The sequence below is a fragment of the Epinephelus fuscoguttatus genome, linkage group LG4 (assembly GCF_011397635.1).
Source record: "Epinephelus fuscoguttatus linkage group LG4, E.fuscoguttatus.final_Chr_v1".
Classification (NCBI taxonomy): Eukaryota; Metazoa; Chordata; class Actinopteri; order Perciformes; family Serranidae; genus Epinephelus; species Epinephelus fuscoguttatus.
Window position 1 is genome coordinate 13,123,166 of NC_064755.1, and position 114,016 is coordinate 13,237,181.

At 42.0% G+C, this 114,016-nt stretch overlaps 19 protein-coding genes and 2 pseudogenes across 22 annotated transcripts; 11 read left to right on the forward strand and 10 right to left on the reverse strand.

Moving 5' to 3' along the window:
- Window positions 1-7,228: 7,228 nt before the first annotated feature.
- On the reverse strand, window positions 7,229-39,123 carry LOC125886791 (histone H3). Its single transcript, XM_049573112.1, is given in 3 exon segments — window positions 7,229-7,701; window positions 18,589-18,617; window positions 38,831-39,123. Coding segments are annotated over 3 exon segments (741 nt in total). The 3' UTR covers window positions 7,229-7,282.
- On the forward strand, window positions 8,077-8,466 carry LOC125886821 (histone H2A-like). Its single transcript, XM_049573146.1, has one exon. The coding sequence runs from the start codon at window positions 8,080-8,082 to the stop codon at window positions 8,464-8,466; it is 387 nt and encodes a 128-aa protein (XP_049429103.1). The 5' UTR covers window positions 8,077-8,079.
- On the forward strand, window positions 12,784-61,860 carry LOC125886788 (uncharacterized). The gene is made up of 6 exons (XM_049573108.1): window positions 12,784-13,066; window positions 19,785-19,796; window positions 20,217-20,243; window positions 20,300-20,636; window positions 58,708-58,720; window positions 61,487-61,860. Exons 1-6 carry the CDS (start codon window positions 12,784-12,786, stop codon window positions 61,799-61,801), a joined length of 987 nt encoding a protein of 328 aa, XP_049429065.1. The 3' UTR covers window positions 61,802-61,860.
- LOC125886793 (histone H1-like) lies at window positions 13,924-14,647 on the reverse strand. Its single transcript, XM_049573114.1, has one exon. The coding sequence runs from the start codon at window positions 14,610-14,612 to the stop codon at window positions 14,001-14,003; it is 612 nt and encodes a 203-aa protein (XP_049429071.1). The 5' UTR covers window positions 14,613-14,647; the 3' UTR covers window positions 13,924-14,000.
- LOC125886816 (histone H2B 1/2-like) lies at window positions 26,873-27,247 on the forward strand. Its single transcript, XM_049573142.1, has one exon. It carries the CDS (start codon window positions 26,873-26,875, stop codon window positions 27,245-27,247), a length of 375 nt encoding a protein of 124 aa, XP_049429099.1.
- Window positions 32,941-33,552, forward strand: LOC125886796 (histone H1-like). The gene has a single exon (XM_049573120.1). The coding sequence runs from the start codon at window positions 32,941-32,943 to the stop codon at window positions 33,550-33,552; it is 612 nt and encodes a 203-aa protein (XP_049429077.1).
- On the forward strand, window positions 36,740-37,590 carry LOC125886810 (histone H2B 1/2-like). Its single transcript, XM_049573136.1, has one exon. The coding sequence runs from the start codon at window positions 36,755-36,757 to the stop codon at window positions 37,127-37,129; it is 375 nt and encodes a 124-aa protein (XP_049429093.1). The 5' UTR covers window positions 36,740-36,754; the 3' UTR covers window positions 37,130-37,590.
- Window positions 40,553-40,947, reverse strand: LOC125886814 (histone H2B 1/2-like). The gene has a single exon (XM_049573139.1). It carries the CDS (start codon window positions 40,933-40,935, stop codon window positions 40,561-40,563), a length of 375 nt encoding a protein of 124 aa, XP_049429096.1. The 5' UTR covers window positions 40,936-40,947; the 3' UTR covers window positions 40,553-40,560.
- LOC125886803 (histone H2A-like) lies at window positions 58,079-58,496 on the forward strand. Of its 2 annotated transcripts, XM_049573128.1 has the most exons (2): window positions 58,079-58,159; window positions 58,265-58,496. In XM_049573128.1, exons 1-2 carry the CDS (start codon window positions 58,079-58,081, stop codon window positions 58,463-58,465), a joined length of 282 nt encoding a protein of 93 aa, XP_049429085.1. In that variant the 3' UTR covers window positions 58,466-58,496. The 2 variants fall into 2 exon arrangements, with proteins under 2 accessions (XP_049429085.1, XP_049429084.1); XM_049573127.1 differs by having other exon boundaries at window positions 58,079-58,496.
- Window positions 59,314-59,688, forward strand: LOC125886815 (histone H2B 1/2-like). The gene has a single exon (XM_049573140.1). It carries the CDS (start codon window positions 59,314-59,316, stop codon window positions 59,686-59,688), a length of 375 nt encoding a protein of 124 aa, XP_049429097.1.
- Window positions 61,861-63,669: 1,809 nt separating the features above from the next.
- LOC125886797 (histone H1-like) lies at window positions 63,670-65,630 on the reverse strand. 2 transcript variants are annotated; one of them, XM_049573122.1, is made up of 2 exons: window positions 65,609-65,630; window positions 63,670-64,262 (listed from the first exon to the last, which is right to left on the reverse strand). In XM_049573122.1, exons 1-2 carry the CDS (start codon window positions 65,628-65,630, stop codon window positions 63,670-63,672), a joined length of 615 nt encoding a protein of 204 aa, XP_049429079.1. The 2 variants fall into 2 exon arrangements, with proteins under 2 accessions (XP_049429079.1, XP_049429078.1); XM_049573121.1 differs by lacking the exon at window positions 65,609-65,630 and having other exon boundaries at window positions 63,670-64,281.
- Window positions 65,631-67,243: 1,613 nt separating this feature from the next.
- Window positions 67,244-67,854, reverse strand: LOC125886806 (histone H2A). Its single transcript, XM_049573132.1, has one exon. It carries the CDS (start codon window positions 67,718-67,720, stop codon window positions 67,334-67,336), a length of 387 nt encoding a protein of 128 aa, XP_049429089.1. The 5' UTR covers window positions 67,721-67,854; the 3' UTR covers window positions 67,244-67,333.
- A 225-nt stretch (window positions 67,855-68,079) lies between these two features.
- Window positions 68,080-68,499, forward strand: LOC125886820 (histone H3). The gene has a single exon (XM_049573145.1). The coding sequence runs from the start codon at window positions 68,089-68,091 to the stop codon at window positions 68,497-68,499; it is 411 nt and encodes a 136-aa protein (XP_049429102.1). The 5' UTR covers window positions 68,080-68,088.
- Window positions 68,500-81,174: 12,675 nt separating this feature from the next.
- LOC125887296 (histone H4 type VIII-like) lies at window positions 81,175-81,448 on the reverse strand (annotated as a pseudogene).
- A 4,235-nt stretch (window positions 81,449-85,683) lies between these two features.
- On the forward strand, window positions 85,684-86,061 carry LOC125886822 (histone H2B 1/2-like). Its single transcript, XM_049573147.1, has one exon. The coding sequence runs from the start codon at window positions 85,687-85,689 to the stop codon at window positions 86,059-86,061; it is 375 nt and encodes a 124-aa protein (XP_049429104.1). The 5' UTR covers window positions 85,684-85,686.
- A 2,959-nt stretch (window positions 86,062-89,020) lies between these two features.
- On the reverse strand, window positions 89,021-89,672 carry LOC125886800 (histone H1-like). The gene has a single exon (XM_049573124.1). The coding sequence runs from the start codon at window positions 89,670-89,672 to the stop codon at window positions 89,076-89,078; it is 597 nt and encodes a 198-aa protein (XP_049429081.1). The 3' UTR covers window positions 89,021-89,075.
- Window positions 89,673-95,265: 5,593 nt separating this feature from the next.
- On the reverse strand, window positions 95,266-95,646 carry LOC125886807 (histone H2B 1/2-like). The gene has a single exon (XM_049573133.1). The coding sequence runs from the start codon at window positions 95,644-95,646 to the stop codon at window positions 95,272-95,274; it is 375 nt and encodes a 124-aa protein (XP_049429090.1). The 3' UTR covers window positions 95,266-95,271.
- A 7,362-nt stretch (window positions 95,647-103,008) lies between these two features.
- Window positions 103,009-103,562, forward strand: LOC125886804 (histone H2A). The gene has a single exon (XM_049573129.1). The coding sequence runs from the start codon at window positions 103,087-103,089 to the stop codon at window positions 103,471-103,473; it is 387 nt and encodes a 128-aa protein (XP_049429086.1). The 5' UTR covers window positions 103,009-103,086; the 3' UTR covers window positions 103,474-103,562.
- Window positions 103,563-104,200: 638 nt separating this feature from the next.
- LOC125886795 (histone H1-like) lies at window positions 104,201-106,094 on the forward strand. 2 transcript variants are annotated; one of them, XM_049573117.1, is made up of 2 exons: window positions 104,201-104,222; window positions 105,502-106,094. In XM_049573117.1, the coding sequence occupies exons 1-2, from the start codon at window positions 104,201-104,203 to the stop codon at window positions 106,092-106,094; spliced, it is 615 nt and encodes a 204-aa protein (XP_049429074.1). The 2 variants fall into 2 exon arrangements, with proteins under 2 accessions (XP_049429074.1, XP_049429073.1); XM_049573116.1 differs by lacking the exon at window positions 104,201-104,222 and having other exon boundaries at window positions 105,483-106,094.
- Window positions 106,095-106,799: 705 nt separating this feature from the next.
- On the reverse strand, window positions 106,800-107,211 carry LOC125886819 (histone H4 type VIII-like; annotated as a pseudogene).
- Window positions 107,212-109,063: 1,852 nt separating this feature from the next.
- Window positions 109,064-109,611, reverse strand: LOC125886808 (histone H2B 1/2). Its single transcript, XM_049573134.1, has one exon. The coding sequence runs from the start codon at window positions 109,593-109,595 to the stop codon at window positions 109,221-109,223; it is 375 nt and encodes a 124-aa protein (XP_049429091.1). The 5' UTR covers window positions 109,596-109,611; the 3' UTR covers window positions 109,064-109,220.
- Between the last annotated feature and the right edge of the window lie 4,405 nt (window positions 109,612-114,016).

The window sequence follows — 114,016 nt, forward strand, 5'->3', positions numbered from 1 at the left end:
GTGTACCAGAGGTTACTATACATGAAAGTTCTTCATTCTCACCTTGCCCATTTGTATCACAATGAACCTGATGGCCAGGAAACCACAGAATGGCCATTAGGCTCATTGTGACACAAGCTTTCAAAGAGCTTAATTTACATGAAACATTATCATTCTCTCTTGGCCGTTTGTGTCACAATGTGTAGGATTACCACCTCCATGTATTTCCTTAGCATACTGATGGTGGACAATTCCAGAGGAAAAGCAGGAACCTCTTTCTTGTAACCACATTAACATGTGTGTGTTAATACATCGGTATGCTTCTGTTTGCTGGGCTGTGTGCCCTTGTTTGAGTTATCATCCAGTGAAGTTTTTCCAAATTATTTGCAAACTACATATATTCAATTTATATTTCTTACCCAAAGTTTATTGCTAAATGTGCATCAAAATCAATAGTTAATAGTAAACAGAGTTAAAAACACGGCCACAACTCTTCATGAGGAAGCAAACTAAATCCAGTTTCTATTAATGTCATACCTACTGAGAATTGCTCATACACTTTTTAACCTTTAACTTTCACAGTGATTTCCAAATAATGCACATGAATGATAACCAACTCTGTGTGATCTGACCTCAGTAATTAATAGTGTCATTATTCTAATGTGTTAACCATGACTGAAACTCATCAGTTTAATATTCAGTGGTTTAAAATGTGTAAAACAGTTAAAACAGACAGTGTGTGTTTGCAAGGTGCTAAAAGCAAATTTGATCTATATACAAAATGTGATGAACTGTATTTGTTCAATGTGAAGAGACGGGTTTCAGGTTTTTCATCTACCTACCTACCGACCTACCTACCTACCTGTATGCGTCTCAGTTACTCTCCTTTTATACATTATCATCTCCCAGAACCTGTTAGATAAGATGGAACTTTATTTATCCAAAGAGAACTTGCTGTGTAGTGGTTGCAATACTAACACCCCTTTTCCACCAAAATGAGCGTATGTACAGTACAGGCCAAAAGTTTGGACACACCTTCTCATTCAATGCGTTTTCTTTATTTTCATGACTATTTACATTGTAGATTCTCACTGAAGGCATCAAAACTATGAATGAACACATGTGGAGTTATGTACTTAACAAAAAAAGGTGAAATAACTGAAAACACGTTTTATATTCTAGTACTAACCAATCAGCTAACTAAAGAAAAACGAGTGGCCATCATTACTTTAAGAAATGAAGGTCAGTCAGTCCGGAAAATTGCAAAAACTTTAAATGTGTCCCCAAGTGGAGTCGCAAAAACCATCAAGCGCTACAACGAAACTGGCACACATGAGGACCGACCCAGGAAAGGAAGACCAAGAGTCACCTCTGCTTCTGAGGATAAGTTCATCCGAGTCACCAGCCTCAGAAATCGCTAAAAAGTTAACAGCAGCTCAGATCAGAGACCAGATGAATGCCACACAGAGTTCTAGCAGCAGACCCATCTCTAGAACAACTGTTAAGAGGAGACTGCACCAATCAGGCCTTCATGGTCAAATAGCTGCTAGGAAACCACTGCTAAGGAGAGGCAACAAGCAGAAGAGATTTGTTTGGGCCAAGAAACACAAGGAATGGACATTAGACCAGTGGAAATCTGTGCTTTGGTCTGATGAGTCCAAATTTGAGATCTTTGGTTCCAACCGCCGTGTCTTTGTGAGACGCAGAACGGATGGATTCCACATGCCTGGTTCCCACTGTGAAGCATGGAGGAGGAGGTGTGATGGTGTGGGGGTGTTTTGCTGGTGACACTGTTGGGGATTTATTCAAAATTGAAGGCACACTGAACCAGCATGGCTACCACAGCATCCTGCAGCGACATGTCATCCCATCCGGTTTGCGTTTAGTTGGACGATCATTTATTTTTCAACAGGACAATGACCCCAAACACACCTCCAGGCTGTGTAAGGGCTATTTGACCAAGAAGGAGAGTGATGGAGTGCTGCGGCAGATGACCTGGCCTCCACAGTCACCGGACCTGAACCCAGTTGAGATGGTTTGGGGTGAGCTGGACCGCAGAGTGAAGGCAAAGGGGCCAACAAGTGCTAAACACCTCTGGGAACTCCTTCAAGACTGTTGGAAAACCATTTCAGGTGACTACCTCTTGAAGCTCATGGAGAGAACGCCAAGAGTGTGCAAAGCAGTAATCAGAGCAAAGGGTGGCTATTTTGAAGAAACTAGAATATAAAACATGTTTTCAGTTATTTCACCTTTTTTTGTTAAGTACATAACTCCACATGTGTTCATTCATAGTTTTGATGCCTTCTGTGAGAATCTACAATGTAAATAGTCATGAAAATAAAGAAAACGCATTGAATGAGAAGGTGTGTCCAAACTTTTGGCTTGTACTGTACATGGGCTTTTGTAAACATGGGAAACCTCACTAAAAACAGGCTGTGGACTCCTTTCACAATGCCAGTAGACTAAGTTGTACACACAGCTCTGCTGCACAGGAGCCTGCCTTTAGGTTAGTAAACAATAGAAAGAAGAATGAAGGCCAGTAAAAATGTTATGGTGGTTACTTTAAGAAAAAAAAAAAAAAAAAGATATGTTGGTTACTTAATTACTCTCCCTTTCAAACTCTGTGCAGTGTAATTTGGATCGTTGTTTGAACGCTGCTTGGGTGGAGACTGTACTTTTTGGCGGTGTGTCATTAAATCTCGCTGGTAAATGGGCTAGCATTAGCATGTTCACCTGGGTGTTGTGTTTCCATTGCTGCCAATCATAACTGGAGCCAATAAATACCCACATGACTACTGCAGAGTCATATGACCAGGGCGTGAATGCTGATTGTGACCTTTCTTATTACATACACAAGCAGGATGTTTGCAGGTGTCAGTGGGTTTTTTGTGCAGTGGGAAAGATGCTTAAGTTGCAAAACATAAAAATGAGATAACAGTAAGGTGCAAACAAGGTGCAATTCAATAAATACAACACATACAATGCCAAAAACAGATTACCAATATGAATGTTAAATATGGTAGGTTGCTTATTTATGAAGTGGGGTGAAGTCTGCTGCTGAGAAATTGAACAGTATGTTGGGTGGGCAGAGACAGAACAAAATCAGACAGCAGTTCTGGTGAGGGGTTGGCACAGGTGAGGTCCTCCCCTTCAGATGTCCTTCAGCTTTTGTTCATATGATGGCTGTAAAGCTACATGGTAATGTTAGCCTTTGTTACTCAACCACAGCATTTTTGGAGTTTCCCCCAAACTATTTATCGAAACACAGCATTTTGTTAATATTGATTTTGAAACTTACCAGTCTCTTCTGTCTCGCCACAAATCAAGTTTAGAAGGACATGTGCAGACTGTGACCTTTGGCCTCCATTTGTTACAGGCCATCCTCCCAGCACTGTGTCCGTTGTGTTGAACCAGCAGAATATTTTTCTGTCCGCCCTGCTGGTGTTATTATGGTCAACAATTATTTCCTACGTTTGTCGCAGATTTTTTATTTTTCTCCCTGCATTGCACAAATGTACGCAGGATCCCCATCTCCTCCAGCTTGCTTAAAATGCCTGCTGCACCAAATCACCCTGCATGGTATTCTCACTCCATAAGACAAGCAGGGCTTGTGTTTCATCTGCAGTCCAAGTGCTTGCCATTCTCTTTTTTCCTTACTTTCTTGAGACACAGTTGAAACTGATAAAGTATCTGTTGTGTCTATTGTGGCTATTTAAACATGTTGTTGAATAATCACTAAAACTTGATGCTGCTTGGCAATAAATAACATATAATGGAAAATAAATCTGAATTTTTGAAGAATCTTTGATGTGATGAAGCCACCAGGTTATATATAATCTTTGTAATGGTCCACTGACACATTGCATGTGTAACATTAGCATATTCAAATTAAAATCAAAATACAGATACTTCTTCACCTCAGTATGGTAAATAAAATGTGCACAACATATTGAATCTTTTTTTATCCAGTTACAGTGTATTAACCAGCTCAGACTGGAAACACTGCACCACAAGTGGACAAAGAGGAATGGAGATGAGAGCATGTATTTACAGTTTTTCTCAGTTGCTTTAGTGCATTTCTCTGATCAGAATTAAAATTCTCTTAACTGTAAGTTCAGCCTCCACAACATTTAGTCATTTGTGCACATCATAATAGCAGTTTCTCATTCCTTCCAACAAATTGCAAATGCTTTTGGACATGCATCAGTTGCTTTCATACAATTCTCTGCTGTTTTATAACATTATCATTTGCCCATGTCATGTCAGTCAAAATGAACTATACTTATGAATGCTGAATAGTCATTCCCTATAAAACTAATCACATTGTCAATCACGGCCTCACAATGGCTGAGGCTGGTCGAAGGGTGCAGCCAAATGTTGGGAGAACCACTGTAAATTCAATTATTCAAACATTTCGTCAGGGGAACAGGTGTGTATATTGGACAGTAAATCAGCACTAAACAATCTGCACCGCACTACTGTCATTGTGTTATACATGAAACTTACAGTGGGACAAGAACTTGTCACTTTTTACATTTTACATTTAGACTTACAGCTTTACTGCAGCACAGAATTACTGTATTATAGTGTACAGTAGTGTTACAGTAAAGATCTGCCATATTTACAGTATGGAACTGTACTGCAGCATTTTACAAGTGGGAAGCACTGTACACTAAAGTATTATGGGTTAATGCAGTGTATCTCATGTTTACTGTACATTACTGTAATTTTACTCTGCACCACATAGGATTGCAAGACAACCAGAGGTGCAAAGAGGTGGAAGAAGGCCCCTTTTTACTCCGGAACAAGAGGAAGCTGTTTGTGCAATGGTAATTGCAAACAATGCCATAAGGTTGAGAGAGATACAAAGTGCTGTTACAAAGGATGACAATATCTTTGGGAATATTGAATCTGTTTCAATCGCCACGATTGACCGAGTGCTCAGGAGAAATGAAATGCGCATGAAACAATTGTACAATGTGCCATTTGAACGGAACAGCGTCAGAGTGAAGGAGATCCGTCACCAGTATGTACAGGTAAAACATGTATGTGTTCTATGCATACTCTGATGTTCAGTGCTGTAAACTGTTTACTTTGTGTAGTGCCATGCAGTACACTTACATGACAGTTCTGTGTATGTGTATTCACAGTACATACTGTACAATATGTTGTCCAAAATGCATTATGTTACACAGGAAAAGTTGTTATAGTTTTATTCTCTCTCTCTCTCTTCTGGGATAAAGCGTGTACTGGAGCTGGAGGCCAGGGAACCGCTGTACACATTCATATACCTTGATGAGGCAGGTTTCAATCTGGCAAAAGGTAGAAGGCATGGAAGAAATCGCACTGGACAGAGAGCAACTATTGCTGTCCCAGGCCAGCGAGGAGGGAATATTACAATGTGTGCAGGGATCTCAGAAAACGGCGTCCTCATCCATATCCCCCCATCTTGGTCCATACAACACACAACATCTGCTGACCTTTTTAGACACTCTTTTCTGAATAAGTGTGGTGTTGTTTGTGATAATGTGGGTTTTCACCACTCAGATCTGGTCAGACAGTGGTTTGTGGCACATGACAGGATGCTGGTGGAATATCTCTCTCCCTACTTCCCATTCCTGAATCCGATAGAGGAGTTTTTCTCTGCCTGGAGGTAAAAGGTATATGACCGGCATCCACATGCCCAAATGGCCCTGCTAGCGGCCATTGATGCAGCATGTGAACACATCACAGCAGAGTCCCGCAGAGAGTGGATTCGCCACTCCAGGAGATACTTTCCTGACTGCATTGCAAGAGATGATATTCGGTGTGATATAGACGAGAATATGTGGCCAGACAGACAGGAACGTCTGGATGTGCGTGATTGATACTGTGTATGTTGTATGTTCCAATATGTACTGCAATATTGTTTACAGTTGTGCATTTGTGCAGTTATGCACAGCTCTACCCAAAGGGTGTTTCTTATGTTTGTTGCCAATAAGTAACTGTGTATTTTACTTTTGCACAATGCTGTGAACAAATGAGAATTGCAGTAAAAATGTGAAATATACATATTCAGTGTCTTGTACTCTGTTACCTCACTAAATACAGTAATGTGTTACTTTACTGTAGTTTTCAAATGGCTGTGCAAATAGTGTATAGTGCTGTCTTGAGTATTTTCAGGTAGTGTCACCAAGATCTGACTTTTTTGCATTGGAAAACACTTACAGAGTAAACTGTCATAATGAAAACATGACAAAGCCATGTTTTGTCATGTTTTCATTTTGAAAACATGACAAAACATGACAAAGCCATTTGACTCTTGTTCATAAACAATGGTGTCAGGACTTTTCATTTTGATGACACTGACACTTTCATTGACATGAATACTTGCTTGTGAGGAATGAACTATCCATTTTGAACAAATGACACAGTTTTGCAGGTTATCAACTAAGTTTTGCAGTTTGCACTAATTGTTTTGAGAAATGCACTTACTCTTGTGCAAATGTTAATAGTGATTTGAGAAATGCACCAAAGCGATTGAGAAAAACTGTAACATATAATCACACACAGTACATGGCCCTTTGTATGAGGAAGCTGTCCAGGGTGCTTGTGCACACAGACAGGAGGCATTTTTGCTACCATTAATGTATTCATTTATTTTTATTATTAAACACATTTCTGTTGTTACATAGCCTGTGTAACAGGGAGAGAGAAAACAATCAAAACTATAGCCTACCTTTCCAGGTCAGTGTCTCTTGAATTCTATTGTTTTGCACTGCTGCCCACACTGTATGGCCCAGGGTAGAAGTAGTGTGCATTCAAGTGTGCACAGAGACACAACAGATGCTACTTATTTTACGTTATTTATTGCCTTGATGTGTGTTACGCAATAATTTTGTTGCATAAACGTTGTTTGCCTTGCAAACGCTAATTATCTGTACTTGCACCTTAGAAGTGGCTCCCGCATTTTCGTTGTCTACATAGCATCCTTTTGTTCCTGTGCAAGGCAATAAAGCTATTCTAGGTTTGGATTTTTTTTTTTTTTTTTTTTTTTTTAAAATCTAATAATGGTAACTATTATTATTACAAAATGACAGTATTTGACATTTAATGAAATGTTCCAATATTAAGATAAATGGTGTATTAAAAAATAAAAACACTTTTTGCTTTATGTTAAATTATTTCTATCTTCACATGTCTCTTATAATTGACCGGTTATGTAGATGAAATGTGTGTTGTGAGTAGAGGAGTGAGCTCTTGAGTGGGGAGTGAGGTGGCTCTTAAAAGAGCCGTTGTGGTTTCTGGAGCGGCAGCAGAGTGTTTAAGCTCTCTCTCCACGGATGCGACGGGCCAGCTGGATGTCTTTGGGCATGATGGTGACTCTCTTGGCATGGATGGCGCACAGGTTGGTGTCCTCAAACAGGCCCACCAGGTAAGCCTCACTGGCCTCCTGCAGAGCCATGACAGCGGAGCTCTGGAAGCGCAGGTCGGTCTTGAAGTCCTGAGCGATTTCTCGGACGAGGCGCTGGAAGGGCAGCTTGCGGATGAGCAGCTCGGTGGATTTCTGGTAGCGACGGATCTCTCTCAGAGCCACGGTACCGGGCCTGTAACGGTGAGGCTTCTTCACGCCGCCGGTGGCCGGGGCGCTCTTACGGGCAGCCTTGGTGGCCAGCTGCTTCCTCGGGGCTTTGCCTCCGGTGGATTTACGAGCGGTCTGCTTGGTTCTTGCCATGACTTCTTCTTTCTCTGGGAAGGAGAATGATGCAGTGAAACGACGTGATGCGCTGCTCTTAAACTCTGAGAGCGGCTGTGAGATGGTGACGCTGCTTCAGACCTCCGGCTCCTGATTGGTGAGGGGCTCCTACGGAGGTCAGCACCGCCTGAAGGAGCGACCCACCGCCCGAGACTCCGCTGCTTATTGGCTGGAAATCCTTTCAAAAGGTCCGCCAAAATTCAGGCTGGGCCGCCCTCTGCTGCTCTGCTGAAGCCTCTTTTCTGGTTGGTCTGGCAGGAACCGGCCCGCGCTCTGTGGATATATAGAGGCGGGTTTGAGCTGCTGAGGGAACACTTCTCTTTGTCCCGACTTTAGAGAGCATCTGAAAAAAAAAAAAAAAAAAAATGAGTGGCCGCGGAAAAACCGGTGGAAAAGCCAGAGCCAAGGCAAAGACCCGCTCCTCCCGTGCTGGGCTCCAGTTCCCAGTCGGCCGTGTCCACAGGCTGCTGCGCAAAGGAAACTATGCGGAGCGTGTCGGTGCCGGCGCCCCCGTCTACCTGGCGGCTGTGCTGGAGTATCTGACCGCTGAGATCCTGGAGTTGGCTGGAAACGCTGCCCGCGACAACAAGAAGACCCGTATCATCCCCCGTCACCTGCAGCTGGCTGTCCGCAACGACGAGGAGCTCAACAAGCTGCTGGGCGGAGTGACCATCGCTCAGGGCGGCGTGCTGCCCAACATCCAGGCTGTTCTGCTGCCCAAGAAGACCGAGAAGGCCGCCAAGTCTAAGTAAACCTGGACACTCTCTCTGACGGCTGCAAACCAGCCCCCCAAACGGCTCTTTTAAGAGCCACGCACTCATCTCATAAAGAGCTCTGATTCTCATGTCTCATTAATACATTTATAAAAAGGTACCCTTGGAAGCATGAGCGAAATTGAAGACCTGCAGAAATGAAAGCATGAAACATCAAAAATCTCAAGTTTAAAGTATAATGGAAGCAAAACAGGCTATTTTATCAAATTTGATTTATCGGTTAATTTCAATTGGTCACCTTTTGTGAAGTCAGGAATAAACTAAACCGCCTAATCAGTCCTGATCTGAGGAATATACAGCAGCTACACTCAGTTGCTACTCCACGCATACAGACAGCTATCTTGGCGGATATAAACGGAGTCGGGACAAGCTATATCAACACCCCCCAAACACCTTCATAATTTTTAATCTGTAAAGTAGCCTAACTACGTTTCCCGGTTTAATAGTCTTTTATTAAATCCGCTTTAACTGATCTTTACCCACATTAATGAAGTGCAACAACCGGAGAGAGGAAGTAGTGTTCATCAACACCACAGCTTCATATAAACTTGACAGTAAAAAGAACTCTGAGAAGTAATCTGCTCGTAATCATTCAGTCAATACCAGAGGTGTTTATTATGTACATCAATTCAAATACCACAGTTAGGTAGCCTACCGTTTCACTGTTTGCGCAGATTTAAAGAAGAAGAAGTAGCCTAACGCAAAACTGTTGGATGTACAATTTACAAAATAAAAAAAGTATTTACAAGCTGATAGAATATATATTACCTCCACCTAAAACAGCAGCAATTATCATTTGTGATTTACACATGAATAATTACGTAAGGGTTAATGCCCGACGAGGTGTCCACTATGAGGAATTAATGGACGACGTGGAGGCATGAACCTCGCGTCGGACGGTTGCTTCCGCGATGTCCATTCATTCCTGATAATGGACACCTCGAAGGGCATTAACCCGCTTAGTATACCATGGTCACTTACCAAAGAAATTAATATTAAATCAATTATTTATACTTTAATGTGTTTTACAGTTAAAATCACGAGTTTTTCCACAAGCCACAGCTGAGCGGACGATTTAATCTCTGTAGTTCACAGGCGTTGCCATGGAAACCCGCTGTGGCCGCAGCGTAGAGAGCATAGCGACTCTGATCAGTGAAGGGAAGCGAGATGATGGCTAAATGTTACGTGATATTATTCAGAAGATGATTATTTCAGAAAGCCAGTGCACTTTTCCGCTTGTGTGTTACAGACTCTGGTGGTCACAGGATGATGTGCAAAAAAACCTTTAAGATATTACTTTCATGATTCAGTGGCGTTCATTTATAGGCCCAAGAAAATTTGTTTCAAATAGGCCTAATCAACATCCAAATAGTAGGCTAGTCAAAATCGTTTTTAATTGCAACAAATAATTCCTAAGCATATAGTAGTGGTCGAGATTAAATCATAAACACATTAACAAATTAACGATTCCTATTTAAAATTAAATGCTACGTTACCATTAATAGTGATGATTTGAAAGTGATAGCCTATGGGTGTGTCCATCATAGTGGCATTTGAAGGACGGAGATTGACAGATTGAGCACTGCTTTTTGGGACATTTGGAGACGACAAGATGTTGCTCCAGTCTCGTCTCTCCTGCGCTGACGGAGGCCAGTAAACCCGCCGGCTGCTCTCATGTCCAGTCATGATCTGACGAGTTTCCAGGCCGGCGTCAGAGAGCCGACCTACAGCTGTGCTCCGGAGGCTGTGATTGGTGTAGACCCGCGACTCCTTGTGCCGTTTCTCCCTTTTCTTTTCATTCTCCATAGACATTAATACATAGACGCCGCATCGAGTGCTTGAGCGCGTCCTCGCCGGCCGCCATCTTGGATGGGTCTCGCTTCGCCTCCACAGTGCATTCACTTCTATTGAGGAAGGAGCTGTATGCACAAGTAAAATAGAATAACTCACTGAATTTTCAACTGATTTTCACGAGGTTTGGTTTGTTACAAACGGCACACATGTAGTTATGACACAGGATGCTTTCGTACATTAAAAATGCGGGATTTCATGCTTTAATACTTTCTGCAGATAGCAACAGCATGTCATTTAGGTCACAACTATAGTTGTTGTATTGCCAGCCTTTAGTAATATCATTAGCCTAATTCATTTTACTACTTGGGATTCAGTTCGGTGAGTGTGAGCAAATCATTCTCAATGTGACAATTTCGTTTCAGTTTGTGGCTGGTAGCCTATATTCCTTTTTTTAATTCAGTTCCGACCTTAGTAATTAAACTATCTTTCACCGTGTTGTCCACGTTTATGTATCCTGCATGAAACAACATGCATTTTGTAGTCCATCTTCAGAACATTGTAGTTTCACCACAGCAGACCCACGTCATCCTTCTCAACCAATCACAGCTCGATAAATTCTTATTCTTCGTTTGGTTTTATGGCGCGTTGCAACCATTGCTCATTAGGTGTATACCGCCACCTACTTTACCGGAGTATGTAGACGATAAATGGACTGCCTTCCGTTTCCACTATACTCTTACTCACACATGCATACATTCTTCTCTTACATACATATATTCTCTTTCAACATACATACATTTTCCTTTTACATACATATATTACTTATAGTATTAAAGGTATACATGATTGCATGTGCATGAGAGCAAATTGTATGAATGTGTGAGTGAAAATGTATAAATGTGTGAGTAAAAATATATGTATGTGTAAGAAGAATGTATGTGTGTAAGAGGGCCAGAATGAATTATGGCTTGTACGGCCCCTCATATGTACAGACTCAGTACCCATTTTCTGTACTGACACATTGTTTCACCCATCAACAAAACCTAAGACAGAACTGTTGTGTTGTCCTTAATAATCCATCTGATCTTTAAACAAATCCAACAAACTTAAACAAAACTTAACCATTATAGTGTGAATATTACAATATATTATGTTTAGGTTTAGTGGAATCATTTAATGGTAAATTCAGTCCTTATTTTCCAAACTGTTACAATCTCACAATTTCTGGATAGGTGGTTGTCAGGTATGAGAGATAAAGGCGACTAGGATATAAAGCCTCAGATAAAATGTACAGTTGCATATCCTGCTAATGGAGATTTGATACCAAACAAGAATGCTGTTTATTTTTCGTCTGTGTTTTATTTTGACACAATTCTTACATCAGGCAGATGGGACATAAAACTTCTCTCTGGAACAACTGTGATGAACTTATCAGAAACAAATATTTATCCTTTCATACATGGTTCCAATGAGGTAAATTATTTCTTTGATGAATTTGGCATGAACAATGAACAGTTTTTCCAGTTCCTTTCAGATAATTCATTTCTTTGACTCTTGCTTTTCTAAATGTGTTAACTCAACTTATGAAAAACCATCTAAGATATGATGAGAGTAACATAACACGGCCTTTACTGATGTTGGATAGAATTAAGATAACAGATAAAAGGTGTAACAATAAGAATATTCACTGATCAAAGAAAGTGTTGAAACTGCACCAAGAGACAAATTTTTCTGAAGGTCTAAAATTAAGAACATAAACTGGAGAGGACCTCGGCTGTTACCTTGTGAGTAATGCATCTTCAATGAAGCTAAAGACGTACACGAATTTTACACAAAAACTACCCCGCCAATTATCTTGTTGCCAAATTTACAGACCATAATGCCTCCTGCTCCTTTTGTAAAAAATAATATAGAAAATATTTCTCTTGGAACCTCAGGGACATTTTTTGTTATTGTGATAATCCAGAGAAAAGCGCTCTTGAATCTCATTGATATTGTTTTTCTAAATGCTAAACTTTTTACTTACAAGAACACGTTATTTAACTCAGTTAATTTTAGTGAATTTTTAGCTTTTGTCATAAAATTCAAGACTCTTCTCAAGTCACTCAGTTATTCTTTGGTTCCTAAAAACGTCCTTGCATCTTCTTGTCTCTTTTGTTTGTGCTAATTTTACGCAATTGTCTTGAAACACTGTTATTTATATGTTTTATAAATAATTATGGAACACTTTTGGTTTTATATTTTTACATGTGCTGTTATTAACTACCTGATGTTTTGTATATGATCAAAACAGGCGGTTTATAGATGAGTGATTCACAGTAGAATAATAATTTCCCGCCTCGACTGTGAAGGTGAAGGGTTCATCAGTGTCCTAGTTTCTATTGTTAGAACAAATGTCTCCGCCCAGCAGAGCTCAACTACGTCCGCAGCAAGGATTTAAATATCCACGTTCACAGCTTCTAATCTCCAGTTTAACATCGGGAAACCCTAGACTCTGATAGAATGAGTGGTCGCGGCAAGGGAGGAAAAGGACTCGGTAAAGGAGGCGCTAAGCGTCACCGCAAAGTTCTCCGTGATAACATCCAGGGAATCACCAAACCCGCCATCCGCCGTCTGGCTCGCCGTGGTGGAGTGAAGCGTATCTCTGGTCTGATCTACGAGGAGACCCGCGGTGTGCTGAAGGTGTTCCTGGAGAACGTGATCCGTGATGCCGTCACCTACACCGAGCACGCCAAGAGGAAGACTGTGACCGCCATGGATGTGGTGTATGCTCTGAAGAGGCAGGGTCGCACTCTGTACGGCTTCGGAGGTTAAATCGTTGACTGTTAATTACTGGAAACCAAAGGTCCTTTTAAGGGCCACCCACATCACCTTAAAGAGCTTCTCTCTGTTAATATTTTTGTATATTTCCATTTGACGTGGTTTCCCCTGAGTCCTTTGTATTGATTAAGGGAAAGATGTCCATAGTGCCATCTATATGACATTCCTAATGCCAATAACTATCGATAGCCTACATATTATTTGAGAGCAGGCCCGGACTGATCGTAAGGTATAGAAATATTCACTGTCACTGTAGTGTATTATCATTCGCTCTGAAGGTTTGGAATAGATGACCAGTAAGGGGCCCAAGGTCAAAAACAACATATATGGTTAGGGTCAGAGAAGATATTTATGGCCCAGGTTTAAAGATGGGTGATGTCCAACTAGGGTGACCCTCTGTTGTCTGTTTGACATTTCACAAACATCACCAGGTCTATATAAACAGGGAGTTTGGGACTGGTTTCAGAGTGTTTCACATTGGCTGAAGAACCTCTCCAAGCATTTTAGATGCTTGATAGATGCTGTACTTCTTGTAATAAACCTTTCATCACCTTAACATCATCGCTATATAATAAACAACATCACAAACGGGCTTTAACACACCTCATTGCGTGGACCGTGTGTCTGAAAAGTGCGATGACTTAAGTATATGGGTATTCTTCATTTACTGTCGACATGTTGTACAAGCCTTTTAAATCTTCAAGTAACTAGCTGTCAGATGTTTGTGTTGCTCACTATGACAAAAACAAAGCACGAGTGATACAGTCAAAAAACAAAGAAAATAGTATTAATTATTTAATGAATGAATGAACGAATGGCATGCTGCTCTTTAAAGATGGTGTGGGTGGCTCTTAGAAGAGCCTTTTAGTGAGTAGTTTGTTGATGAGACTGATGACAGCTCACTTCTTCTTGGCTGCTGCTTTCTTGACTTTGGGCTTGGCTGCCTTCTTTGCGGGGGCTTTCTTGGCTGCAGGGGCCTTTTTGGCCACCTTCTTGGGGCTCTTGGCGGTCTTTTTCGGGCTCTTTGCAGCCTTCTTGGGGCTCTTGGTTGTCTTCTTGGCCGCTGCGGATTTCTTGGCCTTCTTGGGAGACTTCTTAGCGGCTGCTGGCTTCTTGGCTGCCGCTGTCTTGGGCTTTTTGGCCGCTGCGGGTTTCTTGGCTTTAGGAGCGGCTTTCTTGGCCGGCTTCTTGACCTTCTTAGGTTCGGCAGCCTTCTTGCTCATCTTGAAGGAGCCGGAGGCCCCGGTCCCTTTGGTCTGGACCAGAGAGCCCTTAGCCACCAGAGCCTTGATGGCGGTGTTGACGCGGGACTTGTTCTTGTCCACATCGTAGCCTCCGGCAGCCAGAGCCTTCTTGAGGGCGGCCGCAGACACGCCGCTCCGCTCCTTGGATGCGGCCACAGTTTTCAGGATGAGCTCGCTGACGCTGGGACCGGCCTTCCTCGGTTTGGTAACCTTCTTCTTGGCGGCTTTGGCCGGCGCGGCGGCTGGAGCTGGAGCTTCTTCTGCCATATTGTACAGGTATGTTATCCTTGCTCAGTAACACACGACAGTCCGACTAGATTGATGAAAGCGCTGAGCAGGAGGCTGCACATAAACACAGCGTGAGAACCGTGGAGACTCAACCCAGCCCGTGGCTCCTCTGTGCAGTGTGAAAGCTGGAGCACTTGTGTTTTCTCTTGACTGAGAAAAGGTGAAAAACTAAATGTGGGACAAGTGCTGAAGGCTGACAGTGAAGGGAGCCGATAGCGGACTTGTGTCTCTTCATATTCAAGTCATGTAGAGCTCTGATGCTCTCTGCATTTTGTCTGTGGAGCCTCCAAACCTCACTTATTCACCGCCGTGGCCAGCACTGCTCAGTTGCATTTCCCACTCATTTCTCTCCTAAAATGACTTCAAATGCATCACAGCTCCATCAAAGCCGTTTTCCAGCAGCCCACATGTTTGCTCAGGGACTCGGTGTAAAAACAACCGTCTGCTGTCGATGACTTTGGAATAAACTCAAATTATTCTGGTCGCAGCAAACACACTGATGATGGCCGAGGCGCATGGTGCAGTTCAGCCAGACTGTACTATTAATGATCAAACACACGGACAAATTCATGTCAGCTGTCTGTGGAAGCAGTAAATGACTTTAAATGTTACACTGACACTGTTTCACTGATACATAGATCGTTCATGAATATTAAAAGACTTCATTAAGTGTAACACAACAGTTATTCAGTGTTTTTCAGTGTTTTCTGCTGCGGTCCTAAGGACTGACTGAAATTTAGATTTGGACTTCCTTCAAAACTCACAGAGTAACAGCAGCTCAGATAAACTGTCTGTCATTGTTCTGAATAGAAACCAGTTTGAAGGACACACATGTTGAGTGGATTTATAAGAGGCTCTGATGTGGAAAGGTGTGTGTGTGTGTGTGTGTGTATATATATATATATATATAATATACACAATACAGGCCAAAAGTTTGGAAACACCTTCTCATTCAATGCGTTTTCTTTATTTTCATGACTATTTACATTGTAGATTCTCACTGAACACGTGGAGTTGTGTACTTAACAAAAAAAGGTGAAATAACTGAAAACATGTTTTATATTCTAGTTTCTTCAAAATAGCCACCCTTTGCTCTGATTACTGCTTTGCACACTCTTGGCATTCTCTCCATGAGCTTCAAGAGGTAGTCACCTGAAATGGTTTCCACTTCACAGGTGTGCCTTATCAGGGTTAATTAGTGGAATTTCTTGCTTTATCAATGGGGTTGGGACCATCAGTTGTGTTGTGCAGAAGTCAGGTTAATACACAGCCGACAGCCCTATTGGACAACTGTTAAAATTCATATTATGGCAAGAACCAATCAGCTAACTAAAGAAAAATGAGTGGCCATCATTACTTTAAGAAATGAAGGTCAGTCAGTCCGGAAAATTGCAAAAACTTTAAATGTGTCCCCAAGTGGAGTCGCAAAAACCATCAAGCGCTACAACGAAACTGGCACACATGAGGACCGACCCAGGAAAGGAAGACCAAGAGTCACCTCTGCTTCTGAGGATAAGTTCATCCGAGTCACCAGCCTCAGAAATGGCAAGTTAACAGCAGCTCAGATCAGAGACCAGATGAATGCCACACAGAGTTCTAGCAGCAGACCCATCTCTAGAACAACTGTTAAGAGGAGACTGCGCCAATCAGGCCTTCATGGTCAAATAGCTGCTAGGAAACCACTGCTAAGGAGAGGCAACAAGCAGAAGAGATTTGTTTGGGCCAAGAAACACAAGGAATGGACATTAGACCAGTGGAAATCTGTGCTTTGGTCTGATGAGTCCAAATTTGAGATCTTTGGTTCCAACCGCCGTGTCTTTGTGAGACGCAGAAAAGGTGAATGGATGGATTCCACATGCCTGGTTCCCACTGTGAAGCATGGAGGAGGAGGTGTGATGGTGTGGGGGTGTTTTGCTGGTGACACTGTTGGGGATTTATTCAAAATTGAAGGCACACTGAACCAGCATGGCTACCACAGCATCCTGCAGCGACATGTCATCCCATCCGGTTTGCGTTTAGTTGGACGATCATTTATTTTTCAACAGGACAATGACCCCAAACACACCTCCAGGTTGTGTAAGGGCTATTTGACCAAGAAGGAGAGTGATGGAGTGCTGCGGCAGATGACCTGGCCTCCACAGTCACCGGACCTGAACCCAGTTGAGATGGTTTGGGGTGAGCTGGACCGCAGAGTGAAGGCAAAGGGGCCAACAAGTGCTAAACACCTCTGGGAACTCCTTCAAGACTGTTGGAAAACCATTTCAGGTGACTACCTCTTGAAGCTCATGGAGAGAATGCCAAGAGTGTGCAAAGCAGTAATCAGAGCAAAGGGTGGCTATTTTGAAGAAACTAGAATATAAAACATGTTTTCAGTTATTTCACCTTTTTTTGTTAAGTGCATAACTCCACATGTGTTCATTCATAGTTTTGATGCCTTCAGTGAGAATCTACAATGTAAATAGAATGAGAAGGTGTGTCCAAACTTTTGGCCTGTACTGTATATATATATATATATATATATATATATATATATATATATATATATATATATATATGTATGTATATATATATATATGTATGTATATGAGTCAGTCAGTGTGCACAAGCACCCTGCACAGCCCTGTTCTCCAACAAACCTTTATACAATCTGTCCTCTCATTTCTGACTCCCTGTCCTTCAGTCTGTTTCTACCCTGAATTTGTCACAGCCTGTCACAGTGTTTTCCCTTTTTTGGAAAAAGAGTAAATCCAGGGCACATGTTGTGTGGACTTTATTGATCATCCTGAGGTGAAGACATCTCTGTTTCTTATTTCCATTTGCTCCACATGTTATGTGGAAGTGTCTGTGGTCCAATACAAAGACTGCAGCCTGGTGGCAGCATCACAGCTCACTGTCAGCTGAAACAACCATGATGAGAAACAAACACTCAGTGATGATGTCATGAAACAGGACCTTGGACAGCGACTGAGCTGCTCTTTGGTGCTTTAAAAACAGATCTGTGCTTCACACTCTAAAGTTCTGTGTGGGACGTCCCACATATACAGCCCATTCTTTAACAGCAGCATAATTTGTGCATCATAGCTTCATCACAGAACTGTACTGTATTTGTACAAATGACCCGATGAGGCATTGACGTATCTTTAGTGCCTAATGTGCTTCCCTGATCTCTTCCTGAATTATAATACTGTGCTGGTATTTCTCTGAGGTGACTCAGAAAAGCAGGTCTTATTATAAACAGCCTGTCTTGAATTAACCAAACAGACTGAACCAGAATCTGTGCCATAAAGCTGTGTGGAGCTACTGTGAACAAACAACATCAAGTCTGGTTGATTTCATGACTTTGAAATAGACCTGGGTCTTCAATCAATGATCACATGGATTTACAAAGAAGAAAATGGACTGAGACAAAGTCACACCCACAGACAAAACACATATTAATCAAGTGGGGAGTTATTTAAAGAAAGACACCGGTAAACAGATAGGAAGGTTTTGAAAAAGATTTAAGAACCTTGGAAGTGCAACCATCTTAATAGCATTGATGCTACCAATCATTGAAAGGGGAAGCAACCTCCACTTCCTCATATTAGCTCTTAGCTTGTCCATCATATCCAAAAAATTCAATTTGAATAAAAATTTGGCTTTTCTAGGAATCTTAAGTCCAAGATAGTTAATGTGGGTAGTGAGTAATTTAAATGGCAAAGATTTCAAGACTATAGGACACAAATTATTCTTCAAAGGCATAAACTCACGTTTCCCAGTTAATTGTAATTCTGACAGTCTGCTTAATGATTTAATGTAGGTCAGGAGGTCAAGAACAGAGACTACTGGGTCCCATAAACAGATCAGTAAATCATCTGCGTATATATTCAAGATCACCAAACTTCACACCGTGAAGTATTTCAACAGTTGTTGAAATATGATTACCCAATCTTTGAGCTAGAAATTAACTTATTACTTTCTGATCACAATTTAAGAGCAATAGGCCTATAACTTGCAGGGTCAGACTCTTCCTTTCCCTTTTTTTAGAAGCAAACAAATATTTGCTTCATACAATGAGCTGAGGAGCCTCTTATTTCTCACAGAGTCATTCACCATCCTAAGCATGAAAGGGACAAGTTTTTCATGAAATGCTTTGTAAAATTCACAGCCAAAGCCGTCTGGGCCCGCTGCTTTTCCAAAGGGGAAGGCCTGAATAGCATTCAAGATGTCACTTTTAGAAATTGGAGCATCCATCATCTTGTGATGCACTGTCTAATTGAGGAAGCTTTAGATTGGCAAAACGTTTGAAAAATCAGCTTCAGTGGCATTTACTCTACTGGAATACAATTCCTCGTAGAAGTCTCTGAAGCAAGTGTTTATCTCCTTTGGGTTAGTAACCAATTTACTTTCTCAGCCTGCTCACCTCGGTTTCTTCTGAGACTGAGCATGTGTAAAATATGTACCCTGTGATCAGATGTTTTTACTGTAGAAACAGAGGTGTGAGGTGATGACAGACAACAAAACTTCCTAAGTTTATAGTTTAGTTGCTTTATGAAAGTTGTTCTAATTGACCAGCTCTGTAAGTACTCTGATCTTTAAAGGAGCAGTTTAATGTCTTTGCCTTCTGTATTTCTAGCCAAAATTGTTCAGATCCTCTGGGGATTATTTCAGAAAGGTTAACTATTTTTGAAGCATTTTATGCCCCCTATTAACCTCTTTAGTCGTCAAAGGACTGCTTTTTCAACACATCTATGATCATTTTGTTTTTCCATTGTCAAAGATCATATAAACACCAGAACATTAGATAGAAATGACTATTTTTAATTGATCATTTACATTTGCGACATGAGAATCAGAGCTCTTTATGAGGTGATTGTGTGGCTCTTAAAAGAGCCGTTTGGGGGGCTGGTTTGCAGCCGTCAGAGAGAGTGTCCAGGTTTACTTGGACTTGGCGGCCTTCTCGGTCTTCTTGGGCAGCAGAACAGCCTGGATGTTGGGCAGCACGCCGCCCTGAGCGATGGTCACTCCGCCCAGCAGCTTGTTGAGCTCCTCGTCGTTGCGGACAGCCAGCTGCAGGTGACGGGGGATGATACGGGTCTTCTTGTTGTCGCGGGCAGCGTTTCCAGCCAACTCCAGGATCTCAGCGGTCAGATACTCCAGCACAGCCGCCAGGTAGACGGGGGCGCCGGCACCGACACGCTCCGCATAGTTTCCTTTGCGCAGCAGCCTGTGGACACGGCCGACTGGGAACTGGAGCCCAGCACGGGAGGAGCGGGTCTTTGCCTTGGCTCTGGCTTTTCCACCGGTTTTTCCGCGGCCACTCATTTTTCAGATGCTCTCTAAAGTCGGGGCAAAGAGAAGTGTTCCCTCAGCAGCTCAACCCGCCTCTATATATCCACAGAGCGCGGGCCGGTTCCTGCCAGACCAACCAGAAAAGAGGCTTCAGCAGAGCAGCAGAGGGCGGCCCAGCCTGAATTTTAGCGGACCTTTTGAAAGGATTTCCAGCCAATAAGCAGCGGAGTCTCGGGCGGTGGGTCGCTCCTTCAGGCGGTGCTGACCTCCGTAGGAGCCCCTCACCAATCAGGAGCCGGAGGTCTGAAGCAGCGTCACCATCTCACAGCCGCTCTCAGAGTTTAAGAGCAGCGCATCGCGTCGTTTCACTGCATCATTCTCCTTCCCAGAGAAAGAAGAAATCATGGCAAGAACCAAGCAGACCGCTCGTAAATCCACCGGAGGCAAAGCCCCGAGGAAGCAGCTGGCCACCAAGGCTGCCCGTAAGAGCGCCCCGGCCACCGGCGGCGTGAAGAAACCTCACCGTTACAGGCCCGGTACCGTGGCTCTGAGAGAGATCCGTCGCTACCAGAAATCCACCGAGCTGCTCATTCGCAAGCTGCCCTTCCAGCGCCTGGTCCGAGAAATCGCTCAGGACTTCAAGACCGACCTGCGCTTCCAGAGCTCCGCTGTCATGGCTCTGCAGGAGGCCAGTGAGGCTTACCTGGTGGGCCTGTTTGAGGACACCAACCTGTGCGCCATCCACGCCAAGAGAGTCACCATCATGCCCAAAGACATCCAGCTGGCCCGTCGCATCCGTGGAGAGAGAGCTTAAACTCTCTGCTGCCGCTCCACAAACCACAACGGCTCTTTTAAGAGCCACCTCACTCCCCACTCAAGAGCTCACTCCTCTACTCACAACACACGCTTCACTATTAAATCTAAAAGATTCTCTTTTTTGTTTGTCAAATTAAACTATATGTACACTCCAATGCCCCTTTCAATTAAAACAAAAAGGAAAGAAAAATACATTTTTATAATACCGATGTTTATTATCTCATCTTCTCTCCTCTCCCCGTTATGTCAGATGCCTCATATTGATCTTGTGACCCTTTGGAGGCCTCTAACTTAAGGTTGGAAATCACTGAACTCGACTACAATCTTTCAGAAGCAGGAGACTTTTCCCTAGTGATGGTGAAATCGAAGCTTGATGAAGCAGTGAACCATTTTAACGCAACAGCTGCGAAGCATTTCATACAGTCAGAAGAGCGACATCTGCTGGCTGTGTTTCAGAACTGCATCTAAGTGGAAGACCTGAAAAAGCCTCAGACTGCCTGTCAGATACTGCTGTGTACTTGTATTTAACAAAAACAGTGTATATCTATATAGCGTGAGGGAGCAGGGGAAAGTAATGTGCACGTGCTACTTTGTATAATACACAAGTGTTATGTGATTTAGAAGTTAATGCTAGTGCTTCTGCCACTGTGGTAATATAAATGGGGTGCACTGGTAAACCAGGGATAAATTTATTAAATCTATTAAAAATAATTTAGGATATAGATACATAGATACTGCATAGATGCTGTCCATGGTGAAAAGCAGAAAAGAGAAGTGATCAGAGACCTTTGTGCTGATGCATATAAAAAAATAGAAATAGACACTGACTGTGTAAATATTTTGTTAAAACATGTCCCTTTATACAGCTCTCTGACCTTCACTGAACTCACAGTAATATCCGAAAAGATGAAGTGGTGAATGCTATTCAACAATTGAACTCTGGTAAAAGTCCTGGTCCAGATGGACTGCCCACTGAGTTTTATCAGTTATATATTGATGATGTAATTGACCTCCTCACTGCGATGTTTAATGAAGGTTTCAACAGCGGCTGTATGGGGGACTCATTTTATCAAGGAGTTTTATGTTTGTTGTATAAGAAAGGTGATGACACTGACATAGATAATTACAGACATATAACTATTATGAATACAGATTATAAAATACTTGCTAAAATAATTATGAATAGATTACATGATATATTAGATAAAATGATAGATAAAGAACAAACCTGTGCAATTAAAGGGAGATTAATGTGGGATAACCTGAGCATCCTTAGAGAAACTGTGTACAAACCAGACAAAGGATTCTTTATGATTGGGCTGGATCAAAAGAAAGCCTTTGATTACATTTCCAGAGATTATCTCTGGGCTGTTATGAAGGCTTATGGTTTCCCTGGTGACTTTATTCATGTAGTTAAGTGTCTGTATGTGAAGTCCTGTGTCTGTGTTAATGTAAATGGTGTTTTATCTGAGCCCTTTGAGGTCGAGAGAGGGGTCAAGCAGGGCTGCCCTCTTAGTGCTGCTTTGTACATTTTGGCCATAAGCCCTTTAATCAAAATAATCAACTCTGAAAGTTTAATCTCTGGTATATGTGTGGGTCACATGCCCAAGTTTACAGCAATTGCTTACGCTGATGATGTCACTGATATTATAAAAAAAAAAAAAACAATTGGAAATGGACGTTCTAACTAATCATTTAAATCTGTATGAACTAGCATCTGGTGCTAAGTTGAACCATAGTAAAACAGAGGGAGTTTGGATCGGAGACGAGAGGGACAAACCAAACATTAATGTTCAAATTAATCACGAAATAAAAATTTTGGGTATAACATTCTGTAGTAATGATTGTAGTGAAAGAAACTGGAAAAACTGCAAAAATTGACTGAAACCAAAGAAGTTAAAAAATGGGAGAACAAAGGTACCAGTTATAAAACCAGAATCAACATCATTAAAACTTTCATCCTGTCCAAACTCCTCTTTCTGGCTAACATCTTTCCTCCGTCAGAGAGAATGAATATGAAATTAAATAAACAATGTGTTAATCTAGTGTGGGGTACAACCAGAGAGGTCACTTAAAGAGACATAATGTTTAAAGGTAAGGAATATGGGGGTTTGGGGGCTGTGGATCTGGGCATTAAATTAAAGGACGCTTTTGTTAGAAATGTATCTGCTGCATTCCTCAGAAATGCTCTCTGGATAGGGAACAGATCACTGTGGAGAAAAAGGAGAGGGAGAGGCAGAACTGGCCCATATTATAAATTATTATATGCTGATTATCTAATGGAACACCAACATTTAAATATTGATTGGAGTAGTTCAGCAGCAAACATATTTTTAATACAATTAATGATTATAAATATGGAGGCCTATATAAAATATGTATATGTATATAAATACATATCTGATAATTATAGCAATGAAGTGATAAATATATTAAAAAATAAATCCGTGTCAGAGAGCATTAGAGACAACAGATGGCTGACATCAGTGGGCAGACTCCCAGTGAGAGCAGTTGTTTCATAGAGTTGTTACCTTACCACCAAAATATGTCCAATGATCAACTGCTCCGAGCCTGAAACTCAAGAACATCTGCTAATGAACTGTTACAGAGCACAAGAGGTGTGGAGCATTTTAAAAGGTCTGGGTGTGAATTTTAAAGTGTGCTACAAATCTGTTATGTATGGACTCTTGGATGAGAAGATGCCCCCGAAACACAACGAGCTGTTTCAAATGATCATCAGTGTAGTTTGTGTTAAAATATGGAAAACGAGATGTGCCATGACTCTATATCAGACTGTCATAGACAGCAACATGGTCGTGAGGCAGGTACTCACAGACCTCCGGAGGAGGAAAACAATGGACAAATCTAAGTGCCTCCCCTGGCACATCTTGGATCTGTAACTCTGACTACAGGACACTTCCCATCCTTTTGGTTGTATTGTTGTCATGTATTGTATTGTCTTAACTAATTTGTATACTGATAAATTCTGTCTTGCAAAAAAAAAAAAAAAAAAAGTAAACCAGGGAGAAAAAAAAACACAAAACAAACAAAAAAAGCATTTCAGCAGTGTGTGGTTTCAGTCTGCTGCTTTTGTGGCTGACAACCTCTCCAGCTTTGGAGAAGACCCGCTCACATGGCACAGATGTTGCTGGCATGGGGAGATACTTTTTGGCCATCTTGAAGAGGTTCGGGTATATTCTTCTTTCGCGTGATGCCCAGTAAGTAAGTGGGTCTTCTCCTCTGGAGAGGTAAGGCTCAGACACATATCTTTGAACCTCCACTGTAGCATCTGCTGTTGCACTTTGAGATTGTTGTGTTTTACCTAAACAAAAAGAAAAGGGAAATTAGCCATCTTTCATAAAAAGAAAAAATATGCAAACAGTAAAAACAGGCCATAATACAAACCAACTCTGCTGTCCAAAAGATCCCACAAGTTGTCCTTTGCTGAAGGCCCATGTTCTTCCTTGGCAGCTGACCGATGGAGTTGATAACATTTTATACATCTTACAAGAAAGGTATGGAAAACACAATAATAACAATAATAATAATAATAATAAATGGTACACTACCTGTGATGTTGACGGCATTTCTCTCTCAGCCCTCACGGCCCCAGCACATTCTGCAGTCAATTTTGACATGGCCTCTTGTGCATGTGTTTCACTGCCAAAAGCTAATGTTTTAAATCGTGGGTCCAAGATGGTGGCTAAGGCCAGAACGCTAACATTTTCAATTTTGCATCATTTGACCAGCACATGCTGCAGTTGTTTTAAAAGGTGTTTGGTTTTTAATGGCTGATGCCTTTACAGCCAATTTGTGCTGTACCATTCTAATAAGTGGAATAACTTTGGAGACAGAAACATGCTTTTCGACTGACATCTCTGTGGAGGCTCCTTGGCATCCCTCAAATTTTCTGCTGTGTGGGACTGTGTGAAATGTCCCACACCAAGCAAAACACTCACTAGCTCCATGTTTTGATTAAAAAGTGGCAGGTGACCCCAAGATAGGCATCCATGTTCATGGAGGACCACATGTCTGCAGTTAAACCTATGGACTGTGCGTTTCCAGTTCCTGTCTTGCCTTCTCTTTAGCCTCTTGGTACCTTTTCTCCACCATAGCTTGTCAGGCCTGGTGAGTAGGCAGGATGTAGGTTGCGTCCAGGATCTGTACAAATGCCCTGAAGCCTTTGTCCTCCACCACTTTAAATGGTTGAGTGTCAAGCACAACTATATCAACCAGTGCCTCGTCCAGCTCAGCTTGCCGATCTTACAGTGATCACCGGTGAGTGAATCTTTGCAGGCCTGGCTCATCCAAAACGAGCCTATTTTCACCTGCCCTGCTTTATACGACAACAAGGCATGAGCTGCAGCCTGTCCCTCCAACATCACAGTTCCAGTTACTCTTCACATGTGTCATACTCCACAGTTGCCATGGGGTTAAACAGTGTGTCCCAGCCTTCTTTGAATAGCCTTGGGTTTTGTTCAGCTCGGCAAGATGGCATAGTGATGTAGTCTTTGAGGTTGACTGGTGGACGCCTTTGTTGCTGCACTATACTGCTTCAGGATGGTGTTAGTTTTAGCCTGGCTCCTGAATGGTCGGTCTGCGTCACTGCTCCAGACTTCTGGTGAGAGTCAGCCATGGGCAGACCAGGGCCTGCATAGTGGCTTGGTTAAAGTTGTTCCCATCATCAAAGACTTAATTTATAACTCTGGCTGGAAGGATCGTTTAGTTGAGGAGAAGCAGCTGATCTGACTTAACTGATATGAGTGAGGATGGAGAAGCAGTCAGCAGACTGAATTTAAAGCAGTTATTTCCTTCAGACAGGGTAGTTGGATGTTGAGGAGTTTTGACTTTCAGCACACAATGAATGAACTCAGTCAGCATACTTGATGCACCTGTGTCAGATGCTCACTTAGCACACCTGTGGCTGCTTCCAGGGAGTGTGCTCCTCTCTGCTCCTCAATCCAGCTGTCATGTGACCTCCTCTTCAACAACTCTGGTTGTGAAGGACTGAGACAGGTTTGCAGTCTTGTAGATTTAGGCAAGAAAAAGTTGATTTTAAACTCCACACTGATTTTCACATCCTGTGTTTTCAGCCACATTGTGTCACAGAGGTTTTCAGACAAGATGTTGTCTTTGACCTTTTGTGTTATCTGGACACACTCTACATTAGATACACGTTTACATGCTTCCAAGCTCATTTTGAATATTCATCAGTTGTTTAGTAAACATCTTCTGTGACTGAGCCATTTCAGTTTCTATAAAGATGTTTAAATGTTGATAGAAAGTCACATAGTTTATATTATTATTATTATTTTTTCAATGTAAGGAACCAAATCTAAGGTTCTGATCCTCTTTGATAATGAACATATGTGTTTATATGTGGGCCAGGGGTTATGTTGGGTCTCAGTGAAATAAAACCATAAATAAAATCACTATTTAAGGTCTGCAGGTGTTAAGTGAGCATTTGGCAAATTAAACTTTTTGCACAAAAACAGCTCAGATGCAGGTGACCTAGTGTAAAGGGATTCTTTAATATTCCCTCCACTTAAGTTTTAAGATGCTCAAAATCACCCTCCAATAGCTCAGCAAAAGACATCACTGAATTCTTGAATGGGCCTAGAGACCAGAGTTTGTGTATGACAGTGTTTGCTAACATGGCATCAGTATTTGATTGAGGAAGGGTCATAATGTCCTGGGCGTGTGTTTCCTCAGCTCTCTTTAGCCTTAGGAAGGGGTGACCTGAATTACCCTCCAGTCAACTCCGGGGAGCTGTGACATTTGGCCAGAATGAACAGAGAAATGGTTTTAATAGCAGGTACCAAACAATAGAGGACTGCTACACTCTCCCCCCATATGATTAACACTGTGTCAGTGAATATAGTGGAAAACATCAGTGAATGTAGTGAAATCGTAACATAATATTATACTATATCAAACCCAACAGTAACTGCTTTTTTTTCTCTCTTTTTAAATAACTGTATTTTCTTTCGTCTTCCTCCCCCCAACCACCCGCTGTATTGCTCCCCAGCCTCAGAAGCTGACCAATCCTGTGCGAGCAACAGCACAGTGGCATTTGCATCAGGTGGATACAAATATGCCGTTCTGCAGCAAGAGGCTTCATACGTTTGAGAAAAAGGGTACCCGTCCTGATCATGCCTGAAACCACCGTGAAAGCGCCCAAAAAGGGCTCAAAGAAAGCCGTGTCTAAGAGCGTCAGCAAGAGCGGCAAGAAAAAGAGGAGGACCAGGAAGGAGAGCTACGCCATCTACGTGTACAAGGTGCTGAAGCAGGTCCACCCCGACACCGGCATCTCGTCCAAGGCCATGGGCATCATGAACTCGTTTGTGAGCGACATCTTTGAGCGCATCGCCGGTGAGGCCTCCCGTCTGGCTCATTACAACAAGCGCTCCACCATCACTTCTAGAGAGATCCAGACCGCCGTCCGCCTGCTGCTGCCCGGTGAGCTGGCCAAGCATGCCGTGTCTGAGGGCACCAAGGCCGTCACCAAGTACACCAGCTCCAAGTAAACAGTCTTACTGCCTCTGAGACTAAACCAACGGCTCTTTTAAGAGCCACCCACTTTATCTGAAGATCAGTTCCCTTTGTGTTTAGTGTTGCTATGTTAATGATGTCTTTACAATGTATGGCCAACTATACACACATGCTAACCGTGAATTTTAATTTAACACTATCTTTTCTCTATTATAGATAAATTTACTGTTTGGGAAGAATCAGAAGTAAGCTACAGTAAGAAGCTCATGTTCTAACATTTACATTTGGTGTATTGACAGATTGTGTTCGTGTGAATATCACGTTGGGTTTTGTTCAGTCATTTAGTGATAGGTCCTATTTTCTACACTTAAAATTTCACTATTTCAGAAACGTATCCCTCATAAATGGTTCCAAAGAGAAACAATGAACAATTTATGTATACACAGTTTTTCCAGTATCTTTCAGAGAATTCATTTCTTTGACTCATGCTTTTCTCAGTGTTTTAACTCAATTTATGAAAAACCATCTGAGATATTAAATTAATATAACATGGCCTTTACTGATGTTTGATGGAATTAAGCTAACAAAGTGTAACAATAAGAATATTCACTGATTTTATTTATTTTTATTTTTTCAAAGAAAGCATGAAACTGCACCAGGAGGTCTAAAATAAAGAAGAAACTGGAGAAGACCTCGGCTGTCACCATATTGCAAAGAAAAAAAAAGCAAGGGAGGAAAATAGTTGTAGTTTTGTCTTCCCCTCTTCCCTGCGCCCGGCTGGGCGGCGAACCGCAATGGTTCCCCTCGGCAGAACGCCAACGTATGCCTCCAGGCACGGAAAATTCTTGGTTCGCCTAAAGTATATAGGCACCGGAGAGAGCTTCCTACCCGTGATTATGTCGGTGATGAACTGTTATTTGACTCATGTTGGATAAACACGTCTGATGTCTATTCATTCATAGCATTACCAAACAAACGCGACTTCGAGCTCATCTTCCTTCAAGAGGCTCCTGTGAGACGTCTTCCTGGATGTCCACTCTAATAAACAAGGTGAGCCAAAGTGGTGAGAATGGATGGTAGAGTCAGCCATCCAGCTCGATATCGTCAATCTGGTGGTGAAATTCTGGACTGGAAGGGTGCCAGATAACGATGTTGAACTTTACCTATCACGTTTCTGTGACATCCTCCAAATAAACAAACCACTAGATAAACACGGCATCTGGTATGGAGTGAGAAAATATAAAGTCAGATTGCACAAAGACACTGGTGGCCAAGTTAAACAGATTCCTAACTGCATCTCCATGGGCCCTTACAACGGGCGGATTATATACCCGGGGCAGACTGCCTGTTGTTTCATATGTGGTTCCCCTGACCATCAAGTAAAGCAGTGGCCAACGGAAAATTGTTGGAAATGTGGCGGCCTCGGCCACAAAGCTACGACCTGCACTTCGGAGAGTCTGTGCAATTTGTGTGGTCAAAATGGCCACATCTTCTTCAACTGTCCACACTTATACGCCAACCAGGCCAGAGCCCACCATCAGCCCGGCACCACTGTCCAGCAGCAGCAGCCTGGCTCCAGCTCCATGAACCAACAGCAGCGTGGCTCCTCGGCCCAGCAGCAGCCTGGCTCCAGCTCCATGAACCAACAGCAGCGTGGCTCCTCTACCCAGCAGCAGCCTGGCTTCAGCTCCACTTCCCAGCAGCAGCCTGGCCCTGCCCAGCTACAAAGTGGCTCCGGAGATCAGCAGCAGCCTGAGCCTGGCGACCAGCAGCTGAGACAGACCGGCCCGATTGACCGGCAGCATCAGCAGCAGCCCACCTTCCAGCAGCCCCTAAACCTACCTCCAGCTAAGCATCAGCAGCAGAGAAAGCAGCTTGGCCCTGGTGGATATTCCTCTGCTGAACAGCAGCACAGACGGCAGCGGATCCTGGCCCTCGAGCCCGCGAACCAGCGGTGCTGCTGCTGCAGCAGCAGCAGGCTTTTACCCAACCTGCCGAGCATCAACAACCCAGACCAAAGCCTGTTAATCAGCAGCTGTGTTGTATAATATATGTAAAGATACTGAAATAGAAAATAGAGGGAATTTAATATATGCACTCAATTCAGGACAAAAACAAACTCAAAGTAAATGTACTAAAGCTATAAAAAACCAAGATGGAGATGTATTTCATGATGAAAAAAAGAAAAGAGAGGTGGTTAAAGAATTATGTGCAAAGTCCTATAAAAACATCCACGTCGATTCAGGATGTGTTAAATTACTATTGGAGTCTGTATCCAGGTTCTCCTCAGTTAACCTTGATGTTTTAATAGGAGAAGTAAAAAGGGACGAGGTAGTTCAGGCTATCCAGCAAGTCAGTGTTGGAAAGAGCCCCGGACTTGATGGTCTCCCTACTGAATTTTATCAGTTATACTTAGATGACGTGTTAGATCTCTTCACATCTATGTTCAATGAAGGTTTACACAGTGGTGTATTTGGTGACTCTTTTTATGAAGGTGTGCTATGTTTATTGTATAAGAAAGGGGACGAGACTGATATAAATAATTACCGACATTTAACTATTATGAATACAGACTATAAAATATTAGCTAAGATAATAATGAATAGACTAAATGATATATTGGATGTTATTATTGAAAAAGAACAAACATGTGCAATCAAAGGACGCTTTATGTGGGATAACCTGTGCACTTTGAGGGAGCTCTTCCACAAGAGTGACCTTTATATCATTGGTTTAGATCAAAAGAAAGCCTTGACTATGTATCTAGAGAGTATTTGTGGTCTGTGATGAAAGCTTGTGGTTTCCCAAATGCATTTATTCATGTGATCAAGTGTTTGTATTTAAAATCAAATGTGTGTATAAACTTAAATGGTATTTTAACTGAACCCTTTAAAGTGGAAAGAGACGTAAAACAAGGCTGTCCACTGAGTGCCGCTTTATATGTTTTGGCAATAAGCCCGTTAATTAAACCTATTAACTCTGATTCGCTAGTAGCGGGCAAATATGCAGATGACGTCACGGTCATAATTAAAAATCAGTTAGAAATAGATGTATTATGAAACCATTTGAGTTTGTACGAATTGGCCTCTGGTGCCAAGTTAAATCACATGAAGACTGAGGGAGTTTGGATCGGATCTGAAATCAAAAAACCTGATCTAAATATTCAAATAAAACAAGAAATTAAAATACTTGGTATAACTTTTTGTAACAATAACTCTAGTGAACATAACTGGAATGATAAACTGACTATAGTACAACAAGAAGTCAAAAAGTGGCAAAATAAAAAGACTAATTATAAATCAAGAATCAACATTATTAAAACGCATATCCTATCCAAACTCCTATTTCTAGCAAACATCTTTCCTCCTCCCCCCACCATTGTTAGAAAACTAAATAAACAGTGTGTAAACTTGGTCTGGGGCCACTACTAGAGAGGTCACAAAACGCGAGCTTTTATTTAAATGCAGAGAACATGGTGGTCTGGGTGCTGTCGACCTGAGTTTTCGGCTAACTGTTGCCTTCATTAAAAATGTGTCAGCTGGTATCTCTAGACGAGCTCTCTGGGTTGGAAACACTAAAAATTGGGACAAAAACATGGCAGGGCGAGACAAGGCCCTTATTATAAATTAATTTATGCTGATTTCATAGCTGAATATATTAACCTACAAATAAACTGGACTAGTGACTCAAGTAAGACAATATTTAATAAAATAAATAATTATAAATATGGTGGAATTATTAAATATAAAAATGTCCCAGAAAATAAATCAATAAATATAATTAAATTATTAAGTTTATTTATTTTTAAAAACAACTTAATATCCCAATCTGAGATCCTGCCTGTCCAAAATCTAAAGTTAATTTTAGAGGAGAAGATTTGTGTAACAGAGAGGAGCCTCCTGATAGAAACACTGTTTGGCAGTGAGATGAAGGAGGAAATACCATGCACACTGATTCAGGTGGACTGAAATAACAACAGGTCGACCTGACAGACACTGTGTTCTGTCAAAGGTTCCTCCCTGAAGGTTTGTCTTTACTGCTGCACTGTGAAAATTAGTCAGTTTGCAGTACGTCACACGTGATGCACTTCAACACATGGTTAAAATCTGAGCTCATCTTATTTAACTCTAAAATATTTATAGAATATTTCACTCAACATGTGTACTTTAAAATCCACTACAGTTAGTATAAAGCTAGTAAACATTTTGGATGTTGCCAATTTCTGTCTCTGTAAATTAAGTTTAAAAACAAAACAAACAATAAAAGACAGCCAGAAATCCATTCATGACACATTCAGAACAGACAACAATGTGGAGGTATTTAAACTGTATTTTCACCATCTTGGGGCTGCTGTATCACTTGCAGAGAAAAGTAACATAATCCAACTGACAGAAAACTTAAATTTGTTATTATTATTATAATCATTTTTGACTAATTGTGTCATTGATGAGACTGGGTTTGCAGCTTACCTGTAACACACTGGAGAGAAGTGTTTTGTTTTGTTTATTGCACTGATTTTGGTCACTAAGGATATTTCAGTGCATCACAGGGTCATGGGTGCATGTGTAACATTAGTATATCAAAAATACAGATACTTCTTCGCCTCAGTATGATAAATAAAATGCACACAACATGTTGAATTTAGTTTTTTCCAGTTACAGTGAATCAACCAGCTCAGACTGCAACAATTCAAACCCAAAATGTGTCTGACTGCAAACACTGCACCACAAGTGGACAAAGAGGAATGGGGATGAGAGCATGTATTTGACATATAATCACACACACAGTACATGGCCCTCTGTATGAAGAAGCTGTCCAGGGTGCTTGTGCACACAGACAGGAGGCATTTCTGCTACCAAAAGGTATTCATTTATTTCTATTATTAAACACATTTCTGTTCTGTTACACAGCCTGTGAGTCCTTTCAAATCTAATGATAATAATAATAATAATAATAATAATAATAATAATAATAATAATTGACACTTTATTAGGTTTTCTAGTATTCTGGAATTAGCCTATATCAGTAAAACAGTGTAACTTTAACATTTAAAGCCTCCTGTGTTTCCCCAGGCAGGTGACATGTAAATGTATTCGATCATAAAAAGGAAAACTAATGATTCATTTTAATAAACACTAGTCCTCAGCAGAGGACATGTTCACGGCCACAGAAGCTTTGATACAAGTCTGATTGAACTGCAGCCATCATCAGTGTGTTTGCTGCGACCAGAATAATTTGAGTTTATTCCAAAGTCATCGACAGCAGACGGTTGTTTTTACACTGAGTCCCTGAACAAACATGTGGGCTGCTGGAAAACGGCTTTGATGGAGCTGTGATGCATTTGAAGTCATTTTAGGAGAGAAATGAGTGGGAAATGCAGCTGAGCAGTGCTGGCCACGGCGGTGAATAAGTGAGGTTTGGAGGCTCCACAGACAAAATGCAGAGAGCATCAGAGCTCTACATGACTTGAATATGAAGAGACACAAGTCCGCTATCGGCTCCCTTCACTGTCAGCCTTCAGCACTTGTCCCACATTTAGTTTTTCACCTTTTCTCAGTCAAGAGAAAACACAAGTGCTCCAGCTTTCACACTGCATAGAGGAGCCACGGGCTGGGTTGAGTCTCCACGGTTCTCACGCTGTGTTTATGTGCAGCCTCCTGCTCGGAGCTTTCATCAATCTAGTCGGACTGTCGTGTGTTACCGAGTAAGAATAACGCACCTGTACAATATGGCAGAAGAAGCTCCAGCTCCAGCCGCCGCGCCGGCCAAAGCCGCCAAGAAGAAAGCTTCCAGGCCGAGGAAAGCCGGTCCCAGCGTCAGCGAGCTCATCCTGAAAACTGTGGCCGCATCCAAGGAGCGGAGCGGCGTGTCTGCGGCCGCCCTCAAGAAGGCTCTGGCTGCCGGAGGCTACGATGTGGACAAGAACAAATCTCGCGTCAACACCGCCATCAAGGCTCTGGTGGCTAAGGGCTCTCTGGTCCAGACCAAAGGGACCGGGGCCTCCGGCTCCTTCAAGATGAGCAAGAAGGCTGCCGAACCGAAGAAGGTCAAGAAGCCGGCCAAGAAAGCCGCTCCTAAAGCCAAGAAGCCCGCAGCGGCCAAAAAGCCCAAGACAGCGGCAGCCAAGAAGCCAGCAGCCGCTAAGAAGTCTCCCAAGAAGGCCAAGAAACCCGCAGCGATTAAAAAAGCAGCCAAGAGCCCCAAGAAGGCTGCAAAGAGCCCGAAAAAGCCCACCAAGAGCCCCAAGAAGGTGGCCAAAAAGGCCCCTGCAGCCAAGAAAGCCCCCGCAAAGAAGGCAGCCAAGCCCAAAGTCAAGAAAGCAGCAGCCAAGAAGAAGTGAGCTGTCATCAGTCTCATCAACAAACTACTCACTAAAAGGCTCTTTTAAGAGCCACCCACATCATCCTTAAAGAGCATTCTTCTGTTATTTATTGTAAAATTATCATTTTTTTTGAAAGTAAGACTTTACAATCAACATCACGGGAAAGGTTTTTTTTTTTTTTTTTTACATCAAAAGACGAGACGAAACAAATAAAAGAAAAAAGTGTATTTTCGACTCTATTACTCGTGCATTTTTCTTACCAAGTGGGTAATACGAATACCATTTATATCAGGGTATATGGGAGACTCTTCAATTCAGGGCACTCTTGGAATTTTGAAAAAATAATATTCTTTAAACTTTCTTTAAGTGTTTCAAAGGGTTTATTAATTAGTCTGGATCAACGATCTCAACATAGCTTTGATCATACTTCATGATACTTTTGATATTATGATGCTTTTTTTTTTTTTCAAAATTGTCACAGCAAAATGTCATACCATCACAAAACACTGATTTTAATACAAAATGATATGACAAGCAAAGTTTTCACAATCATTCCAGTAAACACAACACATGCTCTTTAAGAAGTATGTTCTAAATAATTGTAAGTACATTTAAAATACATTTTAACAACATGTTCTCTCTAACACTTTAATATATTGCCTTGTACTTTTTTGTGCAGTTAATGTGTCACTTGTGCACTTTATCTCCCTTTAGAGGGATTGCACTTACGGGACATGTGCAATTTACTGTCACTCGCGCACTTTATTGCACACTGTGTGCCCAGAATTTAATTTAGCTATTTTAGTCCTGCTTTAGTCCTGTTGCTTACTGCTCAGTGATTGTGTCTGTGTCAGTAGTCTGTGCGCATGCTACCTGTCTGTATCTCTTGTATGTCTCGTGTATTTGTACCTCCTGCTGCTGCAACCTAAATTGCCCTTTGGGACATTAATAAAACTTGAACCTTGTCTCAACAATGAAATGTTGTGTACTAATCAAAATATTTGATTTGCAATGTACATCTTTTCAGAAAATGCAAATTTAGACTTTTTAACATGACCACAATGGTTGAGATAAGACCCAAGATAACAAGAAACAACCTTTTCTTTCTATCAATTATTGTATTGTGATGGCAATGACAACATGTTTTGGTAATGCCATAAAAATTAACACTGGTGTTTTTCTTTTTTTTATGACAAACAAAAGAAAAAGAAAATACTACCTTTTAAAAACAACACCTTTCAACACTTAACCCTCCTTTAAAATAAATCACTTGGTAAACTAACACAGTATTTCTTACTTAACTATCTTCTTATGGCCAGCTGGCTTGTTCGAGACATAAAAAAGGTTCAAGCAATAAAAAAGCAAAGCGATAAAAAGAGAATTGGCATGCTCAACTCAAATGTCCTATAGTATGATGAGCAAAAATAGAAAATAAAGTCGTTAGCACTCACAAATAGGCTAAATGTGTAGCACTTTTATCAATGCACAGCAATAGATGAAATCAGCAGCCCTAGGCTTTCCTCAGCATTTGTGAGACATAGGCTATGTAGTGTTTTTTGTATCTCTCTTTTTCTCCTTCCAGACACTGCTGATATTTCTCAGGATCTTCCTTGATTTTGTCTCTGTATTTTTTTGAGCGTTGAGCTAGTTTAGCTGGGGCGATGTTAACAGTGTCAAACAAAAAATTATGTAAATCACAGTTGGTCACTGTTTAATAAGGTATCATTAAGCTATTTCAGTAATAAATGATATATGGGTGATTCTTCAATTAAGGGACTTCTTCTCTCCCCAGGGTAGATTTTCAAGAAAAAATTGTTGGGGTGTTCAATGGTAAATTATGCTGATATATTCTAGTTATAAGATAATAAACAGATAAGTTGTCATTACCATCACTGATTGTCATTACCATCACAGCCACTTGTGTGATGGTAATGACACGTGATGGTAATGACAATTATCACTTTTTGGAGCCAAAAGTTGGCTAGGTTTTAGACCTAGCTAAGCTAACAACAAAGGTCGAACAAAGGAGCACCTTCAGCCAGAGACTGATTGCTCCTAAAGGCACCACTGAGCGCCACAGGAAGTCATTCTTACCTGTGGCCATTAAACTGTACAACTCCTCCCTCTGATGATCGGACTCATTTGACTATTTATAAAACAAAACACACAATATAATTACTCAATCTTATTTCATTTATAACGCTACAACCATTTCATTGTATATTGTATATATTTCAGATTGTCTGCTTTACTATTTTATTATTTTATTGTCTACTTTAATATTTTATTTTATATTAATGTCTACTTTAATATTTTATTTTATTTTAATGTCTACTTTAATATTTTATTTTATTTATTTCATTGTCTATTTTAGTATTTTATTTATATCTTCATCTTTATCTCTTGTTTCCATTCATGCTGTATTTGTATTTCTACTTTGCACGGAGCATTGGAACAAAAACAATTTCCCCCCGGGGATTAATAAAGTATTCTGAATCTGAATCTGAATCTGAAATTGGTTAGATAGCATACACTGCACACTGAATATATGTAAATGAAGTGAAATTCCCCATTACTGAATTAAAATACTCAAATAGTAACTTGTTTGGTAATGACGCCTAATAAACGTACTCTCAGACCAGGATGTATAAACCTTCAAATTACTTACATTTGTGGGCATGAAAAAGTCAGGCTTCTGCCTCATGACTGGGAATGTTCTTCTGGTACATGTAGTTTGCATGCAACAATGTAAGTAACTGCTTGTAGAAACTTTATTGCTCTCTAAAATGCTGGGTGTGATGGTAATGACAGATGTATGAGGGACAGCAATATATTAAAGTATTATAGTATTAAAATGTCATCACTGAGACACAATTACTTTTTTCATTGACTACAACCTAACCCTAACAAATTTTTCTTGAAAATCTATACCCTGGGGAGAGAAAAAGTCCCTTAATTAAAGAATCACCCATATATCATTTATTATTGAAATAGCTTAATAATTTTATGTTTAACCCAACACCGACTATTTCTTTTAACTTTTTAAATAACAGGATTTTCTTTCTTCTTTCTCCCCCTCATCTACCCACTCTATTGTTTCGGAATCTGACCAATCGTGTGTGAGCAATGGCACAGTAACATTTGCATCAGGTGGATATAAAATGACCCCCCCGGCGGACGGTGGCGCCATGCGTTACTGGAGAAATTTATTGTTCAGATCATGCCTGAAACCACCGTGAAAGCGCCCAAGAAGGGCTCAAAGAAAGCCGTGTCTAAGAGCGTCAGCAAGAGCGGCAAGAAGAAGAGAAGGACCAGGAAGGAGAGCTACGCCATCTACGTGTACAAGGTGCTGAAGCAGGTCCACCCCGACACCGGCATCTCGTCCAAGGCCATGGGCATCATGAACTCGTTTGTGAGCGACATCTTTGAGCGCATCGCCGGTGAGGCCTCCCGTCTGGCTCACTACAACAAGCGCTCCACCATCACTTCCAGGGAGATCCAGACCGCCGTCCGCCTGCTGCTGCCCGGTGAGCTGGCCAAGCACGCCGTGTCTGAGGGCACCAAGGCCGTCACCAAGTACACCAGCTCCAAGTAAACAGTCCTGCTGCCTCTGAAACTAAACCAACGGCTCTTTTAAGAACCACCCACTTTATCTGAAGACTTTTCCAAAATGTTTACTCGTATTTGATAGATTTGTCTTTAAACATTTTGAGATTAAATCAATATCCAAACAATATTGAGTAAGTACTTGTTCTGTTTCACTGGAAGATCTCTCAAGTACTCAATTCTATATTGTTACAGGGAGAGAAATCCAAAGCTTAATTAAACATTAAACACTCATCCTTTCAGGGTTTTGTTGACTTATCTAATGAAGTTCAGCCCTCATCCACCTCTCGCAAATCACACACGACACAATCTGTTTTCCTCCTGATTATACTTTGGTTTTCTAACAGTTAACATCTCACTTTCTGGAGAATTTGAGTTTGTTAAAATAACTGTAGTTTTGTACATTTGTACATCAGAAACTGTTGGTGGTTGTCAGGTATGTGAGATATAGACGACTTTGTTAAATTTGTTAATAAAGTGTGTTAATAAAGTCCAATCTTTTATGTTTGGTTGTTTGTTTTTACTCCAATGTGAAATATCCCAAAGATTTTGGAGCGATGTGGAATCTTACTTCTTTGAAAACTAATTCAGTTACTCCTTTAACCTCAGGGATATTATTTGTTATTATGATGATCCAGATAAAAGTATTCTTCAATATCTAATTAATGTTGTTATTCAAAATGTTAAACTTTTTATTCATTTAAGCGGAGATGATCAAAGTCACCCCCTGAATTTTTACCTTTTCTCACAGAATTCAAGGCTCCTCTTACATCACCCAGCTGGTTAGGAAACAAAAAGAATACCAAGCTTTTGGAAAGTTGTGCAATTTTTCCTCCAAATCCTCTGAGTGGATACACTTTTCTCTGTGAGCTTGAATCCTCTTTTTGTTTCTTTTGTTGTTGTTTGTTTTATACAATACTGTTATTCATGCATTGTGAATACACTCATGTCATACATATTTGGTTTTATATTTTTGACAGGTGCTGTTATTAACTACCTGATGTTTTGTAGCCTACACGTTGTTTTTCTCATAAAAAAGAGACAAAAAAAGACATTTTAATTTTAAAAAAGGCAGTTTATAGATGAGTAATTCACAGTGGAATAGTTATTTCCCACCTCTATTGTGAAGGTGAAGGGTTCATCAGCGTCCTAGTTTCTATTGTTGGATATGAGGACGACTGTGACCGCCATGGATGTGGTGTATGCTCTGAAGAGGCAGGGCTGCATTCTGTACGGCTTCAGAGTGTTCGTTATTGAAAAATCAAAGGGCCACCCATGTGTTCCTCTAGAGAGCAGACTCCCTTACATGCTAAAACAGTGTTACCGTTATAGTATGTACAGTTGTTCCAGCACAACCATGTAGTCCTTTGATGCAATATAAGTAATCTAAATAAGAATTAAACAAAATGCCATGAAGAAGATGAAACAGGTTGGTACTCAGGAGGATCAATTTAATTTACTGAACCTCGGGACATATAACCTACCCGACGAACAGCCTGGTCCTGTCTTCAACAAACACCTGTTATTGTTAATCTGTGTTTTATTTATGTTCGATATTGCGATGACTAAACTAATATTGTAACACGGTAATATAATCAGACACGAGCTCTTGAGAGGATATGGGTGGCCCTTAAAAGGACCTTTGGTTTCCAGCAATGAACAGTCAATGATTTAACCTCCGAAGCCGTACAGAGTGCGACCCTGCCTCTTCAGAGCATACACCACATCCATGGCGGTCACAGTCTTCCTCTTGGCGTGCTCGGTGTAGGTGACGGCATCACGGATCACGTTCTCCAGGAACACCTTCAACACACCGCGGGTCTCCTCGTAGATCAGACCAGAGATACGCTTCACTCCACCACGGCGAGCCAGACGGCGGATAGCGGGTTTGGTGATTCCCTGGATGTTATCACGGAGAACTTTGCGGTGACGCTTGGCGCCTCCTTTACCGAGTCCTTTTCCTCCCTTGCCGCGACCACTCATTCTCTCAGAGTCTAGGTTTTTCCGATGTAAAACTGGAGCTTAGAAGCTGTGAACGTGGATATTTAAAGCCTTGCTGCGGACGTAGTTGAGCTCTGCTGGGCGGAGACATTTGTTCTAACAATAGAAACTAGGACAGCCCTTCACCTTCACAGTCGAGGCGGGAAATTATTATTCTACTGTGAATCACTCATCTATAAACCGCCTGTTTTTTATTAAATGTCTTGTTGTGAGGGAAACAATATGTACAAAACATTAGGTAGTTAATAACAGCACATGTCAAATTATATTTTTAAAAAAGGTAAAAGTTTAACAGTGTTGCATAAGTATATTGAGCATGTATAAATAACAGTAAGTTAAGACAATTGCAAGAACAATTGCACAATTTCCCAAAAGCTTTGTTTTTTAGGAAACAAAAAGAATCCTGAGTGACTTGAGAAGAACCTTGGATTCTATTAGAACAGGCAAAAATTCACTAACATTCATTGAATTAAATTATTATTAAAAAAAATCATTTAATATATAAAAATTAATTTGATATTCAGGAGCCCTTTTATCTGGATTTTCATAATAAATATCCCCAAGGTTAGGGTTAAAATGTTTAAGATGTAATATGGTGACAGCCGAGGTATTCTCCAGTTTCTTCTTTATTTTAGACCTCAGAAGAAAAACTTGTCTCTTGGTGCAGTTTCATGCATTCTTTGGAAAAAAAAAAAAAACACTCAGTGAATATTCTTATTACACTTTATATCTGTTAGCTTAATTCCATCAAACATCAGTAAAGGCCATGTTATATTAATCTAATATCTCAGATGGTTTTTCATAAATTGAGTTAAAACACTGAGAAAAGCATGAGTCAAAGAAATGAATTCTCTGAAAGATACTGGAAAAACTGTATAGACAAACTGTTCACTGTTTCTCTTTGGAACCATTTATGAAGGATACATTTGTTGACAGTGAAATTTTAAGTGTAGAAAATAGGACCTATCACTAAATGACTCAACAAAACCTAAAAGTAATATGTTCACATAATAAACACTACAATCTGTCAATACACCACATGTAAATAGTTACATATAAAGAACATGAACTCCTTACTGTAGCTTACTTCTGATTCTTCCGAAGAGTAAATTTATCTGGATTAGAGAAAAGATGTGTTAGATTAAAATTCACATTTAGTACGTGTGTATAGTTGGCCATACATAAGTCAATACATCCTGAATCAGAAATACTTTATTGATCTGAGGGGAATTTATTTGTTACAGGTACTCCTTGCAAGAGAAGATAGATAAGTGAACTATAAGAAATTTAAACAATAGTATTAATATATTTAAATAGAAATTATTTACATACATACACAAATAAAGGGAACTGATCTTCAGATAAAGTGGGTGGCTCTTACAAGAGCCGTTGGTTTAGTCTCAGAGGCAGCAAGACTGTTTACTTGGAGCTGGTGTACTTGGTGACGGCCTTGGTGCCCTCAGACACGGCATGCTTGGCCAGCTCACCGGGCAGCAGCAGGCGGACGGCGGTCTGGATCTCCCTGGAAGTGATGGTGGAGCGCTTGTTGTAGTGAGCCAGACGGGAGGCCTCACCGGCGATGCGCTCAAAGATGTCGCTCACAAACGAGTTCATGATGCCCATAGCCTTGGACGAGATGCCGGTGTCGGGGTGGACCTGCTTCAGCACCTTGTACACGTAGATGGCGTAGCTCTCCTTCCTGGTCCTTCTCTTCTTCTTGCCGCTCTTGCTGACGCTCTTAGACACGGCTTTCTTTGAGCCCTTCTTGGGCGCTTTCACGGTGGTTTCAGGCATGATCAGGACGGGTACGCTTTTTCTCAAACGTATGAAGTCTCTTACTGCAGAACGGCATATTTGTATCCACCTGATGCAAATGCCACTGTGCTGTTGCTCGCACAGGATTGGTCAGCTTCTGAGGCTGGGGAGCAATACAGCGGGTGGTTGGGGGGAGGAAGACGAAAGAAAATACAGTTATTTAAAAAGAGAGAAAAAAAGCAGTTACTGTTGGGTTTGATATAGTATAATATTATGTTACGATTTCACTACATTCACTGACGTTTTCCACTATATTCACTGACACAGTGTTAATCATATGGGGGGAGAGTGTAGCAGTCCTCTATTGTTTGGTCCTGCTATTAAAACCATTTCTCTGTTCATTCTGGCCAAATGTCACAGCTCCCCGGAGTTGACTGGAGGGTAATTCAGGTCACCTCTTGTGCAGGGTGTGGGTACTGACTCCTGATTAAAAATTAGAGCAGCTTCGTGCTTTTCAACACCAACCATCAAGGTGTGACGATGCCCTTCCTAAGGCTAAAGAGAGCTGAGGAAACACACGCCCAGGACATTATGACCCTTCCTCAGTCAAATACTGATGCCATGTTAGCAAACATTGTCATACACAAACTCTGGTCTCTAGGCCCATTCAAGAATTCAGTGACGTCTTTTGCTGAGCTGTTGGAGGGTGATTTTGAGCATCTTAAAACTTAAGTGGAGGGAATATTAAAGAATCCCTTTACACTAGGTCACCTGCATCTGAGCTGTTTTTGTGCAAAAAGTTTAATTTGCCAAATGCTCACTTAACACCTGCAGGCCTTAAATAGTGATTTTATTTATGGTTTTATTTCACTGAGACCCAACATAACCCCTGGCCCACATATAAACACATATGTTCATTATCAAAGAGGATCAGAACCTTAGATTTGGTTCCTTACATTGAAAAAATAATAATAATAATAATAATATAAACTTTGTGACTTTCTATCAACATTTAAACATCTTTATAGAAACTGAAATGGCTCAGTCACAGAAGATGTTTACTAAACAACTGATGAATATTCAAAATGAGCTTGGAAGCATGTAAACGTGTGTCTAATGTAGAGTGTGTCCAGATAACAAAAGGTCAAAGACAACATCTTGTCTGAAAACCTCTGTGACACAATGTGGCTGAAAACACAGGATGTGAAAATCAGTGTGGAGTTTAAAATCAACTTTTTCTTGCCTAAATCTACAAGACTGCAAACCTGTCTCAGTCCTTCACAACCAGAGTTGTTGAAGAGGAGGTCACATGACAGCTGGATTGAGGAGCAGAGAGGAGCACACTCCCTGGAAGCAGCCACGGGTGTGCTAACTGAGCATCTGACACAGGTGCATCAAGTATGCTGACTGAGTTCATCCATTGTGTGCTGAAAGTCAAAACTCCTCAACATCCAACTACCCTGTCTGAAGGAAATAACTGCTTTAAATTCAGTCTGCTGACTGCTTCTCCATCCTCACTCATATCAGTTAAGTCAGATCAGCTGCTGCTCCTCAACTAAATGATCCTTCCAGCCAGAGTTATAAATTAAGTCTTTGATGATGGGAACAACTTTAACCAAGCCACTATGCAGGCCCCTGGTCTGCCCATGGCTGACTCTCACCAGAAGTCTGGAGCAGTGACGCAGACCGACCATTCAGGAGCCAGGCTAAAACTAACACCATCCTGAAGCAGTATAGTGCAGCAACAAAGGCGTCCACCAGTCAACCTCAAAGACTACATCACTAAGCCATCTTGCCGAGCTGAACAGAACCCAAGGCTATTCAAAGAAGGCTGGGACACACTGTTTAACCCCATGGCAGCTGTGGAGTATGACACATGTGAAGAGTAACTGGAACTGTGATGTTGGAGGGACAGGCTGCAGCTCATGCCTTGTTGTCGTATAAAGCAGGGCAGGTGAAAATAGGCTCGTTTTGGATGAGCCAGGCCTGCACAGATTCACTCACCGGTGATCACTGTAAGATCGGCAAGCTGAGCTGGACGAGGCACTGGTTGATATAGTTGCGCTTAACACTCAACCATTTAAAGTGGTGGAGGACAAAGGCTTCAGGGCATTTGTACAGATCCTGGACCCAACCTACATCCTGCCTACTCACCAGGCCTGACAAGCTATGGTGGAGAAAAGGTACCAAGAGGCTAAAGAGAAGGCAAGACAGGAACTGGAAAACGCACAGTCCGTAGGTTTAACTGCAGACATGTGGTCCTCCATGAACATGGATGCCTATCTTGGGGTCACCTGCCACTTTTTAATCAAAACATGGAGCTAGTGAGTGTTTTGCTTGGTGTGGGACATTTCACACAGTCCCACACAGCAGAAAATTTGAGGGATGCCAAGGAGCCTCCACAGAGATGTCAGTCGAAAAGCATGTTTCTGTCTCCAGAGTTATTCCACTTATTAGAATGGTACAGCACAAATTGGCTGTAAAGGCATCAGCCATTAAAAACCAAACACCTTTTAAAACAACTGCAGCATGTGCTGGTCAAATGATGCAAAATTGAAAATGTTAGCGTTCTGGCCTTAGCCACCATCTTGGACCCACGATTTAAAACATTAGCTTTTGGCAGTGAAACACATGCACAAGAGGCCATGTCAAAATTGACTGCAGAATGTGCTGGGGCCGTGAGGGCTGAGAGAGAAATGCCGTCAACATCACAGGTAGTGTACCATTTATTATTATTATTGTTATTATTATTATTATTGTTATTATTATTATTGTGTATTCTATACACCTCTATTGACATGTATAAAATGTTATCAGCTCTATCAGTCAGCTGCCAAGGAAGAACATGGGCCTTCAGCAAAGGACAATTTGTGGGATCTTTTGGACAGCAGAGTTGGTTTGTATTATGGCCTGTTTTTACTGTTTGCATATTTTTTCTTTTTATGAAAGATTGCTAATTTCCCTTTTCTTTTTGTTTAGGTAAAACACAACAATCTCAAAGTGCAACAGCAGATGCTACAGTGGAGGTTCAAAGATATGTGTCTGAGCCTTACCTCTCCAGAGGAGAAGACCCACTTACTTACTGGGCATCACGTGAAAGAAGAATATACCCGAACCTCTTCAAGATGGCCAAAAAGTATCTCCCCATGCCAGCAACATCTGTGCCATGTGAGCGGGTCTTCTCCAAAGCTGGAGAGGTTGTCAGCCACAAAAGCAGCAGACTGAAACCACACACTGTTGAAATGCTTTTTTTCCCTCTCCCTGGTTTCCCAGTGCACCCCATCTATATTACCGCAATGAAGCACTAGCATTAACTTCTAAATCACATAACACTTGTGTATTATACAAAATAGCACCAGCACATTACTTTCCCCTGCTCCCTCACGCTATATACACTGAACAAAAATATAAACATAGCCAGTCTCAGGCACACCTGTGCAATAATCATGCTGTCTAATCAGCATTTTGATATGCCACACCTGTGAGGTGGGATGGATTATCTCGGCAAAGGAGAAGTGCTCACTAACACAGATTTAGGCAGAAATGTTTTAGATCTTTGAGTTCAGCTCATGAAAAATGGGAGCAAAAACAAAAGTGTTCGGTTTATATTTTTGTTCAGTGTAGATATACACTGTTTTTAAAACATTTGTTAAATACAAGTACACAGCAGTATCTGACAGGCAGTCTGAGGCTTTTTCAGGTCTTCCACTTAGATGCAGTTCTGAAACACAGCCAGCAGATGTCGCTCTTCTGACTGTATGAAATGCTTCGCAGCTGTTGCGTTAAAATGGGTCACTGCTTCATCAAGCTTCGATTTCACCATCACTAGGGAAAAGTCTCCTGCTTCTGAAAGATTATAGTTGAGTTCAGTGATTTCCAACCTTAAGTTAGAGGCCTCCAAAGGGTCACAAGATCAATATGAGGCATCTGACATAATAACGGGGAGAGGAGAGAAGATGAGATAATAAACATCGGTGTTATAAAAATGTATTTTTCTTTCCTTTTTGTTTTAATTTAAAGGGGCATTGGAGTGTACATATAGTTGAGGCTGTGGGAAACCACTTTAATTTGACAAACAAGTGGACTATATGGAGGAATTGGATCATCCAGCCAACATGAAAGCCATTATCTCAAAGCTTCCTTACAAACTAAAAGAAAAATGGAGATTCAAAGCTTGGGAGCTACAAGACCAGAGTGGAAGAAGAGCTAGATTTGCAGATTTGGTGCAGTTTGTGGATAAGCAGGCTCAAATAGTATCTCACCCAGTATTTGGCAGTTTAAAGGACATTACCCCAACCACAAGAGGAAGCTCCTCTGTGCAACAACCGCCAAGATCTGGCAGGGAGAGTAGGAGCAAGAGTGGTTTTGTCACCAGTGTGACACCAGTCACAGAGCCCACAGCAGGGGGCATTGTTCCCCTTGTCCCATCTGCTACTAAAAGATCTGGCAAGCTTTGTTTATTTTGCAATGGGTTTCACAAACTTAACTCCTGTTCCCAACTTAATAAGAAAGCCCACAAAGAAAAGCTGGAGTTCCTGAAGAAGAAAGGGGTGTGCTTTGGATGTCTAGAGGTAGGGCATATGAGCAAAGGATGTTCTCAAAGACTAACTTGTCAAGTGTGTTTACTCAAGCACCCCACCACTTTGCATATCACCAACAGTGAAGCAATAACAACCCTCAAAGACAATAAAGAAAAGTCTATCACAAGTGGTCTGGTGGAAATAAAGAATAAAGAACATGGATCAAGTAATACTGGTGAATCTGAATCCGTCCTGGCTATCGTCCCTGTGAAAGTAAAAAACAAAAGAAATAATAAAAAAATCACGACGTATGCCTTTCTAGATCCAGGCAGCACTGATTGTTTTTGTACCAAGGCACTTCTCAGATAGCTACAACTCACTGGAAGGGAAACTGACATACTTCTACGCACAATGAACAAAGAGCAAGTTGTCAAGACAGCTACTGCGTCTGATCTGGAGATATGTAGCTTGGACGGCAATGAATACATTGGTCTCCTTGATACTTACATGCAGAAGGAAATCCCTGTGAAAAAGGAAAATATTCCTACAGAAAAGGATCTGGAACAATGGCCATATCTGAAGGAGGTTAAGCTTCCTCAAATTGATGCAGATATTGGTCTGCTGATTGGCAGCAATGTTCCAAAGGCATTGGAGCCATGGAAAGTCATTAGCAGCAAGAAAGATGGACCATATGCTGTTAAAACTGCATTGGGTTGGACTGTAAATGGTCCTTTTCGAAAGACCAGTGTCTCAAAGGCTGGAAAACCGATTGTTATGGCTTACAGGATTTCTGTTGTCAAGCTAGACGAATTGATGCAGCAGCAAATCGAACAAGACTTCCCAGAGCGTCGGCATGAAGAGCGCCTTGAAATGTCACAGGAGGACAGAATGTTCATGGAAAGCGTCTCCAAGTCCATCAAGTTGGTAAATGGACATTATAGTATTGGACTGCCGTTAAGGAAAGGAGACACTGAATTTCCAAACAATCGCTGTGTCGCTGAACAGAGGACACTCAATTTGAAGAGGAAGTTTGAAAAGAACAGCAAGTTCTGCGAAGAGTACAAAATGTTCATGGTGAACATTCTGGACAAAGGCTTTGCTGTTAAATTAACGCCTGAAGACAAAGCTAAGACAAGCCAGAGCAGGAAGATTTGGTACATAGCACACCACGGAGTGTACCACCCAAAAAAACACAAGCTTAGGGTGGTATTCGATTGTGGTGCTAGCTATCAGGGTACCTGTCTGAACGACCATCTGCTGCAAGGTCCTGACTTGACCAACAGTCTTGTCGGTGTGCTCACTAGATTTCGCCAGAAACCTGTTGCCTTCATGGCTGATATCGAGGGGATGTTTCATCAGGTCAGAGTCCCAGAGGAAGACTCTGACCTTCTAAGGTTTCTCTGGTGGCCCGACGGAGATTGGAGCAAAGAGCTTGAGGAGTACAAAATGGTTGTACACATATTTGGAGCTACATCTTCTCCAAGTTGTGCGAACTTTGCTCTGCGGCAGTGTGCAACAGACAACTTGGCAGAATTCAATTCAGAAACCATCTCTACAGTGCTCAGAAACTTCAATGTAGACGATTGTCTCAAGTCTGTAGAGAGAAGACGAAGCACTGACCCTTGCTCAAAGCCTGATCACTTTGTGCGCCAGAGGAGGCTTTAGGTTGAACAAGTGGATCAGCAATAGCAGAGCGCTGATTCTCTCCATAGCCGAGGAGGACCAAGCCAAGGAGGTCAGAGACCTGGATTTTGACCAAGACATCTTGCCTGTCGAAAGAGCATTAGGTGTACAATGGTGCATTGAGACAGACTCCTTTAAATTCAAAATCCAGCTCCAAGACAGGCCACCTACCCGGCGTGGGATCTTATCGATGGTTAGTTCCATTTATGACCCGCTTGGAATGCTGGCTCCGGTCATCCTTCCTGCTAAACAGATCTTGCAGGAGCTCTGCCGCTTGAAGCTTGGATGGGATGAGATGATTCCTGAAAGTCTCCATCAAAAATGGTCTACCTGGTTGAGAAACTTGAGCTTGCTGGAAAACTACAAGGTTACGAGATGCCTCAAACCTGATGGTTTAGGACAACTTGACTCAGCACAGTTTCATCATTTTGCTGATGCGAGCGAGAGTGGCTATGGCACCGTCTCCTACTTGAGGATGTCAAATAAGTACCAGCAAGTTCACTGCGCTTTCGTTATTGGCAAAGCTAGAGTGGCTCCTCTAAAGCCTATAACTATCCCAAGAATGGAGCTCACAGCAGCTACTGTAGCAGTAAGAATGGATCGGATGTTACAAGAAGAGCTCGAAGTCCCTCTTGTGCCATCAGTCTTCTGGACCGACAGCACATCAGTGCTAAAATACATAAGGAATGAGACTTCTAGATTTAACACCTTTGTCGCCAATCGAGTCGCAACTATTAGATCTGCTTCCAATGTTTCTCAGTGGAGGTATGTGAACAGCAGCCTAAATTCTGCTGACTGTGCTTCAAGAGGTGTTTCTGTGCCCAGCTTCTTAAAGTCTGTGACCTGGATTTCAGGCCCAGAGTTTCTTCAGCTACCCGAATCTGAATGGCCTAAGACACCAGATTTAGATTTGACTTTCACTCCTGAAGATCCAGAGGTGAAGGTGCTTGCATCAAACGTTGCTGTTGTGGAAGAGAGTGGAAACACTGTCAATAGGATGCTCTCATGGTATTCTGACTGGCACCGCCTTAAAAGAGCTGTGGCCTGGATTCTTCGTGTCAAAGCTACACTAAAATCAGCAATTGCAAAGAAAAAGGATTTACCTGGGAATAAAAAGGACAAACAGGACAAACAAGCTCTCTCTGTGCAAGATCTGCAAGAAGCTGAAGTAGCAATCATTCAGTTCTGCCAGGAAACAAACTTTTCAGATGAGATGACTGCTTTAAGGAAAGGAAACACAGTGAAAACAAGCAGCCATCTCCGTAGGCTGTCACCAATTCTGCAGGATGGACTGATAAGAGTCAGTGGTAGATTAAGCAAGTCTGCTATGCCATCAGAATCCAAACACCCTGTCATATTGCCAAAGAACAGCCATGTGACACAGCTCATTATCAGACACATCCATGAGAATATTGGACACAGTGGAAGAAGTCACACTCTATCACGTTTGAGACAAAAATTCTGGATACCAGGAGCTATCTCAGCTATTCGAAAAATAATCTCCAAATGCGTGATCTGCAAGAAGATGAGGGCTGTGAGAGGTGAGCAATTCATGGCTGACTTACCTAAGGAAAGGGTCATTCCAGATGAACCACCTTTTACCAACGTGGGTGTAGACTTCTTTGGTCCATTCGACATAAAGCGTGGAAGGTCTACTGTCAAGCGATATGGAGTCGTCTTTACATGTCTCAATATCAGGGCAGTTCACATAGAGATTGCACATAATCTCAATACTGATTCCTGCATAAATGCAATCAGGAGATTTGTCTCCAGAAGAGGCCCTGTCAAAGTCATGATGTCGGATAATGGGACCAACCTTGTCAGAGCAGAGCGTGAACTGCGGGAGGCTGTTCAAACTCTGGACAACTCTCAGATTCAAACTGCTGCTCTGAAAAAAGTCATCTCTTGGCTGTTTAACCCACCTGCAGGATCTCACCACTACTATCAGACAAATTCTCAGCGCTCTCCTACACCAGCAAACGTTGGATGACGAAGGACTCGCCACCTTACTCTGTGAGGTAGAAGCTATCGTTAATGATAGACCAATCACTAAAGCATCCAACGACCCCATGGATTTGGAACCCTTGACACCAAACCATCTCCTACTTCTTAAAACAAAACCCTCCATACCACCTGGAGTGTTCAGTCCAGATGATTCTTACAGCAGGAGATGGCGTCAAGTTCAGTTCATGGCAGAAGTGTTCTGGAAGAGATGGATAAAAGAATATTTGCCTGAACTACAACAAAGGCACAAATGGACAAGGAAAGACGTGATGCGCTGCTCTTAAACTCTGAGAGCGGCTGTGAGATGGTGACGCTGCTTCAGACCTCCTGCTCCTGATTGGTGAGGGGCTCCTACGGAGGTCAGCACTGCCTGAGACTCCGCTGCTTATTGGCTGGAAATCCTTTCAACAGGTCCGCCAAAATTCAGGCTGGGCCGCCCTCTGCTGCTCTGCTGAAGCCTCTTTTCTGGTTGGTCTGGCAGGAACCGGCCCGCGCTCCGTAGATATATAGAGGAGGGTTCCAGCTGCTGAGGGAACACTTCTCTTTGTCCCAACTTCAGAGAGCATCTGAAAACTGAGTGGCCACGGAAAAACCGGTGGATAGCGGTCTCTTCCTCTCTGTGTGCCTCACTCCCGGCTGGGCAGTGAGTCAACATGACTCCTCTTGACAAGACGCCTCCATTTGCCTCCAGACATGGACAATACTGGGCTTGGTTGAGATTTGTCGGCAATGGTGAACCTCCTACACGTGATTATGTTGGTGCCAAACTACTGTTTGAATCCTTCTGGATAAATGTCACGGATGTATGCTCGTTCATATCTCTGCCAAATAAAAGAGATTTCGAGTTAATACTTTTCCATGAGGCTCCTTTAAAACGTTTCCTGGAGGTATACACCTCCAAACAAGGAGAACCTAAGTGCAAAGAGTGGACGGTGGAGTCCTCCACTCAGCAGGATACAAAATTTAACTGCACAAAACTTCTAACGGTCAGTACAAACAACTTCCCAACAGTATTTCTCTTGGCCCATACAACGGGTGCATCATTTACCCGGGACAAACCATCACCTGCTTCACCTGTGGCTCGGCTGACCACCAGGTGAAGCAGTGTTTAACAGTTAAGTGCTGGAGATGTGGCAATCTCGGCCACAAAGCAAAATCATGCACCCTGGAAGGCGTTTGTAAACGGCCATACCTTTTTCTCCTGTCCAAGATCATATTCCAACCAAGTCAGATCTCAGAAGCAGCAGCCTGGTTCCTCTGAGCAGCCCCCTGACGAAAAGCAGCGGCAGCAGCAGCTTTGTCAGCAGCACCAGCAGCCTGGATCAACCATCCTGCCCTCTAATCACCAGCGGCCCGGAACCACGGTCCAGCCCCCTGATGATCATCAGCAGCAGCAGCAGCTCCATCCCTCTCCTTCTCAGCAGCAGCAGCAGAACCAGCAGCCCCCTGGTGGTCAGCGCCCATATGATTGACAGCTGCATCGACAGGAGCAACAGGGCCCCAAGGCAGCGGACCATTGGCGCACTCACAGCCAGCCACCATCTCAGCAGCTGAAGCACAGCTCTGGGTCTGCAACTCTGCGACGGTCCCACAGCCAGTCACCATCTCCAAAGCTGCAGCCCAGCTCCAAGCCTGCACCTCAATCTTCCACCCAGCGACCACAGCAGCAGCTCGATCCAGCAGACCAGCAGCCAGCGAGCAGGTCTCAAGCCTGCAGCTCAGCAGCCTCGTCCTGGCCCAGTTCAGCTGATCCCTGGCAACAGCTCCTTCCTAAATTTTCTCCTCCATTCTCAGGTGAGACCAGTCCTGAACTTGTAATAAATACTGACGTTGAATGAAGTGATGATGATGATGATGATGATGGTGATGATGATGATGAGCATTGAGTGCCATTGGGTCTCCGATCTCTGATCTCTCTGACCCACTAACAGTTGGTCAGGCAGTCAGTAGTACTCCCCTTTTTTCTCCTCTTGCTGAGCTCATTCCCCTCATCAGTAAGCTGGACTCTTTTTCCACCACACCTAAGTTTCCTGCTCCCTTGATCAAGTCTGAAAAACCCTTTCAACTTGTTAAAAAAAAAACAAACAAAGAAAATCACATTTTGTGGGGAAAAAAAAGTAAACAGCATGACAACAAACCCACACCTTAGACCTTGATGTTATGTGCTTTCTTAATTTCGCTACCTTGAAGTTTTCAGACAGCAAAAGATTGATTATCTGTTGAATACAAACTTTGACATATTATGTACTCAGGAATTGCGTTTGCATCTTCAGTGTCTGCATGCAGTATGGAAGAATCATGCCTTCTGCACACGCCTGCCCATGGAAGAGGTACAGAGACGAGCGGATGCCTTCGCAGCGCTGCAGCCGGATGGTGACGGAGACGACAGCTGGGCTGACAGTGCTAGCTTCACTGGAGCCTCTCGTCTCACGACTTCTCCTGTGTTAAACATGACTGCAGCCTGAAGCCTCTTGTCTCACGACTTCTCCTGTGTTAAACATGACTCTAGCCTGAAGCCTCTCGTCTCATGACTTCTCCTGTGTTAAACATGACTGCAGCTTGAAGCCTCTCGTCTCACGACTTCTCCTGTGTTAAACATATGACTGCGGCCTGGAGCCTCTCGTCTCATGACCTCTCCTGTGTTAAACATGACTGTAGCCTGGAGCCTCTCGTCTCATGACTTCTCCTGTGTTAAACATGACTGTAGCCTGGAGCCTCCCGTCTCATGGCTCTAGTATCATGACCTCTCGCCTGGTGATAAAGAAGCCACGCCCCCCGAGCTTCTAAATTTCAGAATAAAAGCTCGCGCCTGACACTATAGTTGTCTTAAACATAATATTGTATTTTGTAAAGCTCGCGCCTGACACTAGTTGTCTTAAACGTAATATTGTATTTTCTAATGTATTTTAGGAATCCTGGTAGATTTTTCTGGTATAAAAGTTGTTTTAAACATATGACTGCAGCCTGGAGCCTCTCGTCTCATGACTTCTCCTGTGTTAAACATACGTATGACTGCAGCCTGGAGCCTCTCGTCTCATGACCTCTCCTATTGTATTTTAGGAATCCTGGTTGAAAAGTTGTTTTATTGAATCCTCTTCGATGTACTGTTGCTTTGTGTTGCTTTTACATGTTGTCCTTTCATAAAATCATTTTATTTTTTTATGTAAAGCACTTTGAGTTGCATTTTGTCTGAAATGTGCTATACAAATAAACTTGCCTCGCCTTGCCTCAGTGTTATTGTGTGTCTCAGCTTGCAGGCTCTGTAGATATCTGCCTAGCACTGCTGCTTGTCCTGTTCATATGTTAGTTGACACACACATATGCACACATACATGCACGCACATTCACACTACAGGATAAGCACTTGTCGTAACAATTTCCCTGTGATGTGTGAAAGGAATATATAATACATATATAAAATATTTAAATAAAACAAGTCTTTTAAAGAATGCAACTTTTTTTTATTTCTTTAGTCAAAACATCCAGACTGCAGCTGGCAGAACTGGCTGCAAAATCCAGGGTGGGGATCCTCAGAATGAATCCCCCGGAGCTCTCCCAACTTCCCACATCCAACATAACCTGTGGGTATAGCAATAACAAAACAAAAGCATATTCATGTGCATGGTGTTAAGATTTGTTTTTTTGTTGCAGACACAAAGTCATTTTACCTAGTAACATTTGAACATTTGAATTCTGTTAAAAGCACAGTGTGAATACCTGGCATGCAGCTCTTAAATGTGCAGTTGCACTGAGCGCAGTTTTGTACAGAGTACATAACGTTAGGTATTAGCTAAAAAAAAAAATAAAAAAAAAATGCAACGTTACAAACTATCCGGATGGTTAAAATTGTAAAGTTAAGAGTTTAACCGTTTTATTTTTTTAAATGGTTAGTAAAAAAAACTGGTCTCTTTGGGTATTTTCCTGTAACGCCGCTTCTTCATCTTCTTCTCCTCTCGGTTTGATTTATTGGTGGCAAGAAATCGCGAATTTGCATTTTTTTGACCCTGTAGACTTGCTGTTGCACACGCCAAAGTCATGACACGAGAGCCGTAAGACGAGAGGCATAAGACGAGAGGCTCCAGTCTGCAGCCATACCCGTTTCGCTCGCGTGGCCATCTCCCACCTCTCCGCAGCCTGCCGGCCATCTTCCCGCCAAGGCGCTCCTCCAGGATCTTCCAGGCACTATCAAGTGGGCGGCTGATCTAAAGAGTGTTCCTGTGCCAGCCGATCCACCTGCGCCTGTTCACAGCGTTCTGGGAGGTGACATCTACGCACCGGAGCCGGCGCCGAAGCATTTCTCTGTGTGGCCTCGCGTCACGGAGCTCCGACGCTGCTTTTTCCGAGCCCGGAAAACTTAAAGTGCCGGTGGCTCGATATGACCCCATCACCAGGGTGAACGGAGACACGGAGCATGGTTTCCCCGCCGTCACACAGCTGGAGGAGAGCCTGGCCACCATTTTGCTGCCGAAGGCCACTTTATTCGCCACCTTCTCCCAGGGACCAGGTTACCGCCCGCCTCACCGACCGTGCGCAACAGTGTGCTTCACAGTCGGCTGCGGCGGTGAATAACGTCGCTCTGCTCTCCTCTGCTGTCTCCGCCGTGGCTATGCGGCCCGGCGCGCTCCCTCCCGAGATAGCGACAGAGATCGGGAAGGCCATGTCTGCCATTTTGACCCTCTCCACGGCAACGACGGTGGCACAGGCTCGAATCATGGCGTGGCAGATGATGCTGCAGCGAAACATGTGGCTCCACATGTCACAGCTCCCGGCACGGATCAGAGGGGAGCTTCTGGGTGGCCCAACCAGCCCATCGGAGCTGATGGGCTGTTTGTTCCTCCAGAGCGCCACCACCCACCTGCAGAATGCCTCTGAGGAAGCGGACAGAGTGAGGAGACACATCTCGTGGAGCAGAGCAGCGCCGCGCCCTCAGCGATCTCAGGGCTCCAGGCGTGATCGCCGGGATGCACGCCCCAGACAGAGGCGCCCCGCACAGGAAATTCCTGCATTTCTCCTGAGTTCAGTATCAGTACAACCGGCTGCCTTTCGGTTATTCTCTGGCTCCTCGCACTTTCTCCAAATGCGCGTGGAAACAGCCCTGGAGCCATTACGCAGCAGAGGCATCAGGGTTTTATTTTACCTGGACGACCTGATGGTGATGGCATCATCCAGGGAGAACGCAGCGCTCCACACAGCGGAGCTCGTCAAACATCTGTGTTTGCTGGGTTTTGCCATAAACTGGCAGAAGTGCTCTCCCCTCCCCTCCCAGTCGATAATTTACCTGGGAGTGCATCTGGATTCCTCCATCATAAGAGCGAAACTGTCTCCAGCCAGGTTAAAAACACTCAGCTCTCTCCTGTCAGGCATCGCACCTCGCAAGGTGGTAACGGCTCTGTCTGTGATGCGCCTGCTGGGCATGATGTCAGCCAGTCATGTGGTGGTCCCTCTGGGTCTCCTTCACATGAGAAAAATTCAGAGGTAGTTCAGCTGTCTTTGCCTCGACCCGATACGTCACAAAAGACGCATGATAACTGTTCCTCCCTCCCTGACACATTGGAAAACCCCTCGCGTTCTGTCAGCAGGGGTTCCCCTCGGGAGAGCTACGTCACACATCTCAGTGTTCACGGACGCATCTCTCTTCGGGTGGGGAGGAATGTGTCAGTCTCATGTGGTAGGAGGGAAATGGCCAGAGCCACCATCCCTCCACATAAACTGCCTGGAGCTGTCCAGTGTTGAAGTGCTGAAACACTTTGTTCCACTGTTGAAAGACAAACATGTAGTGGCGAGAACAGACAACATGACAGCAGCGGCGTATATAAATCGCCAGGGCGGCGTTCGCTCAGCTCAGCTGCTGGAAATAGCCAGAAGCCTCCTGCTGTGGTGTCACACGAACCTGCGCTCCGTCAGAGCAGTTTACATTCCAGGCAAACAGATGCGAGCCCGGACCTGATGTCACGCGGAGGTCCCTCCTAAAACGAGTGGAAGTTGAATCCCATGCTCACTCAGATGCTGTGGAACAGGTTCGGGAGAGCAGAGTTGGATCTGTTTGCCTCACGGGAAGACGCACAGTACGCGCTATGGTTCTCCATGAGCGCACGAGACGACCCTCTGCTGGGGGTGGATGCCTTCTCTCACCAACCGTGGCCCAAAGCTCTTCTTTACGCTTTCCCCCGGTCTCCCTGATTCCCTTTTAGCGCGCATTCAGGAGGAGAGCTTAACAACCATTCTGGTGGCCCCGGAACGCACGAGCGCATCATGGTTTCCGACCGTGATACAGCTGCTATCAGGGAAGCCATGGCGACTCCCGTGGCCGTAGCTGGACGGCGCAATCCTGCAGTTCCCGGTGATAGGTCAGCGTTTATGGGCCTGGCCCCTGAATGGGAACGCCTGGAGAGACTAGGTTTACCCCCTGCAGTGGTACGCACTATCCAGGGGGCAAGGGCCCCTTCTACTACGGCCTGTTATGCAGCGAAATGGTCCGTTTTTCAACGCTGGAGAGGGGTTTTGATCCCACATCGTGCCCTCTGCCACAGGTGTTAACCTTTCTCCAGTTGCTAGTAGATAGAAATTTGGCTCTATCTACAGTTAAAACATATGCTGCCACCATTTCATCCTGTCATGAAGGCTATGGAGAGAGATTCGTTTTTGCGCAACCGCTGGTTAAGCGCTTTTTGAAGGGAGTCAGACGTCAGAGACCTGTCACGCGCCCTCTGGCACCACAGTGGGATTTGCCTCTGGTGCTCCGCGCTTTGGGAGAACCTCCCTTCGAGCCTCTGCCACAAATCTCTCTCAGACTACCGTCATTGAAGACCGCGCTTCTCTTAGCCCCGACTTCGGCTAAGAGAGTGAGTGATTTATGTGCGCTCTCAGTCTCCCCGTCTTGTCTCGTTATTAGAGATGACGGGAGCGAATGAGACCGAATCCCTCATTCATGCCTAAAATCATAACCAGCTCTTTTAGGACGAGAGTTATTTCATTGGAAGGTTTCTTCCCTCCTCCCCACAGGAGTGAGAGAAAGGAAACGTCACACCGACTCTGCCCGGTGCGCGCTCTGTCTCATTACGTGACGCGCACAGCGAGCCTCAGACAGACACAACAGCTGTTTGTTCATTACAGAGAGCATTCACAAGGAAAAGCCCTCACGAAACAGCGCTTAGCCCACTGGCTGTGTGACGCTATCACACAGGCATATGCTGCAGCGGGAGTGGATCCCCCGCCGGGTATTCGAGCGCACTCTACGTTTTTGTCCTCCTCCACAGCTCTCCTCAGAGGGATGGCAGTGGCAGATGTTTGTGCGGCAGCATCATGGGCTTCACCATGTCCTTTTATTCGGTTCTACTTACGTGACATGTCTGAGTCCTCTCTGTGTTGAACGTGCTCAATGTTCAGTGACACACTGTCAGCTCTGAGCGCGTTACGCACACACAGTCATCTGGTAGAGAGACATTATATGTGCTACAAGCTGGCATATATGTTCAATCTCTCTTTGAACTTATTTGTACGAGCCTCTGGGACTGCCACAATGCGGTCGTCCCTGCCTGTTCTCCCAACCTGAGTTCGCTGTGTGTTAAATGCGCTTGTATGCGTTCTTTGTATGCAACTGCGCGCGCCATGTGTACCCTCCTCCACTCACGTCATCATGGATTTGTGAGCCGTTTCGCCCTCTCATCACCTGCCTTGCTCGCGTTTGAGAGGCCGTTTACGCGTACACGGTGATTTTGATAAACGGAGACATCTTCCTGCGTTTGTGCCCTTCGTTTACACGCAAACGGAGATTTCTCCTCTGAAAACGAGTCTTTCTAAAAACTCCGGCCAGAGTGGAGATTTTGGAAAACTCCGGTTGCGCGTTTGCATGTAAACTGAAATAAACGGAGATAAACGGAGTTATAGGCAGCCGACGTCACAGTATGCGCCGTAATTTGCGCCTGTGTCAAAAGTGCGAGCTATGTTGCTATGGTGACAATGGATACATGGGAGGTTTGAGCTTCTCGTTACACAGCCACCTACAGGTTTGGCATGCTGTTGTGTATATATACACGGGTAAGTGTAAACGGAGACGGTGAAATGTCCGTTTATGAAAATAGCCGGCAACGTGTAAACGGCCTCTGAGACTTTTTACAGTGCGTAATTATCGTCCCCACTCTCCACAGCAGCAGGTGTGCCAGGTGAATGAGTGTGATGTTTTTCACTTGACCATTCACTCAGGGCGAGAACAGAGGGGAAATACAGCATGGTTTTATGTCCTCGTATTTTTATTGTGCTCTGCACTAATGGGTTGTGAACTGGTGTGTTTTAAGTGCTTGTGGACTGTGGTGGCACAGTGGGGCATATACCACATCAGCTTCGCCTTTAATAGCGACAGCTCTTAGAGGGCAAAGCCTATACGAAATAGAACGTTGGTTACGTACTGTAACCCCAGATTCTATGAGTATACGGGCAGCCCTCTAAGACCCAGGCCCCACTGCCCCACCAACATCAGCTGACGAAAAAGCTGGCTTATTAGGGAGCAGATCTCTGGTCACGCAGGTATTATATACCCTGTATGCGGACCAGGGGGCAACTGTGCAGGGCACAGTGGCGCGAAAGAAAATCTTCACGACTGCGCATGCGCGCGGGGATAAACCCACTAGCGACGGCTCTTAGAGGGCTGTGCCTACACTCATAGAATCTGGGGTTACAGTACGTAACCAACGATTTACGAGCTGTCTGCTTAGTAATTGCGACCTGCTGTTCCGAAACTGTGGGACCGGCTGTGAGATGGTGACGCTGCTTCAGACCTCCGGCTCCTGATTGGAGCTCAGCACCGCATGGCCGAGACTCCGCTGCTCATTGGCGGACAATTCTTTGGAAATGTCCGCCAAAATTCTCTTTTCTGGTTGGTCTGGCAGGAACCGGCCCGCGCTCTGTGGGTATATAGAGGAGGGTTTCTACTGCTGAGGAAACACTTGTCTTTGTTCCGACTTTAGAAAATAATAAAGATGTCTGGCCGCGGAAAAACTGGTGGCAAAGCCAGAGCCAAGGCGAAGTCCCGCTCCTCCCGTGCTGGGCTCCAGTTCCCAGTCGGCCGTGTTCACAGGCTGCTGCGCAAAGGAAACTATGCTCAGCGTGTCGGTGCCGGCGCCCCCGTCTACCTGGCGGCTGTGCTGGAGTATCTGACTGCTGAGATCCTGGAGTTGGCTGGAAACGCTGCCCGCGACAACAAGAAGACCCGTATCATCCCCCGTCACCTGCAGCTGGCTGTCCGCAACGACGAGGAGCTCAACAAGCTGCTGGGCGGAGTGACCATCGCTCAGGGCGGCGTGCTGCCCAACATCCAGGCTGTTCTGCTGCCCAAGAAGACCGAGAAGGCCGCCAAATCCAAGTAAACCTGGACACTCTCTGACTGCTGCAAACCAGCCCCCAAACGGCTCTTTTAAGAGCCACGCACTCACCTCATAAAGAGCTCTGATTCTCATGTCGCAAATGTAAATGACCAATTAATGTTTAAAAGTCCAAACAATTAATTCTTAACGGTATGTGACCGAACAAACGATCATTACACCAGTGGATGTTGATAAATATGAGCTAAAAACTACTGGTGAACATCAAACGGCACCAATTAGCATAGAACTATTGTAGTAATGAAAAGTCTGATAATAACAAATTAACACCATTGAGTAAAACCAGTACCTAACAAATAGTAATCCTCTCTCCCACTGAAGGGTTTGAACAAGTACATTCATTCACAGTGACTGTAAATACATGAGGCAAAAGAGTCAGAAGACCAGAAACAGAGACCCAAATGCCAAACATTTAAAAACGTTCAATTGAGTTCTTTGATTAAATGAAACTTTATGCAGGACATCTAAATGGGTATTTCTATATTTTGGTATTGCTACTTTATTTGAATTAAAAATCTGAGTATTTCTTCCTCAACTGGTCAACACCATCAGCTTTCATATTGCAGCATATATCTAAACTATCAGCTTGTTAAGTTTTGTTGTTTATCTTTACTGTTGTCGTCAGTCAATACATCACCTCACACCTCTGTTCCTACAGTAAATACATCTGATGAGAGGGTCACTTATTTGTTTGGCGCATGCTCAGTCTCACTCAGAAGAAAACCAATCCTGTGCGAGCAACAGCACAGTTATATTTGCATCAGGGCGATACAAATAGACCGTTCTGTCATTGAATTAGTTATCCACATTCTGAACGATCAAAGTTGAGCAGGATGCCTGAAACCACCGTGAAAGCGCCCAAGAAGGGCTCAAAGAAAGCCGTCTCGAAGGGCGCCAGTAAGAGCGGCAAGAAGAGGAGAAGGACCAGAAAGGAGAGCTATGCCATCTACGTGTACAAGGTGCTGAAGCAGGTCCACCCTGACACCGGTATCTCGTCTAAGGCCATGGGCATCATGAATTCGTTTGTGAGCGACATCTTTGAGCGCATCGCCGGTGAGGCCTCCCGTCTGGCTCACTACAACAAGCGCTCCACCATCACTTCCAGGGAGATCCAGACCGCCGTCCGCCTGCTGCTGCCCGGTGAGCTGGCCAAGCATGCCGTGTCTGAGGGCACCAAGGCCGTCACCAAGTACACCAGCTCCAAGTAAACAGTCTTACTGCCTCTGAGATTAATCCAACGGCTCTTCTAAGAGCCACCCACTTTATCTGAAGATCAGTTCCCTTTGGAGTAGTGGTGATATGTTTATGATTAACTTTTTCCTTACACCAAGCCAATTATGTGCATGTGAATACATGCCAAATATGACTCTTAATGTAGACTCGAGACACATACTCTTATGGAATCAGAAGTACTACAGTAAGCAGGACATATCCATTTCCATGCATCTGGTGTACAGACCTGATACTCATTTTCTCTATTGACACATTGTTTTGCACATCAAGAAAATCAAAGACAGAACTGTTGTGTTGTCCCTGCCTGTACAACAAAAATAAAGCTTAATAATCCAGTTTTCTCTTTAGACAGATCCAACAAACTTAAGCAAAACTTAACCATTGTAGTGTTTGATCATGTGAACATTAGAAGGTTTAGTTGAATCATTTAATGGTAAATTAAGAATTAACAATTTCTGAATTGGTGGATTGGTATGAGAGGATATAAAGCCTCAGATTAAATGTACAGTTGCATATCCTGCCATGACTCTAAAGGAGATCTGATACCAAACAAAAATGATGTTAACCAACTAAGGAGCATCATCAGTATTGGTTTTTTGTCAGTGTTTTATTGTGACACAATTCTTACATCAGGCAGATGGGACATAAAACATCTCTCTGGAACAACTGTGATAAACTTATCAGAAACAAATATTTATCCTTTCATACATGGTTCCAATGAGGTAAATTATTTCTTTGATGAATTTGCCATGAACAATGAACAGTTTGTCTATACACAGTTTTTCCAGTTCCTTTCAGATAATTCATTTCTTTGACTCTTGCTTTTCTAAATGTGTTAACTCAACTTGTGAAAAACCATCTAAGATATGATGAGAGTAATATAACACGGCCTTTACTGATGTTGGATAGAATTAAGATAACAGATAAAAAGTGTAACAATAAGAATATTCACTGATCAAAGAAAGTGATGAAACTGCACCAAGAGACAAATTTTTCTGAAGGTCTAAAATTAAGAACATAAACTGGAGAGGACCTCGGCTGTTACCTTGTGAGTAATGCATCTTAAATGAAGCTAAAGAAGTACACCTCAGAATTTTACACAAAAACTACCCCGCCAATTATCTTGTTGCCAAATTTACAGACCATAATGCCTCCTGCTCCTTTTGTAAAACATAATATAGAAAATATTTCTCTTGGAACCTCAGGGACATTTTTTGTTATTGTGATAATCCAGAGAAAAGCGCTCTTGAATCTCATTGATATGATATTGTTTTTCTAAATGCTAAGCTTTTTACTTACAAGAACACGTTATTTAACTCAATTAATTTTTGTGAATTTTTAGCCTTTGTCATAAAATTCAAGACTCTTCTCAAGTCACTCAGTTATTCTTTGGTTCCTAAAAACGTCCTTGCATCTTCTTGTCTCTTGTTTGTGTTATTTTTACGCAATTGTCTTGATATGTTTTATAAATAATTATGGAACACTTTTTTTGGTTTTATGTTTACTACCTGATGTTTTGTATATGCTTTAATTTTTATTAAAAAAAAACCAAAAAAAAAAAACAGGCGGTTTATCGATGAGTGATTCACAGTAGAATAATAATTTCCCGCCTCGACTGTGAAGGTGAAGGGTTCATCCTAGTGTCCTAGTTTCTATTGTTAGAACAAATGTCTCCGCCCAGCAGAGCTCAACTACGTCCGCAGCAAGGATTTAAATATCCACGTTCACAACCTCTAACCTTCAGTTTTTCTTCAGAACAAACTAGACTCTGACGAAATGAGTGGTCGCGGCAAGGGAGGAAAAGGACTCGGTAAAGGAGGCGCCAAGCGTCACCGCAAAGTTCTCCGTGATAACATCCAGGGAATCACCAAACCCGCCATCCGCCGTCTGGCTCGCCGTGGTGGAGTGAAGCGTATCTCTGGTCTGATCTACGAGGAGACCCGCGGTGTGTTGAAGGTGTTCCTGGAGAACGTGATCCGTGATGCCGTCACCTACACCGAGCACGCCAAGAGGAAGACTGTGACCGCCATGGATGTGGTGTATGCTCTGAAGAGGCAGGGTCGCACTCTGTACGGCTTCGGAGGTTAAATCATTGACTGTTCATTACTGGAAACCAAAGGTCCTTTTAAGGGCCACCCATATCCTCTCAAGAGCTCGTGTCTGATTATATTACCGTGTTACAATATTAGTTTAGTCATCGCAATGTCGAACACAAATAAAACAGATTAACAATAACAGGTGTTTGTTGAAGACAGGACCAGGCTGTTCGTCGGGTAGGTTATATGTCCCGAGGTTCAGTAAATTAAATTGATCCTCCTGAGTACCAACCTGTTTCATCTTCTTCATGGCATTTTGTTTAATTCTTATTTAGATTACTTATATTGCATCAAAGGACTACATGGTTGTGCTGGAACAACTGTACATACTATTAATTCATAACGGTTACACTGTTTTAGCATGTAAGGGAGTCTGCTCTCTAGAGGAACACATGGGTGGCCCTTTGATGAACAATGAGCAAAGGATTAAAGAGAGCATATCTAGTGCAAAGTGATTGTATGTGCAAAAAACAACAACAAGGGGAACAGTAATGCTTATAATGGTGTTTATAAAGTGTCCATGGTGCAGCTGATTGTCAGCAGTGTTGGTTAGTAGTCTGACAGCAGCAGGCAGGAAGGACCTGCGATGACGTTCCTTCACACACTTTGGGTAAATCAGTCTATCTAGCCTGGCCCTTATTATAAATTAATCTATGCTGATGTTGTAACTGAATATATTAACTGGACTAGTGATTCAAGTAGAACAATATTTAATAAAATAAATGATTATAAATATGGTGGAATTATTAAATCTAAAAATGTTCCAGAAAATGAATCAATAAATGTAATTAAATTATTAAACAATAAAAAATACTCAGGGAATCTTAGAGATGTCCGCCGGCTCATGTCCGTAGGCAGACTTCCCATTAGAGCTGTCGTGTCATGGAGTTGCTATGTTACAACAAAACAATGTCCCATGATTTATTGTGACGAAGATGAAATGCAGCAACATCTCTTAATGGACTGTTACAAGGCTCAGGCTGTTTGGTCCGCCTTGCAGGGCCATGGCCTAGTTTTTGATCTGAACTATAATTCTGTCATGTACGGTCTCCTGGAAGACACAATGCCTCCAAGAAAAAAAGAACTGTTCCAGTTGATCATCAGCATCGTATGTGTCAAACTGTGGAAGACCAGATGTGTCATGATCATTAAACAGACTGTTACATGATTTTTAAGCAAGTTCTGAAAGACCTCAGAAGAAGGAGAACTTTGGACAGGGCTCAGAGCCTCCCCTGGAACCTGCTTGACTTTGAACCTCCAGACTGAGCTGAACCCCTTGCTTAATGTGAAATATACACTTTAGCACTGGTAGCACTTTATAATTAGATATATTGTATTGTGATGTATGTTTGATTGGTATGTGTGAAATCTCTTCAATAAAAGAATGTGAATTTAAAAAAAAAAGGTAAATCAGTCTGTCGCTGAAGGAGCTCTAGAGAGTTTTGATCTCCTCATGCAGGGGATGGGAGTGTTAGTCCTCAGGAGGATGACAGCTGAGCTGTTATCTCTGTGTCCCACCACCTGCAGAGTCCAGAGAGCAACCCAGGACAGAGCTGTCCTTCTTGATTGTTTGTCTAGTTGGACAAGATGGACATTTTAATGTCATCATATGGGTAGTTTGATAATACATCATTTATTTGTTGATATGTTGTATAAGTCATTTAAATCTTCAAAGTAACTAAAGCTGTCAGATAAATGTAATGGAGTAAAGAGATGCCAATGATATGAAAATACTCATTTGCCCCCATTATAGCTGGAGAAGTTAGGGTCCTAGTATTAACAGAAGCTCTTTAAAGATGGTGTGGGTGGCTCTTAGAAGAGCCTTTTCGTGAGTAGTTTGTTGATGAGACTGATGACAGCTCACTTCTTCTTGGCTGCTGCTTTCTTGACTTTGGGTTTGGCTACCTTCTTTGCGGGGGCTTTCTTGGCTGCAGGGGCCTTTTTGGCCACCTTCTTGGGGCTCTTGGTGAGCTTTTTCGGGCTCTTTGCAGCCTTCTTGGGGCTCTTGGCTGCTTTTTTAATCGCTGCGGGTTTCTTGGCCTTCTTGGGAGACTTCTTAGCGGCTGCTGGCTTCTTGGCTGCCGCTGTCTTGGGCTTTTTGGCCGCTGCGGGCTTCTTGGCTTTAGGAGCGGCTTTCTTGGCCGGCTTCTTGACCTTCTTCGGTTCGGCAGCCTTCTTGCTCATCTTGAAGGAGCCGGAGGCCCCGGTCCCTTTGGTCTGGACCAGAGAGCCCTTAGCCACCAGAGCCTTGATGGCGGTGTTGACGCGGGACTTGTTCTTGTCCACATCGTAGCCTCCGGCAGCCAGAGCCTTCTTGAGAGCGGCCGCAGACACGCCGCTCCGCTCCTTGGATGCGGCCACAGTTTTCAGGATGAGCTCGCTGACGCTGGGACCGGCTTTCCTCGGCCTGGAAGCTTTCTTCTTGGCGGCTTTGGCCGGCGCGGCGGCTGGAGCTGGAGCTTCTTCTGCCATAATGTTGCTGTTGCTCAGTGTCACTCGAGAGTCTGACTGGACTGTTGAAAACTCCGAGCAGGAGGCTGCACATAAACACGGCATGAGAACCGTGGAGACTCAACCCAGCCCGTGGCTCCTCTGTGCAGTGTGAAAGCTGGAGCACTTGTGTTTTCTCTTGACTGACAAAAGGTGAAAAACTAAATGTGGGACAAGTGCTGAAGGCTGACAGTGAAGGGAGCCGATAGCGGACTTGTGTCTCTTCATATTCAAGTCATGTAGAGCTCTGATGCTCTCTGCATTTTGTCTGTGGAGCCTCCAAACCTCACTTATTCACCGCCGTGGCCAGCACTGCTCAGCTGCATTTCCCACTCATTTCTCTCCTAAAATGACTTCAAATGCATCACAGCTCCATCAAAGCCGTTTTCCAGCAGCCCACATGTTTGCTCAGGGACTCGGTGTAAAAACAACCGTCTGCTGTCGATGACTTTGGAATAAACTCAAATTATTCTGGTCGCAGCAAACACACTGATGATGGCCGAGGCGCATGGTGCAGTTCAGCCAGACTTCCCATCAGAGCTGCTGCTGTGACTCCTTTAGATTTAAATAGTTAGTAGTTGTACAATTAATGATCAAACATATGGACAAATACATGTCAGCTGTCTGTGGAAGCAGTAAGTGACTTTAAATGTTACACAAATTATTAAAAGACTTCATTAAGTGTAACACAACAGTTATTCTGTGTTTTCTGCTGTGGTTCAAAGTAGCCTATGGAAATTTAGATTTGGACTTCATTTAAAACTCACAGAGTAACAGCAGCTCAGATAAACTGTCTGTCATTGTTCTGAATAGAAACAGGTTTGATCCAAAATTCAAAAAGGACACACATGTTGAGTGGATTTATAAGAGGCTCTGATGTGGAAAGGTATAAATTATTTACATTATTTACATATGGTATGTAACAGAAACATAAACGTTTCTATTTAATATAAATAATGAATAAGCCTACATTAGTGGTGTCAGTTCGCACAAGCACCCCAGACAGCTCCATCTTCTGTTACCTGTTCTCCAACAAACCTTTATACAATCTGTCCTCTCATTTCTGACTCCCTGTCCTTCAGTCTGTTTCTACCCTGAATTTGTCGAAGTGTTTGCCCATTTTTGGAAAAAGATGAAATCAAAAGCAGTTGTGTGGACTTTATTGATCATCCTGAGGTGAAGACATCTCTGTTTCTTATTTCCCTTTGCTCCACATGTTATGTGTCAGTGTCTGTGGTCCAATACAAAGACTGCAGTCTGGTGGCAGCATCACAGCTCACTGTCATCTGAAAAAACTATGATGAGAAACAAATACTCAGTGATGATGTCATGTTTGGAGCTACTGCGAGCGAACAACATCAAGTCTGGTTGATTTCATGACTTTGAAATAGACCTGGGTCTTCAATCAATGATCACATGGATTTACAAAGAAGAAAATGGACTGAGACAAAGTCACACCCACAGACAAAACACATATTAATCAAGTGGGGAGTTATTTAAAGAAAGACACCGGTAAACAGATAGGAAGGTTTTGAAAAAGATTTAAGAACCTTGGAAGTGCAACCATCTTAATAGCATTGATGCGACCAATCATTGAAAGGGGAAGCAACCTCCACTTCCTCATATTAGCTCTTAGGTTGTTCATCATATCCAAAAAATTCAATCTGAATAAAAATTTGGCTTTTCTAGGAATCTTAAGTCCAAGATAGTTAATGTGGGTAGTGAGTAATTTAAATGGCAAAGATTTCAAGACTATAGGACACAAATTATTCTTCAAAGGCATAAACTCACATGTTTCCCAGTTAATTGTAATTCTGACAGTCTGCTTAATGATTTAATGTAGGTCAGGAGGTCAAGAACAGAGACTACTGGGTCCCATAAACAGATCAGTAAATCATCCGCATATATATTCAAGATCACCAAACTTCACACCGTGAAGTATTTCAACAGTTGTTGAAATATGATTACCCAATCTTTGAGCTAGAAATTAACTTATTACTTTCTGATCACAATTTAAGAGCAATAGGCCTATAACTTGCAGGGTCAGACTCTTCCTTTCCCTTTTTTTAGAAGCAAACAAATATTTGCTTCATACAATGAGCTGAGGAGCCTCTTATTTCTCACAGAGTCATTCACCATCCTAAGCATGAAAGGGACAAGTTTTTCATGAAATGCTTTGTAAAATTCACAGCCAAAGCCGTCTGGGCCCGCTGCTTTTCCAAAGGGGAAGGCCTGAATAGCATTCAAGATGTCACTTTTAGAAATTGGAGCATCCATCATCTTGTGATGCACTTTCAAATTGAGGAAGCTTCAGATTGGCAAAACGTTTGAAAAATCAGCTTCAGTGGCATTTACTCTACTGGAATACAATTCCTTGTAGAAGTCTCTGAAGCAAGTGTTTATCTCCTTTGGGTTAGTAACCAATTTACTTTCTCAGCCTGCTCACCTTGGTTTCTTCTGAGTGAGACTGAGCATGTGTAAAATATGTACCCTGTGATCAGATGTTTTTACTGTAGAAACAGAGGTGTGAGGTGATTTGACTGGCAAGAACAGGACAACGACGATAGACAACAAAACTTCCTAAGTTTATAGTTTAGTTGCTTTACAAAAGTTGTCCTAATTGACCAGCTCTGTAAGTACTCTGATCTTTAAAAGGAACAGTTTAATGTCTTTGCCCTTCGGTATTACTAATCAGTATGAATACTTTAAATTGTTCAGATCCTCTGGGGATTATTTCAGAAAGGTTAACTATTTTTGAAGCATTTTATGCCCCCTAGTAACCTCTTCAGTCGTTAGTTAATTCTTACTTTGATACTATGATCAAAGGACTGCTTTTTCAACACATCTATGATCACTATGTTTTTCCATTGTCAAAGACTATACAAACAGCAGATCATTAGATAGAAATATGACTATTTTTAATTGGTCATTTACATTTGCGACATGAGAATGAGAGCTCTTTATGAGGTGAGTGCGTGGCTCTTAAAAGAGCCGTTTGGGGGGCTGGTTTGCAGCAGTCAGAGAGTGTCCAGGTTTACTTGGCCTTGGCGGCCTTCTCGGTCTTCTTGGGCAGCAGAACAGCCTGGATGTTGGGCAGCACGCCGCCCTGAGCGATGGTCACTCCGCCCAGCAGCTTGTTGAGCTCCTCGTCGTTGCGGACAGCCAGCTGCAGGTGACGGGGGATGATACGGGTCTTCTTGTTGTCGCGGGCAGCGTTTCCAGCCAACTCCAGGATCTCAGCGGTCAGGTACTCCAGCACAGCCGCCAGGTAGACGGGAGCGCCGGCACCGACACGCTCCGCATAGTTTCCTTTGCGCAGCAGCCTGTGGACACGGCCGACTGGGAACTGGAGCCCAGCACGGGAGGAGCGGGTCTTTGCCTTGGCTCTGGCTTTTCCACCGGTCTTGCCGCGGCCACTCATTTTTCAGGTGCTCTCTAAAGTCGGGACAAAGAGAAGTGTTCCCTCAGCAGCTTAAACCCTCCTCTATATATCCACGGAGCGCGGGCCGGTTCCTGCCAGACCAACCAGAAAAGAGGCTTCAGCAGAGCAGCAGAGGGCGGCCCAGCCTGAATTTTAGCGGACCTTTTGAAAGGATTTCCAGCCAATAAGCAGCGGAGTCTCGGGCGGTGGGTCGCTCCTTCAGGCGGTGCTGACCTCCGTAGGAGCCCCTCACCAATCAGGAGCCGGAGGTCTGAAGCAGCGTCACCATCTCACAGCCGCTCTCAGAGTTTAAGAGCAGCGCATCACGTCGTTTCACTGCATCATTCTCCTTCCCAGAGAAAGAAGTCATGGCAAGAACCAAGCAGACCGCTCGTAAATCCACCGGAGGCAAAGCCCCGAGGAAGCAGCTGGCTACCAAGGCTGCCCGTAAGAGCGCCCCGGCCACCGGCGGCGTGAAGAAACCTCACCGTTACAGGCCCGGTACTGTGGCTCTGAGAGAGATCCGTCGCTACCAGAAATCCACCGAGCTGCTCATCCGCAAGCTGCCCTTCCAGCGCCTCGTCCGAGAAATCGCGCAGGACTTCAAGACCGACCTGCGCTTCCAGAGCTCCGCTGTCATGGCTCTGCAGGAGGCCAGTGAGGCTTATCTGGTGGGCCTGTTTGAGGACACCAACCTGTGCGCCATCCATGCCAAGAGAGTCACCATCATGCCCAAAGATATCCAGCTGGCCCGTCGCATCCGTGGAGAGAGAGCTTAAACACTCTGCTGCTGCTGCTGCTGCCGCTCCACAAACCACAACGGCTCTTTTAAGAGCCACCTCACTCCTCACTCAAGAGCTCACTCCTCTACTCACAACACACGCTTCACTATAAAATCTAATAATTTTATTGCTTTTAAGTCAAAATAGTTTTCTCTAGATGGGATTTCGCCTATAGCTCTTTGAAGGGAGCCGGATCTTAGAGAACCGTTCCTTTCAACGAGCCATTCAAATGACTGGCTCATTTTTACATTTATTTAAAGAAGCCAGCCTGGGGGGCAATCAAATGCAATACAGTGTAAATTGCAGAATCTGTCTTGAGAGATTAGCCTGCGGGTAACTCATTTTATCCTGGAAATAATCACTGGGAGGAATGATGGGGTGAGATTTGAATTGGAATATTTCAAACTTCGATATCCCACCTATATATTCTATTGGTGGGATATCTGAGTTTAAATTATTCTGAAATATTGATAACTTCATTTGACATGTGTGGACTAGATTTTAAAGTCTGATCTGGATTCATTGTAAATATTCCACAAGGTGGCGCCATATCCCTCTGCTTTGACAGTGAGGTCACTAATTTGGATCTACCCTTTGTATAAAGTGTGTGTGTGTGTGTGTGTAAATAAAATTACCTTGACAACTTATAGTGCAAAATTTTCCACACAAGAACATTTTTAACAATACAGAAAAGCTTAAAATAATATAACAATATAATACAGTCTTTCAAGTAGCTTATTATAAAGATTAAAGGTGCTGGAAAAAAAATACTAAGTGGTTGGTCAGTAACACCATGTCTCCCAAGGAAGGGTGGTGGATTTTTCTCTCACTCGTTCTTTTATGTAAAATCACTGAAAGCACCCAGAAGAAATGTAGTATACAAGACTCAGGCTGTAGATACATTACAGTATATTAATAATATATCATAATATATTTGTTCAGATTTAATCTGATGGGGAAAAACACAGGGGGCAGCAACTGAAAAACTGAAAAATGACTGTAAACGCACAGTTTGACCCAGTAATAATATGTTTGATGATTTGCACTTAAAAAGACGTTGAGGTTAAAATACAGTAGATTTTAAAATGTTGGACATCTATTTGTATCTTGACTCAACAGCATTCAGTGACTTTATTTCAGCTACAAATGTAGTAAATTTAAAGACACTGAAATGCTGCACCATTGCTCACTCAGAAATATTAACATATAATCCCCAGTATTAGGCTATAGGAATTATGTTCCATCAGTGCGACCAATGACATCAGTGATAGAGATCATTAGTCATTGATACTACGTGTCTAAAGCTTCATACCGATTTTTAAAATTTAAATAATTAGACCTACACATTATGTGCAATAATCATTTCGGAGCTGCTCTAACAGACTGACAGTCTGATCCTTGTGCAGTGTAATAAAAATAATAAATATAAAAAGGACAGAGGTTTGATTCTGAGCTGAGGGTCAGTTTTCGGTGTGTAATATTTGAATGTTAAGACAAAAACCGATGTCCAAAGAAATGATCTCCGCTAATTAATGCACTTCGATACAAGCTTTGACACGGACTGAATGAATGAGGAAATGAAACAGCATGTAAGAGGGAGGAGACAGAGAAAAACTCAGGGTTTATTGAAGAAAACCTGCCGTCGAGCAGGTTATGTTCACAGAGTCAGTTGCCATGGGGATTGACTCAGAGTTTGATTTACCTCTCTTTGTGGAACTTAAAACCCAGAGTTTCCCTCATTTCAGGGTTAACATATTAAACCACTAACCACACTAAACCCGCTTTCTGGAATACCCCTCTGAGCTGCTTTTACGAAAACAGGAGATCAGCTCCTTGACTCTGAGCCATATCAGATCAAACAAGGCTTACTTACTGTAAACAATAACAAAATAAAGTGTAAACAAAATAAATGACAGCCCTGAAATAATAATGCAGTTCCATGCTTTATGGCTTCTTCTGCCTCTCCTTCTTGTCCTTTGGCAAATTTACATTGAGGAAGACAAGTGATCTTACTTTTGCGGGCTTGAGACGACTCCTCTCTGAGATTATTTGTCCAGTCTTAGAGAATATTCTCTCAGACGGAACTGATGTTGCTACAACGCAAAGCTTCTTAGCCATGAGCTTGCTAAGCCTGGGGTACAAGGGGAACCGATTTTTCCACCACTTATATATATATATATATATATATATATATATATATATATATATATATATATATATATATATATATATCACACATATATACACATATATATATATATATATATATATATATATATATATATACACATACATATACTTTATATTTTATTAATCCCCCTGAGGGGAAATTCAATTCAATTTTTTACACTTTTACACACAGGTCCGATAGACACACACATGCACAAACAGGACCTATACATGCACAAAGTGGAGAGATGTCAGAGTGAGGGGGCTGCCTTGGTCAGGCACCCTGAGCGGTTGGGGGGTTCGGTGCCTTGCTCAGGGGCACCTCGGTAGTGCCCAGGAGGTGAACTGACACCTCTTCAGCCACCAGTCCACCCTCCATATTTGACTCAACTTCGTTTTTTGGAACAAGAGGCTTCTCTAGGTAAGTCCGCACCTCCACCTCCACCTCTGCTGTGGGATTCCTGGTTGACACTGTTCCAGCTTCCTGTTCATAGGGTGGGAGATAAAACAATTTTATAATGAGATTGTGATACTACACTGATGTCGTACTAGATTTAGAGAAAAAATTGTGATTAATTTTTGCCACCCTTACTTCCTCATGGAAATAGCTCCAAACGATTGATTCTGGTGCAGCACTGCCTGCTCCTTCCTCTTGGACCGGTTGCTGGATGGGTTCGCTGCTGCTTAGAGTGAGTCTTGCTGCTGCAGTTGATATTCTTTGGAAAGTCTCGTCTGCAGTTCTACCATCGTTTTAAATCTTGGGTCAAGAGCAGCAGCATCTGCAAGGATGTGGTTGGATTCCATTCTATGGAATCTAGCTGACATGTTTGAACAAAGAGAGTTGACCATGTCTTTTGCTGCCTGTGTTGTATCCCTTCCCTGGAAATTGGTCATGGCTCTCTGCAGTCCCCTGGCCAGCAGTATCACCTTGGAGCTAGTGAGAAAAAAATAAATATTACTATAATGATACAATTATAAAGTTGTACCAACAATGTTAAATACCACGATGTATTATCTATTCATTCATCTTCTAACCGCTTCATCCTCTTGAGGGTCGCGGGGGGGCTGGAGCCTATCCAGGCCTATCCAGGCAGGGTGCACCCTGGACAGGTCGCCAGACTATCGCAGGGGCTGACACATAGAGACAAACAACCATTCACACTCACATTCACACCTATGGACAATTTAGAGTTACCAATTAACCTAGTCCCCAATCTGCATGTCTTTGGACTGTGGGAGGAAGCCGGAGTGCCCGGAGAGAACCCACGCTGACACGGGGAGAACATGCAAACTCCGCACAGAAGGGCTCCCATGCCCGGGATCGAACCGGCAACCCTCTCGCTGTGAGGCGAGAGTGCTAACCACCACACCACCGTGCCAGCCTACTCCAGATAATATTATAGAAAAAGAACAAACGTGCAATTAAAGGACGTCTGATGTGGGACAACTTGTGCACATTGAGAGAGACTCTACAAAAACGAGACTTTTTCATAATCAGGCTGGATCAAAAGAAAGCCTTTGGTTATGTCTCTAGAGACTACTTGTGGTCTGTGTTGGAAGCATATGGCTTCCCTAATGATTTTATTCATATGATCAGATGTCTGTATAGAAAGTCATGTGTCCGTATAAACGTGAATGGTGTACTTACTGATTCTTTTAATGTAGAAAGAGGTGTAAAACAGGGCTGTCCACTGAGTGCTGCTTTATATATCTTAGCGATTAGCCCTTTAATCAAAATAATAAATACTGACCCTTTGATATCTGGTAAACTTATAAATAACAGTTGCAATGTTAAAGCAATGGCATATGCCGATGATGTTACCATTATTATAAAGAATCAGTTAGAGATGGATATTTTAATCAGTCATTTGTGTCTTTATGAACTGGCGTCTGGTGCTAAATTAAATCATGAAAAGACTGAAGGAGTTTGGACAGGAACGGAGAGTAAAAATCCTCACTTAAATATTCAAATAAAAAAAGAAATTAAAATACTTGGTTTGACCCTCTGTAATAATGATTGTAGTGAACGAAACTGGGATGAAAAACTGAATATTGTCAAAGAAGAAATTAATAAATGGAGAAATTATTATTATTATTATAAATCTAGAATTAATATAATGAAAACATACATTCTATCCAAACTCCTCTTTCTTGCCAATATATTTCCGCCAACTCCCAGCATATTAAAACAACTAAATAAACAATGTGTGAACCTGGTCTGGGGAACCACCAGAGAAGTCACTAAACATGACCTTTTGTTTAAAAGCAGAGAGTATGGATGCCTTGGCGCTGTTGATTTGAATGTTAGACTGATGATTGCTTTTGTTAAAAATGTGTCAGCGGCCAACTCAAGAAAAGCACCCGGTCGGTCTTGTTAAAAATTGGGGAAAAAAAAGGGGGCAGTGCAAGACAACACCCTTATTATAAATTATTATATTCAGATTATTATTATAGATAATTATTATATTCAGTTTTTTTTATTATATTATTATATTCAGTTACAGTCCGGGAGGCAGACACCGTCTCCACATTTAAGACTAGACTTAAGACTTTCCTCTTTGATAAAGCTTATAGTTAGGGCTGGCTCAGGCTTGTCCTGTACCAGCCCTTAGTTAGGCTGACTTAGGCCTAGTCTGCCGGAGGACCCCTCTATAATACACCGGGCCCCTTCTCTCCTTCTCTCTCTCTCTCTCTCTCGTATCCTATTACTGCATCTTGCTAACCCGGCCATTCTGGATGTCACTAACTCGGCTTCTTCTCCGGAGCCTTTGTGCTCCACTGTCTCTCAGATTAACTCATATCACAGCGGTGCCTGGACAGCGTGACGTGTGTGGTTGTGCTGCTGCCGTGGTCCCGCCAGATGCCTCCTGCTGCTGCCATCATTAGTCATTAGTCATACTTCTACTGTTATTATACACATATGACTATTGTCACACATGTATACTGCCAGATATTAATACATACTTTCAACATATTGTACCGCAGTAACCAGAACTATAACTATAATATTATTACTTCCATTAATGTTGTTGTAAGATACTGTCATTACCTGCATATCTCTCTCGCTCTCTCTCTCTCTCTCTCTCTCTCTCTCTCTCTCTCTCTCTCTCCCTGTGTCATATGGATTACTGTTAATTTATCATGTTGATCTGTTCTGTACGACATCTATTGCACGTCTGTCCGTCCTGGAAGAGGGATCCCTCCTCAGTTGCTCTTCCTGAGGTTTCTACCGTTTTTTTTCCCCCGTTAAAGGGGTTTTTTTGGGGAGTTTTTCCTTATCCGCTGTGAGGGTCTTAAGGACAGAGGGATGTCGTATGCTGTAAAGCCCTGTGAGGCAAATTGTGATTTGTGATATTGGGCTTTATAAATAAAATTGATTGATTGATTGATTGAGATTTTTTATATGAACATAGATGTACACAAATAAACTGGGTAAGTGATACAAGTAAAATAATTTTTAATAAAATAAAATATTTTAAATATGGTGGTGTAATTAAATATAAAAATATCTTGGAGAGAGATTATATGAAAGTAATTAAATTAATAAATGACAAGAGATACTCAGAGAGCATCAGGGATGTCCGCTGGCTCATTTTGGTTTCAAGGCTCCCTGTATGCGTTATTGTTTCATGGAGCTGTTATGTCACAACCACAGAATGTCTGATGATTTATTGTAATGAACAAGAGACACAACAACATCTGTTAATTGACTGTTATAGATCCCAGCAAGTGTGGAACATTTTACAAGGATTTGGTCTATCTTGTGACATCAATTACAACTCAGTAACGTACGGACTCATAACAGAAAACATCCCACAGAAACACAAAGAACTGTATCAACTGGTCATTATCATCACTACATACAAACTTTGGAAAACCAGATGTGCCATGTCCCTCCAACAGACTGTTATAGATGGAGACATGGTAATAAAACACATCCAGACCTCTGGAGGAGAAGGACATTAGACAAGAATCAAACTCTTCCGTGGAACATTTTGCACTTTTAATGCACTCTATTGCACCTTGTTGCCTACTTGCACTTTATTATTGTAAATTGTATTTCATTGTGAGTCAGGGGTGTTGTCGTGTCTGATTTTATGTGTTTTGGTACATGATTTGGTTGTTGCAGTGTAATTTTTGTATGGAACTCAATAAAGAATTTTTTTTAAAAAAAAAAAAAAAAAAGAAAAACCGATGGACTGAATACACAGTGTTTAAAATACAATGGGATAGTAATAGAAATAAAATCTGAAATTAATAAAATAACTCAATTAAGCCAAAAACTAAATCAAACATTAAATTGTGGGAAATATTCAAATCTAGGATGAAAGATTTCTTCAAATTCCAAAGTAAAAAATTAAATAAATTTAAAAATATGAGATATGATTCACTAGTTAAACAATATATAAACTTAAAGCAAATGAAACAAAGATCATCAGTTGAAGAAGAAATCATGTCCAATTTAAAATCAGAAATCGATAGTATGAATAATGATCTGTTGTTTAATATTTATAAACAAACAGAAATAAACAACAGAGGTAATTTATTATATGCACTGAAATCAGGACAAAAGCAAATTCAAGATAAATTCATTAAATCTATAAAAAATCAGTCTGGTGATGTTTTTCTTAATTTCTTAAAAGATTGATATTGATTCTGGTCGTGTTAGTTTATTACTCAAATCTGTTCCCAGAAGCACTGCACTTAATGATAATTTTCTGTTAGGAGAAGTTAAAAAAGAGGAGGTGATTCAGGCTATCCAACAGTTGAATGGAGATAAAAGTCCTGGTCCCGACAGTCTTCCTACTGAGTTTTATCAGTTATGTGTACAAATAAAATGGGTAAGTGATACAAGTAAAATAATTTTTGATGAAATGAATGACTTTAACGGAAAATTTCGGTTTATTTCAACCCGTCTCCTATCGTCCTAAATTTGTTTCAAGTGACTAGTGACATAGAAATAATAGTTAGCATGTTAGCCGTTAGCCTAGATACAGCCGTAGAGACCTGTTAAAACGTAATTGAACGGGCATCCTTTCAAGTGCAAAGTTAGTCCACTAAACAAGCTTTTTTTTCCACAAAGACCGTCTCATATCGTTAGGATAAATGTCAAGAGAACATACAGAAAACGAAGTGTAAACGTGTTGTCTTACCTTACCGGTGTGGTGCCATGTTTGTTGTTTACCATTTAGCGAAGGCTGCAACTGGTCCCATTCCTTGTAACAGAGGCATTCCTCTTCTGTGGGCACTGGGGTACAGCATTCACAGGTAACATTACACCACTGATCTCCAGAGCTAAATCCTTCCAGCAGCCATTCCTCCTCTGTCGTCCTCTACCTGTTGTGCCTCTCTCACTCTCCTCCTCCGTTCTTCAATTTCACGAAGCTCTTCGTCAGTGTATTCTGGCTCAAATAAATAACGGCGGCCATCGTCTCTCAATGTGGAAAGCCTATATACTAACATTCCACATTTAGGTGGTCTTCAGAGTTGTTGTCTTACCTTACCGTGTGTTTACTGTTTATCTCTGCTTCCCAAATCCCAAAAAATATATTTCTTTGTGAGCCAGGGCTCATTTCTAGTGTGTTGTCCCATGAAAAGATATAATGAAATATTTGCATAGTCTGGCTGAACTGCACCATGCGCCTCGGCCATCAGTGTGTTTGCTGCGACCAGAATAATTTCAGTTTATTCCAAAGTCATCGACAGCAGATGGTTGTTTTTACACTGAGTCCCTGAACAAACATGTGGGCTGCTGGAAAACGGCTTTGATGGAGCTGTGATGCATTTGAAGTCATTTTAGCAGAGAAATGAGTGGGAAATGCAGCTGAGCAGTGCTGGCCATGGCGGTGAATAGGTGAGGTTTGGAGGCTCCACAGACAAAATGCAGAGAGCATCAGAGCTCTACATGACTTGAATATGAAGAGACACAAGTCCGCTATCGGCTCCCTTCGCTGTCAGCCTTCATTTTTTTTTTTTTTTTAAAACTTTTATTAAAGAGATTTCACACACACACATACCAATCAAACATACATCACAATACAATATATCTAATTATAAAGTGCTACCAGTGCTAAAGTGCATATTTCACATTAAGCAAGGGGTTCAGCTCAGTCTGGAGGTTCTAAATCAAGCAGGTTCCAGGGGAGGCTCTGAGCCCTGTCCAAAGTTCTCCTCCTTCTGAGGTCTGTCAGAACTTGCTTAACAATCATGTCACTATCAATAACAGTCTGTTTAATGATCATGACACATCTGGTCTTCCACAGTTTGACACATACGATGCTGATGATCAACTGGAACAGTTCTTTTTTCTTGGAGGCATTGTGTCTTCCAGGAGACCGTACATGACACAGTTAAAGTTCAGATCAAAAACTAGGCCATGGCCCTGCAAGGCGGACCAAACAGCCTGGGCCTTGTAACAGTCCATTAAGAGATGTTGCTGCGTTTCATCTTCATCGCAATAAATCATGGGACATTGTTTGGTTGTAACATAGCAACTCCATGACACAACAGCTCTAACAGGAAGTCTGCCTACGGACATGAGCCAGTGGACATCTCTAAGATTCCCTGAGTACTTTTTATTGTTTAATAATTTAATTATATTTATTGATTTGTTTTCTGAGACATTTTTATATTTAATAATTCCACCATATTTATAATTATTTATTTTATTAAATATTGTTTTACTTGAGTCACTCGTCCAGTTTATTTGTAAGTTAATATAATCAATTACGAAATCAGCATAGATTAATTTATAATAAGGGCCTTGTCTCGCCCTGCCATATTTTTTGTCCCAATTTTTAGTGTTTCCAACCCAGAGAGCTCGTCTAGAGATACCAGCTGACACATTTTTAATAAAGGCAACAATTAATCGAATACTTAAGTCAACAGCACCCAGACCACCATGTTCTCTGCCTTTAAATAAAAGGTCACGTTTTGTGACCTCTCTCGTAGTGCCCCAGACCAAGTTTACACACTGTTTATTTAGTTTTCTAACCATGGTGGGGGGAGGAGGAAAGATGTTTGCTAGAAATAGGAGTTTGGATAGGACTTCTTGTTGTACTATAGTCAGTTTATCATTCCAGTTATGTTCACTACAGTTATTGTTACAAAAAGTTATACCAAGTATTTTAATTTCTTGTTTTATTTGAATATTTAAGTCAGGTTTTTTTCCTTCAGATCCGATCCAAACTCCCTCCGTCTTTGTGTGATTTAACTTGGCACCAGAGGCCAATTCGTACAAACTCAAATGGTTTCATAATACATCCATTTCTAACTGATTTTTAATTATACCCGTGACATCATCAGCATATGCCATGGCTTTAACATTAAGGTTGTTATTTACATGTTTACCAGTTATTAGTGGATCAGAGTTAATAGATTTAATTAACGGGCTTATTGCCAAAACATATAAAACGGCACTCAGTGGACAGCCTTGTTTTACCCCTCTTTCCACTTTAAAGGGTTCAGTTAAGATACCATTTAAGTTTATACATACATTTGATTTTAAATACAAACACTTGATCATATGGATAAATGCATTTGGGAAACCACAAGCTTTCATCACAGACCACAAATACTCTCTAGATACAAAGTCAAAGGCTTTCTTTTGATCTAAACCAATGATATAAAAGTCACTCTTGTGTAAGAGCTCCCTCAAAGTGCACAGGTTATCCCACATAAAGCGTCCTTTGATTGCACATGTTTGTTCCTTCTCGATAATATCATCTAATATATCATTTAGTCTATTCATTATTATCTTAGCTAATATTTTATAGTCTGTATTCATAATAGTTAAGTGTCGGTAATTATTTATATCAGTCTCGTCCCCTTTCTTATATAATAAACATAGCACACCTTCATAAAAAGAATCACCAAATACACCACTGTGTAAACCTTCATTGAACATAGATGTGAGGAGATCCAGTACGTCATCTAAGTATAGTTGATAAAATTCAGTAGGGAGACCATCAAGTCCAGGGCTCTTTCCAACATTGACTTGCTGGATAGCCTGAACTACCTCGTCCCTTTTTATTTCTCCTATTAAAACATCAAAATTAACTGAGGAGAACCTGGATACAGACTCCAATAGTAATTTAACACATCCTGAATCGACGTGGATGTTTTTATACGACTTTGCACATAAATCTCTAACCACCTCTCTTTTCTTTTTTTTATTGTGAAACACATCTCCATCTTGGTTTTTTATGGCTTTAATAAATTTACTTTGAGTTTGTTTTTGTCCTGAATTGAGTGCGTATATTAAATTCCCTCTGTTTTCTATTTCAGTATCTTTACATATGTTAAACAACAATTCATTATTCAACTTATCAATATCAGTTTTTAAGGCAGACATAGTGTCTTCTTCTATTGAATTTCTTTGTTTTTTCTGTTTTAATTGTATGTATTGTTTAACTAATGAATCATATTTTACATTTTTAAGCTTATTTAATTCTCTACATTTGAATTTGAAGAAATCTTTTAATCTATGTTTCAATATTTCCCATAGTTTAATATTAGATTTGGTTATGATATTTAGCTGAGTTATTTTATGTATTTCACTTTTCAATTCTTCTACAATATGATTATGTTTTAAACATTGTGTGTTTAGTTTCCAAAAACCTCTATTTGCTAAGGGTTCAGAAAACACAGATGTTTTAACAAGGAGGTGGTCAGAGAAGTTATTAAGGATAGTTGAGTAATGATTAACTTTAAAATTCGATGAAACATAAATTCTGTCAATACGTGTTTTTGTTTTGGAGTCGAATCTGGTAAATTCAAATCCTGATGGGTTAAGTGATCGACATACATCTATTAACTTAAAATCCTCAGTTATTTCTTTTAAGAGTTTCCCTTCAGTTGACAAAGTAAAAGGTACAGTGCTACACCTGTCATTTACTGAAGTAACGGTATTGAAGTCCCCACATAATAAAACATTATAACCAACAGACAGAAGGGTCTTAAGCCTCTTAAAGAGCTGAACTTTCTTAGTACGCTCTGGGGCAGTATACACATTAATTATTCGATACTTTACACCATTATAAAAAACATCCACCATCACAAGTCTACCAGGTATGATGTCTCTTCTTTTGATTATAGTGACATCATGATTTTTAAAGAATATCCCAACATCGTCAGCGCTGCTTTCACCTATTGAAATTATACTTGTACCCTTTGACCATAAATCAGACACATTCTTAACTTCATCATCAGAAGTTATTCTCATTTCTTGAGTGCATATGATGTCGAAATTTGTTTTTAACATGTAATCAATTTTTAGCTGTCTGGAAACAACAGATTTAACACCACAGACATTTAATGTAGCGACGTTAAGAGCGCTCATTGGATATTACATTATGGTGTGGGTTTATTGTCATGACGTTTACTCTTAGATGACCGGGGTTTTTTCTTTATTTTTACTACCTGGTAAGGTGCATCTCCTTCCCTCGTAGGGTCAGGAAAGTCCGGGGTGGTGGAGAAAGACCCTGAGTTACTGACAGCTGGAGTCTCTGCAGGTGGAAGCTGGAGAGGGGTGCTGCAGACTCTCTGACCGGGAGTCAGCAGGTCGGAGAACTCAGAGCTCGGGCTTTCACTGGCGCTCTCGAAGCTGCTTTCGTCACTGCTTTCTTCAGCATCAATATCGGTATCAATTATTAAGCCGGTGCTGTTCTCACCTGATGAGGTGAGAGATTCATCGGGGGGGCACAGCAGGGTGGCGGCTGACTGAGGAGCCGAATGTTGCTGCTGATTAACAGGCTTTGGTCTGGGTTGTTGATGCTGGGCAGGTTGGGTTAAAACCTGCTGCTGGCCTCCAGGATCAGATCCGCGCTGCTGCTGCTGCTGCTCCCGTGCTGAAGGCTGGCTGTGGGGTCTCCGCTGGACCTCGGGTTTGGTATAGGGCTTCTGCTGAAGTGCAGGGGGCAGGCTGCTATGTCGATGGTTCGCAGGCTCGGGGGCCGGGATCTGCTGCCGTCTGTGCTGGTGTTCGGCCGAGGGATTTTCACCAGGGGGCTGCTGGAAGTTCATTCATGAAGTAATTAATACTATTTTCTTTGTTTTTTGACTGTATCACTCGTATAGTGCCATAGTGAGCAACACAAACATCTGACAGCTAGTTACTTGAAGATTTAAAAGGCTTGTACAACATGTCGACAGTAAATGAAGAATACCCATATACTAAAGTCATCGCACTTTTCAGACACACGTGTGTTAAAGCCCGTTTGTGATAGTGAATATTTCTATACCTTACGATCAGTCCGGGCCTGATGTATGTAGGCTATCGATATTGTTATTGGCATTAGGAGTGTCATATGGCACTATGAACACCTTTCCCTTAATCAATACAAAGGACTCAGGGGAAATCACGTCAAGTGGAAATATACAAAAATATTAACAGAAAGGAGCTCTTTAAGGTGATGTTGGTGGCCCTTAAAAGAGCCGTTGTGTTGCAGTGAGATGAGACGGTTATTTAACCTCCGAAGCCGTACAGAGTGCGACCCTGCCTCTTCAGAGCATACACCACATCCATGGCAGTCACAGTCTTCCGTTTGGCGTGCTCGGTGTAGGTGACGGCATCACGGATCACGTTCTCCAGGAACACCTTCAACACACCGCGAGTCTCCTCGTAGATCAGACCAGAGATACGCTTCACTCCACCACGGCGAGCCAGACGGCGGATGGCGGGTTTGGTGATTCCCTGGATGTTATCACGGAGAACTTTACGGTGACGCTTGGCGCCTCCTTTACCGAGTCCTTTTCCTCCCTTGCCGCGACCACTCATTTCGTCAGAGTCTAGTTTGTTCTGAAGAAAAACTGAAGGTTAGAGGTTGTGAACGTGGATATTTAAATCCTTGCTGCGGACGTAGTTGAGCTCTGCTGGGCGGAGACATTTGTTCTAACAATAGAAACTAGGACACTAGGATGAACCCTTCACCTTCACAGTCGAGGCGGGAAATTATTATTCTACTGTGAATCACTCATCTATAAACCGCCTTTTTTGATCATATACAAAACATCAGGTAGTTAATAACAGCACATGTAAAAATATAAAACCAAAAAGTGTTCCATAATTATTTATAAAACATATAAATAACAGTGTTTCAAGACAATTGCGCAAAAATAACACAAACAAGAGGCAAGAAGATGCAAGGACGTTTTTAGGAACCAAAGAATAACTGAGTGACTTGAGAAGAGTCTTGAATTTTATGACAAAAGCTAAAAATTCACTAAAATTAATTGAGTTAAATAACGTGTTCTTGTAAGTAAAAAGTTTAGCATTTAGAAAAACAATATCAATGAGATTCAAGAGTGCTTTTCTCTGGATTGTCACAATAACAAAAAATGCCCCTGAAGTTCCAAGAGAAATATTTTCTATATTATGTTTTACAAAAGGAGCAGGAGGCATTATGGTCTGTAAATTTGGCAACAAGATAATTGGCGGGGTAGTTTTTGTGTAAAATTCTGAGGTGTACGTCTTTAGCTTCATTTAAGATGCATTACTCACAAGGTAACAGCCGAGGTCCTCTCCAGTTTATGTTCTTAATTTTAGACCTTCAGAAAAATTTGTCTCTTGGTGCAGTTTCATCACTTTCTTTGATCGGTGAATATTCTTATTGTTACACCTTTTATCTGTTATCTTAACCCTCTACTGCATGACTTTTTAATTTTTTGGGAAAAAAATATTTCACCCTATTTTGGGGGAGCTTCCCCACCCTCCCCCAAACAAATATTGGTTTGTTGCTTCAAGGCAACATTGTACGACGAGGGTAATAAAACACCAAGGTTTTCTATAATAAGTTTTATTAATGGAACAAGCATAAACAAATAAACAAACAACAAATAAACAAGAAATATTTTCTATATTATGTTTTACAAAAGGAGCAGGAGGCATTATGGTCTGTAAATTTGGCAACAAGATAATTGGCGGGGTAGTTTTTGTGTAAAATTCTGAGGTGTACGTCTTTAGCTTCATTTAAGATGCATTACTCACAAGGTAACAGCCGAGGTCCTCTCCAGTTTATGTTCTTAATTTTAGACCTTCAGAAAAATTTGTCTCTTGGTGCAGTTTCATCACTTTCTTTGATCGGTGAATATTCTTATTGTTACACCTTTTATCTGTTATCTTAACCCTCTACTGCATGACTTTTTAATTTTTTGGGAAAAAAATATTTCCCCCTATTTTGGGGGAGCTTCCCCACCCTCCCCCAAACAAATATTGGTTTGTTGCTTCAAGGCAACATTGTACATTGTACGAGGTAATAAAACACCAAGGTTTTCTATAATAAGTTTTATTAATGGAACAAGCATAAACAAATAAACAAACAACAAATAAACAAGAAATATTTTCTATATTATGTTTTACAAAAGGAGCAGGAGGCATTATGGTCTGTAAATTTGGCAACAAGATAATTGGCGGGGTAGTTTTTGTGTAAAATTCTGAGGTGTACGTCTTTAGCTTCATTTAAGATGCATTACTCACAAGGTAACAGCCGAGGTCCTCTCCAGTTTATGTTCTTAATTTTAGACCTTCAGAAAAATTTGTCTCTTGGTGCAGTTTCATCACTTTCTTTGATCGGTGAATATTCTTATTGTTACACCTTTTATCTGTTATCTTAACCCTCTACTGCATGACTTTTTAATTTTTTGGGAAAAAAATATTTCCCCCTATTTTGGGGGAGCTTCCCCACCCTCCCCCAAACAAATATTGGTTTGTTGCTTCAAGGCAACATTGTACGACGAGGGTAATAAAACACCAAGGTTTTCTATAATAAGTTTTATTAATGGAACAAGCATAAACAAATAAACAAACAACAAATAAACAATGTAAACATTTCATAAATTTCATATGTCAACATTTCATACATTTCATGTCAACATCAGCTGTTGGCAGCTGGCCCTGCTATTCTGGGTAGGCATTGATGCTGGCGTTGTGGACTTTTCTCCATCTTGGGAGGTGAGACACTTCACCTTCCTCTTCATCTTCATCTCCTTGCTCTTCCTCTGTCTCAGACTCGCTGTCTTGAGGCTGGTTTTCTCCTGAAAAGAAGAAAAAGGAAGCACATATTAGAAAGAAGTAAATGCAACGGGAACACTTGCACGCACACACACACACACACACAATTACTTTACCAACTGACCCCTAACTGACCCTTGAGCCCCTAAGTGTCCCTCAAACCTGACTCAGGGATCCATTCTTCCTGATCCACTCCCTCACTGTCACTGTCAGACAGACCACTGTCCTCACAATATGAGGGAATGTCCCTAACTGCACATTCCTGCTGCTTTCTGCTGTAAAATGTTCTTATGTCCATGTCCTGTAAGTATCAGTAGATTGTAAAGTAAAAAAAATTGACTATTATAATTTAAATGCATACAAAAAAATCTCTACACAAATATCATAATTCATTATATTGCCTGAAAAATTGGGCTAACTGCACAGTGTTGCCTTGAGGCGACGAATGAAAATAAACAGTTTTACTGTATAAATAAAAACAAAATAAGTACTCAAACAATCAAATATACTTATTTACATGTTCATGCACATGCAAGTATTTTTTTATATACAGTTATTTCAATGTAAACATGTAAAATAGTGATATTTATCTTACCTACTAGTGGCGATCTGTCCCATGTGGTGCTGCTTCCTGAAAGGGGGTTTCCCGCCCCCAAATGAATGGCACACCACCTTCAACTCATCATTTCATTGGCCAGAGATGTGTCTGGTAACATTATTTGAAAAAAACATTTTGTTTTCTTTTAAAGGGCCAGTGTGAGGTCTGAAAATGTGGTTTGTTGCCTGAGGGCAATGCTATGCAGTAGAGGGTTAATTCTATCCAACATCAGTAAAGGCCGTGTTATATTACTCTCATCATATCTTAGATGGTTTTTCACAAGTTGAGTTAACACATTTAGAAAAGCAAGAGTCAAAGAAATGAATTATCTGAAAGGAACTGGAAAAACTGTGTATAGACAAACTGTTCATTGTTCATGCCAAATTCATCAAAGAAATAATTTACCTCATTGGAACCATGTATGAAAGGATAAATATTTGTTTCTGATAAGTTCATCACAGTTGTTCCAGAGAGATGTTTTATGTCCCATCTGCCTGATGTAAGAATTGTGTCAAAATAAAACACAGACGAAAACCAATACTGACGATGCTTCTTAGTTTGTAAACAGCATTCTTGTTTGGTATCAAATCTCCATTAGCAGGATATGCAACTGTACATTTTATCTGAGGCTTTATATCCTAGTCGCCTTTATCTCTCATACCTGACAACCACCTATCCAGAAATTGTGAGATTGTAACAGTTTGGAAAATAAGGACTGAATTTACCATTAAATGATTCCACTAAACCTAAACATAATATATTGTAATATTCACACTATAATGGTTAAGTTTTGTTTAAGTTTGTTGGATTTGTTTAAAGAACAGATGGATTATTTAAAAAATTGAAAATTGAACATGAACTAAATGATTTTGAAAAATGTCTTTCTAAGTTGTTATAATGAAATGCAAAGTAAAGTTTTAATGAATTTAACACTTTTTATTACTTTAATTTAGAGGGGATGTCAAAAAGTCTGGGTTGGGGAAAAGCCCATAACAGTGAACTCTGGCACATTTGAATTTTCAACACAGTGAAGAAGTATTAAAATGTCATCACTGAGACACAATTACTTTTTTCATTGACTACAACCTAACCCTAACAAATTTTTCTTGAAAATCTATACCCTGGGGAGAGAAAAGGTCCCTTAATTAAAGAATCACCCATATATCATTTATTATTGAAATAGCTTAATAATTTTATGTTTAACCCAACACCGACTATTTCTTTTAACTTTTTAAATAACAGGATTTTCTTTCTTCTTTCTCCCCCTCATCTACCCACTCTATTGTTTCGGAATCTGACCAATCCTGTGTGAGCAATAGCACAGTGACATTTGCATCAGGTGGATATAAAATGAACCCCCGGCGGACGGTGGCGCCATGTGTTACTGGAGAAATTTACTGTTGAGATTATGCCTGAAACCACCGTGAAAGCGCCCAAGAAGGGCTCAAAGAAAGCCGTGTCTAAGAGCGTCAGCAAGAGCGGCAAGAAGAAGAGAAGGACCAGGAAGGAGAGCTACGCCATCTACGTGTACAAGGTGCTGAAGCAGGTCCACCCCGACACCGGCATCTCGTCCAAGGCCATGGGCATCATGAACTCGTTTGTGAGCGACATCTTTGAGCGCATCGCCGGTGAGGCCTCCCGTCTGGCTCACTACAACAAGCGCTCCACCATCACTTCCAGGGAGATCCAGACCGCCGTCCGCCTGCTGCTGCCCGGTGAGCTGGCCAAGCATGCCGTGTCTGAGGGCACCAAGGCCGTCACCAAGTACACCAGCTCCAAGTAAACCGTCTTGTTGCCTCTGGGACTAAACCAACGGCTCTTTTAAGAGCCACCCACTTTATCTGAAGATCAGTTCTGTTGTAGTGGTGATATATTTATGAAAAACTTCTCACAAACAATCCTATACATGCCAAATACGATTTTTATGGTGTACAGACTCAATACTCAATTTCTGTACTGACACATGGTTTCACCCATCAACAAAACCTAAGACAGAACTGTTGTGTTGTCCTTAATAGTAAAATATTGCTGTCCCTCATACATCTGTCATTACCATCACACCCAGCATTTTAGAGAGCAATAAAGTTTCTACAAGCAGTTACTTACATTGTTGCATGCAAACTACATGTACCAGAAGAACATTCCCAGTCATGAGGCAGAAGCCTGACTTTTTCATGCCCACAAATGTAAGTAATTTGAAGTTCTTTACATCATGGTCTGAGAGTACGTTTATTAGGCGTCATTACCAAACAAGTTACTATTTGAGCATTTTAATTCAGTAATGGGGAATTTCACCTCATTTACATATATTCAGTGTGCAGTGTATGCTATCTAACCAATTTCAGATTCAGATTCAGATTCAGAATACTTTATTAATTCCCGGGGGGAAATTGTTTTTGTTCCAATGCTCCGTGCAAAGTAGAAATACAAATACAGCATGAATGGAAACAAGAGATAAAGATGAAGATATAAATAAAATACTAAAATAGACAATGAAATAAATAAAATAAAATATTAAAGTAGACATTAATATAAAATAAAATATTAAAGTAGACAACAAAATAATAAAATAGTAAAGCAGACAATCTGAAATATATACAATATACAATGAAATGGTTGTAGCGTTATAAATGAAATAAGAATGAGTAATTATATTGTGTGTTTTGTTTTATAAATAGTCAAATGAGTCCGATCATCAGAGGGAGGAGTTGTACAGTTTAATGGCCACAGGTAAGAATGACTTCCTGTGGCGCTCAGTGGTGCCTTTAGGAGCAATCAGTCTCTGGCTGAAGGTGCTCCTTTGTTCGACCTTTGTTGTTAGCTTAGCTAGGTCTAAATCCTCGCCATCTTTTGGCTCCAAAAAGTGATAATTGTCATTACCATCACGTGTCATTACCATCACACAAGTGGCTGTGATGGTAATGACAATCAGTGATGGTAATGACAACTTATCTGTTAATTATCTTATAACTAGAATATATCAGCATAATTTACCATTGAACACCCCAACAATTTTTTCTTGAAAATCTACCCTGGGGAGAGAAGAAGTCCCTTAATTGAAGAATCACCCATATATCATTTATTACTGAAATAGCTTAATGATACCTTATTAAACAGTGACCAACTGTAATTTACATAATTTTTTGTTTGACATTGTTAACATCGCCCCAGCTAAACTAGCTCAACGCTCAAAAAAATACAGAGACAAAATCAAGGAAGATCCTGAGAAATATCAGCAGTATCTTGAAGGAGAAAAAGAGAGATACAAAAAACACTACATAGCCTATGTCTCACAAATGCTGAGGAAAGCCTAGGGCTGCTGATTTCATCTATTGCTGTGCATTGATAAAAGTGCTACACATTTAGCCTATTTGTGAGTGCTAACGACTTTATTTTCTATTTTTGCTCATCATACTATAGGACATTTGAGTTGAGCATGCCAATTCTCTTTTTATCGCTTTGCTTTTTTATTGCTTGAACCTTTTTTATGTCTCGAACAAGCCAGCTGGCCATAAGAAGATAGTTAAGTAAGAAATACTGTGTTAGTTTACCAAGTGATTTATTTTAAAGAAGGGTTAAGTGTTGAAAGGTGTTGTTTTTAAAAGGTAGTATTTTCTTTTTCTTTTGTTTGTCATAAAAAAAAGAAAAACACCAGTGTTAATTTTTATGGCATTACCAAAACATGTTGTCATTGCCATCACAATACATTTTTTGATAGACAGAAAAGGTTGTTTCTTGTTATCTTGGGTCTTATCTCAACCATTGTGGTCATGTTAAAAAGTCTAAATTTGCATTTTCTGAAAAGATGTACATTGCAAATCAAATATTTTGATTAGTACACAACATTTCATTGTTGAGACAAGGTTCAAGTTTTATTAATGTCCCAAAGGGCAATTTAGGTTGCAGCAGCAGGAGGTACAAATACACGAGACATACAAGAGATACAGACAGGTAGCATGCGCACAGACTACTGACACAGACACAATCACTGAGCAGTAAGCAACAGGACTAAAGCAGGACTAAAATAGCTAAATTAAATTCTGGGCACACAGTGTGCAATAAAGTGCGCGAGTGACAGTAAATTGCACATGTCCCGTAAGTGCAATCCCTCTAAAGGGAGATAAAGTGCACAAGTGACACATTAACTGCACAAAAAAGTACAAGGCAATATATTAAAGTGTTAGAGAGAACATGTTGTTAAAATGTATTTTAAATGTACTTACAATTATTTAGAACATACTTCTTAAAGAGCATGTGTTGTGTTTACTGGAATGATTGTGAAAACTTTGCTTGTCATATCATTTTGTATTAAAATCAGTGTTTTGTGATGGTATGACATTTTGCTGTGACAATTTTGAAAAAAAGCATCATAATATCAAAAGTATCATGAAGTATGATCAAAGCTATGTTAAGATCGTTGATCCAGACTAATTAATAAACCCTTTGAAACACTTAAAGAAAGTTTAAAGAATATTATTTTTTCAAAATTCCAAGAGTGCCCTGAATTGAAGAGTCTCCCATATACCCTGATATAAATGGTATTCGTATTACCCACTTGGTAAGAAAAATGCACGAGTAATAGAGTCGAAAATACACTTTTTTCTTTTATTTGTTTCGTCTCGTCTTTTGATGTTAAAAAAAAAAAAAAACACCTTTCCCGTGATGTTGATTGTAAAGTCTTACTTTCAGAAAAAATAATAATTTTACAATAAATAACAGGCTGCTCTTTAAAGATGGTGTGGGTGGCTCTTAAAAGAGCCTTTTAGTGAGTAGTTTGTTGATGAGACTGATGACAGCTCACTTCTTCTTGGCTGCTGCTTTCTTGACTTTGGGCTTGGCTGCCTTCTTTGCGGGGGCTTTCTTGGCTGCAGGGGCCTTTTTGGCCACCTTCTTGGGGCTCTTGGTGGGCTTTTTCGGGCTCTTTGCAGCCTTCTTGGGGCTCTTGGCTGCTTTTTTGATCGCTGCGGGTTTCTTGGCCTTCTTGGGAGACTTCTTAGCGGCTGCTGGCGTCTTGGGCTTTTTGGCCGCTGCGGGTTTCTTGGCTTTAGGAGCGGCTTTCTTGGCCGGCTTCTTGACCTTCTTCGGTTCGGCAGCCTTCTTGCTCATCTTGAAGGAGCCGGAGGCCCCGGTCCCTTTGGTCTGGACCAGAGAGCCCTTAGCCACCAGAGCCTTGATGGCGGTGTTGACGCGGGACTTGTTCTTGTCCACATCGTAGCCTCCGGCAGCCAGAGCCTTCTTGAGGGCGGCCGCAGACACGCCGCTCCGCTCCTTGGATGCGGCCACAGTTTTCAGGATGAGATCGCTGACGCTGGGACCGGCCTTTCTCGGCCTGGAAGCTTTCTTCTTGGTGGCTTTGGCCGGCGCGGCGGCTGGAGCTGGAGCTTCTTCTGCCATAATGTTGCTGTTGCTCAGTGTCACTCGAGAGTCTGACTGGACTGTTGAAAACTCCGAGCAGGAGGCTGGACATAAACACGGCATGAGCACCGTGGAGACTCAACCCAGCCCGTGGCTCCTCTGTGCAGTGTGAAAGCTGGAGCACTTGTGTTTTCTCTTGACTGAGAAAAGGTGAAAAACTAAATGTGGGACAAGTGCTGAAGGCTGACAGTGAAGGGAGCCGATAGCGGACTTGTGTCTCTTCATATTCAAGTCATGTAGAGCTCTGATGCTCTCTGCATTTTGTCTGTGGAGCCTCCAAACCTCACTTATTCACCGCCGTGGCCAGCACTGCTCAGTTGCATTTCCCACTCATTTCTCTCCTAAAATGACTTCAAATGCATCACAGCTCCATCAAAGCCGTTTTCCAGCAGCAACCATCTGCTGTCGATGACTTTGGAATAAACTCAAATTATTCTGGTCGCAGCAAACACACTGATGATGGCTGCAGTTCAGTCAGACTTGTATCAAAGCTTCTGTGGCCGTGAACATGTCCTCTGCTGAGGACTACTGTTTATTAAAATGAATCATTAGTTTTCCTTTTTATGATCCAATACATTTACATGTCACCTGCCCGGGGAAACACAGGAGGCTTTAAATGTTAAAGTTACACTGTTTTACTGATATAGGTTAATTCCAGAATACTAGAAAACCTAATAAAGTGTCAATTATTATTATTATTATTATTATTATCATTAGATTTGAAAGGACTCACAGGCTGTGTAACAGAACAGAAATGTGTTTAATAATAGAAATAAATGAATACCTTTTGGTAGCAGAAATGCCTCCTGTCTGTGTGCACAAGCACCCTGGACAGCTTCTTCATACAGAGGGCCATGTACTGTGTGTGTGATTATATGTCAAATACATGCTCTCATCCCCATTCCTCTTTGTCCACTTGTGGTGCAGTGTTTGCAGTCAGACACATTTTGGGTTTGAATTGTTGCAGTCTGAGCTGGTTGATTCACTGTAACTGGAAAAAACTAAATTCAACATGTTGTGTGCATTTTATTTACCATACTGAGGTGAAGAAGTATCTGTATTTTTGATATACTAATGTTACACATGCACCCATGACCCTGTGATGCACTGAAATATCCTTAGTGACCAAAATCAGTGCAATAAACAAAACAAAACACTTCTCTCCAGTGTGTTACAGGTAAGCTGCAAACCCAGTCTCATCAATGACACAATTAGTCAAAAATGATTATAATAATAACAAACTTGAGTTTTCTGTCAGTTGGATTATGTTACTTTTCTCTGCAAGTGATACAGCAGCCCCAAGATGGTGAAAATACAGTTTAAATACCTCCACATTGCTGTCTGTTCTGAATGTGTCATGAATGGATTTCTGGCTGTCTTTTATTGTTTGTTTTGTTTTTAAACTTAATTTACAGAGACAGAAATTGTTTATTAATGAGGCAACATCCAAAATGTTTACCAGCTTTATACTAACTGTAGCGGATTTTAAAGTACACATGTTGAGTGAAATATTCTATAAATATTTTAGAGTTAAATAAGATGAGCTCAGATTTTAACCATGTGTTGAAGTGCATCACGTGTGACGTACTGCAAACTGACTAATTTTCACAGTGCAGCAGTAAAGACAAACCTTCAGGGAGGAACCTTTGACAGAACACAGTGTCTGTCAGGTCGACCTGTTGTTATTTCAGTCCACCTCAATCAGTGTGCATGGTATTTCCTCCTTCATCTCACTGCCAAACAGTGTTTCTATCAGGAGGCTCCTCTCTGTTACACAAATCTTCTCCTCTAAAATTAACTTTAGATTTTGGACAGGCAGGATCTCAGATTGGGATATTAAGTTGTTTTTAAAAATAAATAAACTTAATAATTTAATTATATTTATTGATTTATTTTCTGGGACATTTTTATATTTAATAATTCCACCATATTTATAATTATTTATTTTACTAAATATTGTTTTACTTGAGTCACTAGTCCAGTTCATTTGTAGGTTAATATATTCAGTTACGAAATCAGCATAAATTAATTTATAATAAGGGCCTTGTCTCGCCCTGCCATGTTTTTTGTCCCAATTTTTGGTGTTTCCAACCCAGAGAGCTCGTCTAGAGATACCAGCTGACACATTTTTAATAAAGGCAACAATTAACTGAATACTTAGGTCGACAGCACCCAGACCACCATGTTCTCTGCCTTTAAATAAGAGCTCATGTTTTGTGACCTCTCTAGTAGTGCCCCAGACCAAGTTTACACACTGTTTATTTAGTTTTCTAACAATGGTGGGGGGAGGAGGAAAGATGTTTGCTAGAAATAGGAGTTTGGATAGGATATGCGTTTTAATAATGTTGATTCTTGATTTATAATTAGTCTTTTTATTTTGCCACTTTTTGACTTCTTGTTGTACTATAGTCAGTTTATCATTCCAGTTATGTTCACTAGAGTTATTGTTACAAAAAGTTATACCAAGTATTTTAATTTCTTGTTTTATTTGAATATTTAGATCAGGTTTTTTGATTTCAGATCCGATCCAAACTCGGCACCAGAGGCCAGAGGCCAACTTGGCACCAGAGGCCAATTCGTACAAACTCAAATGGTTTCATAATACATCTATTTCTAACTGATTTTTAATTATGACCGTGACGTCATCTGCATATGCCATGGCTTTAACATTAAGGTTGTTATTTACATATTTGCCCGCTACTAGCGAATCAGAGTTAATAGGTTTAATTAACGGGCTTATTGCCAAAACATATAAAACGGCACTCAGTGGACAGCCTTGTTTTACGTCTCTTTCCACTTTAAAGGGTTCAGTTAAAATACCATTTAAGTTTATACACACATTTGATTTTAAATACAAACACTTGATCACATGAATAAATGCATTTGGGAAACCACAAGCTTTCATCACAGACCACAAATACTCTCTAGATACATAGTCAAAGGCTTTCTTTTGATCTAAACCTATGATATAAAGGTCACTCTTGTGGAAGAGCTCCCTCAAAGTGCACAGGTTATCCCACATAAAGCGTCCTTTGATTGCACATGTTTGTTCTTTTTCAATAATAACATCCAATATATCATTTAGTCTATTCATTATTATCTTAGCTAATATTTTATAGTCTGTATTCATAATAGTTAAATGTCGGTAATTATTTATATCAGTCTCGTCCCCTTTCTTATACAACAAACATAGCACACCTTCATAAAAAGAGTCACCAAATACACCACTGTGTAAACCTTCATTGAACATAGATGTGAAGAGATCTAACACGTCATCTAAGTATAACTGATAAAATTCAGTAGGGAGACCATCAAGTCCGGGGCTCTTTCCAACACTGACTTGCTGGATAGCCTGAACTACCTCGTCCCTTTTTACTTCTCCTATTAAAACATCAAAATTAACTGAGGAGAACCTGGATACAGACTCCAATAGTAATTTAACATATCCTGAATCGACGTGGATGTTTTTATAGGACTTTGCACATAATTCTTTAACCACCTCTCTTTTCTTTTTTTCATCATGAAATACATCTCCATCTTGGTTTTTTATAGCTTTAGTACATTTACTTTGAGTTTGTTTTTGTCCTGAATTGAGTGCATATATTAAATTCCCTCTATTTTCTATTTCAGTATCTTTACATATATTATACAACACAGCTGCTGATTAACAGGCTTTGGTCTGGGTTGTTGATGCTCGGCAGGTTGGGTAAAAGCCTGCTGCTGCTGCTGCCGCTGCTGCAGCAGCAGCAGCACCGATGGTTCGCGGGCTCGAGGGCCAGGATCTGCTGCCGTCTGTGCTGCAGCAGAGGAATATCCACCAGGGCCAAGCTGCTTTCTCTGCTGCTGATGCTTAGCTGGAGGTAGGTTTAGGGGCTGCTGGAAGGTGGGCTGCTGCTGATGCTGCCGGTCAATCGGGCCGGTCTGTCTCAGCTGCTGGTCGCCAGGCTCAGGCTGCTGCTGATCTCCGGAGCCACGTTGTAGCTAGGCAGGGCCAGGCTGCTGCTGGGCCGAGGAGCCACGCTGCTGCTGGGAAGTGGAGCTGGAGCCAGGCTGCTGCTGCTGCTGGACAGTGGTGCCGGGCTGATGGTGGGCTCTGGCCTGGTTGGCGTATAAGTGTGGACAGTTGAAGAAGATGTGGCCATTTTGACCACACAAATTGCACAGACTCTCCGAAGTGCAGGTCGTAGCTTTGTGGCCGAGGCCGCCACATTTCCAACAATTTTCCGTTGGCCACTGCTTTACTTGATGGTCAGGGGAACCACATATGAAACAACAGGCAGTCTGCCCCGGGTATATAATCCGCCCGTTGTAAGGGCCCATGGAGATGCAGTTAGGAATCTGTTTAACTTGGCCACCAGTGTCTTTGTGCAATCTGACTTTATATTTTCTCACTCCATACCAGATGTTTATCTAGTGGTTTGTTTATTTGGAGGATGTCACAGAAACGTGATAGGTAAAGTTCAACATCGTTATCTGGCACCCTTCCAGTCCAGAATTTCACCACCAGATTGATGATATCGAGCTGGATGGCTGACTCTACCATCCATTCTCGCCACTTTGGCTCACCTTGTTTAGTAGAGTGGACATCCAGGAAGACGTCTCACAGGAGCCTCTTGAAGGAAGATGAGCTCGAAGTCGCGTTTGTTTGGTAATGCTATGAATGAATAGACATCAGACGTGTTTATCCAACATGAGTCAAATAACAGTTCATCACCGACATAATCACGGGTAGGAAGCTCTCTCCGGTGCCTATATACTTTAGGCGAACCAAGAATTTTCCGTGCCTGGAGGCATACGTTGGCGTTCTGCCGAGGGGAACCATTGCGGTTCGCTGTCCAGCCCGGCGCAGGGAAGAGGGGAAGACAAAACTACAACTATTTTCCTCCCTTGCTTTTTTTTCTTTGCAATATGGTGACAGCCGAGGTCTTCTCCAGTTTCTTCTTTATTTTAGACGACCTGGTGCAGTTTCATGCTTTCTTTGAAAAAATAAAAATAAATAAAATCAGTGAATATTCTTATTGTTACACTTTGTTAGCTTAATTCCATCAAACATCAGTAAAGACCATGTCATATTAATCTAATATCTCAGATGGTTTTTCATAAATTGAGTTAAAACACTGAGAAAAGCATGAGTCAAAGAAATGAATTCTCTGAAAGATACTGGAAAAACTGTGTATACATAAATTGTTCATTGTTTCTCTTTGGAACCATTTGAGGGATACGTTTCTGAAATAGTGAAATTTTAAGTGTAGAAAATAGGACCTATCACTAAATGACTGAACAAAACCCAACGTGATATTCACACGAACACAATCTGTCAATACACCAAATGTAAATGTTAGAACATGAGCTTCTTACTGTAGCTTACTTCTGATTCTTCCCAAAGAGTAAATTTATCTATATTAGAGAAAAGATAGTGTTAAATTAAAATTCATGGTTAGCATGTGTGTATAGTTGACCATACATTGTAAAGACATCATCAACATAGCAACACTAAACACAAAGAGAACTGATCTTCAGATAAAGTGGGTGGCTCTTAAAAGAGCCGTTGGTTTAGTCTCAGAGGCAGCAGGACTGTTTACTTGGAGCTGGTGTACTTGGTGACGGCCTTGGTGCCCTCAGACACGGCATGCTTGGCCAGCTCACCGGGCAGCAGCAGGCGGACGGCGGTCTGAATCTCCCTGGAAGTGATGGTGGAGCGCTTGTTGTAATGAGCCAGACGGGAGGCCTCACCGGCGATGCGCTCAAAGATGTCGCTCACAAACGAGTTCATGATGCCCATGGCCTTGGACGAGATGCCGGTGTCGGGGTGGACCTGCTTCAGCACCTTGTACACGTAGATGGCATAGCTCTCCTTCCTGGTCCTCCTCTTTTTCTTGCCGCTCTTGCTGACGCTCTTAGACACGGCTTTCTTTGAGCCCTTCTTGGGCGCTTTCACGGTGGTTTCAGGCATGATCAGGACGGGTACGCTTTTTCTCAAACGTATGAAGCCTCTTACTGCAGAACGGCATATTTGTATCCACCTGATGCAAATGCCACTGTGCTGTTGCTCGCACAGGATTGGTCAGCTTCTGAGGCTGGGGAGCAATACAGCGGGTGGTTGGGGGGAGGAAGACGAAAGAAAATAGTTATTTAAAAAGAGAGGAAAAAAAGCAGTTACTGTTGGGTTTGATATAGTATAATATTATGTTACGATTTCACTACATTCACTGATGTTTTCCACTATATTCACTGACACAGTGTTAATCATATGGGGGGAGAGTGTAGCAGTCCTCTATTGTTTGATCCTGCTATTAAAACCATTTCTCTGTTCATTCTGGCCAAATGTCACAGCTCCCCGGAGTTGATTGGAGGGTAATTCAGGTCACCTCTTGTGCAGGGTGTGGGTACTGACTCCTGATTAAAAATTAGAGCAGCTTCGTGCTTTTCAACACCAACCATCAAGGTGTGACGATGCCCTTCCTAATGCTACAGAGTGCTGAGGAAACACACGCCCAGGACATTATGACCCTTCCTCAGTCAAATACTGATGCCATGTTAGCAAACACTGTCATACACAAACTCTGGTCTCTAGGCCCATTCAAGAATTCAGTGACGTCTTTTGCTGAGCTGTTGGAGGATGATTTTGAGCATCTTAAAACTTAAGTGGAGGGAATATTAAAGAATCCCTTTACACTAGGTCACCTGCATCTGAGCTATTTTTGTGCAAAAAGTTTAATTTGCCAAATGCTCACTTAACACCTGCAGGCCTTAAATAGTGATTTTATTTATGGTTTTATTTCACTGAGACCCAACATAACCCCTGGCCCACATATAAACACATATGTTCATTATCAAAGAGGATCAGAACCTTAGATTTGGTTCCTTACATTGAAAAAATAATAATAATATAAACTTTGTGACTTTCTATCAACATTTAAACATCTACCCTCAAGAGGATGAAGCGGTTAGAAGATTTAAACATCTTTATAGAAACTGAAATGGCTCAGGGGCGGCACGGTGGTGTGGTGGTTAGCACTCTCGCCTCACAGCAAGAGGGTTGTCGGTTCGATCCCGGGCGTGGGCGTGTGCGGAGTTTGCATGTTCTCCCTGTGTCAGCGTGGGTTCTCTCCGGGCACTCCGGCTTCCTCCCACAGTCCAAAGACATGCAGATTGGGGACTAGGCTAATTGATAACTCTAAATTGACCGTAGGTGTGAATGTGAGCGTGAATGGTTGTTTGTCTCTATGTGTCAGCCCTGGGTGTACCCTGCCTCTCGCCCAATGTCAGCTGGGATAGGCTCCAGCCCCCCCGCGACCCTCAAGAGGATGAAGCGGTTAGAAGATGAATGAGAATGAGAATGAAATGGCTCAGTCACAGAAGATGTTTACTAAACAACTGATGAATATTCAAAAGGAGCTTGGAAGCATGTAAACGTGTATCTAATGTAGAGTGTGTCCAGATAACACAAAAAGTCAAAGACAATATCTTGTCTGAAAACCTCTGTGACACAATGTGGCTGAAAACACAGGATATGAAAATCAGTGTGGAGTTTAAAATCAACTTTTTCTTGCCTAAATCTACAAGACTGCAAACCTGTCTCAGTCCTGTCTCAGTCCAACCAGAGTTGTTGAAGAGGAGGTCACATGACAGCTGGATTGAGGAGCAGAGAGGAGCACACTCCCTGGAAGCAGCCACAGGTGTGCTAACTGAGCATCTGACACAGGTGCATCAAGTATGCTGACTGAGTTCATTCATTGTGTGCTGAAAGTCAAAACCCCTCAACATCCAACTACCCTGTCTGAAGGAAATAACTGCTTTAAATTCAGTCTGCTGACTGCTTCTCCATCCTCACTCATATCAGTTAAGTCAGATCAGCTGCTTCTCCTCAACTAAATGATCCTTCCAGCCAGAGTTATAAATTAAGTCTTTGATGATGGGAACAACTTTAACCAAGCCACTATGCAGGCCCTGGTCTGCCCATGGCTGACTCTCACCAGAAGTCTGGAGCAGTGAGACCGGCCATTCAGGAGCCAGGCTAAAACTAACACCATCCTGAAGCAGTATAGTGCAGCAACAAAGGCGTCCACCAGTCAACCTCAAAGACTACATCACTATGCCATCTTGCCGAGCTGAACAAAACCCAAGGCTATTCAAAGAAGGCTGGGACACACTGTTTAACCCCATGGCAGCTGTGGAGTATGACACATGTGAAGAGTAACTGGAACTGTGATGTTGGAGGGACAGGCTGCAGCTCATGCCTTGTTGTCGTATAAAGCAGGGCAGGTGAAAATAGGCTCGTTTTGGATGAGCCAGGCCTGCACAGATTCACTCACCGGTGATCACTGTAAGATCAGCAAGCTGAGCTGGACGAGGCACTGGTTGATATAGTTGTGCTTGACACTCAACCATTTAAAGTGGTGGAGGACAAAGGCTTCAGGGCATTTGTACAGATCCTGGACCCAACCTACATCCTGCCTACTCACCAGGCCTGACAAGCTATGGTGGAGAAAAGGTACCAAGAGGCTAAAGAGAAGGCAAGACAGGAACTGGAAAACGCACAGTCCGTAGGTTTAACTGCAGACATGTGGTCCTCCATGAACATGGATGCCTATCTTGGGGTCACCTACTTTTTAATCAAAACATGGAGCTAGTGAGTGTTTGGTGTGGACATTTCACACAGTCCCACACAGCAGAAAATTTGAGGGATGCCAAGGAGCCTCCACAGAGATGTCAGTCGAAAGCATGTTTCTGTCTCCAAAGTTATTCCACTTATTAGAATGGTACAGCACAAATTGGCTGTAAGGCATCAGCCATTAAAACCAAACACCTTTTAAAACAACTGCAGCATGTGCTGGTCAAATGATGCAAAATTGAAAATGTTAGCGTTCTGGCCTTAGCCACCATCTTGGACCCACAATTTAAAACATTAGCTTTTGGCAGTGAAACACATGCACAGAGGCCATGTGAAACACATGCAGCTGTGCTGCAGAAGCTGAGCAGAGTGTGCTGAGAGAGAAATGCCGTCAACATCACAGGTAGTGTACCATTTATTATTATTATTATTATTATTATTATTATTATTATTGTTATTATTGTTATTATTGTTATTATTGTTATTATTGTGTTTTCCATACCTTTCTTGTAAGATGTATAAAATGTTATCAACTCCATCGGTCAGCTGCCAAGGAAGAACATGGGCCTTCAGCAAAGGACAATTTGTGGGATCTTTTGGACAGCAGAGTTGGTTTGTATTATGGCCTGTTTTTACCGTATGCATAATTTTTCTTTTTATGAAAGATTGCTAATTTCCCTTTTCTTTTTGTTTAGGTAAAACACAACAATCTCAAAGTGCAACAGCAGATGCTACAGTGGAGGTTCAAAGATATGTGTCTGAGCCTTACCTCTCCAGAGGAGAAGACCCACTTACTTACTGGGCATCACGTGAAAGAAGAATATACCCGAACCTCTTCAAGATGGCCAAAAAGTATCTCCCCATGCCAGCAACATCTGTGCCATGTGAGCGGGTCTTCTCCAAAGCTGGAGAGGTTGTCAGCCACAAAAGCAGCAGACTGAAACCACACACTGTTGAAATGCTTGTTTTGTTTGTTTTGTGTTTTTTTTTTTTTCTCCCTGGTTTACTTTTTTTTTTTTTTTTTTGCAAGACAGAATTTATCAGTATACAAATTAGTTAAGACAATACAATACATGACAACAATACAACCAAAAGGATGGGAAGTGTCCTTTAGTCAGAGTTACAGATCCAAGATGTGCCAGGGGAGGCTCTTAGATTTGTCCATTGTTTTCCTCCTCCGGAGGTCTGTGAGTACCTGCCTCACGACCATGTTGCTGTCTATGACAGTCTGATATAGAGTCATGGCACATCTTGTTTTCCATATTTTAACACAAACTACACTGATGATCATTTGAAACAGCTCGTTGTGTTTCGGGGGCATCTTCTCATCCAAGAGTCCATACATAACAGATTTGTAGCACACTTTAAAATTCACACCCAGACCTTTTAAAATGCTCCACACCTCTTGTGCTCTGTAACAGTTCATTAGCAGATGTTCTTGAGTTTCAGGCTCGGAGCAGTTGATCATTGGACATATTTTGGTGGTAAGGTAACAACTCCATGAAACAACTGCTCTCACTGGGAGTCTGCCCACTGATGTCAGCCATCTGTTGTCTCTAATGCTCTCTGACACGGATTTATTTTTTAATATATTTATCACTTCATTGCTATGATTATCAGATATGTATTTAGGCCTCCATATTTATAATTATTAATTGTATTAAAAATATGTTTGCTGCTGAACTACTCCAATCAATATTTAAATGTTGGTGTTCCATTAGATAATCAGCATATAATAATTTATAATATGGGCCAGTTCTGCCTCTCCCTCTCCTTTTTCTCCACAGTGATCTGTTCCCTATCCAGAGAGCATTTCTGAGGAATGCAGCAGATACATTTCTAACAAAAGCGTCCTTTAATTTAATGCCCAGATCCACAGCCCCCAAACCCCCATATTCCTTACCTTTAAACATTATGTCTCTTTTAGTGACCTCTCTGGTTGTACCCCACACTAGATTAACACACTGTTTATTTAATTTCATATTCATTCTCTCTGACGGAGGAAAGATGTTAGCCAGAAAGAGGAGTTTGGACAGGATGAAAGTTTTAATGATGTTGAGTCTGGTTTTATAACTGGTACCTTTGTTCTCCCATTTTTTAACTTCTTTGGTTTCAGTCAATTTTTGCTCCCAGTTTCTTTCACTACAATCATTACTACAGAATGTTATACCCAAAATTTTTATTTCGTGATTAATTTGAACATTAATGTTTGGTTTGTCCCTCTCGTCTCCGATCCAAACTCCCTCTGTCTTACTATGGTTCAACTTAGCACCAGATGCTAGTTCATACAGATTTAAATGATTAGTTAGAACGTCCATTTCCAATTGTTTTTTTATAATAACAGTGACGTCATCAGCGTAAGCAATTGCTGTAAACTTGGGCATGTGACCCACACATATACCAGAGATTAAACTTTCAGAGTTGATTATTTTGATTAAAGGGCTTATGGCCAAAATGTACAAAGCAGCACTAAGAGGGCAGCCCTGCTTGACCCCTCTCTCGACCTCAAAGGGCTCAGATAAAACACCATTTACATTAACACAGACACTGGACTTCATATACAGACACTTAACTACATGAATAAAGTCACCAGGGAAACCATAAGCCTTCATAACAGCCCAGAGATAATCTCTGGAAATGTAATCAAAGGCTTTCTTTTGATCCAGCCCAATCATAAAGAATCCTTTGTCTGGTTTGTACACAGTTTCTCTAAGGATGCTCAGGTTATCCCACATTAATCTCCCTTTAATTGCACAGGTTTGTTCTTTATCTATCATTTTATCTAATATATCATGTAATCTATTCATAATTATTTTAGCAAGTATTTTATAATCTGTATTCATAATAGTTATATGTCTGTAATTATCTATGTCAGTGTCATCACCTTTCTTATACAACAAACATAAAACCCCTTGATAAAATGAGTCCCCCATACAGCCGCTGTTTAAACCTTCGTTAAACATCGCAGTGAGGAGGCCAATTACATCATCAATATATAACTGATAAAACTCAGTGGGCAGTCCATCTGGACCAGGACTTTTACCAGAGTTCAATTGTTGAATAGCATTCACCACTTCATCTTTTCGGATATTACTGTGAGTTCAGTGAAGGTCAGAGAGCTGTATAAAGGGACATGTTTTAACAAAATATTTACACAGTCAGTGTCTATTTCTATTTTTTTTTATATGCATCAGCACAAAGGTCTCTGATCACTTCTCTTTTCTGCTTTTCACCATGGACAGCATCTATGCAGTATCTATGTATCTATATCCTAAATTATTTTTAATAGATTTAATAAATTTATCCCTGGTTTACCAGTGCACCCCATTTATATTACCACAATGGCAGAAGCACTAGCATTAACTTCTAAATCACATAACACTTGTGTATTATACAAAGTAGCACGTGCACATTACTTTCCCCTGCTCCCTCACGCTATATAGATATACACTGTTTTTGTTAAATACAAGTACACAGCAGTATCTGACAGGCAGTCTGAGGCTTTTTCAGGTCTTCCACTCAGATGCAGTTCTGAAACACAGCCAGCAGATGTCGCTCTTCTGACTGTATGAAATGCTTCGCAGCTGTTGCGTTAAAGTGGGTCACTGCTTCATCAAGCTTCGATTTCACCATCACTAGGGAAAAGTCTCCTGCTTCTGAAAGATTGTAGTCGAGTTCAGTGATTTCCAACCTTAAGTTAGAGGCCTCCAAAGGGTCACAAGATCAATATGAGGCATCTGACATAATAACGGGGAGAGGAGAGAAGATGAGATAATAAACATCGGTGTTATAAAAATGTATTTTTCCTTTTCTTTTTGTTTTAATTTAAAGGGGCATTGGAGTGTACATATAGTTTAATTTGACAAACAAAAAAAAAAAATCTGTTAGATTTAATAGTGAAGCGTGTGTTGTGAGTAGAGGAGTGAGCTCTTGAGTGAGGAGTGAGGTGGCTCTTAAAAGAGCCGTTGTGGTTTGTGGAGCAGCAGCAGCAGAGTGTTTAAGCTCTCTCTCCACGGATGCGACGGGCCAGCTGGATGTCTTTGGGCATGATGGTGACTCTCTTGGCATGGATGGCGCACAGGTTGGTGTCCTCAAACAGGCCCACCAGGTAAGCCTCACTGGCCTCCTGCAGAGCCATGACAGCGGAGCTCTGGAAGCGCAGATCGGTCTTGAAATCCTGAGCGATTTCTCGGACCAGGCGCTGGAAGGGCAGCTTGCGGATGAGCAGCTCGGTGGATTTCTGGTAGCGACGGATCTCTCTCAGAGCCACGGTACCGGGCCTGTAACGGTGAGGCTTCTTCACGCCGCCGGTGGCCGGGGCGCTCTTACGGGCAGCCTTGGTGGCCAGCTGCTTCCTCGGGGCTTTGCCTCCGGTGGATTTACGAGCGGTCTGCTTGGTTCTTGCCATGACTTCTTCTTTCTCTGGGAAGGAGAATGATGCAGTGGAACGACGTGATGCGCTGCTCTTAAACTCTGAGAGCGGCTGTGAGATGGTGACGCTGCTTCAGACCTCCGGCTCCTGATTGGTGAGGGGCTCCTACGGAGGTCAGCACCGCCTGAAGGAGCGACCCACCGCCCGAGACTCCGCTGCTTATTGGCTGGAAATACTTTCAAAAGCTCCGCCAAAATTCAGGCTGGGCCGCCCTCTGCTGCGCTGCTGAAGCCTCTTTTCTGGTTGGTCTGGCAGGAACCGGCCCGCGCTCCGTGGATATATAGAGGAGGGTTTGAGCTGCTGAGGGAACACTTCTCTTTGTCCCGACTTTAGAGAGCATCTGAAAAATGAGTGGCCGCGGGAAGACCGGTGGAAAAGCCAGAGCCAAGGCAAAGACCCGCTCCTCCCGTGCTGGGCTCCAGTTCCCAGTCGGCCGTGTCCACAGGCTGCTGCGCAAAGGAAACTATGCGGAGCGTGTCGGTGCCGGCGCCCCCGTCTACCTGGCGGCTGTGCTGGAGTACCTGACCGCTGAGATCCTGGAGTTGGCTGGAAACGCTGCCCGCGACAACAAGAAGACCCGTATCATCCCCCGTCACCTGCAGCTGGCTGTCCGCAACGACGAGGAGCTCAACAAGCTGCTGGGCGGAGTGACCATCGCTCAGGGCGGCGTGCTGCCCAACATCCAGGCTGTTCTGCTGCCCAAGAAGACCGAGAAGGCCGCCAAGGCCAAGTAAACCTGGACACTCTCTGACTGCTGCAAACCAGCCCCCCAAACGGCTCTTTTAAGAGCCACGCACTCACCTCATAAAGAGCTCTGCTTAGGATAGTGAATGACTCTGTGAGAAATAAGAGGCTCCTCAGCTCATTGTATGAAGCAAATATTTGTTTGCTTCTAAAAAAAAAAGGGGAAAGGAAGAGTCTGACCCTGTTTACCAGTGTCTTTCTTTAAATAACTCCCCACTTGATTAATATGTGTTTTGTCTGTGGGTGTGACTTTGTCTCAGTCCATTTTCTTCTTTGTAAATCCATGTGATCATTGATTGAAGACCCAGGTCTATTTCAAAGTCATGAAATCAACCAGACTTGATGTTGTTTGTTCGCAGTGGCTCCACACAGCTTTATGGCACAGATTCTGGTTCAGTCTGTTTGGTTAATTCAAGACAGGCTGTTTACAATAAGACCTGCTTTTCTGAGTCACCTCAGAGGAATACCAGCACAGTATTATAATTCAGGAAGAGATCAGGGAAACACATTAGGCACTAAAGATACGTCAATGCCTCATCGGGTCATTTGTACAAATACAGTACAGTTCTGTGATGAAGCTATGATGCACAAATTATGCTGCTGTTAAAGAATGGGCTGTATATGTGGGACGTCCCACACAGAACTTTAGAGTGTGAAGCACAGATCTGTTTTTAAAGCACCAAAGAGCAGCTCAGTCGCTGTCCAAGGTCCTGTTTCATGACATCATCACTGAGTGTTTGTTTCTCATCATGGTTGTTTCAGCTGACAGTGAGCTGTGATGCTGCCACCAGGCTGCAGTCTTTGTATTGGACCACAGACACTTCCACATAACATGTGGAGCAAATGGAAATAAGAAACAGAGATGTCTTCACCTCAGGATGATCAATAAAGTCCACACAACATGTGCCCTGGATTTACTCTTTTTCCAAAAAAGGGAAAACACTGTGACAGGCTGTGACAAATTCAGGGTAGAAACAGACTGAAGGACAGGGAGTCAGAAATGAGAGGACAGATTGTATAAAGGTTTGTTGGAGAACAGGGCTGTGCAGGGTGCTTGTGCACACTGACTCTCTCTCTCTCTCTCTCTCTCTCTCTCTATATATATATATATATACATACACACACCTTTCCACATCAGAGCCTCTTATAAATCCACTCAACATGTGTGTCCTTCAAACTGGTTTCTATTCAGAACAATGACAGACAGTTTATCTGAGCTGCTGTTACTCTGTGAGTTTTGAAGGAAGTCCAAATCTAAATTTCAGTCAGTCCTTAGGACCGCAGCAGAAAACACTGAATAACTGTTGTGTTACACTTAATGAAGTCTTTTAATATTCATGGACGATCTATGTATCAGTGAAACAGTGTCAGTGTAACATTTAAAGTCATTTACTGCTTCCACAGACAGCTGACATGAATTTGTCCGTGTGTTTGATCATTAATAGTACAGTCTGGCTGAACTGCACCATGCGCCTCGGCCATCATCAGTGTGTTTGCTGCGACCAGAATAATTTGAGTTTATTCCAAAGTCATCGACAGCAGACGGTTGTTTTTACACCGAGTCCCTGAGCAAACAAACATGTGGGCTGCTGGAAAACGGCTTTGATGGAGCTGTGATGCATTTGAAGTCATTTTAGGAGAGAAATGAGTGGGAAATGCAACTGAGCAGTGCTGGCCACGGCGGTGAATAAGTGAGGTTTGGAGGCTCCACAGACAAAATGCAGAGAGCATCAGAGCTCTACATGACTTGAATATGAAGAGACACAAGTCCGCTATCGGCTGCCTTCACTGTCAGCCTTCAGCACTTGTCCCACATTTAGTTTTTCACCTTTTCTCAGTCAAGAGAAAACACAAGTGCTCCAGCTTTCACACTGCACAGAGGAGCCACGGGCTGGGTTGAGTCTCCACGGTTCTCATGCCGTGTTTATGTCCAGCCTCCTGCTCAGAGTTTTCAACAGTCCAGTCAGACTCTCGAGTGACACTGAGCAACAGCAACATTATGGCAGAAGAAGCTCCAGCTCCAGCCGCCGCGCCGGCCAAAGCCGCCAAGAAGAAAGCTTCCAGGCCAAGGAAGGCCGGTCCCAGCGTCAGCGAGCTCATCCTGAAAACTGTGGCCGCATCCAAGGAGCGGAGCGGCGTGTCTGCGGCCGCCCTCAAGAAGGCTCTGGCTTCCGGAGGCTACGATGTGGACAAGAACAAGTCCCGCGTCAACACTGCCATCAAGGCTCTGGTGGTTAAGGGCTCTCTGGTCCAGACCAAAGGGACCGGGGCCTCCGGCTCCTTCAAGATGAGCAAGAAGGCTGCCGAACCTAAGAAGGTCAAGAAGCCGACCAAGAAAGCTGCTCCTAAAGCCAAGAAACCCGCAGCGGCCAAAAAGCCCAAGACAGCGGCAGCCAAGAAGCCAGCAGCCGCTAAGAAGTCTCCCAAGAAGACCAAGAAACCCGCAGCGATCAAAAAAGCAGTCAAGAGCCCCAAGAAGGCTGCAAAGAGCCCGAAAAAGCCCACCAAGAGCCCCAAGAAGGTGGCCAAAAAGGCCCCTGCAGCCAAGAAAGCCCCCGCAAAGAAGGCAGCCAAGCCCAAAGTCAAGAAGGCAGCAGCCAAGAAGAAGTGAGCTGTCATCAGTCTCATCAACAAACTACGCACTAAAAGGCTCTTCTAAGAGCCACCCACACCATCTTTAAAGAGCAGAATGTTATTTATTGTAAAAAATTTTTTTTTTTGAAAGTAAGACTTTACAATCAACATCATGGGAAAGGTTGGGTTTTTTTTTTTTTACATCAAAAGATGAGACGAAACAAAAGAAAAAAAGTGCATTTTTCTTACCAAGTGGGTAATACGAACACCATTTATATCAGGGTATATGGGAGACTCTTCAATTCAGGGCACTCTTGGAATTTTGAAAAAAATAATATTCTTTAAACTTTCTTTAAGTGTTTCAAAGGGTTTATTAATTAGTCTGGATCAACGATCTCAACATAGCTTTGATTATACTTTGATATTTTTGATATTATGATGCTTTTTTCAAAATTGTCAGCAAAATGTCATACCATCACAAAACACTGATTTTAATACAAAATGATATGACAAGCAAAGTTTTCACAATCATTCCAGTAAACACAACACATGCTCTTTAAGAAGTATGTTCTAAATATTTGTAAGTACATTTAAAATACATTTTAACAACATGTTCTCTCTAACACTTAAATATATTGCCTTGTACTTTTTTGTGCAGTTAATGTGTCACTTGTGCACTTTATCTCCCTTTAGAGGGATTGCAGTGTTAGTTATATTCTAAGTTAAACATAAGGATGTCACTATTTGATTTTAAGAGGAAGTCAACGCTCTAGATGAGTAAGAGGGTGGCCCTTAAAAGGACCTTTGGTTTCCAGTGATGAACAGTCAACGAGTTAACCTCCGAAGCCGTACAGAGTGCGACCCTGCCTCTTCAGAGCATACACCACATCCATGGCGGTCACAGTCTTCCTCTTGGCGTGCTCGGTGTAGGTGACGGCATCACGGATCACGTTCTCCAGGAACACCTTCAACACACCGCGGGTCTCCTCGTAGATCAGACCAGAGATACGCTTCACTCCACCACGGCGAGCCAGACGGCGGATGGCGGGTTTGGTGATTCCCTGGATGTTATCACGGAGAACTTTACGGTGACGCTTAGCGCCTCCTTTACCGAGTCCTTTTCCTCCCTTGCCGCGACCACTCATTCTATCAGAGTCTAGTTTGTTCTGAAGAAAAACTGAAGGTTAGAGGTTGTGAACGTGGATATTTAAATCCTTGCTGCGGACGTAGTTGAGCTCTGCTGGGCGGAGACATTTGTTCTAACAATAGAGAGGCCTTCTGCCTGCTGAATCGTGGAAACTGGTTATAAAACAGGGGGTACTAAGTCCCGATGTACTCTACAGAGGACATTGAATAAATGGTGTATTTTGGGGGCGGTGGTGGCTTAGTGGTAGAGCAGGTGTCCCATATACAAGGCTGTTGCTGCAGCGGCCGGGGCTCGACTCCAGCCCGTGGCCCTTTGCTGCATATCACTCCCTTTCTCTCTCCCCCCTTCACGCTTGTCTGTCCTATACATTAAAGGCTAAAAAATATCTTTAAAAAAAGGTGTATTTTGAAAAGGTTGAAATTACTCTGGATTTCTGAAATCTCTCTAAATTAAAGTCAAGACCCTTATATTAAGCAAACAAATTAAATATTAACAAAATAATCATAACTTTTGCTAGAAAATGATCAGTTACCACTGACAGCAAAAAACGAGAAAAACGTAATGGTAGCCATTTTGAAAAGGGTGTGTGTTTTCCCTGTTAACCCCACCCACATAATGTCTACATCATTAGAAAGCCCTGAATTTCCTCTTCAGAACACAATTTGACCCAAATGGATAGCATAAAGAATACTTGAGTTATACTAGTTAGACTAATGTCCTCCACAGAGGACAAAAATGAATTGTCAGGACCCACATATAAAACCAAAAACGTATGACATGAGTATATTCAAAATGTATGAATAACAGCATTTTAAGACTATTGCATAAAATAAAACAAAAAACAACAAAAGAGACAAAAAGAAGATACAAGCTCACAGAAAAAGAATGTATCCACTCAGAGGATTTGGAGGAAAAATTGCAAAATTTTCCAAAAGCTCAGTATTCTGTTTCTTTCCTAACAAACTGGGTGATGTTTATGGAGCCTTGAATTCTATGAGAAAAGGTAAAAAAAAATCAGGAGGTGACTTTGATCATCTCCGCTTATGAATAAAAAGTTTAGCATTTCGAATAAAAACATCAATTAGATATTTAAGAATACTTATATCTGGGTCATCATAACAACAGAGTAAACTGAATTAGAGTTTTCAAAACAGAGATTCCAGATCACTCTGAAATATTTTGGGTATTTCACATTGAAGAAAAAACAAACAAACAAACAAAAAGAGAAATACTTTCTATATAATATTTATCAGAATATGCAACTGTGCAGTTTATGCAAGTCTTTTCTTTAAGTCAACTGTATTACTTTGTAGATGATCTTTTTGGCTGCTGTATCAGTTTCCATCACTTATTAAATCTTCTATCAACTAAGTTATAGTAGACTAAATAGATGCTAAATTTAACAAAGTCATCTGTATCTCTCATACCTGACAATCACCAAGTGTCTAATGTACAAACGTAAACTACAGAGTTAAGAACCAACTGTAAAACTGAGCCTTTGTGGCAAAAAGTTGGTTCATCAAAGTATAATCAGGAGGAAAACAGATTGTGTGTGATTTGGGAGAGGTGGATAATGAGGGCTGAACTTATGTTCACATGATGAGAAACTAGGATGGGTGTTTAATGTTGATGTGTCCAAGTTTGTAGATTTCTCTCCATACAAAAGATACAAGGTGAAGCATTATAGATTTTTTACTTTTAAGTCTTTACTTTACTGATATTGCATAGATGACAGACAGAAAGACAACAAAAGACTTCTAACAGAAGTGCATATGAAGTGGATATAAAATAAAATCAGTAGTAATTAAATATCATACATATTGGGGTCAATAACAATACACAGAATTGATAAATATGGGGAAAAAAAACCTGCTGCTTATGTTATACCTTGTTTTTCTGTGGTTTTTGAATATTGTTCTGGTCGCAAATGACAGTATTAATTTATGGAAAGTCTTCAGATAAAGTGGGTGGCTCTTAAAAGAGCCGTTGGTTTAATCTCAGAGGCAGCAGGACGGTTTACTTGGAGCTGGTGTACTTGGTGACGGCCTTGGTGCCCTCAGACACGGCATGCTTGGCCAGCTCACCGGGCAGCAGCAGGCGGACGGCGGTCTGGATCTCCCTGGAAGTGATGGTGGAGCGCTTATTGTAGTGAGCCAGACGGGAGGCCTCACCGGCGATGCGCTCAAAGATGTCGCTCACAAACGAGTTCATGATGCCCATGGCTTTGGACGAGATGCCGGTGTCGGGGTGGACCTGCTTCAGCACCTTGTACACGTAGATGGCGTAGCTCTCCTTCCTGGTTCTCCTCCTCTTCTTGCCGCTCTTGCTGACGCTCTTAGACACGGCTTTCTTTGAGCCCTTCTTGGGCGCTTTCACGGTGGTTTCAGGCATGATCAGGATAGATGCGTTCCTTCCAAAACGACTAAAACGTAATACTGCAGAGCGGTCAATTTGTATCCCCCTGATGCAAATAAGACTGTGCGGTGGCGCACACAGGATTGGTCAGCTCCTGAACAATAGAGTGGGTGGGTGAGGGGAGAAAGAAGAAAGAAAATCCTGTTATTTAAAAAGTTAAAAGAAATAGTCGGTGTTGGGTTAAATATGAAGTTATTAAGCTATTTAAATAATAAATGATATATACCCTGATATAAATAATATAATAAATGCCACTCCTTTTCAAATTACACACAAAGGAATACATTAGTTAACATTTGTTCAAAAGCTTCTCTTTCTGATCTGTAGAGGATTTTAAATCCTCACATCATCCACCTAAGCTGTTTGGACTCTAAAACAAAAACTAGAATAAACATATCTTCTCACATTTGATAGCTTTGTGTTGTTTTTTTTAGTTTGTTGGTGGACAGTGGTCCGTAGCTTGATGGGCGTCTTGCTAAAGTGTCATGCCATCCACCATCTCCTACACCTCCAGATAACAACGTCTGCTTATATATTATATGAAGCGTACACATGCAAGGTATTTGTGGTTTGTAGTGATTTACATTACCAATATTTCATGACAACTCATTATCATATAAGTCGGTAAAGTAACAAAAAATAAATTAGGACCTACTTTAAAAATATGCTAAATAAATAAAACCTCCCTTTTTGAATCATGGGAAAACAAAATGTGAAATGTTACTCTCAAAAGTATCTTCATTCAAATGTTTGTAAGTCTTTCTAAAATGTAACGATGAAATATTTTGATAATATCTTTATGTCTAAAATCTGTGAGCCAATAGAAGCCTCCCATTACTACCCAGCTGTGTGTGCATATTGTATGATGTGTATGAGCTTTTAGTGTAGCTCCATATTTGTGCTTTCAGTCAGAGTAAAAATTCTTGGAGCTCAGAAAGTCACAACATGGTTAAATCTGATAAGCATGATGTCGTTTCATCTTGTCTGTCCCAAACCTCCGAGTTTCCACTGTGTGGGTGTAGCAATGGGTCTGTGAGAGCTTTGAAACAAATAAGAAATGTTCACACATAAAGTCATATAAATTGAATTCTAAAGCAAAATTATAAGATGAAAATTACATGAAGAAAAAATAAAACCAAATGGGAGACTAAAAAGAAAAACAAACAAAAAAGTAAGTTTTCATCTTCTGTAGAAGTAAAGGCAAGAAGCAAAAAACAAACAAAATTAAAAAAAAAAAAATCACTGCCATGATACATAGTTATTATAATCAAAATGTTTAGAATTATGAAAACCTTTAAAGACTTAATTAGTCCATGTGAAAAACATTGCAAAGCTGCATGCTTTTGTGAATAAATGAAGATTACTGTGTGTCATGTTAACACCATGAAACAGTTTTTAACATACTATGGAAACCCATTTCCACCACTTTGATTTCTTTATAGAACTTATGAGAATTTTCTTTTTTCTTTTTTTATTAATATGTTTTAGTATCTTAAAATAATGAGCTGGTATCTTTAAAAACAAAAAATCTGAAATATTCACAGAATAACTGTATACCAGGGTGGACACTTATTATGGCTCTTAGGCTACAATAAGTAAATTCAAGCATGTAGTTACAACAATAATAAATACACAATTTATTAAGTACATTAAACTTATCAAAGATACCGAAGTGTGACATCAAGCAGTCTGGATATTTCCATAATTTAAAAAAAAGAAGCTGACTGAAATTCTGACTGTGTCATCAAGAATTGTGTCACAAATACTAAATCTAATCTATGAAGTGCTGATATCAGTGAGAAGTGGGGTCAATATAGGCTACATTAATTTACTCTATTACTATATTTAGCTGTGGTCTTATTCCAATTTATTTTAACAGGATGATGAATGTAAGCACATTTCCCTCCTAGTCTTAATTGATTATAGGGACAGAAAAATAAATGAATCAAAGAAAACAAAATAAGTGAACATGTTGGATTTAATTAATGGATATCTGGAAGAGACTTGCAAAATATAAGCATTTAGGCTGTAGAGGAAGATGATGATTATGATGATGATGATGATGATGATTATTATTATTATTATTATTATTATTATTATTATTGATCTGTTGTTATTTGTGAGTAGAAGAGTGAGCTAACCCCAGATTCTATGAGTGTAGGCGTAGCAGTCGCTATTTGGTAAAGGGCGAAGCTGATGTGGTATATGCCCCACTGGGCCACCACAATCCACAAGCACTTAAACACACACCAGTTCTCAACCCATTAGTGCAGAGCACAATAAAACAGGAAGACATAAGCCATACTGTGTTTCCCCTCTGCTCTCGCCCTGTGTGAATGATCAGAGTGGAAAAACATCACACTCATTCGCCTGGCACACCTGCTGCTGTGGAGAGTGGGGACGATAATTATGCACTGTAAAAAGTTTCAAACGCGAGCAGAGCAGGTGATGAGAGGGCGAAACGGCTCACAAATCCATGATGACGTGAGTGGAGGAGGGTACACATGACGGATACGTGCGCATTTAACACACAGTGAACTGTTGGGAGAACAGGCAGGGACGACCGTTACGCATTGTGGCAGTCCCAGAGGCTCGTACACATAAGTTTAAAGAGAGATTGAACATATATGCCAGCTTGTAGCACATATAATGTCTCTCTACCAGATGACTGTGTGTGCGTAACGCGCTCAGAGCTGACAGCGTGTCACTGATCGTTGAGCACGTTCAACACTGAGTGAGACAGAGAGGACTCAGACATGTCACGTAAGTAGAACCGAATAAAAGGACATGGTGAAGCCCATGATGCTGCCGCACAAACATCTGCCACTGCCATCCCTCTGAGGAGAGCTGTGGAGGAGGACAAAAACGTAGAGTGCGCTCGAATACCCGGCGGGGGATCCACTCCCGCTGCAGCATATGCCTGTGTGATAGCGTCACACAGCCAGTGGGCTAAGCGCTGTTTCGTGAGGGCTTTTCCTTGTGAATGCTCTCTGTAATGAACAAACAGCTGCTGTGTCTGTCTGAGGCTCGCTGTGCGCGTCACGTAATGAGACAGAGCGCGCACCGGGCAGAGTCGGTGTGACTGTGCGTTCACACCAAACGCGAATTCGCAAATTCGCGCGTCAAGATTACATACAAAGTCAATGCAAAGACGCGATTAGACGCGAATTCGCGCCGGGCGGCGCGATGGACGCGTTTAGCGCGACGCGATGGACGCGATAGACGCGATAGACGCGAAATTCGCGTCCAACGCCTCATCGCTATAGTTGAAAATATTGAACTTTTGAGGCGAATTCGCGTGACTCTGTACCGCGAAAGCCAATCAGCATTGAGATTCTCCCGACGTCACTGGCGTGTGTCAACAACAATAAACTGCTACTCACCGGAGACAGATGGACAGGCGCTCCGCAGCTGAAATGGAGCGGCTGTAATTGGTGTCCTGCCCGGAGATCCTGGCGCCAACCCTCGCCAACAGGTCCTCAAACTGGGCCCCAGTCAGCCTGAAGTACCGCTGAAAGCGGCTATCATCCAGACGGAATTCCTGGAGGAGGTGGTGAAACTCGCCGAGCTGGATGCGCTTCTGCAGGATAGGGTGAACCCAAAAACGACGGCGTTTGGCCCTCCGACGCTTCTGGGACTTCCAGAGGAGGTAAACAACAAAGCAGCGATGGTGGTTATCTTGCCATGGTCGTCAGTGACGTCTTGACGCCCCAACGTCCCGTTGTTGATGCCGAGATGAAGGAGAAACTTATTATTGCGGTGTGCGGCTACCCGGAGCTATATGATACTACGTGTCTACTCTACAGAGACCGCAACAAAAAGGAGCAGGCTTGGGTGAAAGTTGCCGAGGAGACTGGTCGACTTGGTAAGTTCTGTAAATATGTGTGTTTAATTAGTTTGCAGAATGGTTGTACTATGAACGTTAGCACTAGCTTAGCTCCGGTTAGCTTAGCTCCGTCATTCCCGACGCGAATGAACAAAATTTGGTCAGGCGTCGAAACTCGGGCGTTACGGGCGGCGCGTTACTCGCGTCACGCGCGTGCAATTCGCTTCACTCGCGTCCGGTGTGAACGCACAGTTAGACGAAGTCAGGGCTAAGAGAAGCGCGGTCTTCAATGACAGTAGTCTGAGAGAGATTTGTGACAGAGGCTCGAAGGGAGGTTCTCCCAAAGCGCGGAGCACCAGAGGTAAATCCCACTGCGGGGCCAAAGAGCGCGTGACAGGTCTCTGTCATCTGACTCCCTTCAAAAAGCGCTTAACCAGCCGGTGCGCAAAAACGGATCTCACTCCATAGCCTTCATGGCAGGATGAAATGACGGCAGCATACGTTTTAACCGTAGATAGAGCCAAATTTCTATCTACTAGCAACTGGAGAAAAGTTAACACCTGTGGCAGAG

Coding starts and splice junctions, on each gene's coding strand:
- LOC125886800 (XM_049573124.1), bottom strand. CDS start 89,672: ATGGCAGAAGAAGCTCCAGCTCCAGCCGCCGCGCCGGCCAAAGCCACC.
- LOC125886807 (XM_049573133.1), bottom strand. CDS start 95,646: ATGCCTGAAACCACCGTGAAAGCGCCCAAGAAGGGCTCAAAGAAAGCC.
- LOC125886822 (XM_049573147.1), top strand. CDS start 85,687: ATGCCTGAAACCACCGTGAAAGCGCCCAAGAAGGGCTCAAAGAAAGCC.
- LOC125886797 (XM_049573122.1), bottom strand. CDS start 65,630: ATGACATCATCACTGAGTATTT. Junction 64,263..65,608: donor GACATCATCACTGAGTATTT/GTTTCTCATCAT, acceptor AAGAAGCTCCAG/CTCCAGCCGCCGCGCCGGCC.
- LOC125886793 (XM_049573114.1), bottom strand. CDS start 14,612: ATGGCAGAAGAAGCTCCAGCTCCAGCCGCCGCGCCGGCCAAAGCCGCC.
- LOC125886815 (XM_049573140.1), top strand. CDS start 59,314: ATGCCTGAAACCACCGTGAAAGCGCCCAAGAAGGGCTCAAAGAAAGCC.
- LOC125886795 (XM_049573117.1), top strand. CDS start 104,201: ATGACATCATCACTGAGTGTTT. Junction 104,223..105,501: donor GACATCATCACTGAGTGTTT/GTTTCTCATCAT, acceptor AAGAAGCTCCAG/CTCCAGCCGCCGCGCCGGCC.
- LOC125886808 (XM_049573134.1), bottom strand. CDS start 109,595: ATGCCTGAAACCACCGTGAAAGCGCCCAAGAAGGGCTCAAAGAAAGCC.
- LOC125886803 (XM_049573127.1), top strand. CDS start 58,079: ATGTCTGGCCGCGGAAAAACTGGTGGCAAAGCCAGAGCCAAGGCGAAG.
- LOC125886816 (XM_049573142.1), top strand. CDS start 26,873: ATGCCTGAAACCACCGTGAAAGCGCCCAAAAAGGGCTCAAAGAAAGCC.
- LOC125886788 (XM_049573108.1), top strand. CDS start 12,784: ATGAGTGGTCGCGGCAAGGGAGGAAAAGGACTCGGTAAAGGAGGCGCT. Junction 20,244..20,299: donor ATCTCACAGCCGCTCTCAGA/GTTTAAGAGCAG, acceptor TCCCAGAGAAAG/AAGAAATCATGGCAAGAACC.
- LOC125886821 (XM_049573146.1), top strand. CDS start 8,080: ATGAGTGGCCGCGGAAAAACCGGTGGAAAAGCCAGAGCCAAGGCAAAG.
- LOC125886820 (XM_049573145.1), top strand. CDS start 68,089: ATGGCAAGAACCAAGCAGACCGCTCGTAAATCCACCGGAGGCAAAGCC.
- LOC125886814 (XM_049573139.1), bottom strand. CDS start 40,935: ATGCCTGAAACCACCGTGAAAGCGCCCAAGAAGGGCTCAAAGAAAGCC.
- LOC125886796 (XM_049573120.1), top strand. CDS start 32,941: ATGGCAGAAGAAGCTCCAGCTCCAGCCGCCGCGCCGGCCAAAGCCGCC.
- LOC125886810 (XM_049573136.1), top strand. CDS start 36,755: ATGCCTGAAACCACCGTGAAAGCGCCCAAGAAGGGCTCAAAGAAAGCC.
- LOC125886806 (XM_049573132.1), bottom strand. CDS start 67,720: ATGAGTGGCCGCGGCAAGACCGGTGGAAAAGCCAGAGCCAAGGCAAAG.
- LOC125886804 (XM_049573129.1), top strand. CDS start 103,087: ATGAGTGGCCGCGGGAAGACCGGTGGAAAAGCCAGAGCCAAGGCAAAG.